This window comes from Chlorocebus sabaeus, chromosome 27 (assembly GCF_047675955.1).
Source record: "Chlorocebus sabaeus isolate Y175 chromosome 27, mChlSab1.0.hap1, whole genome shotgun sequence".
NCBI classification, from domain to species: domain Eukaryota; kingdom Metazoa; phylum Chordata; class Mammalia; order Primates; family Cercopithecidae; genus Chlorocebus; species Chlorocebus sabaeus.
The window spans coordinates 37,262,291-37,406,469 of NC_132930.1; the positions used below are offsets into that span (position 1 = coordinate 37,262,291).

The following is a 144,179-nucleotide window of genomic DNA, read 5'->3' on the forward strand; positions in this document are numbered from 1 at the left end:
TTGATCACAGGTTCATATTGTTACTAACAGGCTTAAATTATGTGTAATCACAAGAAACACTTGCACCTGGGTCATGACTGCCCTCAGCAGTCCTTCCGGGTGGCATGCGCAGTTTGTCAATTTGCCAAAATGCTGCATTTATGAGAAACAGTTTGCTGCTTACTCATATAGCCTCCAGTGGTATACTGAGTTGATCACGACCCTCACTCTTTCAGTCTCCAACAAGGTGTGGTACAGGACACTGTGGGTGCCCCTCTGGAAGACACAAATGATAAATTTTGGCAGCATCCACAGGTACCATATCTGCTGGTAACAAAGTGCAGGAACCATTGGTGTATGGCTGCCTCCACCCAGATTTAGGAAGATGGAGCTGCCCAGATCCTCAGACTCATGACTCAGGCTGAGAGTTGCCATGGGGTGCAACCACCACAGAGAGCCTCCACTATAGCAATGCTCAACAGAGCCATGGGATCAGGGTCACCATCCCAGTAAGACTAGAGGACAGAGTCTGGAGTCAAAGAAAATCATTCTCAAGCCTTGAGGTTTTAGACTAGCCCAGGACCTGTCACTCGTTTTTTCTTTTCTATTTCTCTCTTTTGGAATGTTAAGGTCTTACAGTGCCTGTTCCACCATTGCATTTTGGAAGCATATAACTTGTTTGGCTTCATAGTCTCACAGCTAGAAGAGAATTTGCCTCAGAATGAATCATATCTTGAGTCTCACCCACATCTGATATCTAAATATCATATTTAGATGAGACATTGGACTTAGACTTTAAAGTCATTGCTGGCACAAGTTAAGATTTTTGAAGCTATTGGAATGGAATAAATGTATTTTGCATGTAGGAAAGACATGAATTTTGGGAGAAGCCAAAATAGAATGCTATGGACTGAATGTTTATGTTTCCCCAGAATTCATAAGTTGAAATCCTAGCCTCCCAAGGTAATGGTATTTGAAGATGGAGCCTTTGGGAGGTGATTAGGTGATGGGTTTAAAGCCCTTACGAGTGCGATTAGTGCCCTTATGAAAGAGGCCCCAGAGAGACCTCTCACTCCTTCTATCATGTGAGGGCACGGTGAGAAGGTGTCATCTGTCAACTAGAGAACAGGCCCTCACCAGACACTGAATCTACCAGCACCTTGATCTTGGATTTCTCAGCCTCCAGAACTGTGAGAAATAAATTTCTATTGTTTAAAAGCCACCCAGTCTATAATATTTTGTTATAGCAACCAGAATTAAGACACTGGCACAGGGTAAATACATATAACAATAAGTAGTAGTAATTGTGGTGCTGGTGGTTGGCTTTGTTTTTAAGAAAGAAACTATCTCTATCGGCTATGGTCAGGTGAATGAACAGCTTCTTTATTTATGAAAAAGCTCAAGCACTAGCTGTATGGCTTTGGCTACACTTATGAAGCATCTCGGCCTTTGTTTCTCTGATCTCCCAAACATGCAACATGCATAGCAATCAGTTTTACAAGGTTGTTGGAAGACCCAGGTGGGATATTGGAGGTGAAAAGCTGTGGAACTTACCATTTGTGGACATTATTCTTGCTTCTGCCTCCACCACTGGGTAATTTTCTACCCCATTCCCACAGTAAATGGCATGACTTAATGTTTAAAAGAAAAAAAAAAAAAAAAACTCCCAGCTTCCCCATGGGTAAATACATGGTTGTGAATTGTTACTCTTTGTCATGTCATCCCAGAGTCTCAGCCATGTAGTCTTCAAATTCAGGGAATACCAATAAGCCACATCCTAGAAAGGTCAGCAGGGAAGTAAATGGACCAAATGCATAGAGCCAACCCATCTGCACCTCCAGTCACTCTCACACCATTCCGGCTGCTAGAAGGGCATCCAGTTAGAAGGTAGTTGCAATGCCAATGAGCAATATGGTGGTTTTCACCAAATAATGGTGGTGCACGGGTGGGGTGAGTGGAAAGAGGAATATGGATCTTAGAGATACACAAGAAATGAACACTTCCAGCCCTGCTTATCTGTCACCTCCCACGGAAGTCTTTCTTGGCCACTCTGTCTAAAATGCCAACTGCTCCCCATTGCTTTCCAGCTCTTTACAAAATGGAATAATAACTTTATTACTCCTTGAAAGAATAAGATGTTGATAAGGATTAAACATGTAATACAGGTAAAGGTTTAAAACAGTGTGTGGTTTATAGTATTTAATAAATGTTAGCTTTTATCATTACTATTACCATTACTATTTTTATCTAATTACTATTTCATTCTAGCATGTATGATATTCTAAAAGTATTATCTTGGTTATCTATTTATTTACATAATTGGTATCTGACTTGCCCACTAGATCTTAACCTCTATAAGGAGGTGTCTATGTTACAGCCCTACTAAATACGTAACAAATAGCAGTTGGTTGGATGAACGATTTAATGAGTGAATGAATAGACAACTATCACACTCAGCAGACTCATTTTGTCCCATATCCCAAGAACCTACTTGTAGGAGACACTTTCTTATCTGAATTTTAGGCATGAAGAAATAGTGACACTGAAAACACTGAGTGACTTATTCACACAGGATGACGATGAGCAGGAGATGAACCTTTATCAAATTCTGGCTCTACATCAAGCATGGTGAGAGACCCACTGATTTATCCAGGCTTCTGGTCATTCCACAAAAACATATTAAGTTTCCTCTCTGGGCCATGCATTGGGCCCCTAGCCCCATCCAAAAAGAGGAGCTTTAATCCTGGATTACATCCCACTTTTGTAATCTCAATAGGAAAGCAGGTCTCAGGGCAGACCTCATGGTGAGGAGGAGGCAGGGGCACCCCCTCCCCAGAAGCACAGGCCCTGAAGCGTCGTTGGGTCCTTTCCTTTGACATCTAATTTCCTGATAGATGACTGGCATAGCCAGAATTCAATTGTCCCAGGACCAGCACATGTGGGTCCAGTTTTGTCAGCCTGCAAGGACATTGTGCAGCTTTGTTTGTTCCAGTGTGGGGTGGGGGAGGTGTTGATAAGCATCATCACAATCAGGATCTGCCGTCCATGACTTACCATTCATTTCCTAATCAGTCATCACATTTTGTTCAAGCTTAATGCTGACCTATTGAATTTAACGCCACATTCCGCAGCAAAAAGCCACTGCTGTGTTTACTGGGGGAAATCAGCCAGCTCTTGCCCTTGTTGCTGTAGCACACACAGGAAACTTAGATTTTCAGGATATTTCCCCCACCCCCTCCCTTGTTATCTAGGAGTTCTCATTTTGTTCAAAGATTGTTCCCTCTGTCTTCCCTCTTTCCCTCCATGGTGCCAAGACAACCTGAATTACATTAAAGCCCAGGCGGTCCGATATTCAGGCTACCCTCCTGCTCTCTTCCTTCCCCTATTCCCATCAACACACATGCACACACACACCTGTGTGCACACACCCATGCACACACACAAATGGGATGTGAGCCAACAGAACACTGTGTGACCTTGGGCCCATCACATCTTTCTAAGCTTCCATTTTGTCAGCTGTAAAATGAGGAGGGCAGACTCAGTTATCCCTTTCTTTTCTAATATTGCATGATTCTAATTTTCCCATGATTCTCAAATGATGGAATTAGAATTATAAAATGTCTGAAATGGAAGATATGCTGAAAACTAATCCACTATTATATCCCCATATTTCAATTATTTCTTATTTTTTGAGACAGCATCTCGCTCTATCTCCCAGGCTGGAGTGCAGTGCCACAATCTTGGCTCACTGAAGCCTAAGCCTCCTGGGCTCAAACGATCCTCTCACCTCAGCCTCCCAAGTGCCTGGGACTACATGTGCTCACCACTACACCAGGCTGATTTTGTTTATTTTTTTGTACAGAGAAGGTCTCACTTTGTTGCCCAGGCTGGTCTTGAACTCTTGGGCTCAAGTGATCTACCCACCTTGGCCTCCAAAGGGCCGGGCCTACAGGTGTGAACTGCTGCACCCAGCCCCCATCTTTCAATTATTTTAGTGACACTTTCATCCTTTTTGCCACATCTCCACACTACTATCATTCACTCAACTGTTTTCTTCTTTAAATTGACCTTTTTACTTAAATACATATATTTAAAAGACATCCTTTATCATTACCACAAATAGAAAAACCGTAATCATTTGCTATAGATGTAATCATAATTAAAGGAAAATACAGCAATCTAAGAAAATTTTGGCCGGGCCCCACTGCCTGTCCAAGGACCCCAGCCTGCTGCTTGTCTGTGGAAATGGCAGCACAGTATATGTTTAAAGGCACTAAGGTCATGCTGGCATCAAGGAGACTCTTTTGGCCCTAATCAGAATTGAAAAGAGCCACATTCTCTCCCCAGGGATGTCCATTTTATTTAATACAGAGGCTAGGTGCCACCCAAGATTGCCCGCAAGAACTTCACTTCGGGTAAAATGTTCTCACCACTGGTCTTTAGGTTAATGTTGTAATTAGTTCATCGAATGCTCCAAATTGCCAATATCTGCATCTTCTTCACCATTACCTTCACCTGCGACCATTGCCAGGCAGCTCCTATGAGAAAACAGACAGGGTCAGAAACATACACACACACAAGCACATGCTCCAAAACCAGTTTTTAAACAGCACAGTGCTTCCCTGGCACTTCCCCAAGTCCACAGCTCTAGGAATCACTGACCTCAGGCAGGTCTACGTCACTACTTTTTCTAAAGAAATCACTGCCCATGTACAACAAAGAGCAGCTTCCCTTGAGCATTTGGGGAGCTCTTGAAGCAACTTCCTTTTTTCCTTTTCTCTCTTCATAGACGCAATGTGGAGTAGGGAGCAGGTGGTACACCCTTGTGAGAAAACAGGTACAGAGACTGGGGGGCGGACAGGGACGAGAGAGAGACAGACACTGCCTTCTGTTTATTTTGTGTGGTATAGGAAGAAAATATTTAAACGTCTCTACTTTAGGTACAGTCTGGCTTCCAATTCCAATTCTATCATTTTCCAGCAACACAAATTTGGGCAAGTTGCTTAGCCCCCCGAGCTTTAATCTCCTCCTTAGCAAAATGGCTCTAGTGACACACCCTTCCTTGCATTCTGAGGGTGTAAGGCAGGTATGATACCAGGCACCAAGATAAACATTCATCCAACACTCAGTCCCTTCCTTTTTTACCTTTTTTTTTTCACTTTGGCACCATTCATGAAGGTCCAAAATTAATCCCCTTTTTATTTGTGTGTTTGTTTGTTTTGCCTTCTAAATCCTGAGTCTCATCTGCAAAATGGAAAAAAGACTGTGAATTTCCATAATGTAAGTTTTGTTTTCTGTGACTCGATTATGGCAAGTGATGTATGAAGGCTGAGTGGAGTGACAAGGAGAGGCACAGAGAAGAGGGAAGATAAACTTTACACCAGCCAACTCAACAATCAACCCCTTTTGAATAATCATTAGCAGCCTGCTGGAAGCTCCAAGTCTTCCAAAGATTTTGGATATGAGAGAGTAACAACATGAATCTAGAAAATGTGGTGCATTTCGTGCATAGATTTGAATTAGAGAATTCTTGGTCAGTTTTGCATACGAAGTTGGGGAGAAGGCGCCGAAGGTGCAAAGAAACACAGAGAAACACCTCCCCCTGCTGCCTAGATGGCGAATAGCAGCAGAGATGTAAACAAAAAAAAAAATTTTGTGGTCACACAAAAACCTTCACCCTATTCCAAGTGTTTGCCAAGGATTCGCTATGTGCAGGTAGCTGAATTTTATGGAATGCATCTTCCTATCCTAAGTTACCTTCAAAGGTCATAAAAAATGATCTTAGGATATTATTACAATGATGATGCTTTCCACTGGGCAGGTTATTTGTTTCTTTAACAGGAAATATATTAGCATCACTTTTAAATTAAAATGATATAAAAGCTATAAATTGAAAAGTCTTGTTTCTGACTGCCTTACGTATACCTAGCTACTTTTATTAGCTTTTCATATAAATATAAGTAAATGTGACTATGTAGTCTTTTTTTCCTTCTTACACAATAATTAGCGATTTGATACTCTTCTGGACATTGTTTTTGTCACTTAACAACATAACTTGGTGATCCTTCCAAGGCAAAAAAGCTCTCCCAGATATGTTTCAGGGCAGAGTAAGCTCCCTTGTTCTTCCTTCCCTGGGCATGTTATATATGGAAAGAACACATCCCCTCTTGGGGAAACCAGATAAGTTGTTTAAATTATTGCAGATGTGAATGATTTTAATGTAGAAATAGCCTCTTTTGGTCCACATTAATCACAAATACTGTTCACAACACTTTGCAATAAACTTGTCTCCTGCCTATATTTTTTTTCTGGTATTCCTTGTTATTAGACCCTCTCGCCTTGGTATCCACTGTGTTCAAGAGCAGAACAGAGCTTTGAACTTTACAGTCTAATGCTCAGAATTAAAAGTGCTTAATGCAACCAAGATTTCTATTTAAAAACCCAGGGTAAAGGAAAAAGCCTTTTGCTTCAGCTGAAATATTCTTGTAAAGGGCAAAATGGAAAATACAAACACCACTGCCGTTTGCTGGTTGCATGCCACAGCCATCGGCACCTCCTGGAAATGGCAAGCCCGCGAGGTCCTGATGGAAGCCAGGTTAGTCTTATTGCATTTGAGAGAGCTAGAAAAGTGTCTTCCACTGTGATTGAGCCAGCAAGATTGTGAAGGTCAAAGAAAAAAACCAATTATCCATAGCAAACACTGACCATACAATTAAATTACACCAGTCAGGAAAGCATCTGATCTTCTGCAACAGACTTCTTCCAGCAAATTTACCCTTGAATCAATCTGGGCCACTCATTGGCATCCAGCTATCAGTTTCCTTCTGCTGCCCCACATCCTACAACATGTCTGTAGCAGATGCATCACTGCCCACCTACATCCCCTTGGCCCACCCCAGAGGTCATCTGCAGCTGCAGTGGTCAACTCCCAAGCACGCAGACATCTCAGCATCAAGAACCTGCTTCTCTCTGCCCAAGGGCTTTTTCTGGCCACAGAAGTATCCCCTGCACAGTCCACATCTGCAGGGCAGGACAGAAGTTCCAGGGAGCTACCATCCCCAAGAGCAAGCCTCAAGCAATGAGTCGGAGGATAAACACCCAGTTCCCTTGCTTGCCCCTTGCTGGGGCAATCCCAAAGTGTGTGGTGCCCATACTCTCAGAGGGACACCAGTGCGACTGAGCCCCAGGTGGGAGCTACTCATTAACATACTGCTTATTGGCTTTTCTCTCGTCCCTGCTCTCTCATCATTTTTCCGGGATTGACTCCTGTGACAGCCTTGCTCCGGTCAAGAGACAGAAACCACACAGTAAGTTCAATAGGACAAATGTAACACAGAGTCATCAACCACTATGAAGAGTACAGACATAAGGAAACTACAAAGCACCCTAGAGCTGAGAGGGAGAACTTAGGAAAAGATGAACTTGAGAGGGATTCAGACCTCTTGGGAAACGGTGAGGTTCAGCCCACGAGACAGCAGGGAAGCTGCTTTGGCCAGCCTGGAGCTGGCCTGGAATTGCTGGGAACCACCAGAGTGCAGCCAGCCTCCGGAGTGCAGCGGGAGCCAGTCAGCAACTGATGGTGAGGGCTGGAGCCCGGGAGCTGGCCGGGGCTGCTGGAGGCTGCAGAAGGAGTGGCTACTCAATGCGTGACCCTGCCAGCTAAGTGCAGCTGCACACAGGCCGAGCAGAAGCTTGTAAAGGGAGTTCCGGGCCCAAGAGCAGCAAACAGGGAAAGGGAAGGTAATCCGGACACCGGTAAGGGCAGGAGGCCTTCGGAGCGCTCATTCTGTGCTGGGGGGCTCTGCTTTCCATGTCAAGAGGGCTGCACAAAAATTATCACCAAGTCGGGGTTGCAGAGTCACAGAAGGACCAGTTCCACCCGCTGTCCTTGCTCACCCACACTACTGAGCCGCTGTCCCCGCACAACCGGCAAGGACCCTCCTCCAGCTGTGGTGTCCTCCAGCGCCCTCTACTGAGGAAGCCTAGCATCGCGCGCACTTGAAGAAGACAGGCTCAAAGGCAGGCCTTTGTTAGTCCCAGAACATACATTAATAAAGGGTCCATTCAGAGCTGACAGGCATAAAAAAATATTTTTTAAAAAAGATAAATACACCTCCCAAACTCCCACTTGCACTCAAACCCTTGTCTCAGGATCTGCTTTTGAAAGAACCCAAATCACAACAGTGTCAGAGAGCTGATTTTTGTTCACAAAAAGAGTCAGACTCTAAAATATTTAAAGAAATTTATTCTGAGCCAAATATGAGTCACCAATGGCCCGTGACATAGCCTTCAGGAGACCCTAAGAACAAGACCCCAAGGTCGTTGGGGCTTCGCCTAGATTTATACACTTTAGGGAGACATGAGACTTCAATCAAATACATTTAAGATACATATTGTTTCAGTTCGGAAAAGGGAAACTGGGGGGTCTGCTTCCAGTTGTGGGTAGATTTAAAATTTGTCTGATTTGACAATTGGTTGAAAGAGTTATTATCAATAGAAAGAAATGTCTAGGTTACAATAAGAAGTTGTGGAGACCAAGGTTTTATCATGCAGATGAAGTCTCCAGCTGGCAGGCTTCAGAGAGAATAGAATGTAAATGTTTCTTATCAGACTTAAGGCCTGTGTTGATGTTAAATGCTGGTCACTTTTCCTGAATTCCTAAAGAGAGGAGGGTATAATGAGACATGTCTGACACCCCTTCCTGTCATGGCCTGAACCAGTTTTTCAGGTTAACTTTGGAGTGCCCTGGCCAAGAAGGGCCAGGAGGGGTCCTTCAGTTGCTTGGAGGGGCTCTAGAATTTTATTTTTTGTTTATATTTTAATCTTGGCTCTGTATGACCTCAAGAAAGGGTCTTATCAGCTTAGAGTGCCCACTTTCTCACCTGTAAGATGGAGGTGATCCTTAACAGTCCACCTCACAGGGACTATTCTTGAGAGAATGCAACAAAATAGACCACCTGCAATGCACTTGGTACAAAATAATTGCTCAAAATAAGTGCTTGATATCACCTCCCTTCCGCCTTTTCAAACCAAATCAAAGCCCCAAAGGTGGTTCTTCCTTTCTTTAAGTAAGAGTCAAGGTATGAGAATGCTCCGAGCTACTCTGCTCAAGACATTTTTCCCTTAAATGTGGCCCAGGACATCTTAGAGGAAAATGGGGAGATTAGAAGGAGGCCTTGTCCTGGAAAGGAATGATTTGAAGTATTGGAAACAAATGATAAACAAGTGTTTCTCTACAGAGAAAAAAGTTCAAGTAGAGAAGTTCTCTAGGATATGACAATTTCTGTTGGCATTTAAATGAATGAGCTTTAAAGCAGGGAATAAGCAGTGTGATAATTGCTACCATTAATTAAGAGTTCACTATGTGCCAGGAATTCAAAGTCATAATCTCTCTTAGTCCTCATAACAATTCTTTAAGGTAAATGCTATTTTTAATCTCATTTATGCAAATGATGAAACAGAGGCTTGAAAACATGGAGCAGTTTTCCCAAGGTCAGAGCCAGGATTTGATCCCAAACCTACCTGACTCTAATCCTTGGCTTCAATTGCTGTGGTGGATACAACTGGGATTGAGCCTAAGGAGTCAGAAGTCTGTGGTCCTGGTCCAGGCTTTATGTTTGAATCCCTATGTTCTCCAGTAATTCTTCCCTCCCCAAAGGGATGATTCCTTCATCTGTAAAATGAGAGAGCTGAGTTAGAATCAGGGTTTCTGCAGAGGTGGCACCACACCCAAGGATATTTTGGAAAACTGTGAGGATAGCTGGTGCTATGATAAGAGGGCACTCAGTGATATTTCATGGTTGAGGACCAGGGTGAGTAGATGCCCTACATATCCCACAAGATATCTGTGTAGTTGAAAAAGTTATGTGAACCTAGAACCTTCCTCCATTTTACATCTAAAAACAAGTGAATTCTTATACCATTTAATATCCAGTGAATTTTCCAGGGTCAATTGAAGAAAGATTGTACTTTATTTTATGATAAATTTTACCAGGAGTTGGTCACTATTTGGTAAATCATATCACCAACAACAGTGCAAAACATGATATGCATTAGCAGATCATCCCCCTCTCACTTTGCATTTGTACTGATTATGGATACAGTCACAAATGTCTGTGTATTTCATGGGGTCTTTGAGTGTAGTATTCCCCAGTTATTTGTATATTGAAACACTCATTACCACTCAAGAGGAGAACAGATAAATAAATCATGGTATATTCATAAAATGGAGTACTACAAAGTAAACTAAAAAAAAAAAAAACTACTAACATGACAACATGGATGAATCTCATAGACATTATGTTGAACAAAGAAACCAGACACAAAAGTGAAAATACTGTACAATTCCACTTGTATGAAACTGAAGAAGAGTCAAAATTAATTGATGGTGGTAAGTATCAGAATAGTAGCACACCTCCTGGAGACACTTTTAACCAGGAAGGTACCCAAGAGAAGCTTCTGGAATGGTAAGAAAGTTCTATGTCATGGTCTGAGTGATGGTTACACAAGTATATAAAACTAATTAAATATTCATCAAGCTAGACTGGGTGTAGTGGCTCACGCCTGTAATCCCAGCACTTTGGGAGGCCAAAGTGGGTAGATCTTCTGAGGTTAGGAGTTCAAGACCAGCCTGGCCGACATAGTGAAACTCCATCTCTACTAACAATACAAAAAAATTAGCTGGGTGTGGTGGTGCACGCCTGTGGTCTTGGCTACTCGGGAGGTGGAGACAGGAGAATTGCTTGAACTCAGCGGGCAGAGATTGCAGTGAGCCAAGATCATGCCATTGCACTCCAGCCTGGGCAATAAGAGCAAAACTCCATCTCAAAAAAAAAAAGTTCATCAAGCTGAGCACTTAAGACTAATGCACTTGGACACACCTTAAAGTACCTACATTTTACCTCAGTATTTTCTTTTTTACAACTCCATTTGAACACCCGAGTTTAAATAGTCACAAACAAAAGGCTTCTGGAATCAGGCATCTGGGTCCAAATCTCAGATTCTTCTTACCACTTCTTACTTTGTAAGATCTTGAGAAAATGACTTACTTTGTCTACGATTCCATTTTCTTTCATACAGCGTGAGAATAATGGGAAGCAAATCACTACGCACTCGTTGCCAACTTGTCTGGGTGCAGTGAGACAGAACACATTCGCACACAAGTTACATGAAGCAGATTTATTACTTATAGATAGGCAGCAAGGATAACAGAAGACTGGGATTCATTTTAAGCTCGTCCCCAAGGCTCAGAAAAGCTTCCTAAGGCAGATGATGCTCCGTCTGCCTGTGCCCTACTTGCACCGCAGCTAAGGAACCAGGGAAAGCAGCCCACCCTGGGTTGTATTCCCTATGGTCACATGACATGCTGGGCTAAAGCACTGAAGGACACCCTGTTTCTTTCTCTTTTTTCATATACTTTTAAGTTCTGGGGTACATGTGCAGAACATGCAGGTTTGTTACATAGGTATACACGTGCCATGGTGGTTTGCTGTACCCATCAACCCACATTTACATTAGGTATTTCTCCTAATGCTATCCCTCCCCTAGTTCCCCACTCCCTACAGGTCCCGGCGTGTGATATTCTCCTCTCTGTGTCCACGTGTTCTCATTGTTCAACTCCAACTCCCACTTATGAGTGAGAACATGCGGAGGATACCCTTTTTCTTTAGGAGGACGGGGCAGGACTGGAACAGAACTCAGGCTGTTCCAGCCATCTCCCCCTTTATCTCAGATGCTACACTCGTGGCACATTCTATAGTTACTCTTAAGAACTACAAGTGGAAAAGGAGTAAAAACCGGTTCGGACCAAGGCCACCTGGAGCACTGTCCTGCAAAGAGTAATTCATTCCTCTCCAGTTTGCTGAGTGCATTCAAGACATAACACATATAAGAGTGTCTACCACTCTCCTTATGTTCAATAGCTATTCATTTCTCCTACACAAATTTCACACTCCATTTGCTCTGACTTCCCAAAACAGAGCTGTGTCAGTGATGGCAAATTTGTGACATTTGTGTTCCTCAGGGCCCCCTCCTGAGCCTTGAAGGATATGGCTAATCCACTACGACACTCTTCCCTGCTGACCCTTAAAATCCATCTCAACACAGTACTCCCTGAGGCTTCACCACCTCATGAGAGCTGGGCATGAAAGAAAACTTATTTGCCATCCTGGCCTATGTCATATTCATCTTTGCTTTGGCTGTAGTATCTAGTACAAGCACTTGTCAAGCTTGTGAGAAATGAAAAAAGAGCTGATATTTATTACACATCTAAACAACACACTGAAGCTGGAGTTTTTTTTAATACACTGCCTCTTAAATCCACACACACAAAAATCTGTGGGGGAAAAAAAGCATAATTCTTGTTAAGAAATTAAAAAAAAAAAAAATCAAGCTTATTTAAATAAGAAAGGCCTGTCCACAGATGACAGATGGTTAAGCCAAGTTTAAATCCAGGTTTGTCTGCCCCAAATGCCCAAGGTCTGTCCACCATGGCATGCCACACTTCATCAACTGTGCACACACAGTGCAAGTCCAACATTAGAAAGCAGGTATGTTCTCTCTTCCTTAGCACTGCCTATGGAGGTGGCAGCCATGTCCTCCTCAGCATCATGGCCGCCTTCATACCCCTTGTGAAGCCCAAAATAGTCAAAAAGAGAACCAAGAAGTTCATTGGGCACCCGTCAGACTGATATATCAAAATTAAGCGTGACTGGTGGAAATCCAGCGGTATTGACAACAGGGTTCGTAGAAGGTTCAAGCTCCAGATCTTGATGCCCAACAGTGGTTATGGGAGCAACAAAAAAACAAAGCATATGCTGCCCAGTGGCTTCCAGAAGTTCCTGGTTCACAACGTCAAGGAGCTGAAAGTACTGTTGATGTGCAACAAATCTTACTGTGCTGAGACTGATCACAATGTTTCCTCCAAGAACTGCAAAGTCATCATGGAAAGGGCCACCCAGCTGGCCATCAGTGTCACCAACCCCAATGCCAGGCTGTGCAGTGAAGAAAATGAGTAGGCAGCTCATGGGCCTGCTTTGTGTTTACATAAAACTGTAAAAAATAAATAAATAACAGAAAAAAGAAAGTAGATATGCAATATCTACTGTCTTCCCTCAACAATAAAATCATCCAGAATTCAGAACAAGAAAAATAGATGTGCTATCCTATTAGAGGTGAGTTAAAAAGAGGATATAGGAAATTATTTCATGCCAAAAAATAAATAAAACTAAGTGAGTTCTGATGGTTAAAAAAGAGCAAGACAGAATCAACAGCCTGCAAGACTAACAGTTCACTGACTGCTAATTCTGCAGATTTGCTTCTTCAAACACAAGCACATTAGGTATTCTGTTAATGGAGCCAAAAGCGCCTTCTCTAATCCCAAGTGAAGTGCAGATAGCCACTCTCTGCCGAGCCTTGTTTTTCTTGCTTTCATTTTGGTTTGCTTCCTGTGGGTTTCCTGTACCTCATCAGAAACTGAAGGTAGGAAAACAGAGCTGCCCCCTGACCAAAGTAAAGCTCTCATAGGGAGGGCCAAGGGGACTCGCAGAGCGCAGACCTCGTGCATGTCAAGGCCACTCTTTTGAATCTGAAAGTACACGTAATGCCGTCTCCGCTGAGGAGGACATGACCACAGAGAAGAAACGAGAAAAGATGGGGAGGAGGAGGAATGCTACAATGTCACAGCCAGGAGGGCCTGTGGAGGTCGCTTTGCCCATTTTCCCAAATGTTAATCATGTTGGCCAGAATCCTATACCACCTGCACTATTACTTATTCTCTTTCTTCAAGTAAGCTCACTTATTCAATTAAATGTAGCTTCATCTTAATCAATATCAATGAAATCACACATTTGATGTGATAGTTATATTTTTTTCCTAACAGACTTTAAAATAAACGTAACTATGAAAACTTAAAATGTTCATCCATGCATCATATATAAGCTTGTATCTCCCTAGTGGGACCTGCACCACACACTGAGAAAGACTGATAGTTCACTGGATTCTAGGCTTGTTTTTTAGCAGTGGAAATACTTCGGGGTTTTAATGGACCCCAATCTGTCCAATAGATAACTGCTCTGAAGAAAGCTGCCCAGGGCAGCTTGGAAATCTGGACTTTTAGCATCTACATTGCTGCCCACCTTGCTCAAGACCCCAGAGGTCACTTGGCTCAAGGCTCAGTAAGCAGCATTTGAGGCCAGGCACAGTGGATCACACCTGTAATCCCTGCACTTTGGGAGGTCAAGGTGGGCAAATCGGCTGAGGTCAGGAGTTCGAGACCAGCCTGGACAACATAGTGAAACCCTGTCCCTACTAAAAATACAAAAAATTAGCCAGGTGTAGTGGTGTGTGCCTGTAGTCCCAGCTACTCGGGAGGCTGAGGCAGGAGAATCACTTGAACCCAGGAGGCAGAAGTTGCAGTGGGCTGAGACTGCACCACTGTACTCTAGCCTGGGCGAAGGAGCAAGACTCTGTCCCAAAAAAAAAAAAAAAAAAAAAAAAGCTTGAAACTCTGTTCCAGCTCCAGCTTGTTTTACAGAAAAGTAAATTAGAGCATGAAGAAGAGAAATGATGACAAGAGGTTGCACAGAAAGTTACTACAGAAATAGATGTGGAAGCCAGAGCCCTTAATGTACATCTAGAGATTGTGGCACTACCCTGTACCCTGGAAAATCTTCAACATGGGCCACAAAGATGGCACATTGCCTTCCTCCACCTCTCTCCCTCCACACATGCTGGTTTGAAGAAACATTTGAGCTGAGAGGGGAGGAAATCTGTGGCTAGGTAGAAAGACAACGAGGTAGAATTTGGACAATTAATTGCTAGGGTGCTACTTGGGCTGAAAGTTGTTTGGACTGAGAATAGAAGATCAATGCATGGGAACCTCAAGGTGAGGTGACAGACACAACCCAAATGCACCATGTCATGTGGGCACCTTTGTTTCCCCAGTTTTCTTCAACTGACTGAAGCATCTAGAAATGCACCCAAATGCCCAAATCCTACCTGAGAAGCTTTGAAGAATAATTTGAGACAAATTCTACACCTTGACTCCTTCCTCATCTGCAGCTCCTCCTTCACCCCACCCCTATCCAGCCATGCCCTTCCAGCATCCTTTTGTGGGTCTTTATATCTAGGGACATCCAGCATCTCCAGGTAGAGCAAATTTGCCATTGCAGCATCTTCAGGTCTCCTCCCCATCCATCACGCTGATCCACACAACACAGGCGGTGCAGCCCATTCTGCTAGTGATGACGTCTTCCTCCTTCAAAGGCTGGAGAGGGGGTCATAAATAATAACACTTTAATAGTTTTTCTCATCCACCGCAGCCTAGCTCAATATAAGAAATCATTTTCCAACAGCCAGAACTTCCCCCAAAAAGCTGAGCTGACTACTACACACAATGATATGCCTCCATCACTAGGGGATTGCTTGAAGGGGCACCATTGGGAGATTCTGGCCTTATATGAGGAATTGCACTGAATGACCACTAATACCCCCTTCCAACCCTGTGTTCTCTGATTCTACAAGGGTTTTGTGGCCTTTGGGTCACAGTGAGGGGGATTATGAAACATACAGCAATTTGGGGGAGTATTTTTGATTGAGAAGCATCTTTGACTCTAGAGCAGGAATCAGGAAACTTTTTTCATAAAGAGCCAGAGGGTATAAATAAGTTCTTATTGCAATTATTCAATTCTGTCACTGTAGCATGAAGGCAGCCATAGACAATATGTAAACAAGTAAGAGTTGTAATGTTCCAATAAAACTTTATTTATAACACAGGTGGCAGTTGAGTCTGAAATCATTTCAAAATAAAAAGTTAATGAATGCTGACAGCAGGCGAGATTTGACCTGCTGGCTGAGGTCAACCAACTCTTGCTCCAGAGAAAACCTGTCTACCTGGATAGCTCCCCTCTTCCTTCCTGCTTCACCCAGTCAATCATTGAGCCTAGTCAGTACACCTCCTGAATATTATGTGACCATCCATAAGAGAGATAAACCAGTCCCCTTAGGTAATCAAACTCACATCATCCATGAGGGAGGATCCCAAACTGACCTCCCCTTTTAGGGACATGCATACATTTCTTAAAATGTCAATGGTCCAGCCTGGGCAACTTGGCAAAAACCTGTGTCAATGAAAAATACAAAAATTAGCTGGGTGTGGTGACACATGCCTGTAGTTCCAGCAACTTAGGAGGCTAAGGTAGGAGGATAGCTTGAGCCCAGGAAGCAGAGGTTGCAGTGAGCCAAGATGGCACCACCACTGCACTGGGTGACAGAGTAAGGCCCTGTCTCAAAAAAAAAAAAAAAAGTAAAACTCCAGGGTGGAAGTGTTTTAGCCTTTCAATCAGGAGAACTATTGTCTATTTAGAAATGCTAAGTACAACCCTCCTCCCTTCCAGATTCCTAACTAACAGAGGGCAGAGGCAAGGAGCTCCATGAGAATCAAGACACAGTAAGTACTACACTGCCCTTAGGGAAGGCAAGTACCGAATAACTCCAGTACTTAATGTTTTGGCTTTACTCTGTTGGAGAACATGGATGATAACAGACCTTCTCCAGTATTCTCCTCAACCCCTGAGGACCTTTAGGCCAATCCAGAGGAAAACCAAAGCTCAGGAACTAACTCAAAGTCTACCTAAGCAAGAGCTGCTTTCTTGAATTTCTCTCATAACTAACGCAGGAGACAGCAAGACAGCAAGTATCACTGATCCCACAGCCCTGCATTTCAATGCAGAGGCCCCATCACCCTGGTTAACGTGATCATAATCTTAGTGGTGATGTGGTGAGAATCTAGAATCCACTGGATTGTACTGACCAGAGGTCAGGGCCACCACACTGACTACAGGAAGGGCGCAGGAGGAACAGGAAGAGGGATGTTCACTGCCCAAAGGCGCAATTCTAATGAGATGCTGATTAGCTTAACTAATAAGCAACAGTGTCAGTAATAAAATATTACAAATTGATCTATCTACATCTTATCTCATGCATTATTCTCAACAATCCTGTGAGATCGACATTCATATCAACGGCATTTACATATAATGACTTGACTAGCGGAGGTTGAATCCTAAAACTGGTTGAAACTAAGAAATCCTGGGTGTTTTATATGTTCATGGTGAAAACTTGAACTTACCTTTGGAGCAAGTCATCCCATTGTTCTGGAAATAATCACTCAGTGATCCCTTTGAGTTACACCTGGGTAAAGTAATTTCATTCCTACCCACTGGTTTTGGAATAGGGACTTTTTTTAATTGGATATGCAGCTTGGAAAGAGCATGGGTTTAGAAGAAGCTGATAAGTAAACTGATGAAAGATCCTTTTTCATACTTTTTTTTACATATATGAATCTACACATATATGTAGAAGGAACCAAGGATGCTTCTGGAAGAAGAGGGTTTGGTATTTAACTATTTATTAGAACACATCTGATGGACAAGACTGTACCCACCTGGGGCCAGGTGGTGGGAAGAAATGAAAGAAAATCACCAACAGGAAGATGGAGTGTGGACTGGGTAACCCAGACCTACGTTTTTGGAACAAAATGGTGGTTCTAGGCAGTAAGTGGATGGTGCTGTAACTCATTGCAGTGTGGCTCCCCAGGTGCTGAGCTGTGCCTTGGGAAGCTTGGCTTCACTTAGGTGAAGTGGAAGACCTGACCTCTTAAGGTCAGGTCTTACGGTCAGGTCAGGTTACCTCTTATGACATTGATCAACTTACCATTTCTAAGGTTCTGTTTCCTTGTCTGTAAAATGATGATATTAATGATACTCTCAAAGCAGTTTCTCAGACGAATACTCTCTTCCCTGGCAACCCAGGCCAATTGGGGAGAGAGTATTCTTGCCCAAGGATTACCCAGAGAAAGACCAGCATCCACTGTTCTCAGATGAACCACTGCAAAAGTTGGCATTTCTCCAGACCATGAGGCCTTCCAGCTTCAGCAAGTGAACAAGGATCTCAGTAGCTATTTTTCTCATCCACAGAGCACCAACAGGGGTTCTTACACACTCCATGAAAGGGCTCCTGAAGACAAGAAGTTACAGATGACTGCACTGCCTGCCAATCTGAGCAGGTGGAGGGTTGGAGTTACAAAGTGACTGTTAGCAATGGATTGTTTTGTATGTTGTATTAACATGAGCTGTTGTGGTCCAGCGACATCCAGGTAAAGAGCATGGTGGCCAGACGGGGTCCAGAGAGGCTTAATAAGAGAAGCTCAGCAGTTCCTAACATTCACTATACATAGTATTTCACCGAGAGCTTCCAAAATAGATGGATGTTTGTGCTGAAACCTAGTCCAGTTGAATCAGTCTTTTGGAGCAGAGCCCAGGAATTAACGATTTTTGAAAAGCTCCCCAAGTAAATATAATGTGTAGCCAGGTTGTGAAGTACAGAGCTAGCCCAAGACAGATAAAAAGAGAGAGAGAGAGAAAGACAAAAAGGGAGATTTTTGTAGATCAGGAAGCTAAAGATTAGAAATTCAAATGATCATCACAAGGTCATTCAGCTGATAAGTAGCAGAATCACATGTCATATTCAGGTCTGTCTGATTGCTGATCATATACTGATTTAACTCTAACGTGGTATCTTGGGGATTCTGCAGAATGAGGAGAGAAATTGACAGATAAAAGGGAACAGAAAAGCATGCCTTCTCCAACCTCAGCTTTCTTCTTAACCTGATAAAAACATCCTTGCAGTAAATAAAGGGGGAATCTTGCATAGAGACACAAAATACTACTTCTGCAAGTCAATGAAAAGCCATCCAGCCTAAATCAACATATTTCAAGATAAGTCTCTTCTCACACCCACCCCTTCGCCCCAACCACCACTTATTTATAGCTGAAAAAGTTGTCAAGCTCAATACACTTGGGGTACCACTGGAAGGCAGGCACTGAACGGAATGGAAAAATATGTGCCTGGTGAGACTTGCAATGTACTGGAATCACACCTGTACTGGAGCTTCCAGCCCACATAGGTCACAGGCAGAGAAAGAGTGAGATATTGAGAGAGAGAGAGAGCTCATGGGGAAAATGGTACAAGTCAGGCTGGTTCAGAGGCATCAGACATTACCAGAAAGGCCTTTATGAAATCGTAGTTTACAAGTGCCCTCTGTTAAATCAAGTTTAGCATAAAGCTGCCTCCTTACATACTTTAATTTCAGCCTAAGGATTTCTCTGTACATTGTGAACTATAACAAGTGGAGATATAAACAGACCATAACCTACGATTGTGCCAGTCACGAGTTTTGGTCAAGCAAATGTACAACTGTTCAAACCATGTTCAAATAAAGCAAACACCAAGCTGTAACCAATCCAATTCTGTAACTCACTTCTGTTTTCTGCACCTCACTTCCGTTTTCTGGGCATTACTTTCCTTTTCCCGTCCATAAATATTTCTCCACCACATGGCTGTGCTGGAGTCTCTGAGCCTACTCTGGCTGGGAAGGCTGCCCAATTCACAAGTCGTCCATTGCTCAATTAAACTCCTTTAAATTTAATTCGGATGAAGTTTTTCTTTTATTACCTCTGAGCATGTATGAGAACTTACTGAATAATATCATTAGAGCTATTATTTATGGAGAGCCAATGCACCAAGTCTTCAGCAAAGACTTTAATGGGAACCATATCAATTACCACCCCATCCCATCCCCAACACGCATACATCTATACACAATGTGCCCACACACACATACATCTATACACAATGAGGTTGGTGGTATTATTCTTATTGTAATGATAATGAAACTGAGCCCTAGAGATGTAAATAAACTGATCAGCCAAAGTCCCAAAGCAAGTAGTTATGGAGCTGGTATTCAACCCTAGGGGGGAAAATGACAGCAAACCTCATTTGTTACTAGGAGTGTGGGGTCTATTTGACTACAGAACTTCTGGCAGTAAAAATGCAGGCAAGAAGCCAAAAGCCCATTGGCAGTTTCTCCTCTTTCCCTGTCTTCTCCTTGTCTTATAACTAGGAAGAAAGCAGGGAGAACCTGCAAGGCACTTGCAATGGTGTACTGCTAGGTCTCCAGAGTCCATAGGAGCTCAATGGGCTTTACCAAACCACACAGCTCCCTCTCTTACAAACTGTTTGTTTCAGGCCCTGTGTGGAATGCAGTCACCTAGTCAGTTGAAACCAGTTTCTGACAGACCCTGGCAACGTATAGATGAACTCAAGTGAACTTTCCTCATTACCATGCTAATGTCTCCCGCCCAGAAGGAGCTATAAAGCAGGTGACCTATGTGCTGGCATGATGACTCACTGCATCTGCGCCACTGGGACCCCTTCCCTGCATGAGATGACACATTCTCTCCCCCTCCATCGCCCCATAAAACTCTCCTGTCACTTTCCCTCAGAGAGACACTGCTTTAGAGAATGCTCCCAGTGCTCTCCTTACTTGTGATGAGTAATAAAACTCCCATGGATCAAAACCTCTGTTCTTGTGGAGAGTTGTTGATGCTTGCCAGGAAAATGAACCCTGGTTTTGTTTGGGTAACATCGCTAAGTGTTTAAAAACAGACTCTATGGGGAAAGAAAGCCCTGATTTGTGGCATTTGCCAGTTTCTGTGGCATAAATACAGCCACAATGGCCATTTTAAAGCTACAAAGTTGTCATGAACTTTCACAAATTTCCTGAAAATGTAACAGGAGTGGATTGAACCGACTCCAGTACACCATGGAATTGATTTCATTCTAAGAAAATAATGCTTGTTAGTTAGAAAAGGTATCCCCCATCCTCCAGTCCAAAAGCATCCAGATTGTTTTAGCGTCCCTCAGTGATCTCATTCAAGGTTCTTCTCACAAGAACCAATGAGTAATTTACTTCAGCTCAGCAGACCCACACAATCTGGTTGAGTTGATTGGCATAAGCCATATATACTAATGAATTAAAGCTCCAGCCTTGATGGGCTGAAGATCCAAGGAAGTGACACTCTAGACCATAAAAATTGATTAAATGGCTCTTGATAAACTGGAGAAAAGTTTCACCCAAGTCAAGATTTGGTTCAATTACTGAAAGAGCAAATTAGAACTTTTCAAAGTTAGAAAGCAGAGTGAGAGTAAACTGCACACGTATATCTTGGGGGCAAAAAGAGGGCCCCAATGAATCACAGACTACTAGTCTTTACAAATCAATATGAAATAAAACAGGTAATAATGGGATTCCAGTAAAAGAAACGAGTGATTCTTTTTTTACTGGGGACTGAGACCTCTTGGGTTCAGATTTGCTTTGTTGCTTCCTAGAACGCTGGCTTAATTTGCTCTTCCTGGGTGTAGGTACGATGGAGTGCTTAAATGCACAGGCTACGGTTTTCTTCTCTGTAAAATGGTGATATTAATAATACTGTCAAAGCAGTTTCTCAGATAAATTCAATGGAACAATGACACACATTTTATTTCAAGCTTGGTGGAAGGGAAAAGGCTTCAAAAAAAAAACTAGTTCAAAAATTTACTTTTGGGAGGAAAAAAATGACTTAATAAATATTATTCAGCTAGAGTTTGAAAAGAAGAATATCTGGTTTAAAGATTATTAGGATAGCACAAGGCTTAAAGAGTGTTGTGCCCTTAAATGTCTGGTTAAAGGTTACTGAACACATCTAAAAAACAACAGCAGAGTGGTGCCAATCTAGCTTCCCAGAAGGACTCTAAGCCTCATTAAAATCTATCAGAAAGGCCAGGCGTGGTGGCTAACACCTGTAATCCCAACACTTCGGGAGGCCAAGGTGGGCAAATCACAAGGTCAGGAGTTCAAGACCAGCCTGGCCAACATGGTGAAACCTCTTCTCTACTAAAAATACAAAAAATTAGCTGGGCGTGGTGGCAGGTGCCTGTAATCCCAGCTACTCGGGAGACTGAGGCAGGAGAATCACTTGAACCTGGGAGGCAGAGGTTGCAGTGAGCCAAGATCATGCCACTGCACTCCAGTGCAAGACTCCATCTCAAAAAAAAAAAAAAAAACAAACAAACAAGAAAAAACCAACTATCAATAAAATACTCCAGTGCTTTATCAGGAATGCCAGATCCTTTCCAAAGAGGCTGAAAATCCTATTAGCCTACAAAGTTCTGCCCCAGCTCAGGTTTGGGATAATTTCCTTTCATAGTAACCATCACACAGAGCTGGTGTGAGGATTAAATGAAATGGCAACAGCCAACAAACACACACTTGGGTGTTTATCTTGTGCTAAGACTGGAAATGAGCTCTTTACATCTGTTATGAAGTCATGCCACTTCCCACTTTAAAATTTTTGAGGGGCTTTGCATTGCACTTAGTACAAAACACACTTCCTCATCCTTGTTTTCAAAAACCTACATGATCTAATTTCATTCGTTGCCACTCTGCCTCTTGCCCATTAACCTCAGCTACAATGACCTTATTTACGTTCTTCAAATACATCGAGCTGATTCCTGCCCCAGGACCTCAGCACCAGCTGTTCTCCCTGCCAGGGCTGCCCCTCCTTATTTTCTCACGGCTGACTTCAACGTGATGTTCGGAGGTGAGAAAGGCCTACCCTAACCTGTAAGTTGCTTCCAGTCACCCTTTATCATATCACTCCACTTAATCTTCTACAGAGTGCTTATCTCTATCTGATATTTTATTTGTGCGTTTCTTTTCTCACTAGCAATTCCACTAGAATAGAAGCACCATTAGGGAAAGGGCTTTGTCTGTTTTGCTCAACTGCTTTCTCTCCCATTCCTAGTACAACACCTGGCACATAATAGGAACCCAAAACACATTTGTGAATGAAGGAGTGATCTCAATCAACCGCACCTAAAACCCTATGGCAAGGCCTGTTATTTTTACAATTTCACAAGAAAAATGGTACAGAGAGGTTGAGCAACTTGCTCATGGTCATAAGCTAGAAAATAGCAAAGCTGAAATTCAAAGACCCCAGGCTTCACCTCTTCATCCTTATGCCTGTAAAAAAAAACTTCTTCATCCATCCTTCCTGTTTTATACTAATACATTTCACATTTAGTCTAAGAAATTGAAACACGTCTGCCTTTGCTTTAGATTTCATTTAAATTATTTCCTCTACCATTCATTAATCAAAGAGCTATCTAGTGTTTTCTGTAAATTAAGAAAACTGAATATACCTATGAACGTCTGAATATATATTTTCTTATGACTGATCTTGAAAATTAAGCTGCTTACGACTTGTTCTTGTCTTCAGCCCATCATTTCCTGGTTCAAGGCCACTTTCTCCAGAGTGTTTCACTGGTTAGCTTAGCCCATCTCAGCCACCCTTCTATTAGGTTGGTACAAAAGTTATTGCCGTTTTTTCCATTGAAAGTAATGGCAAAAATCCACAAGTACTTTTGCACCAACTTAATACATAAATGCACATCATTTTCTACCACTTTGCCCTCATTTCTACTTATCCAACTACTCCTGTTGTATTTTATATATGTATTGTATATATAAGAAGCATGTTTTATGCTTACAATTAGCACATTGGCTCCCAGAGACTGGGGTCCATGCCCACTGGGCTTCCTATCCTAAGCACATCTACATGAGCACCAACAAGATGGTAAGAACCCCTGTCCAGTTGCCTAATAACAGAAAATGTGAATATATAAACAAAGTACATCTCCTTCTCCCTTCTCTGTTGAAATGCTTTAATGAAAAATTGTTTAACCACCATTATAATTTGTTCAACATATTTGCCACATCAAAGTGTATTTCTAATAACTTAAAATAGTAGAAATTTAAATTTACGCTCAATCAAGAAGCATAGCTGTCACTCAGTCTTTTTGTAATGATTATTTGAATCTCAACTTTCAATCATAGTCTCTTATTCTTGTCACAGAAAAAGGGATTCATTTAACCACAATCACTTCACTTAAATACAAAAATGTACAATTGTCAATTTAGTATTCATTATTTAAAATAATCACTGATGAGTATTTTTATTCACTTTTCTTTCAAGAAATAGGCATATCTTCTCTTTTCTTTTATTATTTATTTATTATCTTAAAAAATGAACAGCCTAATTCCAACTTTTAAGGCATATGGTTAAGCTCCATAGAAATCATTCTTGAATCAAATCTTTCTAGCAAGACAGTTCTTGTTTTAAAAGACTTGTCCCCATCCAATCCATGACCTCTCTAGAGCAATTGAGGCACCAATATGAAAAGAACAACTTACCTAGCTTGAAGAGTATCAGACTTCTATTGATGTTTTGATAAACGCCAGTACTGGTGTGTCAAGCCAATGTTCAGTTTGCTTACAAAGGGGTAAATGATGCTGGTAAATGTTGACATTCACTAGATGCCTATCCACACTGCACAATTCCTCACAATCCCTACCTGCGTTAGTTTCCTTCCGTTACCGTAACAATGCACATTTCCTATTAAAAATAGGACTTTTATTAGTTGTGAATTTGTTTCACTTAATCAAATGATGGTAGAAACAAGCATACCTGGTCCTCGGGAATATATGGACTGCAGGCAGGGTGTTTGTTGTCCATCTTCATCTGTGCTTCGCTCTGTAGATTAGCGGATTTTTTTTTTTTCTTGGCAGATTGGCTTGATGAACAAGACAGAGGATCTGGTTATTACCTACTCCAGACATCTGCTTACAATGTAGCCAAGAAAGGGATACCAATTACCTTCAAAACTCCCAAGGAAGGGTTCTAATTGGTCCAGCTTGGGTCAGGTCCTCATCTCCAGCCTATTCCCTGTTGTCAATAGACTTCTTTGTCTTTTCCTAGTTTTCTACAAGAAAGACTTCCTTTTCCTAGTTTACTAGTATTCTACTCGTTCTCTACAATTTAAGTTGTAATAATGACAACTTAAATTTAAAATATGGCCAATAAAATTAAATGTTACCTAAGATAGGTCAGTTGGTCACCCTGACTGGACCCCCGCAGCAACACTTCAATTTGTTGACCATAGTGTGGGATCCAGCCTTCAGTCTTGCAAGGTAAGAGGTGACTATCAGTACAAAAAAAAAAAGATCTGAATCCTGGGTGGTTTAAAAATTCACCAAGCTCTTAGGGTTTTATGCATAAAAATCATTCATGGGGAGAGATGTAACTACCAAGTAGACAGCTTCCTCTATTTACTAATCAGCATTTTTCTTCCTATAGGCAAATCCAAATGTGAAGCCAAATATGATCCAAAAATTACTTAACTATCACAGAATCAGAGGAGAAATGAATGAGATCATCTTAATGGCTGGCACCCAATAGCAAATGCATGCTCTCCAGAGACATTGCCAATTCTACACACTTTGAATTCCTTCCTTTCATAGATGCATGCCAACCACCTCTTACTCTAAAAAAAAAAAAAAAAACCTCTTTCTTCAAATGTAGAATACAATCTTTATTTAGGTATACAAATTTTTATTTATATTTAAATAAATCCGTCCCAGAATTTCTACCCAGATGACCTGGATTAGATTTGAGGTATTCAGATAATATTACATCATTTCTAGAGACCTCCTTCCAATTTCTACTTTTCCTAATTTTATTCCTGGAGGTGTGACTTTCAGTTTTCAGAATACCATGTACCATCTAGAATATTCAGGAAACACACACATACACACACACACACACACACACACACACACACATTAAGGCTATTTTTAAAATAAGAACAGTTTTCACAAAGACTAAGTGGAAAATGCTAAATGCAAAGCTTCTTTCCATCTTTATAAGCATATAAAAGATACCTTGTATTTCAAGTCATCTGTAATACTGACATCTCAATTTTCAAAATAGCCAGCAATTCAGTGGCATTAATAGACACAGGCTACCTAACTTCATAATAAATCTTACTTCTATAAATCTGATTGCTATCACTACCAGGAGTTTAAAACTTATGAGCAATGAAATGTATAAAAATTAATGGAACTTGCATAAAAGGAGTATCATCTTATGAAAAAAAAAAAGTTCAAACTAGAAAGCATGGTTTCAATACAACTTTGTTTATAAAAACAGGTAGACTGGATTAGGCCTGTGGGCTGTGATTTGTCTAGTCCAGTGTTTCTCATATAGTGCTCTATCAGCATTTCTTAAATGCATTTGTTAACAATGGAAACTCTCAGGCTCTGTCCCAGACCTATCAAATCAGGGACTCAGGATGGCACACCTAGCACTCTATTTTAACAAGTCCTCTAGGAGATTTTGGTGCAGGCTAAAATTTGAGAACCACTATTAGTCTTCCAGATTACCCACAGAGGACTCTCCCATCCCATAAAGTATCAACAACTAATGTAATTGATAGGTCCAACTTCACCAAACCTCCCTCACCACTCTATTTCCCTCCTCTTCTGAAGTTCCTACCCCAATATCCCAGGGGCTGATGTATCCCAATCCTCATCTCAGTTGACATTACTGCTGTCTTGCTGCCCCAGACAAATCCTCCTTTTTCCCACCAACTAGGACATGGCCACTCTTGAATTCTGCAGCTCCTCAAGGTAATACATTCTCACAAAGCCACCATTTCCAAAGCACCCCTGCCCTAGAACACTCCCAGCCTGGCAGGGAGCTGAAGTTTCCATTCTCTGCCAAATGTCCCAGAATCACCCTTCTCCCTCTCTGCCTTACCATCCCCCTGTACCACTCCACCTCCATGCCCTGACCCTAGGGCAAGTAACAATTCTTTCAAGGGAAAAATCAATATCCGCTTTTCACATTAACATTGTATAACACTCTGCATCCCCACCATCATGGCAGTCCTGCCTTATTTGAGGTTTTGCTTTCTGCAGTTTCAGTTACTCATGGTCAACTGTGGTGTGAAAATATTAAACGGGAAATTCCAGGAACAATGAATACATTTTAAGTGTTGCACCATTCTGACAAGTATGCTGAAATCTTGCACCATCCCATGCCATCCTTTTGTCCAGCATATCGACTCTATATATGTTACCTGCCTGTTAGTCACTTCGTAGCCATCTTGGTTATCAGATCAGAAAAAAACATAATATACACAGTATAGAGTTTTGGGGGTTTTGTTGTTGTTGTTTTTGTTTTTGAGATGGAGTCTCACTCTATCACCCAGGCTGGAGTGCAGTGGCACAATCTCGGCTTACTGCAACCTCTGTCTTTCAGGTTCAAGCAATTCTCCTGCCTTAGCCTCCCAAGTGGCTGGGATTATAGGCACATGCCATCACACACAGTTAATTTTGTATTTTTAGTAGAGATGGAGTTTCACCACGTTGCCCAGGCTGGTCTTGAACTCCTGCCCTCAGGTGATCCACCCACCTCACCCTCCCAAAGTGCTGGGATTACAGGCAAGAGTCACTGTGCCCAGCCCACAGTATAGAGTTTGGTCCTCCATGGTTTCAAGCATCCTCTAGGGGTCTTGGAACATCTCCCCTATGGATAACAGGGCACTATTATACTGCAACAAAAATAGAATACGTGTGACCATGCAGCTTGCATTGGAAAGACAAATAATATTAACACATGTCCTCTCCCCCTCCTCCTGTGTTTTCTGTTATCATTGAAAAATGAACTTTCAAAGTTTCTACTAAGCTTTGGGTTGATGGACAGTCATTTAGGAAATATTAACTTCCCTTTGATTATCAAAAGCCTAGTCAGGAATGGAGATGCCAAAGAGTGGGGATCCCACGGGGGTACAAGGGGAAGAAAATAAGGAAACAACTCTGCCAAATAATCAGACGGGATCCCTGGGGTTAGGAGATCAATGTTTGACTTTCACTGGACAGGCTCACAGAAACAGTCTGGAGGACTGGGTAGGGGTGGGGGACAGGCTGGACTGTACAAAGGAGAAATCCCAGGGGCCAACCATTTGTCAGGAATCTGGTGCCTAACCATACACATGGCTACCAGTAACGGAGGCCATCATCACCTACTGTTGCTTCCCTAATTCACAAACTGTAAAGTCCGTCACCTTGACATCAGACTTGGGGAACAGAATGAGAGTCAATCCTGTCAAGGGAGAAAGTATCTGACCCTTGTTGGAATGTTCTGAATTCAGACAGGCATACAGTAGAGCAGGAGAAGGATGGCAATTTCTTTTGTGAAGATCTAACTTCTTCTATGCCCTAAGTACTGCTAGAAATTAATAAACTATTTTCCTTTCAGCCGGAACCGCCATCTTCTAGTAATTCGCCAAATTGACGAACACAAAGGGAAAGAGGAGAGGCACCCAATAGATGTCCTCTAGGCCTTTTAGAAAACATGCAGTTGTTCCATGTATGTATCAATCCAGAAGAAAGGTGAGGCCGGGCTCGGTGGCTCACGCCTGTAATTCTAGCCCTTTGGGAGGCTGAGGTAGGCGGACTGCCTGAGCTCAGGAGTTCAAAACCAGCATGGGCAACACAGTGAAACCCCGTCTCTGCTAAAAATAAAAAAAAATTAGCTGGGCATGGCAGCGTGAGCCTGTAGTCCCAGCTACTCAGGAGGCTGAGGCAGGAGAATTGCTTAAACCCAGGAGGCGGAGGTTGCAGTGAGCGGAGATCACGCCACGGCACTATGGCCTGGAGGACAGAGCGAGATTCTGTCTCCTGTCTCAAAAAAAATAAAAAATAAAAAAAGGTGATATTGTAGACATCAAGAGAATGGGTACTGTTCAAAAAGGAATGCCCCACAAGTGTTACCATGGCAAAACTAGAAGAGTCTACAGTGTTACCCAGCATGTTGTTGGCATTGTTGTATACAAACAAGGGCCTGATTCTTGCCAAGAGAATTAATGTGTGTATGGAGCACATTAAGCTCTCTAAGAACCAAAATAGCTTCCTGAAACACGTGAGGGAAAATGACCAGAAAAAGAAACCAAAGAGAAAGGTACCTGGGTTCAACTGAAGTGCCAGCCTGCTCCACCCAGGGAAGCACAGTTTGTGAGAACCAACGGGAAGGAGCCTGAGCTGCTGGAATCTATTCCCTATGAATTCATGGCAAAATAAGTATTAAAAAATAAAAGACCTCTGGACTGTAAAAATGTTTCTCTTCGGCTGGGCGGGGTGGCTCACACCTGTAATCCCAGCACTTTGGGAGGCCCAGGCTGGCAGATCATGAGGTCAGGAGATCGAGACCATCCTGGCTAACACAGTGAAACCCCGTCTCTACTAAAAATACAAAAAAAAAAAAAATTAACTGGGCATGGTGGCGGCACCTGTAGTCCCAGCAATCAGGAGGCTAAGGCAGAATGGTGTGAACCTAGGAGGCAGAGCTTGCAGTGAGCCGAGATGACACCACTGCACTCCAGCCTAGGTGACAGAGCAAGACTCTGTCACAGGAAAAAAAAAAAAAAGTTTCTCTTCATTGAGTAGAAGTGTGGTGTCCTCTACCTTAAAGAAATATTTAAAGCAAATTTTAATTGTGTCCTAATTCATTATGTAATGTCTTTACTATTCAAATTTAACATATTTCTTGCTGCAAGATGTGAGGTAGCTTATTGTGCAACAAATTACTCAATTGTTTACAAAACGGCCAGATATTATTTATGAAATATTTGTACTGGTTTAAATATAGTACTTCTAAATCATGATTTGTACTTCTAAATCATCATGGAAGAAATCAAATGATTTACCAAAAAAAAAAAAAAAAGAAATTATATACTCTTTTCTAGAGAGACAATCAGGAGGAAACACAGCAAAGACGTCACTGGTAGGAAATGCTGACTGCTTAAAGCAGTCTTTTAAACAAATTAAATGTATGCTTTTTGTTGTTGTTGTTTTTCGGGTATTTAACATACTCATCCCTAAGACCTGTATTCATATGAAAAGAAAATCACCTTTGAACAGCCAAGGCAGTACAGATCAGTGACCCAGATTCTTTTCAATGTATCTAGAATGTTTTTCAAGGCCACAAAATTGTTCAAGTTACACTGTAACCAGTATAATGTGTCTACCCAGTGTAACCTGAACTCAGAGACACAAATGATGTATCTTTTAGATTCAGTGTGTGTTATTCAATAAGGCAATTAGGGCATATTTGAGATCTCATCTTACTGCATTGCAGAAAATATTTAATATTTTCTATATGCTGTTCACAAATCATTTATTAGTCACTGACCCAATTCATTTTTAGCAGTAAATACCTTATTGTCTCATTAATGTTTTTAAACGTGGACATTATGCCTAACTAAATTTGTAAAGTTTTTCAGAACTTTAATGGATGATTTCTACTAGTAATCTCCAAAAAGCTAAATAAATTTGATTAACACATCCAAATATACCAAAGAAATACCACGCCTTTTATCATACTACACACTTAATAACTTATAAACTTAGAATTTAGCAACATATGTTGTATTGTTGGTAATTAAGTGTTATAGTCTTACCTTTTCATGACTAATTTTTAACATGAATAAAACATTTATATTTTACGCTATTTTAATCCTGTAATCTTGACTGCCTTTTTCTTTCTTTTTTTTTTTTTTTTGAGACAGGGTGTCACTATGTCACCAAGGCTGGAGTGCAGTGGCACCGCCATAGCTTACCTCCTGGGCTCAAGCAATCCTCCCACCTCAGCTTCTCAAGTAGCTGGAACTACAGGTCTGCACCATCACACCTGGTTACTTTTCGTTTTGCCTCACAAAGCTCTAGGATTACAGGGGTTTGCTGCCATGCCCAGCCTTGACTGCATATAGTAATTAATCTTTTAAGATTCATTCCATGATTTTTTCCTCTCTGCTATCTTCATCAAACTCCTCAAAACACACAGGATACTTTGAATTGAAACAATGAAGTCAAACTGTTTCTGATTTAAAGTAAATCTGATTTGTCTAGTTTGACAATGAAAATGGGCTGTTTATTAGGTTATAAGGTAAACATTTGACATACTTGCAAATCTTTTTTTTTTTCTTGTTTTTGAGAAGGGTCTCACTCTGTCCCTCAACCTGGAGTGCAGTGGCCCCATCATGGCTCACTGCAGACTCAACTTCCTGGGCTCAGGTGATCCTCCCACCTAATCCTCCCAAGTAGGCAGGACTACAGATGCCTCACACTACACCGCCTAATTTCTTTTATTTTTTTGTAGAGGTTGGGTCTTGCCATGTCGCCCAGGCTGGTCTTGAACTCTGGACTCAAGTGATCCTCCTGCCTCAGCCTCCCAATGTGCTAGGATTACAGGCGTGAGACACTGTGCCCAGTGACAAAGATTTTGAACTTGAATGAGCTAAATCTGCAGTTGCAAATTTTGACAAAAACATAATTTAACCACCTGATAACAAAAATAAATCTTACCCAAAACTATTTATGAAAATGAACAATGTTTAGATATTCTCCAAACTTTCAGTATATCGGGTGAAAGGTACATCTCATTGAAAAAATCAGGTTTAATTCATAGTCATGCGGTATCTTGGTAAAACCTATCTGGTATATTTCCCAGAATCTGAAAAAGTGAAAAAATAAGGATTAAGTAAACAAATCCTTTGGCAAATCAGGTAGTTTTCAGCTCTTTGCTTCTGATAAAATGGAAGGAGGGCCTAATTGAAGTTAGCTCATATTTTTTGAAGTCAACCAATTTTTTGAGGTCAAGAATTGAATGATATTGCTACAATAAAACTCTTCCATTCCTAGGCACCGTACTTGTTTATATTAGCAAGGTTTCTCAGAGCACACAGCTATAAAAATTACAAATAGGAATAGAATTGATGCTCAACCCTTTTTCTCCCACTAATAAGACATATTCAGCCACAGATGTAGGAACTCTAAAAAGCAACAATATGCATTTTTCAATAAAATTACATATACTATTTAATAATTATGAAATTTTCTAATATTTATGTTGTTTTGACCAGGTACTACTAACAATTTTAAGGATGATGCAGTCCTAAAGCAGGTCATTTGCTAGCTGTGTAACCTCATTCAACACACTTCATTTATCTGGGCCTTGGTTCCCTGATTTGCAAATTGGGGATAGTAATCCGACCTAGCTCTTAGTGTTTGTCCAAAGATTAAATGAGTTAATATATGTAAAAGCACTTAACGCCACGGTACATAATATGTGCTACGGATGTTTTACCGGCTATAATCATAGTAATCAATAGCAAAAAGCCTAAAACCAAAAGCCTGTCGGTTTGTCTTCACACATAGGAAGAAGGGGCTGGAGGGATCCGGTCTAATCCACAGGCACACTGCCAGAAACAAGGGACTCCCAAGGGAAAACGGGATGTGCAAGCAGAAGAGAGACAGAAGCACCGTGGAGCTACCTGCTGGGACAAGAATAGTGCAGGTTCACAGGCTAAGAACGACGAGGATTGGGCGAGTTTAGAATGAGCAGATCCACGTAGGGTTCGAATTATACATGTCTATGGATCTCTATGCACTGCTCCGGGAAACAGGAGCAAGAGAGGCAGGCCTAAAATGCCGTCGCGGATGACGCGGGGCCAGAACTTCACTGCTCCCGCTCACACCTAGGGCCCCAGGTGTCGCGCGGGTCGAAGCCCTAACCTCCGGGGACTCCAGACCCCAGCCAATGACCCAAACCCCACAACTCGCGACCAGCACAACCTTCTAGTCTCAGTCGCCACAGTCGCCGCCACTTCCGGCGCACCTCGGCCTCGCGAGGGCGCTCGCGCCCGGCGACGGCCGAAACTGGCTCCTCGCGGCCTCCGTCGCCGGACTTTCGTCAATGTTGTCACCGTCTTTTCTTCCTTTCCCCCCGTTCCCTTTTACTTCCGGGGTTGCTCTGGATCCTCTGGTTCCGTAACAACATCCCGTTGGCTTCCCTCAGGCGGCGGGACCAGTGCAGCCGCCGCCTCCCAGGTGCGCCCGCCGGTCAGGGCCCTTGCCCTCCCCGGCACAGGCCGCCATGGCCACCAACCCACAGCCGCAGCCGCCTCCTCCAGCGCCGCCGCCTCCCCCGCCGCAGCCTCAGCCACCGCCGCCGCCGCCGGGCCCCGGGGCTGGCCCCGGCGCGGGCGGGGCGGGCGGCGCGGGTGCGGGCGCCGGGGACCCGCAGCTCGTGGCCATGATCGTGAACCACCTCAAGAGCCAGGGGCTCTTCGACCAGTTCCGCAGAGACTGCCTGGCCGACGTGGACACCAAGGTTCGGAGCCGCCGGGTTTGAGGGTCTGCGAGGGAAGGGGAGGACCCAAGGGCGCGCTTCTTTTGCAGTGGCTTCCTCTTGGAGCTGCAGCTGTGTGCCACACACTGTGTAAAGCACAGCGTGTTCGTTCGTTAGCATGTCCATTGGTTCGTTTTACCGACTAGTGTTTAAGTACCTACTACGTGCCAGTCACGGTTTCGGCGCAGTGATTACGCCGGTCTGGTGAGCAAGACTAAGGCATTGTTGTTACAGGAACTGGTTTGGAAATAGTAGCGCTAACAGTGGCTAGTTTTGTATTCATTCTCATATCTGATGATTTTACTTTGTATCGAAGTTATGTTTGCCTTTTTTCTTGAAGGTTTCTGGGCGGTAAGGGCCATGAACCTTTATCCTTTGGGGAAATCACAAAATGGTAATTGAATCAAGTTATGTGCAATATGCTTTGCTGGACATCGTGGGGGTGGGAGCGCCAAGATAAGGAGGCAAACCTGAGAAAGGACTTTAGTATGGTTTCTAGCAGTGACTACCTGATTTAGGTAACTTAGGCCATGTCACCATTCTAAGGTAAGAAGGGACAGGAAGGTAGGGTAGAGAGAACCGAGTCATGCAGTGGAGAAAAGATGCAGGAGAGGTGACAGCAGATACTGAAGTGGAGAAAGGACAGGAAGGAGCAGATTCAGGAGAGTAATGTAGAGAAGGGAAAGGTCAGCAACGAGGTTCCCTGTCCAGAACGAGAGGCTGGAAAGGGGAAGGGATTTTGTACCAAATGTCAGAGTGAAAGAGAAATTAGCAGGAACAAGTAAACTTAGCTGGATTGGCAAAGAATTAGCCAAAGACACCAGGAAAGGGCAGTCAGTGAGGTGGTGGGAAAACCACAGTAGAGTCTAGATTTCTGGAAGCAGAAAGCATGTTGGAAAATTAACTGGTTTGTAGGGGTTGGTTTTGTCTGCTTGTTAAATCTGGTTGGGTCCATTGGATAGGAGTTTTGATGAAATGAGGGTTTCCTTTTTTTTTCTTTTTTCTTTTTCTTTTTCTTTTTTTTTTTTTTTTTGAGACGGAGTCTCGTTCTGTCGCCAGACTGAAATGCAGTGGCGCGATCTCGGCTCACTGCAACCTCCGCCTCCCGGGTTCAAGCGACTCTCCTGTCTCAGCCTCCCAAGTAGCTGGGATTACAAGCGTGCGCCACCACGCCCCACTAATTTTTGTATTTTCAGTAGAAACGAGGTTTCACCATGTTGGCCAGGATGGTCTCCATCTCCTGACCTCGTGATTCGCCCAATAGGCGTGAGCCACCGCGCCGGCCGAGGGTTTTCTCATAGTATGTTTAGTTGTTCTGAGGAGCCTTGTTTCTTTGAGAAATGCATGTTTACAACATCCGCAGATTCTTCTAAATCTTTCAGGTGAACTACACACAGTTCCTCTATCTCTTCTGGGGAAACTCTCTTGAATATCCTGGTACATCTTTCTTTATAAGGACTGATACTGGGCCCACGATGTAAAATGTGTTTTTTCAGGATATTGGAGGTTTTGCATCGCAGAGAATTCAATTCACTTGGGAGTGTTCATCTATTTAGGAAGTATGGTTTTTTTACTTTTGTCTTCAGGAATATGCACTGCTACCTTTTAGAAATAATGCCTATTGCCTTTATTATTTTTGTTATTTAGTGGGAAAAGGTTAGACATGGCCAGGTAAATGTTACCAAATAAAGGTAGTTATTCGTATTCAACAAGTAGAATTTTTACTTTGCTGTTCTCGGAAACCCATGAATCTGTGTGTTATCATTATGTATACAAATTAAAAATTGTAATGTACTGCTGCAATGTCTAAGGCTCAACTTTTTTATTATCCTATTCCCACAAAATGTTATTGGTATGTGTCTATAATATCCCTGCCAGATCCTTCAAAGTAAAGGATTAAAACCGTTTTTGGAGGGAAGGAGGGAAGCACAGTAGCTCTGATCGTCTAATGAAAGTTAGGACCTTCTCGCGAGAAAAATGCACAAATGACACATTAAAACGCTGTTTTTCTGCTTGAAAATGGTCAGCTATAGACAATTTCATGAGAATCAATCTAATAATGTATACAGTTTCAGGGATCTCAGGAACCATGGAATAAGAACCCATTTTAATGTTCTTAGCCTCTTTTTTGAGGTCAAGAAATAAATGATATTGTTACAACAAAGCTCTTCCATTCCCAGGCACAGTACTTGTTTATATGAACAAGTTTTCTCAGGGCACATGACTATAACAATTAGAAATAGGAATAGAATTGATTATCAACCCTGCTTCTAGTAATAAGACATATTCAGCCACAGACGTAGGAACTTTAAAAAGCGGTGGCTAATGCCTGTAATCCCAACACTTTGGGAGGCCGAGGCGGGCAGATCATTTGAGGTCAGGAGTTCAAGGCCAGCCTGACCAAAATGGTGAAACCCCATCTCTACTAAAAATACAAAAAAAAAATTAGCCTTGTGTGGTTGCGGGCGCCTATAATCCCAGCTACTCGGGAGGCTGAGGCAGGAGAATTGCTTGAAGCCGGGAGACAGAGGTTGCAGTGAGCCAAGATTGCGCCACTGCACTCCAGCCTGGGAGACAGAGCAAGACTTGGTCTAAAAAAAGCAATTTTTAAAAAAGCAACAATTTTTCAATACAATTACAAATACTATTTAATAATTATGAAAATTTCTAATATTTATGTTGCTTTGAGAAATTAGAACTGAAATGACACCCTCCTAGACAAAGAAGAACACTCGGTTATGGTTGAAGTTGTCGCTCAGACGCTAGCTTAAACTTTCCCACAAAATCTCTCTCTCCCCGCTTGCCACCAACATCTGTACCTGCTCCTGGTTATGTTACAGGTTATGTTCTGGTGCTTCCTTCCCCCCATGACTCTCTCCTTCTCTTCCACTCCCTTAATTAGCAATTAGTAGATTTTAATTTGATTTAAAAGATTTGTTCTCGTTGAATACCATTTTATACTTCATTTTCTTATTTGGAAACAAAAAGTTATTCCCCCCCTGCTTCCCAAAAAGCCAAAGTTTTTTTCATCAGAACATAACATTCATATCAATGTGATGAGTGGGCCAAAGTAGAAGATTCCCTATTCATGCAAAGAACCATCACTTTAATGGAATCCTTGAGTTTCATCTGCCACTTGAACCTCAAAGACTGACCTGCTTTCTGTCAAAAAGTCTTAACTTGTAGCATATAGAGTTATAGTGGATTATGTCAGTCACATACATATTTAAGAATCAAGACATTTGTTACCTGCCAGGTGCTATCTAAGAGCAAAACTGTCGTCCAGTTTAGTGTTTAAACCAGGATGAGAAGTACCAAAGTCTGCTGCTACACCGGAAGACCACAGTACCCCCCTCCTAACTGTCCAGGGTCATTGATAGTCCTTAACCAGGAGAGAGATCTGACTGTAGCAGACCAAATCAACCCTTCCCACCCAAAGAAATGGTACCATGGGCAACCCTAAGCTCCAACTACTGCGAAGACAACTCCATTATAGACTACCAGTTTCCAGATCTCTGGAGCAAGCTTAGTGGTTACAAAGCCATTCTGTCTCCTTTGCACTGATTAGCATCTGGAGAGTGTGAAGAGGCATGATCAAGAGGCCCTTCAGGGAGTTCACCAACCAGGTAAATATGGCACCTCTCTTGTCAAGTAACAAAGTCTGATTTTTTTGGACACTTTCTTATAAATGGCCCCTGGTCAATTTATTCACCCTACAAACATTCATTCAACAACTCTTATGTACCAGTCATTTTTTTAGGTGCCAGGGATACAGCAGTGAACCAAACATCCCTCTGTTATGGAGCTTACATCCTAGTGGAAAACAAAATAGACAACAAATAATGTATGATAGATCTATGGAAAAAAGCAAGATGAGGATAGATAGGCTTACTGTTTTATTTTGAGTAAGCTGTTCAGGGTAGGTTTCAATGCGATGATACCTGAGCCATCTGTGAAGGAATTGAAGGGGCAATGCAGCTGTCTGGGGCTTTAGCATTCCAAGAAGAAAGCATAGAAAGTATAGAAGACCTGAGACCCGCTAAGGGGAAAGTGACAAGAGGTGAGGTAGGTATGCCTTCACAGATCTGGCAGGTCTTGGGAGCCATCAGAAGAGTTTGGTTTTTACTCGAGCTCAGAACCCATTAGCAGGTTTTGAGCAAAAGAAGGACATGATCTGACTTCCATTTCAGATGGATTGGCCATGTGTAATGGCTTCCCCTTTCATGCTAAGTTGTGATTTGAATGGGTCAGTGAATTACATGGTTACCCTATTTTTAGACTTACTTTGCTGTAGGTAAGGATAGAAGCATGAGGGCAGTTATTATAATTCAGATAGGAGATGAGAATGCCTTGGAACAGAATGGGGTCAGTATAGTTAGTGGGAAGTGGTCAGATTCTGGGAGTATTTTCATGCTAATGTTGAGAGAATTTGCTAATGGTTTGCAAGTGAAGTAGAAGACAAAGGGAGGCCTCAAGGATAACTTCAAGGCTTTTCACCAAAGCACTGGAAAAGGAAGAAAGGGTATAAATATTTGTAATTGTGTGTGTGTGTGTATGTACATATGTACATGTGGGTACACATATGTTCGTAGGAGAATACTTCTCAATGAATACTTAATATTTCTCTAGTCACTCAACTTTTTACTTAAAGGAGAACTAGAAAACAAGGAAAATTACATGTTGAGTAGTTCAAATTTGAACTTGTTACAGGAAGACTATAGACTAGAATGCCAAATGCATTGTGATGTCAGAGCCTAATGAATATGTGTTAGACTTGAGAATACTGGAAAGAAGAATTAGGCTTTAGAATCATTGGGGAGAAAGAATTAGTTAAGAATTAGTTTTAGGGCTGGGTATGGTGGCTGACATCTGTAATCCCAGCACTTTGGGAGGCCAAGGCAGATGGATCACTTCAGGTTAGGAGTTTGAGACCAACATGGCCAATATAGCAAGACCTTGTCTCTCCTAAAAATACAAAAATTAGCCAGGTGTGGTGGCACATGCCTGTAGTCCTAGCTAATCGGGAGCCTGAGGCATTAGAATCACTCAAACTCGGAAGGTGGAGGTTCCAGTGAGCCGAGATCACACCACTGCACTCCAGCATGGGCAACTGAGCAAGGCTCTGCCAAAAAAAAAATTAATTTTAGTTCATATTGATTTTGGATAAATGGACAGGCAGGTGGGAAATGATCATGAAACTACCTTGTAGGATAGGAAATAAGTATCAGCAAAGGCCTGAAAATTGGAACTGATGTAAGGGCATCAGAGGGATAAAATCTTCATCATTCTGTGTTAGAGATGGTTACCCATTCAGTAATGGACTGTATTTTAATTGCTCATTTGCCAAGCAGTGTGATACGCTATATGAAAACAAAGAGTAAGAGAGGTAGAGGAGGAGGCTTACACTTCAATGGAGGATAAATATGCCTTGCTCCCGAAAATATAATGTAGTACAAGAATTGCTCGAATGGTAAAATGTATAGAAAACAGTAGGAGCGTGGATGAAGAGCCCATAAGTGTCAAGATGATTTCACAGATTAGGGTGAGCTCTGGAAGGTGAGAAATTTGTCAGATGGACGACCAGAGGGAATGGTAGTTGCAGGATGGTAGGTACAGACATGAGAATTTATCACTGGAGTATAAACTTTGAAGCTAAAAGGAGGCAAATGGCAGAAGGTGAGGCTGTACAGTGCTTGCTTAGTATCAGTCAGGAACACTCAAACTCATCCCCATTGAAAGCTATATAGAAGAAAGGTAGAAAGAACATCAGTGGTGGGGGACAGCCTCTAGAAATGGAGTGCAGTCCTGAGTGTATGGTCACATATTCCTTCCAGGCAGTGCCCCTTCAAGTAGAGATGATGTAATATGTGTTCCCCTCCATGCTCGCCTCAGGGAGCAGCACATCAAGGGTTCTCGGACTCAGCACTGTCGACCTTTGGGACTGGATAGTTCTTTTCCTGTCAGGCGATTGTCCTGTGCATTGTAGGATATTCAGTAGCATCCTTACCCTTGACCCACTAGATGCCAATAGCATTCTCATCAGTTGTAACAACCTAAAATGTCTCCAGACATTGCCAAGTGTCCCTTGAGGGATGGGACTGAAATCCTTCTTGGTAGAGAATCATTGCCTTACCTCAGATTTAATGCCTAGTTCAAGTAGTTGCCCCTCAGTAATTTCTCTTGGGTCTATGCCATTAGCTGGTTTCTGCCACCCCAGTACAGACTGTCCTCACTGTAGTTATTGCATGCTTTCCTAAAAGTATTTTGTGTCTGTTTACTCTTGCGCTGTAGGATGATTAACCATCAAAAAGCTTAGCTGTTTTATCACTCTGCCCATATGTGCAGTGGGCTCCCATTCTCTACCCCATAATTCCAAACTTCTTGTACAAGTACCCAAAGCCTTTTAGCACCTGGCCCCAACCTCTCTGTCTTAACCTCATTTCTCTGCTTTTTGTATTCTCTTCTGTAGCCAAATTGGACTACCGATTTGGGGGCTCACTAAATGCTCCTGGCCTCCAGTTCTCTCATCCACTTGCTCTTTGTTTACATTGACTTTATGAACAAAGCCAGCCATTCCCATTCCCAGCTACCTTGTGCGATTGATTTTTCCAGCTCAAATGGCACATTTTTAATGAAGCCATGCTTCCTCAGATCTTCTCCCTTTTTTACTCCAAATCATCTAATAATAACACTTGTTTGTGTCTTATTTTCCAGTCCTCTGTCTATAAATAAGAGGTGTATCTTTCTTCTTTATATTCCTCATATCTCCAAACACCTTGTCTTATACAAAATCAGTAGTATTTGAATGAGTGTAAGTTATCTTGAAACAGAATTGTCAGAAACTGTGAAACTTTGTTGTCCCATGGTAAAAATAATTTTCTGAGAGGTGAATATTGATACTGTATAACATTGAAGATTTAACCTTCGTTTTTTTCTCTCTAGCCTGCCTATCAGAATCTGAGACAGCGTGTTGACAACTTTGTTGCAAATCACTTGGCAACTCACACATGGAGTCCCCATCTCAATAAGAACCAGCTAAGAAACAACATTAGACAACAAGTCCTCAAGTAAGTGTCAGAAATAAGAGTTCTGGGCAGGTTTTAAAATGTCCTAACCTACTTTGCCTGAAAGCGGAGAAATTACATACAAGTTTGTTCACCTAATGATGTTGACAATTTTACTTGATTTGGTGTGGCTATTTCCTCTGATGTAGCATATTTTGGATTTGGGTCTAATCACTTCACATTTTCTTATACATTTTAACAGTCTGATTCTTCCTGTAGACCTTTGGAAATATTTGAAAGAAGGAAATAACAATATGACTTTCTAAAAAATCTAGATGTAATATTAATAGATGATATACACAGTTGCCTTCACAACTATTTTCTTGACCCTAAGAGAGCAAGCGGGCTTTATTATTCTTATATTACAAATAAAGACATTAAAGATTACTGAAATTAAAATATTTTCTCTTGATTTGAGGTCATGTCTTCTTTTAATACAGTGCCCCCATCTTTTGCATTTGACTATGACTTTTAACTGCTACTTATGGATGATATAGCTCCCCACCTCCCCTCAAAGTGTTGGACCTGTCAGAGCCATTTTGAGTGAACATAGGGTAATGAGAATTAGAAGAACTCGAATATTTGGAGCATCCTTAGAAAACTAGATTTACAGTCTTCTTTTTTTTTTTTTTTAAACGAAACAAAACAAAAAAGGGTCTCATTCTGTTCCCCAGGCTGGAATGCTGTGGCGTGACGATAGCTTATTTCTGCCTCAGTCTCCTGGGCTCAAGCAGACCTCCCAACGTCATCATCCTGAGCACCTGCCACCATGCCCAGCTTTTCGTTGTATTTTTTTGTAGAGACGGTGTCTCATTATGTTGCCCAGACTGGTCTCCAACTCAGGCTCAAGGGATCTTCTCTCCTTGGCTTCTAAAAGTGCTGGGATTCCAGGCATGGGCCACCTCGCCTGGCCACTACTTGTTCTTGAATGTAAATATTTGCAAAGACAAGAAAGCCTTCTACCCCTGCTATACCCCTCAAAAAAAGGGTGACTAAGTTATTTAGAGAGTATCCAGTCTCCCTGACTTGACAAGTATTTATGTTCAAGTACATCTTTGAGAATGAAGTGTAGCTTTTAAACAGTTCAACCAATCTGTTTTATACCTGCCACCTGTTAATTTCCTTTTGTCCCATAGGAACCTCTGGAAAGCCTATCTAGTCTGATAGTTTCAACCAACAGGAAGTCCCACAAATCAAAATTCACACCCTGACTAAAAGACAAACCTATTTAGCCACAGGTAATACTAGAAACCAGGAGCCTAGGGGCTCAGACAGTGTCTCCTTGTGCATAAGAGAAGAGGGAAATTCACAATAGCTTTTTTGTCTACATTTTAAAGGATGTCAGAGGAACCTGTAAAAGAGTCTAGGTGAGATCAAAAGATGCCATTAGAAGGCTGCATAATAATACCTGGTAGGAAAAGGTCAAAGCTGTTTCTAGAAAAAGTAGAAACAAAAGAGATCTTTTGGGTGACAGGCCTGCTGCCTGTGTTTCCACAAAGGCCTTCAAAGAGAACAGTGACCAAAATAACTTAGAACTGGGGGATAAGGGAGTGGAGGTAGGGTAGAGCACACCTTCACACACACTTATACAGAGCTCTACTGATTACTTTCATTCAGTGATTTGCATAGCCACCTCCCTGTTCACAAATGATCGCATTGCTTTAAAAGCATATTTTTTGGGAGTCTGGCATTCTTTTTTTTCATATATTGACACTCAGATTGAAGGCAAACTTCTTAGAATTGCGTTTACTTTTATAGCATACAAAATCTGTAAGGTAAGGGAGCAGTCATTCTGTTCTTTTATTTAAATGAGCTAAGTCTTACACATGTGAAAATTAAGTGACATGCACATCCATGTGAAGAGACCACCAAACAGGCTTTATGTGAGCAATAAAGCTTTTTAATCACCTGGGTGCAGGCGGGCTGAGTCCAAAAAGGAAGGGAGTCAGCGAAGGGAGATAAGGGTGTGGCCATTTTATAGGATTTGGGTAGGTAAAGGAAAATTACAGTCAAAGGGGGGGTTGTTCTCCGGTGGGCAGGAGTGGAGGTTACAAGGTGCTCAGTGGGGGAGCTTTTTGAGCCAGGTTGAGCCAGGAAAAGGACTTTCACAAGGTAATGTCATCGCTTAAGGCAAAGACTGGCCATTTTCACTTCTTTTGTGGTGGAATGTCATCAGTTAAGGCGGGGCAGGGCATTTGCACTTCTTTTGTGATTCTTCAGTTACTTCAGGCCAGATGGGTGTATAAAGTCACAGGGGATACAATGGCTTGGCTTGGGCTCCGAGGCCTGACATTAAGCACTTAAAATTACTGCTGTACCAGTAAGACATTGTGATCACAAAATCATGTTTGGTGCGAGGTAAGGAGTTCTTGTGGCTGTGTCAGTGATTAAATGCTGGAGCAATTTGCCTATGAGTAATGAGGAATCTCTTTTTCTGGAGCCATTTTGAAAGAGGGAAGACAGCTGCCTTCTCTTGGATAATTTAGGCATTGCTTTTCCTGGGACATTTGTAAATTTTCTTCTAGCTGTATTTATTTTTTTAAATGAACTATTTTCATTTAATATCCATTAGTAACGTTTTATGATACTGATAATAACATTTTAAAGCTTCCTTAAAGAGATTATTTAGTTGTGTTCAATCTGAAGGTATAGGGGTGGACTAGCCCCTGTAAATAAATATAATTTCAAACAGTTTTTCGTACGTATGCTTTGAGACATACTCACTTGACTCCATTAGGTTGAGCTATCTGCACTTGCCATTTTTGTAAGACAAAAATGGTCTAATATCAGCAATTTCAGATGGGTCAACTTAATAGCTGATCTGCTGACTCAGTAGGAGGGAAAATTTTATTCTACTTAAGCTTTTATTTGTACAACAGAATCTGAAAATCCTAGATAACTGAATAATGATCTTAGCTAAACATAATCTGAAAAGAAGACAAGGAAGTAACTTTAACCAGAAAACTGCCAGCTGTTGGCATTTTGACTTTGCCCTTGACCGAGGGCTGTAGCTTCTCCCCACTTGGGTGAGGCAGTTATGGCCACTACGTGCAGTATGATCATTAGTACTAGACTCCATTTTTCTATAAGATACCAGAGCTGACCTCTGTGTGAGAAAGGACTAAAGTAGAAGTGTTTTGTTTGTTTGCAGGACAAGAGGCTAGAACATAGGCAGACAGAAAGAGACTGAAGCAAAAATTTGGGAGTGGATTGTTTTAATTTTTTTTTTTTTGTACTTTTTTTTCTTTTTCTTTTTCTTTTTGAGACAGAGTCTCGCTCTGTTGCCAGGGTGGGGTGCAGTGGTGCCATCTCGACTCACTGCAATCTCTGCCTTCTGGGTTCCAGCGATTCTCCTGCCTTAGCTTCCCAAGTAGCTGGGATTGCAGGCACAGCCAGCTAATTTTTGTATTTTTAGTAGAGATGGTGTTTCACCATGTTGGCCAGAATGGTCTGGATCTCCTGACCTTGTGATCTGCCCACCTCGGCCTCCCAGAGTGCTGGGATTACAGGCATGAGCCACCATGCCCGGCCCTTTTTGTACCTTTTTGCTTGTACCCTAAAACCTTTTTTAAGATTGCTTTTTCTTATTTCTTTTCTACCTACTACATTTTAAATACACCTCGAAGATGTAACAATGTTTGCAAGATTTGCATCTTTTTTTAATCTTAGAACTTTAAAAAGCAGGTAACCTACTTTGTGCCAAATTGGCTCATTTTTCTCTATGGCCCACATAAGTAGAATTATAGTTTCACAAGGCGACAAGGTGCCTCCAGAAATGAAAAACTAATCTATCCTGCACTCCAGATGGAACTACACTCAAAAATAGCATTTGTAAAGTGTAAGGAAAGATGGCTCCTCATCCATTCCATAGAGAGAAATTGAGGCTTAGTAGCTAGAAATGACAAGCACTTTGATCTTCAGCTACCTTGACTTGTCCACTTCTTTTTTAGGAAGAAAAGATTTAAGTGTGTTTCTTAAAATAAATTCATGTTCTCTTATTTTACTGAGATGCCTTTGTGCAGAAGCACATTTCATAGATAGTTGTCCTCATCTCTGTTTTGTCTCTTGTATATGATATTTCTTTAACTCCATGTACCTTTCTTCCCCTTCTCTTCTGTAGAAATCAAGACTTGGCTCAAATGTCTTCTCCTTTATGAAGCACTCCTAAATTATCTTGAACATATCTAATAATTTCTTATTCCTCTAATAATCAAATAATTTCTTATTCCTCTCTTTTCCTGTAGTACATGATGTGTACTAGTGCCTGTCATCTCATGTCTTAATTGTGTGTACATCCCTATCCAGAACAGGGACCAGGTCAGTTTGTAGCTGTCAGTGGCCAGCATAGTACCTGTTATATAGAAGACACTTATAGTTGTTGAATGAATGAATCATCCAGTTTTTATAGCAGGAAGATAATAGAAAGCCAGAAGTCTTGTTTCTCCAAATATTTTCTGTAAAGTTTTCCTTCTTTTATTTTGTAATTTGATGAAATTGTATTTTGTGTGTGTGTTGTTTGTTGTTTTTCTGGGGACTCTAATGCTTATAAAAAGCTTATATTTTTTTCTGTTAAAAAAAAGTTACGGAGACCATAGGTTTGTTTTATCCCCAGAACTCAGCTTTTTAATGAGCTTATTCCTATATGCCATGAGCAGAGCAGGGGTGAGATAAGCATCACTTCTATACTGGACCCTAGGTAGTGTACTGTGTCTAGTTCTAAGGGTGTTTTGTTTTGTCTGTTTCAGTATTTGCACTAGTGAAACACTAGTAGAAAAGTTTATAGACTTTTATAGTATGGTATATCTAAAGCTAGTATAGCATGAAACTTAGTTTCCATTGTCTATCTATATCCAAGAAAATGGATTGGGACAATTTAAGTTGGATGGAAGGATGGATGGATGGATAGATAGATGATAGATAGATGGATAGATAGATAGATAGAGTGTTATTTTAAAGTAATTAATGCAAATAATATATTATTTTTTCACGTTTCCATAATTTATCTTGTGTTTCAGATCAGGAATGTTGGAGTCTGGTATTGACCGAATTATTTCTCAGGTTGTGGATCCAAAGATCAACCACACATTCAGACCTCAGGTGGAGAAAGCTGTGCATGAGTTTTTGGCCACGCTGAATCACAAAGAGGAAGCAAGTGGCAACACAGCTCCGGATGATGAGAAACCAGACTCTTCCCTTATTACACAAGGTGCTTTGCTTTTACTCTTGGTCAGTTCCGTTGTTTTTCTTCTTGAACTGAATATCAAGTTAGGGAGACTTGGCTCTTTAACACATTTTTTAATTTGGCTATTCCAGTGAAATTGTACTTACTTTAAATATCTCCTAAGTTCCTCAATTGTCATAACATTTCCTTTTTTAGATTAATAAAAATAATAAGCATATTATTAATGGAGTGTGTGAGTATGATAATAGAAGGAATAACTAAAATAATTAGAGAATATAGTCTTTTTCTAGGAGGTAGACAATTCCTCAGATTTGCATGGTGCCCTTCCTAAGATAATATATTAGAGAGAGAGATAATTCAGAATATGGTATATACTAGTACTGGTACCTGAAAGTCTGAAAGAATATACAGATGGTCTGCACAGCATATGCATCGTATAAAGATGACAGTGGTGTGTGGTATTGATTTAGCAGAGGTATCTTCCTTCTGATTAAATGTATTCTAAAACTTCTCTTTTTCTTTAAGGTGTTCCTGCTCCTGGGCCCAGTGCTAATGTAGCCAATGATGCCATGTCGATACTGGAAACCATCACTTCTCTTAACCAAGAAGCCAGTGCTGCTAGGGCTTCAACAGAAACATCAAATGCCAAGACCAGTGAGAGAGCATCAAAAAAACTTCCATCTCAGCCAACCACTGATACTGGTACTGACAAAGAAAGAACTTCAGAGGACATGGCTGATAAAGAAAAATCTACAGCTGACTCTGGAAGTGAAGGACTGGAAACAGCCCCAAAGTCTGAAGAATTTAGCGACCTTCCCTGTCCAGTTGAAGAAATTAAAAATTACACAAAAGAGCATAATAATTTAATTCTGCTAAATAAGGATGTTCAACAGGAAAGCAGTGAGCAAAAAAATAAATCAACAGACAAAGGTGAAAAGAAGCCAGACAGCAATGAGAAAGGAGAAAGAAAGAAAGAAAAGAAGGAAAAGACTGAAAAGAAATTTGATCACTCAAAAAAGAGTGAAGATACACAGAAAGTTAAAGATGAAAAACAAGCAAAAGAAAAAGAAGTAGAGAATTTAAAACTTCCTTCAGACAAGAACAGTAATAAAGCTAAAACTGTTGAAGGGACAAAAGAAGGTATATAAAAACTTGCAAACATCTACAAAGTTTAAAGAACAGAGTATTTTGGGATCAGGGAAGTATCAAATTTGCCTTCATATTTTAATAAGTTTAATACTTTTGGAAACCTAAATCCCCTTTGCTTAAGAAAAAAACAAATATTTGTATTTTTGTATACTAATATATCTGTTCACAGAGTAAATTAACAGAAATTATGAATTTATAATTTGTCTTATAATTTATTCACATACATTATTTTAAGCAACTTAATTCATAGTTGGATATCCTAATCTTTATTAGGTAGTAAATACTTCAGTTACTTAAAATTCATTTTTTTATTATATCATACATTGTAAATTAATAGTTCAGTTATTTTCACAGAAGTCTACTTTGCCTTTGTATTTTCTGTAAATCACTCTGCCTTGTTTGATAGTTTGACATGTATTTAAAGCAGAAAATTTTAAATGTAATTTAGTAATTGAGCTCTGAATATGTTCTTATAACGAGATGATTTTTTTTCTGTTTTATTTTCCTCTTGAAGATTTATCTTTGATAGATTCTGATGTGGATGGACTTACAGACATCACAGTTAGCTCTGTTCATACCAGTGACCTTTCATCTTTTGAAGAAGATACTGAAGAAGAAGTTGTAATGTCTGATAGCATGGAAGAAGGAGAGATTACGTCAGATGGTAAAGCATTTTACGTAATAATGCCTCTGAATCATCCTGTCAAGCATTATTTGTATATTCTAATGGCTATATCCTGAAAAACAATGTGGTATAATAGCAAGAGCATGGGATTTTGTAGTTGGAAGATTTGTTTCTGAGTCCCAGCTCCAAAGTTGTCTGTCTGGGCAAGCTTGGTAAGTTACTAAATCTCAACAACCTTTGGTTCTTCATTCTTTAACTCTATCCCCTAGTATGATTATTAATTTAAAATGTAGAGGAGATAAATATATGAAGATGCTTTTTATTTGTGTGTGTCACATTTGGGGGCAGCATAGTCCACAACACTGCCCTCAATTAATGGCACCAGTTGCAAGTTCAGGGTTCCCCAAGACAACCTTTAGATTTGATAATTTGCTAAAAGGGCTCATAGAACTTACTGAAAGGTGGTATACTCACAGCTATGGTTGTTTACAGTTAAGGTACTCAGATTAAAATCAGCCAAGGGAAGAGGCACATAGGGCAGAGTCCAGGAAAGTTTCAAACTTCCAATTGTTCCCCCTTGAATTACTTCCTCTGCATTGATGTCTGACGACATATGCAGAATATTGCCAACCAGGGAAGTACACCAGAGCCTTGGGATCCAAAGTTCTCACCAAGGCTCTAGCATGTAGTCAGAGTTGGCTGCCCACATGGCTGATCTCAGTCTCTAACCCCTCTAGAGGTCAAACTCATACTCCATGACCCACCACTCCAACCCTAAATCACATTGTTAGACTGTTTAGCTTGACTCAAGAGCCTTTGCACTCTGAAACACTCCAGTCAGGCCTAGCATTCCAGAGGCTTAGAGATTACCTCCCAGAAGCTAATGGTAAAGGCCAGACCTCTCTGGGCAAGGCTGAATTCTTTATAACACAGTTTGTTTTTCAGAAAACCCCTCCTGAGCACTTACTATCTTCCAGGCGCTGTGCTAAGGACGTTCGTGTAATAACTCCTGTAGTCCTCAGAACAACCCCAGGAAGTAGGTATAGGCAAGGAGACAAAGTCAGAGAGACCATGTCTTATCCAGTCATGTAGCTAGTGAGCACCAGTGCAGATTTCAAACCTGAGTCTGTGCTGCTTACCAATATCTTGTGCTGCTCTTACCACCTGATTAAATTCTGTTTAGGAGTAATAAAAATACTGAGTTTTATTTGCAATTGCCTGTAGAGAGCATCTTATAAATTTGTTGCTAGCTTTCAGTTAGGCTACCTAGAGAGAAAATCATAGAGGAGAAAAAGTATAAGCTTGTAACACCATAGATGAATGTGTCAGTCCCTCCCATTTTTTTTTTTCTTCAATTTCACAAACTAAAAAAAGCAGCAGCAGCACTTCCTAATTGTCATATCTGTCCTCATGAGGTCAGCTCTGTGTTACCTGTGTAGGAAGAGTGCTCCCTATCCTGTGAACACTCCACTTTCTCTACCCTAACTAAAATTAATTCTTGATGCCTTTTTGGGTCTTCCTAAGTTTTTTCCTGGTAAGACTAGATTTTATATGTTATGGAATTTTAAAAGTAAGAAGATGGCTATTTTAAGAGTACATGGTAGGAAATGAAAACCTTGTTTACTTTTTTTTCTTCTTGCTGTGTCAAAGCAAAACAGATTACCTTCCAGTTATTGATCCAGTTATTGATTCAATCCAGTTATTGATTCCCGCCTCTTCCCTAAATGAGAAATTCAGAGGTGGTCATTAAAATCTCAAGTTTACTTTAAAGTACAGCTTCCAGTGGATTTGTTGAACTTAACAATGGTAAAGCATAAATATCAAGTCCAGTGAAAAATAAGAATTGTTTGTCCAAAGAACACTGAGGCACAGATGGAGGCTTTTAGGCTGAGATAGCTCCAGTGCCTTGGGTTCCTACAAAGGCAAACTGAAGCTCAGTCTAAATAGTAAAACAGAGATTAAATGTAGCTCGATCAGAAACTTCCAATTAACTTCTAACTAGGGACTTTCCACCAGATCATATTCAGATGAGGCACATACTTAGCTGTAGCCAATCCAGTCATGTATTTCGTCTGCTTTTGTGTTCAGCCTGTAAAAGCCCACTGCTTGTGTTGCCGAAGCAGAGCTCTCAGAGCCTCTCCTCGTTCTGACGCCTGATTCATGAATCGTTCTTTGCTCCAAAAAACTCTGTTAAATTTAATTTGTCTGAAATTTTCCTTTTAACAGCATAAATAACTATAATGTCTAATTTTTCTTTGTCTTATTTATGTGTGAGAAGCTGATAAGAAATAAAAATATGAATTATAGGCTTTAAAAGTCAATTTCTGAAATTTTCACATCCTAATATTTCCCCTTTTGGACCTCCAGTTGATCTTGCCTTTGCTGCTTGTACAGCATAATGTTGATTTTATGCTAATTCACAGACGTACTCCTCTTTCTATTAACTTTCTTACAGATGAAGACAAGAACAAACAGAATAAAACAAAAACTCAAACTAGTGATTCTAGTGAAGGAAAAACAAAAAGTGTACGGCATGCGTATGTCCACAAACCGTATCTTTACTCAAAGTACTATAGTGATTCTGATGATGAGCTTACTGTAGAACAACGACGACAGTCCATTGTAAGTCCACTTTGTTCTGTTATCTTAACCTACTACATCAGGTTAACAAACTTAAATAGTCTGTCTGCAAGGTACTGGTGTGCATATGAAGCAGAGACATACAGGATTTGCCTGTAGGAACCTTGTCATTTAACTAGGTAGAGTAGATGTAAACATGTGACAGAGATGTTTGTGTCATCATTACTAATACAAGTGAATATCCCTTATCCGAAATGGGTGGGACCAGAGGTGTTGCAAATTTTGGAATTTTTCACAATTTGGAATATTTGCATATACATCGTGAGAAATCTTAGGGATGGAACCCAAGTCTAAACATAAAATTCATTTGTGTGTCTTATATACCTATGCACATAGCCTGCCAATTATTCTATACAATGTTTTTCATAATTTGGTGCATGAAACAAAGTTTTGACTACAGTTTGACCGCCACCTGTCACATGAAGTCAGGTGTGGAATTTTCAACTTGTGACAGCATGTCAGTGCTAAAGAATCCAGATTTTCAGATGATGGTTGCTCAACCTATAGTAGTGAAACTGGCAACAACCTAAATGCTTCACAGTATGGAAATGTTTAAACCAAGTGTAGATCCAATCCTGCAAGGATATGGTATGCAGCTATTAACATACTATTGAGATAGAAATGCTATTCACCTATTTCTTGGATTCGAAAATATTTCTAATTATAAAATGTACCACTGAATTAATAACTGCTTTTTAAAGAAAATTACTACCTTATTGTTATATATGTATGTTAGTTTAAAGATAGCTTACAATTTTAGAAACATTAAAGTATGAAAAGTTGTAAAATATGAAAAGTTCAGAATCAGGAAATACTGTTACATAGGAAAATGATTTGAAGAAACTGCCCCAAAATGCTAGTGGTGATCAGCTTTCCCTTCAGGCTTATCTCTTGAAAAGGTTACTTGGTTAGAAGTTATGCACCTGCTTAGGATTTTTGGCATTCCAGGCCAGAAAAGAGTAGTGGGAGTAGCACAATGATTGTGAATTGTTTCTGCTGTAAAAGACAACAGCTGCAAGTCCCAAGTCCCTTGGGTCCCAAGCGTATAACCATCAAGTCATATATATTGTAGAACTAGCCTATCACTTGAATTTTTATTTCAACTGTTTTCTATAAGAATAGTTGGAAAGTTATAAACACCTACCTATATATACTTAATGTTCATAGATATTTTCACAGCTGTCTTTTTAATTGAAACAACCAGCTTATTTAATCACTTTTTCCCAAAATAATACCTTTCCCATTCTTTAAACTAATGGCATTCTGAAAGAGTAATGGCAAATTTTCATAACTGTGTATTTTATTCTGGTAACTTCCAGATTGAAACATACACATACATATGTATGTATACACATACAGATAAATGTGTGTATATATATGTAGTGTATGTGCATTTTTTCAGAGTCCATTAATTTGTAAGAACATCTGAAGGGTAAACTAAAATTTTTTAAAAATACAGTTTTTCAGTGTGTTTCTGCCTTTGCCTAATAATCTGTTAGGATATTTTGTGGTTTTAGGCCAAAGAAAAAGAAGAGAGGCTTTTAAGAAGGCAAATTAATAGAGAGAAACTTGAAGAAAAACGAAAACAGAAAGCAGAAAAGACAAAGTCTTCAAAAACCAAGAGTCAAGGTATACATGTTAACTTTTAATATTTTAAACTATCTTATATATTTCATTATTTTCCAGGTACTCTTATGTTACTTATGAGACATGGATATAAAATAAAAGGATCTATTCTCAAATGTGGAAGATTTCCTTGCGTTTTAATATCATGTGTTTATTCATTTTTCTTTTTTATTATATTGCTAAATCTTAATTAAACATTTTATCAGATACCAGCTTATGCAACTCGTTTGTTAGCAGTTTATTTTTCTGTAATGATTTGATTATCACTGGAAAGTAGATTGTTAACAATGAGTTATCAACCCTTGCTGGTGATTAATGAAATTAATCTATGCTTATGTTAACTAAAATGTCAAACATTTACCTGTAATATTGCATTGAACAAAATCGTATTCCCTCTGGGCACTAATCCTATGTAATATATGAATTCACACATACACACACTTATGTGATCATTTGAAATAGGAAAGATAAGACTTCTTCATCCAAAATATTATGTCTGTTCCAGCACAGCTTAAGAATATTAAAGCCATTTTGGCTTTAACAATGATTAGAAAAATCTTAATGAAAAATTAATATTACACTGTTTATAAAACTTTTCTGAAATACATTTTATTGATTGCTTCTTTTCTAGGCAGGAGTAGTGTGGACTTAGAGGAATCATCAACAAAGAGTTTGGAACCTAAAGCCCCCAGAATTAAAGAAGTCCTTAAAGAACGGAAAGTTTTAGAAAAAAAAGTAGCCTTAAGCAAAAAGAGAAAAAAAGATTCAAGGTACGTATTTTATCTGGTCATGTTTCCCTTGTAACACTCCCCTGGGTGCTTTCAGAAGAGAGGCATTGAAGTGACACTAAAGAGTTGTACTAAATAAATTTAAAAAAAAAAAAAAAAAAAGAGTTGTACTTAGGATGTGTATGTTACTGCATATTTATGAAGGACCTTAGGGTTTCGTATTTAGTGTCAAAATGTTAATATCTATAACATTTCTAAGTAGTATATCTTAATTTTTTTGGGTGTCTCAGATCTTTTTGATAATTTGATGAGAGCTTTAGACCCTCTCCCCTGAAAAATGTACGTGCATAAGCTAACAATTATCCCTAGAGTTTCAGAGTTTATGGATCCTCTAGAAGTTATCTAGAAGTATTCCTCTTGTTGGCGTTCAGTAACCACTTGTTTACAATTATTATTTCCAGTCTTTCCACGCTTTTAGTTTTACCAGTATTCCATAATTCTCCCCCAACCCAGAATCTGAGCCAGATTCCTTGTTAACACTGCATTATCATGGTTAACTTTTTAAGAATGAGAAAGCTAAAGAGACTCTTGCGGGTAGCTATGAAGTCTTGTGAGCCATGGGCTGCAATTTGTTTATTCCATCAAGTTGCATTTATGTAAATTTGTCACAGACTTCAAGATAACTGATTTGATAATTTGCAGAACTTGGAAGAGTAGTAAGCTCTCAAATTTCTTACTGTTATTACATCTCATCCTTATTGATCTGAATAAATAAGACTTCCCTCTTTACTCAAAAGATAGTAATTTTGAAGTGTAATTATAGCCCATAAAACATTCATCTTTAAGCAACAAATTAGGAATTTTTGTTTCGGCTGTACTTTCCTTTAGCACCAAGAACAGTTCCTGCCATATTTGGGATTGTGCTCTCCTTTGTTGACCAATAATTGATAGGATTTAAATTGAAATGTAACAAGTCTCCATTTATCAATTAAGTGTATAAATTATAGTAAACGGCTGGGCGCTGTGGCTCACACCTTTAATCCCAGCACTTTGGGAGGCAGGGGCGGGTGGATCACATGAGGTCAGGAGTTTGAGACCAGCCTGACCAACATGGTGAAACTCTGTCTGTACTAAAAATACAAAATTAGCCAGGCATTGTGGTGCATGCCTGTAATCCCAGCTACTTGGAAGGCTGAGGCAGGAGAATTACTTGAGCTCAGGAGCGGAGATTGCAGCGAGCCAAGATTGCGCGATTGCACTCCAGCCTGGGCAACAAGAGCAAGACTCCACCTCAAAAAATAATAATAATAAAATAAGATAAATAAAAATTATAGTAAAGGAAAGCTTTTTATTGTTTTCAACCTTCCTGAAAAATTTTCACATTTGATCCATGCTTTATATTTGACTTTCACCCTTAGGAATGTTGAAGAGAACTCCAAAAAGAAACAGCAATCTGAAGAAGATTCCAAAGAAACCTTTAAAACAAGTGAGGTATGTCTTAATAAAACCTCATTTCAAATGCTGTTTTGTTAGATATAGGCTGTTTATTCCTTTGGAATAAAACTTAGCATGTCATTTGACTTTTTTCAAGTTAAATAAAAAGTCACTTACATTCAGCATTTTTGAAACCCCATTTTGTTATGTCCCAAATTGCCCATTTTGTTGAGTTGATTTATATATTTGTCTTTTATCTAGGTAATAGCTACTTTTCTTCTCTTTTCCCATTTCTTATAATTGCAATAACAAAAATGCCAGTAATGACAAAAAAAAGAAAAAGGGAGGCTAAAATTAAAATCTAAAATCCCCCCACTATAACAAATTATCCTTTTTATTCCCTTTCATTCCTTATCCACAGGTCCACATAATTTTTTAGAGTACAAGTAATCTGGCAAACTGTTTTTAACATTTTACTCATTTCATGTCACCTTCTAGGCTTCCTAATTATTTAATGATTGTGTAGTGTTACATTTAATGTAGATACCATAATTTATTTAAGTATGTCCTTATATTTTAGTGCTTAGGTTGTTTCCAAGATTTGATCATTTTGAACAGTAAAAGCAACATACAATGTTTTCTTCCCCCTTTCAGGATTATTTTTGTGGGACAAACTTTTGCTTGCACTGGTTTAAAATTCTTATTTACAAAGCCACATTATCTATAGTTCTGTAGCTAAAATATCTTCTTATTTCCAGAGGGAAAAAGCAATAGTTTAGTGATTATTTGTTTATCCACAGCAAACATAAATTTATTTACTCAGAAATTAAAGGCATATTTAGAAATATATAGTGGGGGTTTAATAACATATTTTTAAAGATTTAATTTTGTGATAATTCTCTATAAAAAATTATCTCATAAGATTGTATTCACATTGTTTAGAATTAGTTTTTTATTGTGAAGTTAGGTTGCGCAAACTCCTGTTAGTTCTTTGAGTAATTTAATTTTAAGCTATTTAATAAGGTCTTGTTATGACCTGGACCCTATTATTAGTAGAAGTGTATTAATCTTTGTGTTGACATTTAAGGAGATGCAGTGTTAAACTGACCTAGAGGCACAAAGGTCTGTCTGAGAACTTTGGCCCATTATTTGCATAAGAATAATTATAGCGAGTAGTCGGTGGGTCTTTGTTGAAGTAGATTTAGTCAACATCCACTCATTAATATTAATCACCTACTTAGGGCCAAACCACAGGGCCAGGAGAAAGATTTAGATGCTCTTGTCTCAGTATCTTTTTTGAATACATAAACATATGCATATGTTATATATGATATGGTTACTATGAGTTATTGTGTACATTTGAAGCTTCGTGTATAGAATGTTGTACAAGTAGCCTAAATTCATGAGGTTTCCATACATAATTCAGGTTTCTAAATCAAAATATAGGAAATCTATATTTCAGTGTATTTCAATATTAAATTGCCTTCATGTATTATGTTTTTGACTGTAAAGGACATTGGACTGTCATTTATTTAGCTTGTATTTATTATTGAGTACTGGGCATTAGTGAGCTCTAGTGATTCAGAATTGAAGAATTCATAGACAAATCAGTGCCTGTGGTATACTGGAAGGAGTACTAGACATGGAATGAAATAATCTAAACTCATTTCTAACACACCTACTTGAGGCCTGAGTGTCAAGTTATAGAATTATGCTGAGCTTCAATTTCCTGATGGTTTAATGGCATATTTTTAAGTATTTAACTTCATTTTGTGATAAATCTCTATGAGAAATAATCTCATAAAATTGTGTTCATATTGTTTAGAATTAGTTTTTTTATTGTGAAATGTGGTTCTTGTAAACTCCTGTTCTTTGAGGAATTTAGCTCTTTAAAATCAAGTTAATAATATCTATTTTTTTAAATCAGGTGAGTTTTTGTCACCTATACAGGCTGCTTGCAAGAATTAAGTGAGATGTTACATATGTGACAGCACTCAACATATTAAGTGCACCCAAATGTTGCATTTGAATCTAAAAATTGATTTTGGTATTTCTCATATTTTAATCTTTGTTTTCTTTCAGCATTGTGAAAAGGAAAAAATGTCTTCTTCTAAAGAGCTGAAGCACGTTCATGCAAAAAGTGAACCAAGTAAACCTGCCCGGAGACTTTCAGAGTCTTTGCATGTAGTTGATGAAAACAAAAATGAATCCAAAGTAGAAAGAGAACATAAAAGACGGACATCTACCCCTGTTATCATGGAGGGGGCACAGGAAGAGACTGACACAAGAGATGCAAAAAGGCAAGTAGAACGTGCAGAAATTTGCACCGAAGAGCCCCAGAAACAGAAAAGCGTACTTAAAAATGAAAAACATCTAAAGAAAGATGATTCTGAAACACCACATTTGAAAAGCCTACTTAAGAAAGAGGTGAAATCCTCCAAGGAGAAGCCTGAAAGAGAGAAAACTCCATCGGAAGACAAATTGCCTGTGAAACATAAATATAAAGGTGATTGTATGCATAAAACAGGTGATGAGACTGAGCTTCACTCTTCTGAGAAAGGTTTAAAGGTAGAGGAAAATATTCAAAAGCAAAGTCAACAAACAAAGCTTTCTTCAGATGATAAAGCCGAACGAAAAAGTAAACATAGGAATGAAAGGAAATTATCAGTATTAGGCAAAGATGGAAAGCCAGTTTCTGAATATATTATAAAAACAGATGAGAATGTTCGTAAAGAAAACAACAAAAAAGAGAGACGCTTGTCAGCCGAAAAAACTAAGGCAGAGCACAAATCAAGAAGGTCAAGTGATTCTAAAATTCAGAAAGATTCTCTGGGTTCCAAGCAACATGGTATCACATTACAGAGAAGAAGTGAAAGTTATTCGGAAGATAAATGTGATATGGACTCCACTAACATAGATAGTAATTTGAAACCAGAAGAGTTTGTTCACAAGGAGAAACGACGAACAAAGAGCTTGTTAGAAGAGAAACTTGTGTTGAAGTCTAAATCAAAAAGTCAAGGCAAACAGTTAAAAGTTGGAGAAACAGAATTACAAGAAGGTGTCACAAAACAGGCAACCACTCCAAAACCAGACAAGGAGAAGAACACAGAAGAAAATGACTCAGAAAAACAGCGAAAGTCTAAAGTTGAAGACAAACCTTTTGAAGAAACTGGTGTTGAACCTGTATTAGAGGCTGCTTCTTCAGCACATAGTACACAGAAGGATTCTAGTCATAGAACCAAGTTACCATTAGCAAAGGAGAAATATAAGAGTGATAAAGACTCCACTTCCACTAGGCTTGAGAAAAAGTTGTCAGATGGCCACAAAAGCAGAAGCTTGAAACATAGTAGTAAAGACATAAAAAAGAAGGAAGAAAATAAGGCAGATGACAAGGATGGTAAAGAAATTGACAGTAATCATGAAAAGGCCAGAGGTAATAGTTCACTCATGGAAAAGAAATTAAGTAGAAAATTGTGTGAAAATCGGAGAGGAAGCTTGTCACAAGAAATGACTAAAGGAGAAGAAAAGCTAGCAGGAAACACTTTGAGCACTCCCAGCGGTTCTTCCCTTCAGAGACCAAAAAAGAGTGGTGATACGACATTGATCCCTGAACAAGAGCCAATGGAAATTGATTCTGAGCCAGGTGTCGAAAATGTGTTTGAAGTATCTAAAACCCAAGACAGCCGCAATAATAATTCTCAGCAAGACATTGACTCTGAAAATATGAAACAAAAAACTTCTGCCACAGTTCTAAAGGACGAATTGAGAACTTGCACAGCAGATTCAAAAACAACAGCTCCAGCTTATAAGCCAGGCCGTGGAACAGGAGTTAATAGTCATTCTGAAAAGCATACCGACCATAGAAGCACCCTGACCAAGAAAATGCATATCCAAAGTGCTGTGTCCAAACTCAACCCTGGGGAGAAAGAACCCATTCATAGAGGAACTAATGAAGTGAATATAGATTCTGAAACTGTTCATAGAATGTTACTGAGTGCCCCATCAGAAAATGATAGGGTACAGAAGAATTTGAAAAACACAGCTGCTGAAGAACATGTTGCTCAAGGAGATGCTGCTCTTGAACATTCCACAAATTTAGACTCTTCTCCATCCTTAAGTTTAGTGACTGTTGTGCCTCTGAGGGAATCTTATGATCCAGATGTAGTTCCTGTGTTTGACAAAACTGTTTTAGAAGGTGGCACAGCCAGCACCTCCCCTGTAGATCACTCTGCTCTCTCTAATCAAAGTCTGACTGTTAGGGAATCAGAAGTCCTTAAGACAAGTGACAGCAAAGAAGGTGGTGAAGGTTTCACAGTAGATGCACCAGCAAAAGCAAGCATCGCTAGCAAAAGACACATTCCAGAAGGTCACCAGGCTACTTTATTGGATGGTAAACAAGGAAAGGTAATCATGCCTCTTGCAAGCAAGTTAACGGGCATGATTGTGGAAAATGAGAATGTTACCAAAGAAGGTGGTTTAGTGGACATGGCCAAGAAAGAAAGTGACTTAAATGCAGAGCCCAATTTAAAGCAGACAGTTAAAGCAACAGTAGAGAATGGCAAGAAGGATGGCATTGCTATTGATCATGTTGTAGGCATGAGTACAGAAAAATATGCTGAACCTGTCAAACTTAAGCATAAAAGAGGCCCAGGTAAAGTGAAAGACATATCAATTGATGTTGAAAGAAGGAATGAAAACAGTGAGGTAGACACTAGTGCTGGAAGTGGCTCTGCACCCTCTGTTTTGCACCAAAGGAATGGACAAACTGAGGATGTGGCAACTGGGCCTGGGAGAGCAGAAAAGACTTCTGTTGCCACTAGTACTGAAGGGAAGGACAAAGATGTCACCTTAAGTCCAGTGAAGGCTGGGCCTGCTACAACTACTTCTTCAGAAACAAGAGAGAGTGAGGTGGCTTTACCCTGCACCAGCATTGAGGCAGATGAAGGCCTCATTATAGGAACACATTCCAGAAATAATCCTCTTCATGGTGGTGCAGAAGCCAGTGAATGCACTGTTTTTGCTGCAGCTGAAGAAGGCGGGGCTGTTGTCACAGAAGGATTTGCTGAAAGTGAAACCTTCCTCACAAGCACTAAGGAAGGGGAAAGTGGGGAATGTGCTGTGGCTGAATCTGAGGACAGAGCAGCAGACCTGCTGGCTGTACATGCAGTTAAAATCGAAGCCAATGTAAATAGCGTTGTGACAGAGGAAAAGGATGATGCTGTAACCAGTGCAGGCTCTGAAGAAAAATGTGATGGTTCTTCAAGTAGAGACTCAGAAATAGTTGAAGGAACTATTACTTTTATTAGTGAAGTTGAAAGTGATGGAGCAGTTACAAGTGCTGGGACAGAAATAAGAGCAGGATCTATAAGCAGTGAAGAGGTGGATGGCTCCCAGGGAAATATGAGAATGGGTCCCAAAAAAGAAACAGAGGGCACTGTGACATGTACAGGAGCAGAAGGCAGAAGTGATAACTTTGTGATCTGCTCAGTAACCAGAGCAGGGCCCCGGGAGGAACGCATGGTTACAGGTGCAGGTGTTGCCCTGGGAGATAATGATGCACCACCAGGAACAAGTGCCAGTCAAGAAGGAGATGGTTCTGTGAATGATGGTACAGAAGGTGAGAGTGCAGTCACCAGCACGGGAATAACAGAAGACGGAGAGGGGCCAGCAAGTTGCACAGGTTCAGAAGATAGCAGTGAAGGTTTTGCTATAAGTTCTGAATCAGAAGAAAATGGAGAGAGTGCGATGGACAGCACAGTAGCCAAAGAAGGCACTAATGTACCATTAGGTGCTGCTGGTCCTTGTGATGATGAAGGCATTGTGACTAGCACAGGCGCAAAAGAGGAAGATGAGGAAGGGGAGGGTGTTGTGACTAGTACTGGAAGAGGAAATGAAATTGGGCATGCTTCAACTTGTACAGGGTTAGGAGAAGAAAGTGAAGGGGTATTGATTTGTGAAAGTGCAGAAGGGGACAGTCAGATTGGTACTGTGGTAGAGCATGTGGAAGCCGAGGCTGGAGCTGCCATCATGAATGCAAATGAAAATAATGTTGACAGCATGAGTGGCATAGAGAAAGAAAGTAAAGACACAGATATCTGCTCCAGTGCAAAAGGGATTGTGGAAAGCAGTGTGACCAGTGCAGTCTCAGGAAAGGATGAAGTGACACCAGTTCCAGGAGGTTGTGAGGGTCCTATGACTAGTGCTGCATCTGATCAAAGTGACAGTCAGCTCGAAAAAGTTGAAGATACCACTATTTCCACTGGCCTGGTGGGGGGTAGTTATGATATTCTTGTATCTGGTGAAGTCCCAGAATGTGAAGTTGCCCACACATCACCAAGTGGAAAAGAAGATGAGGACATCATCACCTCTGTAGAAAATGAAGAGTGTGATGGCCTCATGGCAACTACAGCCAGTGATGATATTACCAACCAGAATAACTTAGCTGGGGGTAAAGATCAACGCAAAGGCTTGATGATTTCCACCAGTACCACAAATGATTACACCCCTCAGGTAAGCGCAATTACAGATGTGGAAGGAGGTCACTCAAATGCTCTGAGAACTGAAGAAAACATGGAAGGTACCAGAGTAAACACAGAAGAATTTGAAGCCCCCATGCCCAGTGCAGTCTCAGGAGATAACAGCCAACTCACTGTCAGTAGAAATGAAGAGAAAGATGAGTGTGCCATGATTTCCACAAGCATAGGGGAAGAATTTGAAGTGCCTATCTCCAGTGCAACAACCATCAAGTGTGCTGAAAGTCTCCAGCCAGTTGCTGCAGCAGTGGAAGAAAGGGCTACAGGTCCAGTCTTGATAAGCACCGCTGACTTTGAGGGGCCTATGCCCAGTGCATCCCCAGAAGCTGAAAGTCCTCTTGCCTCAACCAGCAAGGAGGAGAAGGATGAATGTGCTCTCATTTCCACTAGCATAGCAGAAGAATGTGAGGCTTCTGTTTCCGGTGTAGTTGTTGAAAGTGAAAATGAGCGAGCTGGTACAGTCATGGAAGAAAAAGACGGGAGTGCCATCATCTCCACGAGCTCGGTGGAAGACTGTGAGGGCCCAGTGTCCAGTGCTGTCCCTCAGGAGGAAGGCCACGCCTCAGTCACACCAGCAGAGGAGATGGGTGACACTGCCATGATTTCCACAAGCACCTCTGAAGGATGTGAAGCAGTCATGATTGGTGCTGTCCTCCAGGATGAAGATCGGCTGACCATCACAAGAGTGGAAGACTTGAGCGATGCTGCCATCATCTCCACCAGCACAGCAGAATGTGTGCCAATTTCTGCCAGCATTGACAGACATGAAGAGAACCAGCTGACTGCAGACAACCCAGAAGGAAATGGTGACCTGTCAGCCACAGAAGTGAGCAAGCACAAGGTCCCCATGCCCAGCCTAATTGCTGAGAATAACTGTCGGTGTCCTGGGCCAGTCAGGGAAGGCAAAGAACCGGGTCCCGTGTTGACCATGAGCACTGAGGAGGGGCACAACTTGCCATCAGTCCACAAACCCTCTGCAGGGCAAGGCCATCCAAGTGCTGTTTGTGCAGAAAAGGAAGAGAAGTATGGCAAGGAGTGCCCCGAAGTAGGACTATTTGTAGGAAGAGGACAGCAAGAGAGCACTTTACACCTCATAAATGCAGAAGAGAAGAATGTATTGTTGAACTCCCTTCAGAAAGAAGATAAGAGCCCCGAGACAGGGACAGCAGGGGGCAGTAGCACAGCAAGTTATTCAGCAGGAAGGGGCTTAGAGGGGAATGCTAACTCACCTGCCCACCTGAGAGGACCAGAACAGACGTCTGGGGAGACGGTTAAGGATCCCTCTGTCAGTGTTCACTATTTGGCAGCAGTAAATGCCGGTGCTATAACAGCTGATGACATGCCACCTGTCCAAGGCACAGCGGCTGAGCATTCCTTTCTTCCTCCTGAGCAACAGGGGCCTGAAGACAGCTTGAAAACTGGTACCACCAAATGTATTACTGGCCAAGAATCAAAAATTGCTCCTTCCCACACAATGATCCTTCCAGCTACCTACAGTGTAGCTCTGTTAGCTCCTAAATGTGAGCAGGACTTGACTGTAAAGAGTGATTATAGTGGCAAATGGACTGATCAAGCATCTGCTGAGAAAACAGGAGATGGTAACAGCACAAGGAAATCATTCCCTGAGGAAGGAGATGTAATGGTTACTGTGTCTTCTGAAGAAAATGTGTGTGACATAGGTGAGAATCTGTACCTAATTGCAAATTTTAACATTTTACAAGGATGATTGTACAACAGAGTGCGTTTAGGACAGTCTTCCAAAAGATGGTTTTGGTTCCAGAAAGATGAAATATCTATAAATTTTTTTCTCATATCATAATGTTGCAAAATAACTCATCAAACTTGAAGGTCAAACTTCTCTAAAAGGTACTTGGTTTAAAAGTTTAAAACCTTTGGCCCATTTCTCGTGTGGGGAGAGAAAAAGCAGGAGGCTGAGGCCTGGGAAGTCCACATGTTATTTACATGACTGCTGCAACTTACTAAACCTCTTTGACCTACAGGTTTCTTGTCAATCAAAAGGAGGAGTACCCTACCACATCCCAATGAAAGCAATATATGTATTTTTTACCACCCTCATTTTACAAATGAGGAAATACAGTCAGAAAATTTAAGTAGCGTTCATGGTCCTCGGGTGACTTTTAGAAGAAAAAAAGCTTCCGAGCCTCCATTTCTTGTATAAAATGGGGATAATAAGATGGGATCACAATACAAAGGCAAACATGATTCCAACCCTCATCTGATTAGAGGTTTGCAGTATGTATTTGTTCTGTCTGCTGGTTCCTTTGAATCAAGGGAGCACATTATTCTTTTTAACTGAGCCTATTTTTCAGGTGAAATGAGTTTCTAGTTTAGAATATATTTGAAAGTGAAAGGAAACATTTTTCCCTGCTGATAGATTTTGGACAGTGCTGGTCTGTTAGAAATAGTTAATAACTTTCAAGGATATTGTATCAGTCATGCCTTACACCATCCAACTTCAGATACTTTAAGTGGACAGTGACACTTTAAAGCGTGACAATTGCATAGAATGGTATTAAGCACAGGATGCTGTAAGAACCAAAGGGTCCTTATGCGCTGGACTTGAAGGGGCAGAGGAATTCTTTTCCACTCTGACTGTATAAACTGTAGCATCCTGGACTTTTAACTGAAACAGACTTTAGCCATCAGCTAACCCAGTCTCAGGAAACTGAGGCCAATAGATTTAGTCTTGTTCATTATAGAGACTTAGGAGAGTTTAAGAAATGCTCCAAGGGTTGAAACAAGTAACTTTACAAGTTTCTGTTGAATTTAGCCTAGAGTAAATTGAATGCTTCAGAAGTTTTTATGACTCAATCATTGCTACAATTACTCATCCCTCTTTTTTTCCTGAAGAAGTGAAAATAGAAGGGTTTCTACAGAAGCTTCTACACAATCTACAGAAGGATATAGGAAAGAGGCAAGACCAGAGTAGAATCTCTCCACCTGACAAAATTTTATTTTCTTTTTGTCTACCTCACAGTTTAACTTTGTGTTCAGTATTTGTGTTCAATGTGAAGCAAGTAAAGTGAATCTGTTAATAAATCACCTTTACTGAGAATAGACCTTAGTGACTCAGAATATTTTTAAGGACAAACTTGATGGAGATCGCTGCAGAAAAATACTTGGAAATGAAGATGTCTCCACAGATAATACTTTTGTCATTCTTTCTGGGCAGTTATCTTACTGTGCAAACAAGAATTTCACTCACCCAAAATGAGCAAGTAATCCCTGCCTTTCATCCAGATTCTTTTTATACAACATATTCCTTTTGGTCATTTTCTACTGACAGCAAAATAAACTAGAAAAGGAAGGTGGCACGGCATGTCAGATAACCACATTCCATTACTTTTGACCCCGGATGTATTTTGCAAGCAAATTCTTAAATTGTATTAAATGGCTTGAATTTTATTAGGCAATGAAGAGTCTCCATTGAATGTTTTGGGAGGATTGGAACTGAAAGCCAACTTGAAAATGGAGGTATGGCTTATAATTCAGCTGTGCTGAACTGTAAGTGATTAAATACTGTTTCATCACATATACACATATTTTTACTTATGTGATATATAGCTCCTGTTCTCATTGTACTTATGACACTTAGTGGTGTTATTGTCATATCCTGTGGGGGAGAAAGTTAAGAACCTCAGTAATCTTAGTAAATAGTGCCATCATCAGTTCCATTTACTCAAGCCAGAAACACAAGAGTCACCATAAGTTTCTCCATCATCCCACATTTTATTTATCGCCATTTCTTACAGGTTCCATTTCCAAAATATAACATGAGTCCATCTATTTCTGTTTCTACAGTCACCACCCTAGGCTAAGCCACTACTTCAGTAGCCTCTCCATTAGGCTTATTTTGCTCCAGCCCTCCTCCAGTGTGATTCACACTGCAGGTAGTCTTTAGAAACATAACTTAGGCCCTGTCATAGCTCTGCTTAAAATTTGTGGTGGCTTCCCATCATGCTTAGAATAAAATCTGCTTTTTTTTTTTTTTTTTAAGCATGGCTTTGGTGCTTACACAATTTAGTCTCCATATCCTCTTTCTAGCCTGATCTCAAGGCACCATCCAAGTATATGTGACAAGATGGCAGTGAACATGGGGGTTATGAACACCACAGAGGAAACACAACTTGCCCAATAGGAGCAATGGGCAGGTAGACAGGAGGGCTTGCAAGGACGACACTGAAATAGAATTTTGAAAGTAGAGTGGAAATTTCCCAGAAGAGAAAGAAAGAGCCTTCCAAGCAAAGAGAATGTTGTGTTCTAGACTCAGAGATAGGAGGGCACGTGGTGTGTCTCAGGCACTGCAGTGGTTCACGGTGAGCTGTGGTGAGACTTAAGCCTGGAAGGCAGTGGGAGCCCATCAGGAAGAGTCTTGTGTGGTGTGCTGAGTTGGGGGTTTTACCTTTAAAGCAATAGAAGACCCATTGATGGATGAAATACAAAATTAAATTGATATTTTACTTACTTGGTTTTTAAAGTTTGATGTATTTATTTTTAAGTTTTGTGTACTCTTAAAAGTAGGCTTTTATATTGTTTCAGGATGCTAGGGTTTTTTGTTTAATTCACTTGAGGTTAGTCTTGTAAAAACCCCGGTTAACTTATTTTTACGGTGCTTTGGATTTTTTAGGCTTGTGTGCCTTCAGAGGAAGAGAAAAATCGTGAAATTCTGGCACCACCAGAAAGTCTGTGTAGGGGAAAGCCAAGTGGAATAGGTGAGCTCCTTAGAGTGGTTGTCGACATTGTTTTTGTTTTTGCCTTGCATGTGGTTTTACCTTTCTAAAAATCAATAGTTGATGCATAATAACATACAGTCTATATTAATTTGCCTCTCACTTTTTAAAATAGATTAGGGAGAATTCTTTACTGTCTTATTTTTAACATACACTTTTCCTCATGAAATGTCAATCAACATTACGTAGGGTAATAGTTTAAATCTGATTACCTCCAAATAATAATGCAAAACAAAAGTTGTTTTGGAGCAAACACTTGCTCTATCCCAGCAGTGTTTCTCCATACCCCTGCCTGTCTCCAGACACTATTGTAGCTCACTTCCAAAAGGCTAGTCTGAGCCTAAGGACCCACTTTACACCATTTGCTCTTGTCTCTTGCTCAGGCTTTTGCCCCAGTGGCTGCACAGAAACTACTCTCAGCTTATATAACCTCTTCTCAGTCTCTCTGTGCAACATTCTTCATTGTGGACTACAGATTTTAAGGGAGAGCCTCAGTATCAGAAAGGATAAAGGCAGGAGCTCTTAAATGTTTTGGTCTCAAGGACCAAAACTTACTGAAAAATTAGCGACAACCCCAAAGAGATTTTGTTATATGGCTTATACCTGTTGACATTTGCCAAATAAGAAATTAAAATTGAGAAAAGTAAATATTAAGTCACTAGTAATTCAATATAATTAACTCACTATAAGTTAACAACTCTATTTTCATGAAAAATAGCTAGATTTTCCAAAACAACACAATTAAGTGATAAAAGTGACCTTGTTTTGCATTTTTGCAAATCCCTTTAAGCCTGGCTTAATAAAAAACAGAGTTTCTCATATCTGTTTTCACATTCAGTCCTGTTGCTATTTATTGTTTTGGTTAAAGTAAATGAAGAAAATCCAACATTACAGATAGATGGTTGGGTTTTTGTTTTTGTTTTGTTTTAGTTTAGTTTAGTTTTGTTTTGTTTTTTGTTTTGTTTTGTTTGAGACGGAGTCTTACTCTGTTGCCAGGTTGGAGTACAGTGGCGCAATCTCGGCTCACTGCAACCTCCGACTCTCTGGTTCAAGCTATTCTCCTGCCTCAGCCTCCTGAGTAGCTGGGATTACAGGCACACACCACCATGCCCAGCTAATTTTTGTATTTTTAGCAGAGACAGGGTTTCACCATATTGGCCAGGATGGGTCTCGATCTCCTGACCTTGTGATCCGCCCGCCTTGGCCTCCCAAAGTGCTGGGATTACAGGCGTGAGCCACCGCACCCGGCCGATGGTTGGGTTTTAGTAGCCTTTTCAAATAATTATGGGCACATCTTGGCCTGTGGAAAATTCCATTGAGCACTCGTAAGTCTGTAAAACAAATAATGTTAGTTTGGCCCTTGTGAATTCCTTGACGGAAAGCCTCAGGAATTCCCCAGAGAGGCTAGACCATACAGGCTTAAGGAAATGGAAATGAGAAGAACTGTGACAGTGAGGAATTATTTCTAATTTGTATTGCAAACATGATTGCGTATTTTCTTCTGATTCCCACAATATTTTTTTTAAGTACTAGGAACTATAGAGTATGTGACCAAATTTAAGCCAGTCCTCCATTTTTTTCCACAATGTTAAAATGTCCATGCAAGTCAAGTGGAATAAATAGTCAGGGTGATTTTGGTTGTAAGCTAATTACTGTGACTAGAAGAATGTAGCTTACTAGTTGACTTAAGTCAGGTGCTGTGTTCCTGGATCCACTTGGTATTCCAGACCACAGTCTGGGCTCTTGGGAAAGGTGCCAGGAGGGCAACTGTAATGTCTACTGTAGTTGGATTGGCTCTTTAAATTATTTCCCTGACAAACATCAAGTCTGCTACCTGTGAGTACTAGGGAAATCAACATGGAAATGACAGATGGAAATAAGTCATTCACTGAAATCAACCTGCAAATAAGGTACTATAATAAAGATACTTACTTGACTGTGGGAGTCAGCTTCCCTGATGTAAGACCTCAGGGAAGACTTGTGTTGGCTCAGTCTCTTCCTTCACCCCCTCCTTTAATTATAGAAAGTAAGATATACAGAAATGCATAAAATGTTCCCCACTCCCTATGAGTAACCACCTTCAGTACAATAAAATTATATTGTTGTAGAATTTTTTTTCACTCGACCATATTGCAGGCACCCATCATTACTTTATCAGCATATACAGATCCACTTCTTTGTTTTAATAGCTAAATAATCGTCCCTAATACCAGTTTTAGATATTTTAGCGGTCTCAGGGTTTCTAGTGTTACAGGGCTGCAACAATCTTCCATAATGCATATCACTACATGTGTTTTACCAGGTATTTTCATAAAATTGGATTGGGGGAGGGAGGGTCAAAGAATATGCAGGTTGAGTATCCCTAATCCAAAAGGTTTGGGATCAAAAGTATTTAGAATTTCAGATTTCTTAGGATTTAGGAATATGTGCATTACACCTCATTGAGCATCCCATATCTAAAAATTCAGTCTGAAAGTTCCAGCAAGCCTTTCCTTTGAGAGTCATGTTGGCACTCAAAGAATTTCAGATTTTTGGAGCATTTCAGAGTTCTCATTTTTGAATTTGGGATGCTTAACCTGTATACATTTTGAATTTTTATAAGTACTTGTTACTCATTTGGGGCTAAATATTGAGTAATGAGTAGGTATGCATTAGGTGTACAAGGCAAAGAGAAGGGCAGTAGATGTGGAGTGATTCAGATTAAGTGAATAGTGCATATAAATCTCACCCATGACTTATCTGGGGAGGTTTGGGGAGTGGGAGCAGTTGAGGACCTTCTTACACAAAACCATCTGAAAGGGTCTCGAAGCCTTGTAAGAAGTGTCAGCCAGTCCTGGAAGACCACACCAAGACTTAGTAAGTCATTTATGCTGGCATGTTAAAACCCTGAAGATGACTAATCTATTCAAAACTTGGACAGATACATTAGTTAAAATGTGCATGGGTGTTTTATACTACAAATAATTAACGTCTCATTTGTTAATTGTCAAGAAGCTAACATTTTTGGATTCTGAAGTCCATTGTTCCCACAGCTATATTTCAGATAGCTTTACTGTGTTTAGGTACAGTTCAGTAAGAGATCTACTTACGTAAAAGGAAGTTGTTTAAAAGAAAAATGTGTGTTCTGTCATTGTTGAGTAGAAACAGTAGACTTTGTACTTCATGTTTCCAAAGAATATAAACAGACCATTGCTGTTTGAGGGGATAGGATCTAACTTTTCATTTGACGCTATTATTTTAAATGAACCAGTGTTATACTGCAGCTTAACAGCTACATTAAGGTCTTTTACTTTTTTTCTAAGCTTCAGATCACCAACATAGTTAAATCACCATAGCGATTTAATATACCACTGCTATTATTATAAAAATGCAGTCAACATTAATTTCTGTTGTCTTTTTCTGGTAGTACAGCATGGATTGATTGTGGGAAATAAGTGGTCAGAATGTTATAATTTATGAAGGCAACTAAGCCACTTGGTGACATAGGATAGGTTCCCCATCCTAAAAGTCTTCAAATTTATTTCTCTACATTTCAGAAACAATACTCAGTTTCTTTACATCTCATTTTTGTTTTTGAACAGCTGAACTCCAGAAGGAGCCTTTGTTGGTGAATGAATCACTAAATGTAAGTCACTGTAATGATTTTGATTTTTGTGGTTATTGGATTTTTTTTTTTATTTTTTGAAGAGCTATTGAGGAGGAGCCATCTGGAGGGGTTACGTGTATATTTCTGTAGGAGCCAGGAGGCATTTGGTAATGTACTCTTCATTTGAGTTCAGCATCCTGACAGCATCTTTCACTAGCTCTTTTCCATGTTCACCTATACTCACTGACGAAGAACTCGGAACTTTCTATTGTTTATTATTGTAACAGGATTGAAAATTGGATTTTGTGTCTTAAATCATCCTGGTGCTATAGACAAAATAGATTTTAGTTTGAGAATTAAATTTCACTTTATGTGTTTAGACAACTTTTCTCAACATACTAACCTGTAACTGCTATGTGTCTGTATTTTTTTTCCCAGATGTGGCTCTCATAATCCCTTTCATTCTTGAAAGAGTCTTCTTTTGGGCTTTCTGTCTTAATGTATTTATAAGGAACCTCGTATTGTACCAGGAGTGAACATTTTATAAAATGTTTCCAAATGTGCAGACAACTGCATTCTTTCCAATGCCCCTAGAGGAATTGGGGTACTATCAGTGAACCGTGGAATCAGAGTACTTCCTCATCAACCACCCTATTTTGTAGCTAGAAACTCATACACCATATGCTGAATAAGAAGAAAGAGAAAAGCACCACTTGGTGTGGTTCAAGTTTGCCATCCAAGAGTTAAAAATATTTTGACTGGGCACAGTGGCATGGCCTATAGTTCCAGCTACTGAGGAAGTTGAGGTGGGAGGATCACTTGAGCCCAGGGACAAGACCCTGTCTCTAAAAATAATTTTTTTTTAATAAAATAAATTTTAAAAGTTAAAAAGACTTTAAATGGGGTTGAAGCTTACCGAGCCAGGTGGCATGTTCTCCATCCTACCTCAGTCCCCCGAGTCCACCAACAGCTGTCTTTTCCCCAGTCGAGCATAAATGTCCTTTCCAAATGTGTACAAAAGCCTGTGACCAGGACTTAGGATATTATAGGATATTTCTCTTATTTATTCTTACTCTTTTGCCATTGGCTGCTTTAAGGACAGGAAGAATAAGCACAATAATTTGTTAAACTGAAACCTTTTCAAAAAGAAGATGCTGCATGCTTGTGAGCTTCTGGGTGAAATTAAAAAGAATATGTACCCCAATTCCTTTTGGCATTTGTACAAATAGCCAGGTTATGTAAATTACCTTCTCTCCTCTCTCTCTCTTCTGGCCTTTAAATTTTTTGTGAGACTATCCATAAATATCTTTTATATTATATATTTAGGTTGAAAATTCAGACTTCAGAACAAATGAAGAAATTCATAGCAAATCTTATAACAAAGGAGGTAAGTTAATGAATTTCATAGCCATAGTTTTAATATTAATTATAGTTGCCATTTATTGAGTGTGGTTTGTATACCAGGCCTTGTGTTAATTATTTTACATATTTTTCTCTCATTTAATTCATAGTAATTCAGTAAAGTGATAGTTAACAGCATCACTCCTGTAGTTGAGGAAAACGAGTCTTAGGCCAGGTGACTTATTCCAAGCCATAGAGCTTAAAAGTGATGTCTCACTTTAAATAGCTACTAGAACTTTGCCATTAATCTCACAGTTGACTCAATCCAACATGAATACAAAACACATAGTCCCCTGTGGATTGCAAGTACCCAACTGTGAAATGTGTTAACTTCTGACAGACAGTTTAGGATGGTGGCATATCAAGGATGTCACATTTTTGTGGGTCTTCTCCCAGGGGTGAGGTCTGGTGGCCATACAACCTGTGCAGGCTGCCAACTCTGGACAGATAATTCCCTTCTCAAATAGAACATAGAATTTTCTTGATGCTTACTAATTTTGTTAATTTTCTATTGTAAGAGTGGGAAAAGAGGCTTATTTACTTATACAGTTATTTTTATAACATATACCATATTTCAAACAAAAGTAAAGCGGTAATAAACACCCATGTGCCCCCTAACTTCGTTTTGCCCTATCTTATTTAGTATATTTGCTTCACATACCTTTTAAAAAATATTAGTTATGGTGGAATCCCCATTTACCCCTTCCCAATCCCAATCTCTTTCCCTTTAATCCCACTCCAAAAGGAACCAATATTATGCATTAGTTATATGTAGGTCCATAAACAACATGTAACATATGTTGCCTTCGTTAGATAAGTATGTGGTCTCACATTACATAAACCCTCCCCATCTTATTTGCTCATTCAGCAGTTTTCTGAGATTTTGTTCTGTTGATTTGTATTAACTCTAATTATTTTCATTGCTTTTGAATATACCACAGTTAGTATTTTTTGCTTCGTTTGTACATTATTTTGCACATGTAGGTATTTTGAAGCTTTTCCCAATTACAAAGAGTGCTACTGTGTATGTTCTCCTACCTTTCCCAGTGTATATGTAGTGTACTTGTATTTCTGGGTATGGAATTGCTCAGTTATAGGCACCTTTTCAACTTTACTGCATGTGCTAAATTGACCCCAAGTAGTGTACCAGTTGTCACTCCATACCATCTCCTGTATTTGGTATTGTTTGACTGGTGAATGTTTGTTAGCCTGATATTATGATGCAGTGATTCATTGTTTTCATTGATGCTTCTTAATACTGTGTTGCTACACAAACTGGGGGGAAGGGCCTTGAAGTCTTCTGTGTAAAGTACAGTGTTGTTACCCCCGACATGTTACTGACCTCCTTGAACCCCGTTCCCTCACATCTACAAGTGGAGGAAGAAAGAGAACTTAACTGACGGAGTTGTGTGGAGGATCCCATCAAAAATCATTTGTGAACTATCTACCACAATGCCTTGTATATAGCTGGTACTCAGTAAAGTTACTCACTCAGTTTTCTCCCAGCCCCCTAACACACACCTACAATAAGTATTGGAATATAAAAATATTTAAGATTTTTTTTTTCTTTTTTGTATTTATTACTCAGAGATATCCAGTGATAGAAAAGACAACGCAGAAGCCATAAGCAGTCACAGTGTTGAGGCAGATCCTAAAGAGGTGCGTTTTAATAAACTCAAGTGTTTGATATTTTATACATAATATTTTCACTGTGCACAAAGAAGGGCTTTAGAAAGGCTTTACTTCTTTGTATAAATTAAATATTAATGGGTATACTGAGAGTTCCACATGTCACTTTTACCTGTATATGCCCTTTCATTGTTTAGGCAAATAGCAGTTCTCAGGACTGTCTGGAAGTGCCCATGTTGTACAGTCAGAATGGTTTTTCATGCACCTTTCATCAACCATAAGAAGTCCATGTTTAATCAGCCACTAAGCAGAAAAATACTACTAATTATGACATGCCATCAGTTGTAAGATATATATAGCTTGACTTCAGAGATGGTGAAATGATAAATAATTTTTTAAACATGTGTTTTAGAATTATTGAAATATAGTATGTAGCTAGAAATAGCATGTTTTGTATGAATTTACATTCAAACCCAGAAAAAAGACTAAAGCTTACAAAATTAGTCTAATTCAAATCTAAATATCAAGTGTTCTAGATTTTTTTTTTTTTTTTTTTTTTTTTTTGAGACGGAGTCTTGCTCTGTCGCCCAGGCTGGAGTGCTGTGGCCGGATCTCAGCTCACTGCAAGCTCCGCCTCCCGGGTTTACGCCATTCTCCTGCCTTAGCCTCCCGAGTAGCTGGGACTACAGGCGCCCGCCACCTCGCCCGGCTAGTTTTTTGTATTTTTTAGTAGAGACGGGGTTTCACCGTGTTGGCCAGGATGGTCTCGATCTCCTGACCTCGTGATCCACCCGCCTCGGCCTCCCAAAGTGCTGGGATTACAGGCGTGAACCACCGCGCCCGGCCAAGTGTTCTAGATTTTTTAAAAATGTATATCTCAACTTACTCCAAAGGTTAGAAACTAATACAATGTGCCCCCATTTCAGTTTATTTGAATCAAGATTCTATGGCCTTTGATGTAGTCATTCTTAATTCCAGGTTGAAGAGGAAGAAAGGCATATGCCTAAAAGAAAAAGAAAGAAGCATTATCTCTCTTCAGAAGATGAACTGGGTATTTATATATGTTTCTGTTTTAGACATCTTTGAAAAATCATATTATTTTTATATCCAAAAGAGTGAGCCAAAAACATAGAGAATTTTTGAGGATAGTAACTGTCTACTTCACAAGTCTTGAGGCTAATTTGTTTCTAGACTGGCTTGGTACCTCCAGGGTCCTTTCTGGACCTCAGTCTAGAAACTAGATTGTTTCCTGTAGAAGACCCAACCCCTGGATCTCAAAGATAGACTCTCTCTGGAACCACACCCCGGGGCCCAGCCAGGTGCCACTGCAGTCTGTATTTTGTATCATAAGCAGATGCCCTACAGAGCTAGTGAAGCACTTTAGTCCCAAAGTGCCTCTAACACCCCTTCTGTGCTTCATACTATTGATTTTCTCATGGTCTGTAATGGTGCCCTCTAGTAGAACAACAGTAATAGAAGTGTTGTACATTCATTTTGTCTAATACAGAAGCTACTAGCCACATGTCACTGTTGAGCACTTGAGAGTGGTCAGTGGAAACGAAAGACTGAATTTTTAATTATTTTTTAATCATTTTATATTTCAGTAGCCACTTGTGGTTAGTGACTATCATGTTGAACAGTGCACTGACCTTTAATACTTGACATAAAAGAGAAGTTCAATACTTATTGAGTGACTACATGAGAAAGAATGAAGAGTGAAGAATGAAATATTTATATTTTATATTATTTGGTAGCAATTTAATGAGTTCCTGATGTATTCAGGTACTATCTATGGTACATTGTACACATTCCCATTTAATCTTTACAATAAACTTGTAAGTTAGGTGTTGTTGTCATCTTATAAAGAGATTAAGGTTCTGAAACATTACGATTTTATCTTCACCACATAAATCTGATTCCAAAGCCCATGGTCTCAATTACTATGCTATACCTCTTACGTGATAACTCATTTAGAAAGTTAAAGTGTCTCTGGAAACTACACTAAGCCCTTCCCACAGAACCCACTACTTCATTGGTGTCATGTGAACATATGGGGATTTTTGTATTTTGTTTTATTTTTACTTTGCCAGGGCAAAAGGCAAGTGTTCAGTGCTCATATCACATGATATTATAAATATAGAGTAACTTTTGGCTTCTCTGTATCACAGGCCTAAGAAAGAAGGCTCAAACAGTCTTAAAATAGAACTATGTATTTCATTTTTCATTTAGCTTTTGTTCATTTGTGATTCTGTCTAAACTGATTTACAGATGATAATCCAGATGTCCTGGATTCCAGAATAGAAACAGCACAAAGGCAGTGTTCTGAAACTGAGCCACATGACACAAAGGTATTTTTTCCACATATTAAAGTTTTGGGTGGGGGTAGGGAGGCCTAATTACAGCATTGTGAATACTTATTATAATATTTTTTTCATTTTAGTATCCCCCTTTATATGTCTCTAATAATAATCACTTTATTATAAAAGGTGTATATTTTTAGTCTCCTCCCTAAAATCAAATGTTGCACTTTATAATTCTTAAACTGCAAGATTGTCTTAATTATTACAATTTAAATATAACATTGCTTAGGTTTTTGTTCAGTAGTATTGATTTCTTAAGGTGTCTAAATGTTTTCTTCCAAAGTAGAATGTGCTTTATCACAGATATACTTGCACCAAAATATTGAAATACAGTCACATATATTTAAATATTAGTACTTTACTCTCTAGCTTACCTCCTGTATTAGTCTGTTCTCATGCGGCTAATACAGACATACCTGAGACTGGGTAATTTATAAAGGAAAGAGGTTTAATTGACTCACAGTTCCACATGGCTGGGGAGGCCTCACAATCATGGTGGAAGGCAAAGGAGGAGCAAAGTCACGTCTTAACATAACGACAGGCAAGAGGGCATGTGCAGGGGAACTCCTCTTTATAAAAGCATCAGATCTTATGAGAGTTATTCACTGTCAGGAGAACAGCACAGGACAAACCTGCCCTCCTGATTCAATTACCTCCCACTGCATCCTTCCCACTACAAGTGGGGATGATGGGACCTGTAATTCAAAATGAGATTTGAGTGGGGTCGCGGCCAAACCATATCACCTCCTACCTTTAAAATCTGGGTACTCTACGGATTGGCCTTACCCATTGCCTTTTTTCCTGTGGTCTTATTTTCATCTTATGACTCACAGAACCTCCTCACAAATTTTTATTTGTGCTCTGCTGTCTCTTTTATTGTAGGCCCAGATTTTTTCATTCCCTACTAGATACCTCTTGGGTGTTCTTCCATTTCTGAGACTCAGTACTCTAAAATTTCTCATTGTCTGTCTAAACTAGTTCCATCTTTTCCTCTCTCTTTCCCTAATTTAGAGAACTGATTTCCAGTTCTCTAAAACCAGACTTTGGTCTCTTTTTTTCCCCAGTAACCGAAGAACTAAATAAAAAGTAGGAAAAGATTTAATAACCTAAGAGGGAAAGTGGCATATTGTCATGAATTTTAGTTGGTTGTGACCAAAGGAAGAAACAGGCTCTTAAGCTATACCTCACCCTGCCCTGTCCAAAATCAAAAATCCTGAGACGATACTTCTAAATTTGAAGAAAAGTAGATTGAAGGGGTATTGTTTTATTTTCTCTTAAATTTCATGATTTTTTTAATGTTAAATTTAAATAAAATCTAATGTAACTATTTTCATTAAGCAGTTTTATAGACACGGTATTTTCAGTTACTACAAAAGAATCCTTTCTTACATGTAAAGCTGTCTGCAATAGCATTTATTTGATGTCATCTTAATATTAGTAATTTTTGGACAGTAAATTGGGAGTGATTTCATCATTTCTGTTAAAGTTTTCTGTGTAGTAAATATGTACCATTTTATAAAAGCAATAAAGTCATTATTCTGAAATGTGTATAGGAAGACCAAAAGAAGACCAAAATTGAGTAAGTGAAAAAATTCCAGGCACTGGAAAAATAAAAGCAGGAAATAAAAAGTGAGTTGCATGCATGTCATCAGGATCTGATTAAGTGCTTACAGGACCAAGTGTTGGTTCTGAAAGAGCCAGTTCAGAAACAGAAATGCAGTTCATCCAGTGGTTTGAAGACTTTTGTGCAGGACATCTTCAGCCCCTGCTATATGAAACAGATATAATGTTCTGGCTGAAATGAGGGAGAAGACCTCAAACACTTCTGCCTGCTCCTAAACCCCCTCCAACACACACACACACACACACACACACACACACACACACACACACTCTCTCTCTCTCTCTCTCTCTCTCTCTCTCTCTCTCTCTCTCCCCCCCCCCCGCGTCACACACGTGCTGCCTCACTCCCTCTCACACACACACACTCTCTCTCTCTCTCTCTCACACACACACACACACACACACACACACAGAGCACTTGAAGAGGTCCTGCGCTGAAAATGGCAGTGCAGCATGAGGGTCTCAGTGAAGCCTCAATGTTGATGTGTTGATAAGGTCAGAGCAAATAGGTTTCTTCTCGGCTTTCCCAAATGAGTGGACCTTCCATCCTCTAAATTAGCACTCTCCCAAGGTACCACAAGCCCTCAGAATGTGAGAAGAAATGGTAGAACCACCATTTATATATGCCTTTTATCTAAAAGTCTTAAAAATTAATCTCTACTAATATTTACTGTATAGATTGGCCCTGATGCCATCACTGAAAGTGAGCTCTCCTCTGACGTCACCTGTTAGTCTTGTACTGTAATCGCACGTCTTGGACCTAGTTATGTAGTACTGTCAGAGTACCTTAAGGGAAGCTGGGAGTCCCACAACACAGAGGACTTGACATTGAGACCCTCACTTATTTGTTCACTTTCAGCATTTTATGACTTAATAGCTTACAGATGCTCAACTAAATGAATTTGCAGAGTTTGTTTACCTTGTTTTAATTGAACTGACCCTCCCAAAACAGACACTGGTTTGAGATTTCTGCAAAAATAACCACAACAAAAAACCCCATAAGACACAGAGCGTATTTGTAATGCAGATACAAACAAATAACAAGAGAAATGGCTGAACTGACACTTCTTTTACTAGGAAGTAACAGAAGCTCTGTGTCATCCTCATTGTTAGGTAAAAAAGAATGAAGATCTAATCATATCTGACATGAAATTCCAGTGTTTCAGAAGACTGTGTGAAATGTGGATTTGCTTTTATATCCATCCCCTTCCAGTCCCTGAAAGGCTATATCAAAACCCAATGACATTGAATTCTTCCAAGTAGGGAAGTCGGGGGTGAGGGCATTTCATTATAGATCACTTTAAATTTTGAACCACGAGAATATATTTCTACTCAAAAATAAGTAAAATTAAAATTAATGGAAATGAGGATTTACAGTTGTTTATAATGGGCCATTAAAGTAAAATTAATGCTTGCTTTAGTTTCCTGTTTCATCTTGATCTTATTCTACTTTATGTATTTTTGTGTATATACTGTATTAGTGTTATAGTATAAACGATTTGGCATTTCATGCTGAGAACTTTCTTGCTACTACGGGGGGATAATTTAATTGCTGAAAGATCACTGCTCCAATTCAGCCCATCTGGATACCCATAAATTCCCTTTGGCACCTCCCAAATTATTGCTTCCCCACATCTGCCCCCTCCATCACCCCACAAAGATAAATATCTGTTGCCAATATCTGTCCATTTTTCCTTTGGAGTTTGTCTTAAAAAGACAAAATCCAAGCGGAGGGAGGAGAAGAGCAATTTCTATTTTGCAGGAAAGAAAATGGCCTTGATATTTTATACTTGAACCTTATCTCATGCTTTTCTCTTCTCAGAATGTTTATTTTTTTTATAGTCTCACTAGCAGCAATAATAGTTACATTTCAAAAACATTTTCCAAAAAACTATCCTAAAAAAGAGGGAGTTTTTTTGAAATAGAAAGGCACACTTGGGTGGGGAGGATGAATGGATGAAGGCTTCAGTTTGAAGAAGCTTCTGGTCTTTTTCAACTTCTCTATAGGAAGAGAACACCGGAGATTTCGAAGAATTATCTAAAACCAGTTCTGAGACAAATAGCACTGCCTCAAGGGTCATGGAAGAAAAAGGTGAGTAAAACATCTGCTTAGGTAAATTGACTGAACCTTCAAAGCAGCCATCGTATGTATCTCTCAACAACCGAAACATCTATTCTGCTCATTTACTTTCCCTGTGTAATAAAGTGCCTCATGCTTAAGATTAGGGATCATTTTTAATTTGGATCCTGCTATACCCAAAATGTGCTGTTTACTAGTCACCCCAACTCAGGCTCACTAATTTTGATGGTAGAAACATGAAAATGGAGTGTGTGTTCATGTGTGGCTGCAGCTATGTAGGTCACTTGGGTAAAGATGGGGAAGGCTGACGGTGGTCACTAGCAGTGGACAAAGCTCTTCCTTTTCTACAGATGAATATAGCAGCAGTGAAACTACTGGTGAAAAGCCAGAGCAGAACGATGATGACACCATCAAATCTCAGGAGGTGAGATGTGCTTTTCATATTTATTTGCTCACAATTATTTAAGCACTAAAACCAAATTAAATTCGTTAAATACTGTTACCTTAAGTTTTTCTTAAGTACTTTGAAGGAGCTCGGGGTTTTTTTAGTGCAATGGGGCACCATTTCATACAGTGCATTTTATCAGTGTCATTTTGATTAATTTTGTTGTCTTCATCTTTGTTTCTTCAAAACATTTGTATGAGACCCACTTATGTCATAGCCAGATAGGATCAGCTCAGTGCTCTACATCAGTGTCAATGTCAGGTTCCTGGGCTAACTTGGAGGCTGTCTGAGCCATGGAGTCCAGCTAGGATGAAATGGGAACAGCAGCAGGGTGTGCAGAAGGCATGCAGGGAATACTCTAGGGGACCTAGTTCATGAGGCAAGGTCATGGATTCCTGGAGGCTGCAGGCACAGACAGCATCCCAGCCCTGCCCACTGTAACCCATAGATTTTCAGGGAGCCCGTGGAGCAGAGAATTGCAGTGGCTTGAGACTGAGCACCATAAATCAAGAGACACAGCCTGTGCACTAGCCAGATCTAGATAACCATCGCCAAGTTTGCCCATTTTAAATCTTTCATCGTTGTTCTCACTTCTGTATGTATGATATATTCAGTGGACCCCTTTATTTTTTATAAGGGTTACCATTTGGTCACAACTAACTTGGGCTAAATCCCAATTTAAATGGACATACATATTTATTACAGAAGTAAAAGGTAACACTTTGATTACTCATTGTCTCAAAATCATCACGGCTCCTTTAATTTATGACAGTTAGTGATATTTATCAGGTTGAAGGAACTACAGTGAGATAAGTAAATAAAACACTATGCCCTACATCACATATTTTTAAAGTGACAAAGCTAGGATTTGAGCTCTCTTAGACAGGAACTCTAAGTCTGATTTTTGAGAAAACTTTGTATAATAAAGGATTAAATTTTTTTTTAATTGCTGTTGTTTTTTATTTCCCCCTTAGGAAGATCAGCCAATAATTATTAAAAGGAAAAGAGGAAGACCTCGCAAATACCCTGTAGAAACAACGTTAAAAATGAGTAGGTACTTGGTGTGTTTTCAGTTCACACACAAGAAATTTTCGAACCGATTTTCTAAGAGAATTTTTTTTTTTTTAGAAGACGACTCCAAAACAGATACTGGCATTGCCACTGTAAGTAATTGCAAAACACGACAATTTCAAATACTTGCTCTTAACCTGAAAAGGGTATAATGCACTATCTAGTATTTTGAACTTTATTTTTTAAGTACTTGAAAAGCTTTAAAAGAGTTTCTTAAATAAAATACTGAGTAACCATTCAAATATTTTGATTACTAGTATCTTTGTGTAAACAGAGTTATATTAGTTGTTCTTCATTCTTATTCCATTCTAACTCATGAGTTTGATTATTTAAAAATTATCTAGGGATTTATCTTCCTGTGGCTACCCGTGGTTAAAATACACAAATTAGCTATTTTATATGATTTTGAGATAGTGGCTTCTTTAGAGAGACTTCTGAGTTGTCTTGCCATCTTACTACTTTCTATGGAATTCTTTTTGACCTAAAATATACACTGATTTCAGTGCAGGAAAATCCTCAGTGATATTTTATGTTTGAACGTTCTTTATCGTTGACCCTGATGTATATACCCACCAAAATCATTGTATCAGGATTCCATCGCATGCATTTCAATGGATTATTATAAGAAGAGCATTATAAGGAGAACAGACGTGTGTTCACTGACCTAACAAAAGAACATGGGATTCAAGCCTCAGTTTTGCCACTTACCCCGAGACCTGTGACTTAGGGTCAGTCATGGACCCTCTGGTGACTCAGTTTCCTTGAATGTAAAGTGGTATGATGCCTGCAGTACTTATCTCATAGAATTATTATAAGACAAAACCAGAGAAGCACATGTGAATGCATTTACCAACATGTAAAATGGTTTGTCTTGGGGAATATTAACCACAGTGGCCATGCCGCATTGCCTCACTTCTCATCCTCTAGCGTTGCAAAAGGGAAGTTACTTATTGGAAAGTCTGTATTTAGAAGCTCAGGCATCCATGTTTGCTAGGTATACTTAATTATAGAAAATAGGTCTCAAATATGCCTATGTAAATAAAGATCCTATACCACTTTTATATCATTGATTGCATTTCTATGTGATGATTATAAACTGCTGATTTTAATTTTTTTGTTGTTATTTATTTAAACATAGGTAGAACAATCTCCACCTAGCAGCAAACTGAAAGTAATGCCAACAGGTATGTACCTATAGCATTCCTCTGTGTGTGATCTGAGGGAGGGGCAGGAGAGGCTGGCTCTTGGAGAACATTTGGGACTTCCATTCTGCTTCTCATTGAAGTGGGTGGCCCCCTTGGTAAAAATAGTTGTCCTTGTATCTGGGAGAGACTATCTATTGACTTACGGAGTCCAGGACTCAAAAATTGAAATTGTTTTGACTCTTTTTCTCCTCATTCCAAGGAGGAGAAAACATACATTCCAAAATGTTGATAATGATTAACTCTGGAGGGTGGAATAATGGGAGCGTTCCATATTATTTGTCACTATTGCATGCATTTTCCAGATATTTTTTGCAATGTGTGTGTATCCATTTTGTGGTCTAAAATTTTTTACATAAAAGCAAGAGGAACCATTAGTGAGCTTTGAAGTGCTGATATCAACAACAAAGGTTAATGTGACAGCTATTTTGTATCAAACAAATAGCATGGTCAGATCGATAAAGTATATATTCTGATCAGCAAATAAAGCAAATAGGTAATATACAATTTTTTCCATGTTTATGTGTGATCGTACTTCATTTTTTCTTATGTCTTGGTAAATTAAGGTTTGTTTATTTTTTAAAAGAGGGAGGAGATTCTGCACGTTTGGTCTTCACCAGTTTGTATTAATAATTTTGTAGTATTTTGAATTCATACAAGAAGAAATCTTTGTAACTTCAGTGCCCTTTAAGGACGCTAATTAAAGCTGTGTGATTCAGAATGTTTTCTGAATGTGGGTAAAATGATGACCATTTTAAGACAGTCCTCTTTGTTGACCTTTCTATTGGGTTAACTTTTTCATTTTCATTGGTATTTTAAACCTGCAAAAAACGATGACTACTACAGTCACCAAAAAGAAGTACCTTTGAGTTTTTGAGTGCCTGATGAACATCCCCATAATCTCAGCTTCAACTAGTGCATTGAACTAATCTTTACTTTTCTTACCATGAAACGGTCTCAGAAAATTGTAACATCTGCAGAAAGCAAATGCATAAAGAATGTATGTATGCACCCTACAAACAGGTCATAAGATGTACTTTTTTAACTACCATGATGTCTTTGGAGTCAAAAGATTTCTACCTGTCACTCTACTTGTTAGTTATGTGACTCTGAACAAATTACATAAATCAAGTTACTCAAGCCTGGTTTGTTCAGACTATAAGCTAGGATCATAATACTTGTAGAGCTACATTGAAATTGAAAAGTCCATATTAGCCAAGTGTGGTGGCTGACACCTGTAATTTCAGCACTTTCCGAGGCCTCCACAGGAGAATCACTGGAGCCCAGGAGTTGGAGGCTGCAGTAAACTATGATTGCACCACTGCACTCTAGCCTGGGCAACGGAGCAAGACCCTGTCTCATAAAAATAAAAGTACCAGTTATATATCCTTATTCGAAATGCCTAGGACATCAGAAGTGTTTCAGATTTTGGAATATTTGCATTTCCCAGTTGAGCATTCCTAATCAGAATTCAAAATGCTCCAGTGGCATTTCCTTTGAGGGTCATGTTGGTGCTCAAAAAGTTTTGGATTCTAGAACATTTTAAATTTTGGATCGTCAGATTAGGGATGCTCTGCCTGTATATCATTCCAATTTGCAGTTACTGGTACATATCGTGGGCTCCTTATATGTCCCTTTTTTATTCTTTCTTTGGGGTCAGAACATTTAAGCTGAAAGGGATCATAAAAGTAGTCTAACCCAGCCAGGCATGGTGGCACAGAGGCCTGTAATCCCAGCACTTTGGGAGGCCGAGACGGGTGGATCACCCGAGGTCAGCAGTTCAAGACTAGCCTGGCCAACATGGTGAAACCCTGTCTCTACTAAAAATACAAAAAACTAGCTGGGGGTGGTGGTTGGCACCTGTAATCCCAGCTACTCGGGAGACTGCGGCAGGAGAATTGCTTGAACGCAGGAGGCGGAGGCTGCAGTGAGCCAAGATCACACCACTGCACTCCAGCCTGAGTGACTGAGTGAAACTCTCTTAGAAAAAAAAAAGTAGTCTAATCCAACTTCCTGTTTTGCAGCTGAAAAAAACTGAGGGTCAGCAAATAAAAACTGAAATGAAAACTTAGGTTTTGTAACTCACAATCCAATGTGATCTCTGCTAGGTATTCTGATTCTATCTTTGTTTGACTGATAACAAAATAATAATGAAGTGTATAACAGTGTATTAATTAATACTGATACACAGATAAGCCAGACTGACTGTTGAAATTTAAATTTACAATAATAAAATATTAATGCAGAGATTTCCTTTTCTTAAAGATGAATCCAATAAAGAAACAGCTAACCTACAAGAAAGAAGTATAAGCAATGTAAGTGTTAAATTTCTTATCAAGATATGTTTACAAATCAACTTAAATGCTCAACTGACCACCCTTTGAACTTTAATTTTATTGCTTCTAGGATGATGGTGAAGAAAAAACAGTAGCAAGTGTGCGTCGGAGAGGAAGAAAACCCAAACGTTCTCTCACTGTGTCAGATGATGCAGGTATGCTTCTAGCAAATTCTTAATAAGTCTTATTGTTTCAAAATCACCTTTTTTAAGAGTTTTTCTTTGAATGAGGAAAAATCCAATGGGATACGGCTAATATTAATATTACATAAATATGTGTGAAATAGGTCTAATCCCATGTCAGAAATGGTACATCCCAGATGCTTTTCTGAGTACATGTGAATTTTTTATGAACGCTGGCTGTGAACTGCATATGTAAACTATCCAAAATGTGTTTGAGATTAAGTTAAACAGTTGTGAACTGCAAGTGCTGAAACAAAAAGGAAGTGGAAAACCACTTCTCTGCCTCCAAGTCCCTAATATCCTAAGTTCTAAACTCCATGACTCTCTCCCTTGGATCTTTGGGAATTGTATAATCCAGGTGTTACCCTTCTATTTGAACAGAATCCTCAGAGCCAGAAAGAAAACGCCAGAAATCAGTTTCTGAACCAGCAGAGGACAAGAAAGAGCAGGAGTCTGATGAGGAAGAGGAAGAAGAGGAAGAGGACGAGCCTTCAGGAGCCACCACAAGATCCACCACCAGATCAGAGGCTCAGAGGTAATGGGGGCAGTCCAGAGCTGTCAGAGACCTTCACCAGCTTCTCCATCTGAAAACTGCTCTGGGTTTCCTGGGATTCTCTTTGAACTGAATCATTCATACTTCAGTGGAAGTGTTTCCCTTTCATTTTTATTGTTAGCAGTGGGCACATAGTTCTTGGAGAACACATTTTCTGTCCTAAACCATTTTAGGGGATTGCTTCAGAGTCTTTACCAGGTTTTAAACGTCTATTTGGTGGAACCCATTCAAATCTTTACAAATATTTTTTGAGCATCTACCATCCTTCAGACGTTGTATTGAGCACCATTCATGAATATGGACATACATAAAACATCATCCCTGCTCTCAGCATACTTATTTCAACCCAGAAAGCAGGAGGAACCAGGCCCATGCACCACCGTCATCACATGCATCTCACCAGTGCTATGCAATAGGTTGATCATAAGAAAGTGCCCAAATTTGACCAATTTTGAGGTACATAATTTCATATATTTCCCAAAATGTGTTCTCTCAAGCCCTATCGTAGCCAGAAACCTCTAAGAAAAAGAGTACCATGGTCAGATGAGTTTGGGAATGAAGGTGAATTCTCTCTCCTTCTCAGTTACATGTTCATTAAAACATTGAGGGTTTGGCAAACTCCAGGGCTCGGCGCGGTGGCTCACGCCTGTAATCCCAGCACTTTGGGAGGCCAAGGTGGGTGAATCATGAGGTCAGGAGATCGAGACCATCCTGGCCAACACAGTGAAACCCTGTCTGTACTAAAATGCAAAAAATTAGCCGGGCATGGTGGCTCGCGCCTGTAGTCCCAGCTACTCGGGAGGCTGAGGCAGGGGAATTGCTTAAACCTGGGAGGCAGAGGTTGCTGTGAGCCAAGATGGCTCCACTGCACTCCAGCCTGGTGATACAGCGAGACTCCATCTCAAAAAAAAAAAGGGTTTGGCAAACTTCTAAAGGAAAGAAGCCGGTTGAACTTTGTTTAAACAAGCATTATTTGCTGATACCCCTTTTCTGTTGTTGGCCTATATCATTATACCTGTTCATCCAGTATTCCTTTTCCCATGGCACGTTTGAGAAATGGTACATAACTGTGTAGTCTCATCCTAACCGTTAATAATTTTCCCAAACATGAATATTTTCCAGGCTGAGCATGGTAGCTCATGCTTGTAATCCCAACACTCTGGGAGACGAAGATGGGAGAATCACGTGAGCCCAGGAGTTTGAGACCAGCCTGGGCAACACAGGGAGACCCCATCTCTACAAAAAAATCTTGAAAATTAGCTGGGCGTGGTGGCATGAGCCTGTAGTCCCAGCTGCTTGGGAGGCTGAAATGGGAGGATCGCTTGAGCCCAGGAGGTTGAAGCTGCAGTGAGCTGTGATCATACCACTGCACTATAGCCTGGGTGACAGTGAGACTCTGTCTCTGAAAAAATGTATATTTTTAAAATTTTTAATTAATGTGATTTATAAGGTGTTAATCTTGGTATCATCTTATTTAATTTCATTATTTGAGATCAAAAAGTTCAGGAAGATTTATTTCAAAAATAACACTAACACCATAATATGATAGTATCTTGTGTTTACATAAAGACTTAAAATCGGGGCTGGGTGCAGTGGCTTACACCTGTAATCCCAGCACTTTGGGAGGCTGAGGCCGGCGGATCATGAGGTCAGGAGTTCGAGACCAGCCTGGTCAATATGGTAAAACCCTGTCTCTACTAAAAATACAAAAAATCAGCCAGGCGTGGTGGCATGTGCCTGTAATCCCAGCTACTCGGGAGGCTGAGGCAGGAGAATCGGTTGAACTCGGGAGGCGGATGTTGCAGTAAGCCGAGATCACGCCATTGCACTCCAGCCTGGGTGACAGAGTGAGACTCCATCTCAAAAAAAAACTTAAAATCAACTTGTTTCTAATTCCTCCAAACTTAACACATTATTAGCCATTTGTGCCATGGTTTGATTTCTCAAAGAATCAGATTTTAGAGCCACAGGATTCTAGAAGCTCACACGGCAAAAGTTATAAGGTGGTCTCATACTTGTTTTTTTAGGTGGAGCAACTCAGATAAATAGAAAAGAAGTCACAGAATCCAAATTGCTGCTGCTAGGAGAGGGTGAGGGTGCTGGAGCCCAAAACCCATGCATTTGGGTATAGCATCCATCCCACCAGAATTACTGCTTCCCTCTAAAACCGTTGTGGAAAGTAGGGCTCAACTCAGAGAACGTTCCATAGGCCTTCTAGCCGTCTAGTGAGTGTCTAGAAATTGCTCTCCGATTTGCCTTTTATAAATTCTTTAAAAATCTTATTTGATGTATCTGGTTCTGTAATCACTTGGATTATTAAAGTTCTTCTTCATGCACTTTATAATATAAACTTTTGATTTACAAATGAGTTCTTTTCTCTCTAGTGTGGATTCCTTGGCATTGGTTGATCAGTCCCAGGGCTCTGATGTTTTCATAATTTCACAAATTGTCTGGGTTGGGTGGGCTCTTAGTGATCATGTAGTACCACTAGCCAGTCATGCCTGAGTCACTGCACCTGCATCTCCTCTGAAAGGGTCTTTCTGCTTTTGCATGGACCTCAGTGGCCACATCCTCCTCAGCATTCTCTGACTTGTGTTCAGTAGAAGCCGGCCTCCCTATGGCTTCTACTCTTGAGTCTAGTTCTACTTTCAGAACCTTCTGTCTAATTTTCCCTTACATATTTGAGGGCAGCTTCCAGGTCTTCTCTGCTTGCTTCTTGAGCCCTTTCATCATCCCTGTTTGTGCTCCTCAATTACCTTTATCCTCTTTTAGAAGCAAATATGCAGCTGGGCGCAGTGGCTCATGCCTGTAATCCCAGTTACTCAGGAGGCTGAGGCAGGAAGACTGCTTGAGGCTGGGAGTTCGAGACCAACCTAAGCAACATAACAAGACGCTGTCTCTTAAAAAATAAATAAATAAATAAAAATAATAAAAAATAAAAGAGGCCACGCACTGTGGTGCACACCTGTAATCCCAGCAGTTTGGGAGTCCAAAGCTGGTGGATCACTTGAGGCCAGGAGTTCAAGACCAGCCTGGCCAACATGGTGAAACCTCATCTCTACTAAAAGTACAAAAAATAGCCGAGCGTCATGGCAGACTCCTGTAATCCCAGCTACTTGGGAAGCTAAGGCAGGAGAATTGCTTGAACCCGGGAGGTGGATGTTGCAGTGAGAAGAGATTGTAGCACTGCACTCCAGCCTGGGTGACAGAGCGAGGCTCTTTCTCAAAAGAAAGAGAGAGAGAAAGGAAAGGAAAGAAAAAGGAAGGAAATGAAGGGAGGGAAAGGAAGGAAAGAGAAAGAAGCAAACTCTGTATTCCAAGTGTGGTCTAATGAATCCAGAAGAAGACTGTTTTACCTTATTTTCTAGATATTTTTCTTCAGTGTGCATCCTCATTACTGAGCCTCAAATTGAAAAACACACCAGCTAAACAAGTTCCTTTTTCAGAGTTTTTACTGGTTAATCAGAATTCCTTATCAAATTCTTGTGCAGTTGACTACTTGGGCCTTAACACTTAGCTTCGTGAATTGTACTGTCATTAATCTTGGCCCTTTATTCTACCCTGATGAGCTCTTTTGTAATCTTTATTTTGTCAGCCAATATATTTTCTATTTTTCACAGATACATCTTTTTTCTAAATCACAATAAAATACCACGCACAGTAAGAGCAAAGATAGTGTCACACAAGCAGAGGTAGTTGTAGATGACATTAAGATCGACTTATCAGCAGTGGTCAGGAAAACCAACCATTTTTCTGATTTTAGTTCCTATTGTTCTGACTTGCCCACAAGGAGCCTCATACTTCCTAAATAGTTCCAGGGACTGGAGTATTCAGTGCTACCATTGCCCAGTGTTTCTATAATCTGTTTCAGAAAGCAACATAGCAAGCCATCTGCACGTGCAACATCCAAACTTGGCAGCCCAGACACAGTTTCTCCTAGAAATCGCCACAAATTAGCAAAAGAGAAGTTACCTACCAGCGAAAAAGTTAGTAACTCTCCCCCATTAGGAAGGTAAGTCCCTGCTTACACTTCAAGTAATTTTTAACCCCCTAAGACTATTTTTGGTGCAATAATGCTTTCTTCCTAATTTCCTTTAAGATTTTGTCTCACCAAATAACTGTTTTTGGGGATCATTGGTTTCCAAGAAGAATAGGAAGGGCTGCAGAAGGTGTCTCTGTGGCCTCACCAGTCTGGCCTTGCCGCAGTGGATTGCCACACAGGCTTGTCCTTGACACCTATGAGCCTTATCTGCCTTCTCCCATCCACCAAGACCAAAGGCAAGGCAGTGTGGTAAAGCATATAACAGCCCAGAATCATTTCTGTGTTAGGTAGAGCATTGGAGAGGTGATGAGGTGATAAAGCTTCCTCTTTCAGGCACAGCCCCTACCATCTTACACCTTTCACTGCAGCCTTACTAGTCTTACTGCCTCCCAGAGGTGGTCCTAAGCCTTCCTTTCTTGCCTTTGCTTGAGCTAGTGAGGAGTGCACCAGCACCTCCAATAAGTCAGATCCTTTCCATCCTGCTTCAGCCCGTTTTCATCTCTTCTTGCTGCGCTTCTGGTCAGTACTGGGCACTTGAGATGCCACATAGCATTGGTTTGGTATATTCCTTTTATTTACCCCTCTGAGCTCTAGCTTGCTTTCTTCAGATAGGAACTTGTCATATTTTCTATACATTATCATATTCCAAAGTAAAAGACTCTTCACTGTACACAAAAACCGTTTTGACCTCTTACCACATTTTCATCTTCACAGCATACTTGCATGTGTGTGCTGTTTTCCCCATGTTCTAGAAACGAAAGCAAACTATAGCTCTAGGCACTTTCACAAATATGCTCTCATTTAACTCTCATTGAGTGAATTGTAACAGTTACTTTTATTTTATATGTGAGGGACAGAATCTCAGGAAGGTTTGCATGCATACTACTCAAAATTGAACATGCAGTCGAATCACTTGAGGCTCTTTGTAAAATGCAGATCCAGGGTCTGTAAGTCTAGGGTGGGGCCTGTGAGTTGGCATTTCCAACAAGCTCCTCAGTGACCAGTACCCCTGGTCACAGACCACATTCTGGGTGAACTGGAAGGGCCTGGATAAGCTACGAAGCTCACATGGCTGGGGAGAAGCAGCCTGACTCAGAGCTTCTGTTAGCTGCCATTTGGCCCCCAGCACAATGCTGCGCACGGCACCTTTACTGAAGAGGTGTTCATTGAGTGGCTGGTGGCTTTCCATGGAAACAGTTTGAAATGGATTATCAACAAACACATTTTCAGTCATTGTCAACACATGCCAAAACCACATCATCTGCAACAATTTTTGACTCAATTTGAGTTTATTTACTTTTGCTGTCAAACAATAAATGAAAGACGTGTCTTCATATCAGTAGAGTCCCGTTTCTCCATCTCCTGCAATTTTGGTTTTCCAAGCCTTTTATTCATTGATAGGACATTTACTGCTTGCTTGCCATGTTTTGGGCATTTCTCTAGGCACTGGAGTTAGAAAAATGAATAAATCTCAGCAGCTGCCCTAGAGAATCATTGGGTCTAATGGGAGAGAGATATGTATATAAGACTTTCAAACTTTTTTGGCAACAACCCACTATCAGAATGTTTTGCAATACAGCTGGTGCTCACATTCCTGCTACTGTAACTGAAACAAAATTTTCATGAGTCAGATTTAGTAGATGTGATACAAGTGGTATTTTCTGTTGTGTCCTATTAATATCTTGTTTTAAAATATTGATTGTAACTTGTAGTTACAAAATACTGATTGTAACTTGTAGAAACACAGCAGATAAATTACAATGATAAATGCTGTGGTAAAGACCTAAAGTCTTCATGTCAGTGAAGTCGCATTTCTCTGTGGGGGATTCCAAAGATAGGGCATCTTGCTCTGTGATGTGGAAGGTGCAGGACTACAGTCCCAGATGGTGCACAAGTAGAAGGCAGAATTATAAAAGGCTCTGTGTGGGAGGCCGAGACGGGTGGATCACAAGGTCAGGAGATCGAGACCATCCTGGCTAACACGGTGAAACCCCGTCTCTACTAAAAAATACAAAAAACCAGCCGGGCGAGGTGGCAGGCGCCTGTAGTCCCAGCTACTCGGGAGGCTGAGGTGGGAGAATGGCGTAAACCCGGGAGGCGGAGCTTGCAGTGAGCTGAGATCCGGCCACTGCACTCCAGCCTGGGCAACAGAGCAAGACTCCGTCTCAAAAAAAAAAAGGGCTCTGTGTTCTATGCTCTGGATGATTTTCTCCTGAAAGCATCGGAGACCCAAGAGGAACTACTTCATACATCTCCTGGACAGTAACATGATTAATTGGAGTTTCCAACAAATAATTTTAATCACAGACTGTATCAACAGGGTATGCTGGTTACAGGGAGATTGGTTAGAATGTTCTTCTGAAATTCCTGTGCCTTTTTTAACACAGCTATTTTCTGTAATCCTGTGCTACGAAGTATGATTTTGCACTTGGTCCAACCTAGGTTGAAATCCTGCTGTGTTCTTGCTAATTGTTTGAACTTAGAACAGTTTCTATATTGGTGGGACCTGCTGTTGATGTCTTTGTTTTATAGATGAAAGAACTAGGGCCCAGAGAAGGAAGTGGACTTGAGCACCATCAGCACCTAGAGTGTGGTAGAGCTGGAACCAGAGCACAGGCTTCACACTTCTCTTCCATTGTCCTGTGTTTGTGTGTGAGTTTGACAGCAAAGAACCAGTTAGCTCGAGCTCTTCGCGAAATAGCTCCTTTTCGTGTATACATTTTACTGGGTTTTTCTCTTCTTAGCTGTCAAGTTCAAAACTCTTCCATTTTTTTAAGGAACTCCCAAGTTGTTTGAAGCAACTGCTTTTAAACCTCACCATTGCCTTGACTTTGCTTAATGCAGATCAAAGACACAGCTGTCCCCTTCTATCAAGCGCAAGAGAGAAGTCAGCCCTCCTGGGGCCCGAACAAGAGGCCAGCAAAGGGTGGAGGAAGCCCCTGTGAAAAAAGCGAAGCGATAATCCTGACCACTGCTGCCCTAGGCTTATGGAGGAACACAGTGGAGAGGAAAGAGACATGCCTCGGTGGCCATAGGCTTCTATTTAACCAGGAAAAAGATATGCATGTGCTGTAAGTCCCTAGGTGCAAGCTTTTTCTTGTTATGTTTTAAACAGCTTTATAAACTATTGTTCATAGAAGATATTATGTACATTTATTTCAGATAAAGGACAATAAGTTTACTTTGTATCTGAACTCAAAACAAAGTAGTTGTATATTTTAACATTCAAAATTGGGATTTCCCAATGTGACACATCATGAATGCAAACCCCTCCAGCCCATCAGACACCAGGCTGCCTACTGGTAATCTGTGTATAGTATATAAACATGTAAAAATAGGTTGTATTTTACTCTATGTATGATGCTAATCAATGAACACTATTTATTTTACAGAGAAAACTTATCTGTGAACTTTACTATATATCTGTTTATTTTACTTTATTATTATTTTTTTTTTAAATAAAAAAGGGTTTTAAATGCTATGCAGTCATTAGTAGAAAATTTTTTAGGACTCTGCCTGCCCTGTAACTATCTTAATATGATCTGGCAGAAACTCGCATGTATCCAAGTAAAGTAGTTTAGCTAAAGAAAGTTTCTCCATTGCTTTTCTGTTCACAGTCGTGGCTCTGTTTTTTAAGAATGTAACGTTTTTAGATTATACTTGCATCTGTGACTTTACTACCAGCCCCATTGACATAAAACAGGTTCTGGTTCAGGTAAAGTTGCGTCAGTCACCTGCAGCAGAAACCCTCTCTGCTGGTGTTCATTCCCCTTCTCTGTGCTGTTCTGAAGCTTCTACCAATACTCTTTCCATATTGTCTTTTTCAGTGAAGAGAAATGCATTCAAGATTAGGTCCCTCCTGTCTATCCAGTTTCGGGATTTTATGTTGTTTTATACACAGTTGTTTCAGTATAGAAACTGGCTTTATTGCCAGGTGTTTTTTTAAACATGTTTTAACTCTCATATGAGCAAACTGTCCAACTTCAGTTTTTCATAAGATTAAACTTCTTACGATCAAATTTGTCTCTTGCAATGATGTGATGAGTTGCCAAATATTTGAGATTATTTTTAAATGTTTTGTTCATATTCTTGTTTTATAATTAAAATTTACATTCAGTGTGTATGGGTTTTTTTTTTTTATTTTTATTTTGACTCTTAATGTCAGGTGGATATTTCTGTCATTTTACATGGTTTCTTACTGAGATTTTATATATAAATTATAAAATGTTTACCAAAATTTGAGTGGTAAGAATTTTATTTGTGTGTTTTAAAATTTGTCTGCATGAAAACCATTTCTTCTCTCTAAATAATTGGTCTTACCTATATCGTTCCATGTTCACATTCAAATTTGAGTCAGTGATGGCGTTTCTCAGTAGAACTGAACTCGGTAGAACTGAACTCTGTAGAATTGAACTCTGTAGAACTGAACTTGGAAGAACTGAACTTTAGATCCAGAAAGGCCCTTAGAGACGAGGAACATGAGAGTTTCTCATTTTTAGGTATATGGATGACTTTTAACCAAAGCTCAAAAATCTAAAGTGATTTGTCTTAAAAGTAAGAAATGCAAATCAAAGCCACAGTGAGGTACCAGTTAGAATGGCTTTTATTAAAAAGTCAAAAAATAACAGGTGTTGGTGAGAAAAGGGAACTCTTATACACTGTTGGTAGGACTGTAAATTAGTTCAGTTCTTGTGGAAAGCAGTTTGGAGATTTCTCAAAAAGTTAAAATGAATTACCATTTGACCCAGCAATCCCATTACCAAGTATATGCCCAAAGGAAAGTAAATTGTTCTTCCAAAAAGACATCTGCACTTAGATGTTTATGACAGCACTACTCACAATAACAAAGACAAGGAATCAACCTAGGTGCCCGTCAACAGTGGATTGGATAAAGGAAATATGGAGCATACACACCATGGAATTCTCTGTAGCCATAAAAAGGAACGAAATCATGTCCTTTACAGCAACACTGATGCAGCTGCAGGCCATTATTCTAAGTAAATGCATGCAGGAACAGAAAACCAAATCTAAAATACAAAATTCAAGTAAAAAATGTAAAAAGTAAAAGGGTAGAAGCTGAACTAGTTTCCAAGGTTCCTGATTCCTTTGGTCATAGCCTTTGCACCAGTCAGTTTTAGACTGGTTCACCAGCAGTGCATTCTGAAAACGCAGTCTTACTGTGACACTGATGTTATTCAGTTTAGTAATGACTGCTGTTGGCATGACCCTATAGGGACCGGGTAGTTGGAGTGTGCAGAAATGCTGCCTCAATAAAACTGGAAATAGTGGAAATACATGAAGAATTTTACGATGGGGAAGTCAGCTAAACCACATACCTTCCAATGATTCTAATACAAGACTTCGGAAATAGGTGGAAGCAATTCTTAGTCATCACAATGATTTGTTACTACAAGTATTGAGCAGAAGGAAGGAGGTCAGGAATGCAAAACACTGCAATTTACAGGACAGTCCCTGACTCCAAAAAAATTATCCAGCCTACAATCCAGTAGTTTCCACTAACTCACTGAGAAGCACTTGCAGACCATCTCCAAATCTGACATTTCCCAGGCCTTGGCTTGGTTACCACTGCCACTGCCTCACTGCTTCTCCATGAGCAACCTGAACAAGAGCCCACCTGCTTTCCCATCCCGGAGCTGAGACAAGGCTAGGAGGATCACACAAGACTTAGTGAAGGCAGCAGAGCGCCCTGTGACTGAGGACAATGTGATTCAAAATGATGGCTGGTTCCTCTTCAGTTGAAGTTGGTCATCCACAACCACAATCCTTCCCTGCCTACTTCAGGCCTCTTTCCTCAGGATGGTACCACTTGACCCCTACTACCTAGACTTTACTTAAATACTAGAGTCTACTAACAGGTTTACCATAACCACGCCAATTAGGAATGATCAGGTGACACTCCTCTTCCCAATGAGATCTCATGGCGAGCTGGTGGCAACACAGACTGAACACATTGTCTTCTAACCCCCAGGCCAGAGTTATTTATATGAAAGCCCATGGGAGGGAGGCATTGATCTTTCCACCTCAACAGCAGGCTCACTGCTCTTAGGACCATAATATATCAGAGCCTTTCCCCAAACATCTCTGTCAGTGATTAAAATCTAACTGATTTGAGGTCAGAGGGAGATAGTTCTAACTAGAAGAAATGCTAGACAAGTTTGCTTTTTTATTTATTATTATTTTTTTGGGGGGGGGGATGTCTTGTTTATCATTTGTACAAGAGCACCTGATATTTACTAAGATTACTGTGTAGCCATCTTTGTATGATTAAATCAAGAACAAGATACTTTTCAGAATACACTGACATACTGTTCTCGGGGAAGAAAATAGTTCTAGAACCAGCACTTTTCCCACTGACACTGCTGTGCTGGGAAAGGACACATTTGTTGAGCTACTACTCTGCCCAACACTAGGGACTCAAATGTTGGCTCAAGTCTCAAGGGCACAACCACATGAACCAAACAGCTGGGCTGCACTAGCACTGTCACAGAACAGCAAGTGGGAGAAGAATATCTTCCTTAGAGAAGCAGGACAAAGGACTAACTCCTGGCAGATGAAGGGAGGAGTTTATTTTTAAAAGTCTAAAATGGAGTTTCAAGCAAGGTTGGAACCTAAAGAGAGTATTTTGGAAGCTGAAGAGCAGGGACGACTGGAGACAATAATGGATGCCATTTTTACCACTAAGTCAACCTTTCAGAAACTTCCTGGAGGAAGATACAGATAATACTATCAATATATCTTGGCATTACACAAAACAGTAGTTCCAAGAGATGCTTCCTCACACAATAGCCCTTCTTGGAAGTTCATTGTGCACATTAACAAATATAAATTCTAAGAAATTATGAAAGGAATCAGGTTAATTTGTTGAACCTAGAATTTTCCAAGGTTATTATTAAACCTTTAGAGTACCTGCTTTCTTTCCCTAAACCACACACACAGAAACTTAATTTAACGCCCATGGAAATTGATGTTGCACAAAACTTTGAAAACCCTGAAGAGTTTCAGAATAGCCCTGTGAAAGAGTATCATACACCCAGTGTCATAGTTGGGAGAATTTAAGCACAGGGCCATTACATAACTTGCTTAAGAACACACATATGAAGCATAACTAGTATTAGAACCAAGGTCTTGTTCAAAGTTTCCTCCACTTCATTCACCTAGCTAGTGCCCACAACAGATCGAAGTGGAAACAGCTTTCCCTTGACATTTTCTTGGAATATGTTTGATTTAAAAAGAGAAAAAAGAAAAGAAAAGAAAAATAGCAGTGGGCATGGTGGCTCACGCCTGCAATCCCACTACTTTGGGAGGCCAAGGCGAGCAGATCACTTGAGGTCAGGAGTTCGAGACCAGCCTGGTCAACATGCGAAAACCCCATTTCTACTGAAAATACAAAAATTAGCCAGGCGTGGTTGTGCATGTCTGTAATCCCAGCTACCTGGGAGGCTAAGATGGGAGGATTGCTTGAACCCAGGAGGCAGAGGTTGCGGTGAGCTGAGATTGCTCCACTGCACTCCAGCCTGGGAGACAGAGGTAGACACCATCTCAAAAAAACAAAACAAAACAAATGTTATAAAATCTTAATTTTTCTTTATTATATGAGCAATGTTTCTATTGTAGAAAATTAAAAATAAACAATAAAGAGGGGAAAAATCACTGGTAATCCCAAAGTCAGATATCACTATTAACAGTCTGATGTGTAATTCTTCCAGGTCTTTTTCTATTTACCTATACTCAAAACTCATATACTACAAATCATTGAATCTAAAACGCTATTGACTATAAAATGTCTATGCACCATTACTTTGTATACTAGTAGGAAAGAGAAACACCATAACACAAAAATTAATGATGTTCTTAATGGCATGCATGAATCAGTTATATTAGCTTGTTGCTTTAAAATGTCTCTCCTCAATTACAAAGAATTTGGTGATTTCTCCACCTTTAGCTGTATGATTTGTCATGTATGAGGCAATTCTTTGCACATGGTGTCAGGAACAAAATATAACAACATCACCTACTTGTAGATACCTTCTTTTCTTAAGTCACAGAAAGCACTTGGTTGTTGCTTTCTGAGAAAACACAGAATCATAGTTATTTCTCTTTTCCAACACTGAATATTTGCCTCATTGATATAAAATGTATTTTTCAGTCCTTGGTTCCTGTGCCCTTCTGAATATATAGTAACTGTTTTGATGTCAAGTCATGCTCCAACCTTTTAAAAAAACTTTAAATGGTGTTTGAAATCAAAGGATCTAGAACCAATGATATACATAATTCAGTTGAAGTGATATATGAATAGTTAGGAACAACATGAAGCATGGCAATGACAACTATATCATAATTGTAACTCATTCAATAGCAATTTCAAGACACATTCTAACTTCAGAGCTGTTAAAATATAGGGGAAAAAAAGCATGCCTTTGAATTAATGAAATAGTAGATTCTTTTTTACAAAAATGAGATTTTTACATATCCACCCTTTTGCCCTTTTAAAACATGTCCATTCCTTATCCCAACTGTACCACTCTTTTTCCCCCTCAAGATTACCATCATTCTAAATAAAGGTTTATTATTTTATAGCTATTTATCAGTTTTACTACATATGTATATATCCCTAACAGTATATTCAGTTTTAATTTTTTTTTTTTTTTTTTGCTTTCCAAATAGAATCATTCTATGGATCATTTGAGACTTGCTTTTGTCTTCTACATTATGTTTTAAAATTCATCTATGTTAATATGTATAGTTCCAGTTGGATTCATTTTCACTGCTGTATAGTATTCCTCAGTACACTAAGCCATTCACCTCTTACTGGTCCTTGGGTTGTTCACAGATTAATTTGCTTTATTTTAAACATTTTTATGAAGCTTCTCTATGGTAGAGTTTCCTAAACTTAGGAATGTTGTTGTACATATAGAAAGTGGTATTTGTAGGCACAGGATGTAAGTGGAAGGACCAGGTTGGTTGCTGCCTAAAGAGAGTATCAGCCTGTTAACCAGAAAAGCAGACTACTCAGCTGCTTTGAAGCTAGGGAATTAATATATCTTTACACTTGTATCCATTCTTTGCACTAAGATATATACAGCTTTCTGCTCCACAGTACAACTGCTAATTCCTAGGATAAGCATCTTTTCAGTTTTAGAAAATAATGCCAAAATTTTTCCCAGATGCTTGTATCATATTGTACTCATACCAGTACTGTTTAAAAATTACTTCTATTTCTGACATTTAGTAGTACAGGACTTCTTGCTTTTCGCCTGTCTAGTAGGGATAATATATCTCATTGTGGCCTTTATTTGCATTGGTTACAAGAAGATTGAGCATGCTTATTTTCCAACATTATTTCCTCTTCTGTGAAATGCCTGTTTATGGTTTTTGTCTATTTTTCCATTTGGTTATTTGTGTTTTTCTTATCAACTTTTAGGAGTTCTTTATATATCTTTATATATTCAGGATATTAATCCTTCACGTATATGTGTTGCAAACATATCCCTCCCCCAAACACACACACACACACACACACACACACACACACACACACACACACAGAGAGAGCTTATGTTTTCACTTTCTTTATGGTACTTTTTGATGAACAGTTTTTATTTTTAATGTAATTGATATAAATTTAGTCTCGTGGCCAGCTTTTTTTGAGTCCTAAAGACTCAAAAGATCAAATAGATATTCTAAAAGTTTTAATGTTTTGCCTCACATTTAGTAGATAATGAGGAAATGAAGAGCTTTGGCAGCAAGCCAAGTATATAAAAGAATCTAGGTCAAACTCTCCCATGTACCCCTAGATTTTAAAAGATGGTCCAAAGCCAGAAGGCATCTTGCTGAAGACAACTCTCCACCTGTTTCTTGAGTCCTCCTGATGCAGTCTGAACTGGCTGCCATCTCATCCTCTAACCATTGTCCTAGGGTTACCCTTCACTTCTCTTCCCATTGGATCTCCTAATACCTGTAACCTATGTCTTCCTCTTGCTTGTGTACTCCTGTATTTTGCTGAAGCACCTATAGCATTCTGAGCAAAGGTCTATGCAATACCATAAAGGATCAACTGTTAAATCAGACAGTGCTCAGAAGCACCTATAGCATTCTGAGCAAAGGTCTATGCAATACCATAAAGGATCAACTGTTAAATCAGACTCTTGAATCAGAGATCTTACCCAGCATCAAGCTTTACAAATAATTTCAAGGATATAAGTATGTGCTAGACACTTGTGCTAGACACAAGTGAAGCACACAGGTCCAGGCTAGCCAACTTATTCCCAGGCACTTTCTCGTCAGGACACATGTGCCTAGATTAACACATGAGGTCTCAAAAAAAAAAAAAATCTGCAGCTCCATTACTTAGAAGAAAGTTGTTTCAGTCATGGAACTTCTGTATTCAGATGGCTACATAACTTGTGTGATATTTTCCAGGAAACCATGTCCCACATATCAATAGATTCTAAGGGATTTTATTTGGTTTTTTGTTGCCATAAGCAATTCTGGATAGACCAGGTATATCTTGCTAAAAGCATTTCATAAGTGCCAATTCTCCTCCTAGTAAACACCATTAGCTGTTTTCCTAGAAGTCTATCATTATTAGCAAGTTTACAAGGATTCGAAACTAAAGGTCACCTTTCTTTCACCTGGTATTGGATGCAAGGCCTGATTCTAACTATATTCATGTTACCATATTATAGGAAATAAATTTTGGACCTTGTTTCAGTTACGGTCCAGTCAGTTATTAGAAACTGCACCAGCTATTTGAATAAATAACTGCTGTTTATTTTAATGTGTCCCCCAAAGTTCATATGTTGGGAACTTAATCCCCAATGCAACAGTGTTGAGAGGTGTGACATTTAAGAGGTGATTAAGTCATGAGGGCAATGGACTAATGTCATTAACATGGAAGTAGTTTCGTTATTGTGAGAGTGGGTTTGTTATAAAAGTGAGTTCAGCCCTCTCTTGCTAGCTCATGCTCTCTTTCCTTTCTGCCTCCCCCTTTCCATCAAGAGATGACTCAGCAAAGAGGTCCTTGACAGATGCCAACCCTTTGATCTTGAACTTCCCAGCCTCCAGGAACAATAAGTAAATCTCTGTTCTTTCCACATTACCCAGTCTCTGGTATTCTATTATAGCAGCACAAAATGGACTAAGACAATAATTTAATGGGAACTAGTTAAACAGCTATTAGAGAACTAAGAGGGAAAAAGGTAACAATGATACAATACAGAGTTATTTCTGAAAGCAACCAGGACTATCTCCGGGCTTGGAGAACAGAAAGACAAAAATTAAGGTTATTAGAAGTTTGAAGGAGAAGCCCTGCAGGGCTGGGATTTAGAACCTGAGGAGAGATGCTACCCAGATAGTTCTGGTATCTTTGAGAGAGGACAATGTGGCTTGTCCTAGGAGAGTGGGTGGAAACTTGGAAACTGGAACCAAGTGCCACTGCCATCATCTACCATTACTGAGATAAAGAAGTATTGCTGAAGTGATGGTAACAAAAGAGTAACCAAACAAGAAATAAGACCTCTTTTCAACCTCAGCCTTCTGGACTTCTGTCAGCATCCCCTATTGACTGAACTTAACAGTGGGCCTGCTAGCTAGGGAGAAATCTGGCTTGCAAAATCCCAATCCTAGCATCACAAAGCAGAATATAGAAGAGTTTGGAGTTAAGAGACAACAACTTAACAATCAGCACAACAACAATTCTGACTCTTCTCATCTATCCCATCTTTCAATACATATTTCAACTTCAATATAACAAGAACAACCTGTGGCGGCTGGGCACGGTGGCTCACGCCTGTAATCCCAGCACTTTGGGAGGCCGAGATGGGCGGATAACGAGGTCAAGAGATCGAGACCATCCTGGCCAACATGGTGAAACCCCATCTCTACTAAAAATACGAAAAGTAACCAGGCGTGGTGGCGTGCGCCTGTAGTCCCAGCTACTTGGGAGGCTGAGGCAGGAGAATTGCTTGAACCTGGGAGGCAGAGTTTGCAGTGAGCCTAGATCATGCTACTGCACTCCAGCCTGGTGACAGAGAAAGACCCCATCTAAAAAAAAAAAAAAGAAAGAAAGAAAAGAAAAGAACAATCTTTGGCTAGTGGATATCACTTATTCTTTAGTAAACCCAGCAGTGCACATTAAGTATGCAATTCAAGTATGTAATTAATCCAGCATCTGGGTGTTTCGCTGCAGTAGGGTCATTGTAAGTACCTAATATTGCCATGCCATCTAAAGTGGAAACTCCAAATATATTTTCCAAATCCTCCAGAAATCATTTGTGTCCTCATTTGCTCAGTTTACATCTGAAGGATCAGCTTCCCAATTAGCTTTTAGTTAATGCATTCCCTATGACCACTAGTAAATTTGTTCAATGCTGTTTTAAAAATGTCATTGATATGGTTTGGCTCTGTGTCCCCACCCAAATCTCATCTAAAATTGTAATCCTCATAATCCCCACGTGTCAAGGGAAGAACCTGGTGGGAGGTGATTGGATCATGGAGGTGGTTTCCCCCCATGCTGTTCTCATAATAGTGCGTGAGTTCTCATGAGATCTGATCGTTTTATAAGTGTGACAGTTCCTCCTACACATGCTCTCTCACGCCTGCTGTCACATAAAACATGCCTGCCTCCCATTCTGCCGTGATTGTAAGATTCCTGAGGCCTCCCCAGTCATGCAGAACTGTGAGTCAACTAAAGCTCTTTCCTTTATCAATTACCCAGTTTCTGGTAGTATCTTTATAGCAGTGTGAAACAGGCTAATAAAGTTATCCTTTCCAAAACTAGTTGTTCTTATTTGAAGACACCAACTTGTCAGTCTTCAATGAGTCTTACTTAAAATAGTTAAACTGACTTTTTTTTCAGCCAAAAACAAATATTCAAGAAGAGCTTCCCTTTCCTTCTTTGAACATTGATGTTAATTTCATCCTTGTCATTTTGGGATTCTCCGGCCCTTCAAAAAATTATTTCCCAGTAAACTCTGACAGAGTGTCAAAGGATATAAGTGATCATTTCCAATTCCTAAAAGTAAATTGATAGGAACCTACTGGGCCCCTACTTCCTTCTGACCTGAATGCAGATTGACTTTAGAGAGAAGACTTGGACAGAGATGCCTTTGCTTGTCCTTTTGATGCTTCACTCACAACTCTTTTTGACTTTACAGGAAACACACGTCCCCATCCCCACTTCACCTGCATTTGTGTAAGGATTCCTCTGAAGGCTCCTCAGACTTCCTCCTTTGACAGTTCCCAGGACAGCTCCAACCCATCTGTTCATCTGACATTCCATTAAGCCCGTGCGTTACCACAATATCCTGTTTTTCCCTTCCTGTTTCTAGCCACACTTACTCAGATGAAATGACAGAGTTTGCTGCAAATTCCTCGACATAAATCTCTCCAGTGAGCTTTCTGCCTTTACCTTAAGCCTTTTTCTCTGAAAGCACAGCCCTCTGGCCCTTTCTTTTTCAAAACCCAGTCCAAAATATCCCATAATGGAAATAAACATCTCCAAGTTAGGTCCCAAAATACGATTTAACAACAACAAAAGAAACTAAAATACGCTATTTGTGCTAAAAGGCTGAGGGAACAGCAATATTACTTAGAATGATGGTGACTTAACACACATTATAGAGAGCTAGTTGTTTTAGCAGGGATCCTAACGTAGTGACCATGATCGGGGTGACTGGGAGCAAATCACTTGACCTCTTTACATTTCAGAAATTCTGATAACTGCCCTGCTAATCTCATGGGGTTGTGTTGAGGGTAAAATGAGACCATTCATTTAAGAAATATTTGCTAAGAATCTACCATGTGCCAGGCCCATTCTAGGCCCTAGGGATGTGACAATGAGTCATCTAAAACATTGCATTTATGAACTACCATCATATGGTTGCATGTAGATGTAGACTGGTTATTCTCATTGCTATATAGTATCCTATTCTGTGAATATACCATACTTGATTTATCCATTCCACTGTTGAGCATTTGCCTAATTTCTAGGTTTGGAGCTACTGTCCAAAACATGAGGCTATAAACATTCTGACATACGTCTTTTGGTGAACTTAGGTGTGCATTTCTGTTGTGTCAGTTCCCTTTTAATCTGGCTAATCATGTCAAAGGAAGGTCCAGGTTGGAGCTAGCATTCGGTAACATCTCTGTAGCCCTTGTCAATGTATCCTTATAACAAATAACCAACTTCATGTCCAGAGCCTTCAGCATCACACTGTAGCCAGCTAGAGTTTGTAAACACTGTTTTATTTATTTATTTATTTATTTATTTTTGAGATAGGGTCTTACTCTGTCACCCAGACTAGAGTGCCATTGCTTGATCTTAGCTCACTGCAGCCTCCTGGGCTCAAAGGATCCTCTAACCTTAGTCTCCCGAGTAGCTGGGACTAAAGGCATGTGCCACCATGCCCGGCTAATTTTTTTTTTTTTTTTTTTTAGATTTAGGGTCTCGCTATGTTACCCAGGCTGGTCTCAAATTCCTGACTGCAGGCAATCCTCCCAATGTGCAGGGATTACAAGCGTGAGTCACCACACCCAGCCCCAACCATTGTTTCATCTGCATTTTGTTTTTCTTTTTAGAGTTGGGGGTCTCACTCTGTCATCCAGGCTGGAGTACAATGGTGGGATCATAGTTCACTGCAGTCTCAACTTCCTGGACTCATGAAATCCTCCCATCTTAGCCTCCCAAGTATCTGGGACTATAGACACAGACCACCATGTCTGGCTAATTTTTATTTTTTTTAGAGATGGGGTCTTGCTCTGTTGCCCAGACTAGTATGGAATTCCTGGCCTCAAGATATCCTCTCGCCTCAGCTTCCTGAGTAGCTGGGATTACAGGCACAAACTGACTCCTTCAGTTTGCTTTATTTATAAGTTTAAGTTACATATTGCAAGAGATTAATTGTGCTCCATTTATTTACATATTTATAAATACATCTATATTACTCATACGTTATTTATATAAAGTTTCCTTGAAAATAGGTTCTTATCACACTTAACAGCAAATTAGAGATGGAAGAAAAAAGAATCAGTAAACTTGAGGTATATCAGGCCGGGCGCAGTGGCTCATGCCTGTAATCCCAGCACTTTGGGAGGCCGAGACGGGCGGATCACGAGGTCAGGAGATCGAGACCACCCTGGCTAACACGGTGAAACCCCGTCTCTACGAAAAATACAAAAAATTAGCCGGGCGTGGTGGCGGGAGCCTGTAGTCCCAGCTACTCCAGAGGCTGAGGCAGGAGAATGGCGTGAACCCGGGAGGCGGAGCTTGCAGTGAGCCGAGATCCCGCCACTGCACTCCAGCCTGGGTGACAGAGTGAGACCCCGTCCACCCCTCCAAACCCCCCCCCCCCAAAAAAAAAAAAAAAAAAAAACTGGAAGGTATATCAATTCATCTGGCAGTTTTTCAAAGTACGTCATTTAAAAAGAGCAATCTCTTACTTCTCAAGGATTTTGCTACTGCAATTTTCTCTTCTGTCTTGGATTATGAATAGTCACTCTCTCATGGCTTACTTACATTAACATGTATAACAGTATATTATAGTATCTTCTATCTAAAAATAAATCTCTAGATGCAGGATCCCCTCCATCTTCCATCTCACTGTTTTGCTCCTCTTCATGCCAAATTCTTTAAAGCGTTACCTGTATTGACTAACTCTGCTTCTACCTCTACTATGTTCTCCTCAGTGCACTCCAATTTGATGTGCTCCCTTCACTCTGCAAGATGGTTTCTATCAAGGTGACCAATAATGTCCATTTTACCAAACCCAAGGGCCATTTCTCTACCACATTGCTTGACCACAGCACATTTTACAACTGATCATTCTCTCCTTATGGCAACATTTTCCTGTCTCAGCTTCCTCAAGTTCCAACGTCTCCTGGTTCTTCCTACAAAACTAATGATTCCTTCCTAGTTCCTTTGGGTGAATGTCCCTCTGCTACTAAATCTGTAAATGTCGAAAGGCCCTGATTGCTGCACTTGTAGTTCACTCTGGCCAGGCTATAATAATTTTCCTAGGTGACCCCATCCAATTCTATCAATATCACCTATCATCTTAGCACTCCCAGATTTCTATTTCTAGCATTGAACTTTTCTTGAAATGTAATTTTCACTGCTATTTTACACCTCCAAATGGATGTCTAATAAGCATCTCAGACGTAATACATTCCAAACTGAACACCTGCCTCCCACCCTCTCTCCCACCAAGTCTTTTCAGGTCTTTCCTACCTAGATCAATAGCACCACTACTCACCCAATCTCCTAAGCTCAAATCCAGGAGATACCTTGGATCTCCTAGAGTGAAGGACTCTTTCCCTCATCTCCATCTAATCTATCAAGTCCTTCAAGAATACTGACAACTCACAGAATGAGAGAAAAGAATTTGCAAACCATGTATTTAATAAAGGATCAACATCCAGAATGTACAAAGAATTCCTGAATCTCAACAACAAAATAAGAAACAACCAAATTCAAAAATGAGCAAAGTACTTGAATAGACATTTCTCCAAAGAAGATATACAAGTAGCCAATAAGTACATGAAAAGATGCTCACCATCACCAGCCATTAGGGAAAGGCAAATCAAAACCACAATGAAATGTTCTTCATAATGATTAGAATGGCTGCTACCACAAAAACAGAAAATAACAAGTATTGGTGAGGAAGTAGAGAAATTAAAATCCTTTTGCACTGTAAATGGGAATGTAAAATGATGCAGCCATTATAAAAACAGTATGGAGGTTTCTCAGAAAATTAAAAATAAAATTATATGATCTAGCAATTCCATTTCTGAGTACATATCCAGAAGAACATTAAGCAGGATCTCTAAGAGTTATTTTCACACACATTTTTATTGTAGCATTATTCAGAACAGCCAAGAAGTAGAAGGGGCATTAATTCAACCCAAATGGATGAATGAGTGAATAAAGTGAGTAAAGAAAATGTGGTATATACACACAATAGAATATTATTCAGCGTTCAAAAAGAAAGCAATCCTGCCACGTTTATGCTACAATATGAATGAACCTTGAGGGCATTATGCTAACTGAAATAAAGCAGTCATAAAAATATAAATACTATATGATTTCATGCATATGAAGTATCTAAAGTAGTCAAACTTATGCAAACAGAAAGTATAAGCTTAGTGGTGGCTAGGGGCTGGGTTGAGAGCAAAATAAGGAGTTGTTGTTCAGTGAGTATAGAGTTTCAGATTTGCAAAATGAAAAAGTTCTAGAGATCTGTTCCACAACAATTTGAATAGGTTCAACCCCACTGAGATGTACACTTAACAATTGTTAAGATGGTAAATTTTATGTCATAATGTTTTCTCCTACAACTAAAAAAATATAAAATAATAAGTGTTGGTGAGGATGTGGAGAAATGGAATCCTTGTGCACTGCTGATGGGAATGCTAAATGGTGCAGCTGCTGTGAAAAATCATATGGTAGTTCCTCAAAAAATTAAACAGAATTATTCAAGCAACTGCATTTCTGGGTATACACACACACACAGATGAAAGCAGGGTCTCAAAGGGTATCTGTACACCCATGTTCATTGCAGCATTATGTACACCAGCTGAAATGTGAAAGCCACACATGCCCATTGACAGATGACTGGATAAACAAAATGTGGCATACATAGAGAATGGAATATTATTCAGCTCTAAAATGGAAGGAAATTCTGACGCATGCTACAACATGGATGACCCTCGAAAACATCATGATAAATGAAATGAGCCAATCACAATAGGACAAATATTCTGTGATTCTATTCATATGAAGTACTTAGAGTAGTCAAATTCATAGAGACATAGTGGTTGCCAGGGTCTGGGGAGAGGGGCAAATGGGCAGTTAGTGTTTAATAGGGAAAGAATTTTGGTTTTGCAAGATGAAAACGTTATGGGGACGGATGGCAGTGATGGTTGCACAACAATGCACTTAATGTTTCTGATCTGCACACTTAAAAATGGGTAAAATGGTAAACTTTTTATATGTGTGTTTTTGTTTTTTGTTTGTTTGTTTGTTTTTACTTTTAGGATATTTTAAAAAGAATACTGCCAAACTAGGTGGCAATTCTGGCCATTCCCTCCATCTCCAGTACTACCTAATCCAAGCCACCGTAATCTCTTGTTTGGACTCTTGCACTAGCTTCTAGTTTGTCTTCCTGATTTTCCTTTATTTCACCCCACAATCATCTTGTCTTCTAAGCCAATGTAATTTTTAAAAATGTAAATCATAGTCTGGTTCCCTTTTGTGTACAATTTTCCATGGTCTCCCATATACTTAGAATAAAGTTCATGCCCTTCACTGAGGCTTAAAAACCCTGCTTGATCTTGGACTCCAACTCTCATCACTCTGCCTCTCTCCCACTGTCCTCTGGCCACAGGAGCAAGCTGTTATGCCTGTGAGCACACTATGACTGCATCTTAGTCAGCTAGGGTTGCTATAACAAGCACGCCATACACTGGAGTCTTAACATTTATTTCTCGCAGTTCTGGAGGCTGGGAAGTCCAAGATCAAAGTGCTGGTAGATCCAGTGTTTGGAGACAGACACTTTCTTGTTGTATACTCACAAGGCAGAGAAAAGGAGAGAGACAGAGACAGAGAGAAACAGATAGATGGGGGAGAGAGGGAGGAAGCAAGCTCTCTCTTGTCTCTTCTGGTAGGGGCACTAATCCCATTCATGAGAGCTTCACCTTTATGACCTGATTATATCCTGAAAGCCTTATATCCTAATCCCATCACACTGGGGATTAGGATCTCAATCTATCACTTTAAGGAGAACACTTTCAGCCCATAATGGCGGTTCCTACCTAATGTTTATTGCACTATTTCTTCCTCTCTCTGAAAATCTTTCTCAGTCTTCACAAGGTATCTCTTTCAGATTTCAATCTCACCCATGAAAAGTAGCCTCAAGTCACCCTCTATCATATCACTCTGTTTTTTGTTTCTATTTTCATTTTTAACTTTTCTTTTACACACAGGGGCACGTGTGCAGGTTTGTTATATGGGTAAATTCATGTCACAGGAGTTTGTACACAAATCTATCACCCACACATTAAGCCTAGTACCCAATAGGTATTCTTCGTGATCCTCTCTCTCCTCCCACCCTCCACCATCAAGTAGGCCACAGTATCTATTGTTCCCCTCTTTGTGCACATGTGTTCTCATCATTTAGCACTCACTTATAAGTAAGAACATGCAATATTTGGTTTTCTGTTCCTGTATTAGTTTGCTAAGGATAATGGCCTCCAAATCCATCTATGTTCCCACAAAGCACATGACCTTGTTCTTTTTTATGGCTGTGTAGTATTCCATGGTGTATATGTATTATTTTCTTGTCCATTCTATCATTGATGGGCATTTAGGTTGATTTCATGTCTATTCCTGCCTATATTCATGTCTATATTACTATTGTGAGTAGTGCAACAATGAACTAGTGTTTAATAGGGAAAGAATTAGTGTTTAATAGGGAAAGAACATATAGGTCCATGTGCCTTTATGTCAGAACAATTTATATATTTCTTTGGGTATACACCCAGTAATGGGATTGCTGGGTCGAATGGTAAATCTATTTTTAGCTCTTTGAAGAATCCCCACACTGCTTTCCACAGTGGTTGAACTAATTTACACTCCCACCAACAGTGTATAAGTCTCCAGCTTCTGTTATTTTTTGACTAATAATAACCATTATGACTGGCGTGAGATGTTATCTCATTGTGAGTTTGATTTGCATTTCTCTAATGATAAGTGATACTGAGCTTTTTTTCATACACTTGTTGGTTGCATGTATGTCTTCTTTTGAAAAGTGTCTGTTCATGTCCTTTGCCCACTTTTCAATGGAGTTGTTTTTTGCTTGTAAATTTGTCTAATTTCCTTATATATGCTGGATATTAGACTTTTGTCAGATGCATAGTTTCCAAATATTTTCTCCCATTCTGTAGGATTTATTCTGTGGTTTCTTTACTTTGTTGTTTTATTTATTCTGTTGATAGTTTCTTTTGCTGCACATAAGCTCTTAAGTTTAATTAGATCCCATTTGTTAATTTTTGCTTATAATTGCTTTTGGCATCTTCATCATGAAATCTTTGCCCATTCCTATGTCCAAAACTGTATTGCCTAGTTTTCTTCCAGGGCTTTTATAGTTTTGGGTTTTACATTTAAGTCTTTAATCCATCTTGAGTTGATTTTTCTATGTGGTGTAAGGGAGGGGTCCAATTTTAATTCTCTGTATATGGCTAGCCAGTTATCCCAGCACTACTTATTTCATAGGGCGTTCTTTCCCCATTGCTCATTTTTATCTGCTTTACTGATGATCAGATGATTGTAGGTGTGTGGCCTTATTACTGGGCTCTCTATTCTGTTCCATTGGTCTATATGTCTTGTTTTTGTACCAGCACCACACTGTTTTGGTTACTGTAGCCCTGTAGGATAGCTTCAAGTCAGTTAGTATGATGCCTCCAGTTTTGTCCTTTTTGCCTAGGATCGTCTTGGCTATTTGGGCTCTTTTTTGGTTCCATATGAATTTTAAAATAGTTTTTTCTAGTTCTGTGAAGAATCTCATGATAGTTTAATAGGAATAGCATTGAATCTAGAAATTGCTTTTGGCAGTATAACCATTTTAATGCTATTGATTCTTCCTATCCACGAGCATGGAATGTTTTTCCATTTGTTTGTGTCCTCTCTCATTTCTTTGAGCAGTGTTTTGTGGTTCTCATCATAGAGATCTTTCAGCTACCTAGTTAGCTGTATTCCTAGGTATTTTATTCTTTTGTGGCAACTGTGAGTAGGATTACATTCCTGATTTGGCTCTCGGCTTGGCTGTTGTTGGTGTATAGGAATGCTAGTGATTTGGGTACATTAATTTTGTATCCTGAGACTTTGCCAAAGTTGTTTATCAGCTGAAAGAATTTTGGGCAGAGATTATGGGGTTTTCTAAATATGGAATCATGTTGTCTGGAAACAGGGATAGTTTGACTTCCTCCCTTCCTATTTGGATGCCCTTTCTTTCTATTGCCTGATCACCCTGGCCAGGACTTCCAATACTATGTTAAATAGGAGAGGTGAGAGAGAGAGGGCATCCTTGTCTTATGCTGATTTTCAAGTAGAATGCTTCCAGCATTTGCCCATTCAGTATGATGTCAGCTGACATCACTCTTTTTAAATTTGCTTCATAGTATTTATTACTGCCTGATGTTTTTTTCATTGTTTTGTTTAGGCATTTGTCTATTTATAGGTGTTCTTCCAACAGAATGTAGCCTGTTGAGAGTAGGAGTTTACAAGACCTTGAACTACAGATCCTAGAATAATGCCTGACACAAAATAAGAACTAGCTGGAAATTTCCCAAGGAGAACTTGGCTTAGCACTGCAGGGGCTTTCAGAATAGTATCTTAGAGAAAAAAATATATAATACATCCAGAAGACTTTCATTTTGTTTCACAAGCATCTGAAACTCAGCACAAGCAATTGACCATAGCATGTTTCTCTTTATCTACTGAAGCTGGCTCCTGCCCCTGCTCTCCTCCTCAAGCCCCCGAATACAACTGCCATCCACCCACTGTCAAATAGACAACCTAAATAAGAAAATAAAACCCTTCCAGGTGTGGTGGCTGTAATCCCAGCACTTTGGGAGGCTGAGGCGGGCAGATCACTTGAGGTCAGGAGTTCGAGACCAGTCTGGCCAACGTAGTAGAACCCCTTCTCTACTAAAAATACAAAAATTAGCCGAGTGTGGTGGCGGGCACCTGTAATCCCAGTTACTCGGGAGGCTGAGGCAGGAGAATCGCTTGCACCCGGGAGACGGAGGTTGCAGTGAGCCGAGATTGCGCCATTGCACTCCATCCTGGGTGACAAGAGCGAGACTCCATCTCAAAAACAAAAAACAAACAAAACAAACAAACAAACAAAATTTCTATGGCGCCAATAAAACACACAGGGATGCCTGTGCCCTAAATGATCATCCAGCGAGAGCTTTGGTTATACACTCACAGCAAGCAGCCTGCAGACCAGCAAGGTGGAACGCAGGATAGCGTAGGAGGTGGGCCAGGGCTTCCTGCAGCCTCCGTTCTAAAATTGATCCCAACACGCCTGCGTCCTGCTCCAGTCCCTCCCCCTTGGCCCTGGAGCGAGGTGAGTCTTCAGTGGAGGTGCTAACCATGTCTGGGTGAGTTTTTTTAAATGAAACATCTCCGCTATTAGATCCCTGGCAGCGCAAGACTGTGTACACGAAACTAGAAGCAAAACAGTCCGTTTTGTGTACTGCTTATTCCAGTACCTCCCTATAAAAGGTACGTGCAACCCTAGAGGGATTCCCGCTAGGTGGCGCTCGTTCTCCATTGTACCCAGGCGGGTTCGAAGCTGGCACATGTCCTTTTAACACCCTGAGAGGTGATCTTCAACCCTGGTTTTTTAGGTAAGAAAACTAAGCCCCAAAGAGGGTCTTGTGTGAGGTCGCTTGGCTACCTCTCAGAACCGCGTGCACAATCTGGTTTCTGAACCTAATGAGTTTCCATCACCTGGCTGTCTCTCTCTACACACGGTTTAGTTTGTTGATTATAATAAAATAGTGTGTTTCCTTCTTTCTACACAACGAGGTTTACGTTCAGATCCTCAGGCCTTGGTGTGATTTGTTTTCAAATGCGTGGAACAGAAAAAAAAGTCATTAGATTTGTCTGACTGAATTTTTTCTTTGATTACCTTAAATTCGAACGAAGCTCCTTTTCCAATGAATAAGCAATTAAAAATGGGTAAGGTCCATGATGGGAAACGATAAGTCTGAAGATTAATGAGAAAAACCGATTACAGTAGAAAATCCAACTGGATTTGACATTAGACAAAGCCTGATTTAAATTCTGACTTAGCCACTTACTGATAGTCAAGAGTCTCAGTTTCTTCATCTGTAAAACAGGAATAACAATGTTTTCTACTCATTCCAGTCCCAAGGGTGTGTACATTCAATGAAACAATAGGCTTTGGTTCCGGGCACACTGTCAGTGAGCAATATTTGTTTAAATATAAAACTACCTTTTATATTATTATTTAGAGTATTATAAGCTGGCCAGTTACAATACAGCCTCTCTCTGCAGTCTGATATATACGGACCAAGTGCATGAAAAACGCTGCAGGGCGCTGGATGACTCAGGAACGCAGGCGCGGGTGCTCGACTCCTGGGATGCTTAGGCAGTTTGGATCGCCCTCGGGAGTCTGCAGATTGGGACCGACCGTCAGTGCTGGGCGCGACCTCTGCCTGGACCTGGCTCTGGAGAGCCTGCAACGCCGCCCCTCCCTCCTCCCGCCCCCACCCCCCGTCCCCACCCCCACACACACACACCCTTCACTTGCTTACTCAGTGAAGAACCGGCTTCAGAAGGCACCGGGTCCAAACCCTCGTTTTAAAGGACTGGAAGCTAGAGAAGGCAGGTGACTTCAGTCAAGGTCACCGGCATCTGAGGGACGAGCCCCGCATGGCCTCTCGTTGCTGGGCAGCACCCAGCGCGCGCGCCCACCGGCCGCTGGCGTCAGGGAAGGCGGCCCAGGGCACAGGTGGAGGGCATTGGGGGCGAGGCGCGCGGTGGCGCAGCCAGGAAATCCCGAGCCCACTGGGCCACCCCCCCCCACAACCCCGGGAGCACGAGCACGTGCGCAGCAGCTTACCGCGCGCCCGCGAGGGCGGGGGCTTCCCCTTCCCCGCCCCCTTGACTTTCACAGTCTAGTCCCGCTCTCCGCCCGCCGCCCGCGGAAGTCTCACCGCGCAGCAGCACCCCCAGCCCGGGCGGTTCCGGGGACCCAAGGGCGCGGCGCATAGGGGGCCCGTAGTATCCAAACTGCGAAAGAGGAGCAAGAGGAGGAAGAAGAGAAAGATGTGGAGGAGGAGGGGAGAGAGGGAAAAGGAAGAGAGGCAGAAGACTAGTAAAAAATGGGCTCGGGGGGCGCAGAGGGGTTGCGGTGGGGTAGAGAGGCGTGGACGCCGAGCGAGTCCGGTGCCTCTCGAAAGCCTCGCCGGCCGCCCCGCCGGGCCGCGCAGCTCCGCCAACTCCCAGGCCGGCCCAGGCCGGAGCGTGGCGCCAGTCGGGAGGTTGCAGAGTTCCTGGAGCTCACAGCTGAGCCCGAAGGAAGTCGCCCTCAATGGGCACGAAGCGGGACCCAGGCACGCCCGCGCGGTCACGTCCAGATCTGCGGTCCTCCGACAGACGCAGGCCTGCTGCGCCTTCGCCACACACCCCCACTTGTGGGCCTGGACTCCGACTCCGCAGTTACGCCGGGATATCTCTGGGCATCCAACCACCTCCCCTCCCCCATACTCTTTTCCTCTCCACCCGACCCCTTACTAGGAGCAGCTTCTAGTTGCAGCTCAACACTCCTCCGCGCCAAGCACCCAACTCCTGGCCTTGCCTACAGTCACCCACAGACCTAATGATCGACTGAGCGCCGCCGTAATGGCCCGAGATGACACCAGGAGACTCCCTTGCTGTGCGCCTCCGGTAGACGCGGAACGTAGCCCCTTCTCTCACACTTCTAGGACACAAAAATACCCGACAGCTCAAAATCGCCGAACCACATCTTTTCATGCTTTGAAAACTTCTGCCCAAGCCTGTGGCAGGAGCATGTCCAACTGTGATTTGGGTTTCTTTTTAAACATCTAATCAAAGGGAAGAGGGGAGGGATTCGCAACTAAATGGTAGATGTTTTCAAGCAAGTCTTTACGTAGCCCCAAACCTACTATAGTATTTGGCCATTCAACCCCCAAACATCTCTGCCTGCCTTTATGTTCGGATCTCACTCCATTATTTGTCAGCACAAAGTCCTAAACCTGCAAAGCGATAGCTGTGAGGGACACCAAACCCATACCTGCCCGTCCCCTACCTTCCAGGCAACCGGTGTCAATCTCCTCACTATTTATAATTCCCAACATCCCTGCCTGAAGTGAGGAGAACGGTAATTTAAATAATACAGCGGGAGCGGAGAGGACACACTGTTTTTGAAAGACTGTAAGCATTCTGCTCTGTTCCACTCTGCGTCCTTACACTTGCTGAGCACTGACACCAAATTTAAACGGCGTAATTATAACTGATGTAATTATAAAGAGCTATAAAGGGCAATGACCTCAAGTGGATGTTTTTTCCCAGGTACCCTACAAGGTTTGCACAAGCAAGAAAGCATCGTGTAGCCGAAATGTTGGAAAGTATAGATGCTGCAAAACCTCGTTCTGAGGCTGAAAACTATGAATTGTGGGTGTATTTCCTTCTGCGGTGCAGAAAAAGAACAACCAAAAAGCAAGCAACAAGGGGAAATGTTATTTATTTTAATGACACCAAAACTACCAATCCTAGCAATTTATTAAATTAAAATCATAGTCCTTTAAGTGTATTTAATGGTTCAAGTTTGTGTATTTGGTGTTAACTCTCTGTGAAAAAGTTTATGGAAAACAGTGAAGTACGTTAATTGAGCAAATTTTATATTAAAAAAGGAATAACACATTTAAAAATATTCTTATATACCCACAATATCTGTATTTCTTAGCTTGGTTCCTACTATTACATAATACAACGCATTTTTTATTTTTTAAAAAGCAAAAAGTGTTGTCACTTCTGGATCACTTTATGGTAATTCCAAGTATAATTTTAAGCAAACAAACATATCTATTTATAATTTTATTCAACTCACAAGAGATATTTTTTAAAAACTGAAAGTTTTTTTTTTTCTTCCTGATGCAAAACTTAACCAACTCCAGTTAAATTCAATATTGATCTGCCAGGGAAACGACCATAAAATTTACAGAAATTCTCCCAAAGATGCCTTTCAATTCGTCTCCTGACTTTAGTTCTAGTTATACTATTTTTTTCTAATTCCTCTATAAAAATCGAATCAAATCAAAGACGGCGAGGAAAGAAAAATGTTTCTAGAGTGATCTTAATTAACTGATCATTTCAGCAAAGAACGTTAGCAGTGAGGAAGCGGCGAAACTGTAGGGAGAAAAAAAGATGCATTTTGTTCTTCGTGTTTATAATCCTTCCTAGAGAACAGAAACTACGAGCATGATTTATGGAACTGCATTATCTTGGATTTTCTCCGGAGATTTGACTCAACTTAGTATCAGGGTTCTATTAAAGCGCTGGAATAGGTGGATACATCTGCAGAGGTAAGAAACGTGGTTTGGGGTGGATGAGCCTCCTTGTTGCTGGAGGGTGCTTCGAGGACCAGGCTTAGAAGAGAAGGGGTTAAGTCAGACCCTGTCTTTAGCGGCGCAACGTGCCCAGTTTTGTCTGTTAAAGTCAACGTCGCCCAACTGGAGCCAGCCAATGAACGGCCGGGAGCACCCGGGACAGCCCAGTGGAGGGGTGTGGCCTGAGGCTGTCACTCAGCAGTGAGGAATGACACCCGGGCGGGAGGGGGTGGTACAGTGGAACGCAAGGGAAGGAAAGAGAAAAGAAACAGATAAAACCAGGGCAGGGGGTAAAAAGGTGCCCCGTGCCTCTCGGAATCCAGCGGCCGCGGCCGCCGCCGCAGCCGCCGGGGGTGGGCTCCGGAAGAGCCTGCCCAGCAGGGAAGGGGAGGACGGGCCAGGAGCGAAATCCTGCAGGCGAGGAAGGGACAGACGCGCAAAGAAAAAGTGACTCGGGCCGTGCGCCCCGGCGGCGCTCGGGAGGGAACTGCTGCCACGGAGGGGCCCCCCGCCAATCCTCCTTCACGTCCCCCGAGGGGGCAGACCCCGGCCCGCCCCTAAGGGCGAGAAGCGATGAGATAATCCAGCTGAGCTGCGAAAGGAGAGCCTCTGGCTCTGGATTCGGGGGGAGGGGGTCTCCGGGCGGGGTGGGCCTCTAAGGTGGGGGTGAGGGTCGGCGCAGATCCTGGGACGGAGTGGGGCGGGGGCTGCTGGGCCGCGCAGGAGTGGGCGGCGGCGGCCTCGCACAACCGGCTCACTCGCGCTGCGGCCGCCGGCGCTCTCTGTCCCGCTCGGAGCTGCTCGGCGCCCCAGCTGCCCGCCCCGGCGGCCGCTCCGGCCCGCGGCGCAGATGGCTGTGCGCGGCGCCAACACCTTGACGCCCTTCTCCATCCAGGCGATCCTCAACAAAAAAGAGGAGCGCGGCGGGCTGGCCGCGCCAGAGGGGCGCCCGGCGTCCGGGGGCACAACGGTGTCGGTGGCCGCGGCGCCCGCTGTCTGCTGTTGGCGGCTCTTTGGGGAGAGGGACGCGGGCGCTCTGGGGGGCGCCGAGGACTCTCTGCTGGCGTCTCCTACCGGTACCAGAACAGCTGCGGGGCGGACTGCGGAGAGCCCGGAAGGCTGGGACTCGGACTCCGCGCTCAGCGAGGAGAACGAGAGCAGGCGGCGCTGCGCTGACGCGCCGGGGGCCAGCGGGGCCGGCCTCGCGGGTAGATCCTTGAGCCTCGGCCAGCCGGTCTGTGAGCTGGCCGCTTCCAAAGACCTAGAGGAGGAAGCCGCGGGCCGGAGCGACAGCGAGATGTCCGCCAGCGTCTCAGGTCTGCTGCGGCTTCGCGGGGATGGGGGCCGGGCTGAGGGAATGGACGCGGAGGGCAACCACGCCGAGTGGGGTGGTCGGCTGTGAGCACCCTGCGCTCTGGGGCTCGGAGGCTGGCCAAGTCCCGAAGTTCTGCGCTCTGGCGCGAGCTGCTCTGCCACTTCGGGAACTGAGCCCGCGAGAGACTGGAGTAGCTCCTCAGAACCCGGCGTCCTGGGGCGAGGCCTGAGAAGTCCTGGGTCAATGTGCATTAGACTGGGTTGGGAGAACCGCTTCCTCCTGCGGTCGGGAGTCTTTGAGTTCGTCGCCAGTGCTTTCTGCCATGCCTGTCCCCAAATCCCCAAAATCAGGGAAGCGAAGTGAGGGCTGCAGAGACCTCAAGTAGCCAGTGCCCTAGCTCTGGACAAGAGTCCTTTGCCACTTCGAGGTTCCAGGGCCGGGCCCCACAGGAGGTGGATAGGTGGTGAAGAATACCTCCGAGTGGGCCAGAGCTGAGAATCTGCAGAACTAGAGCTTTGGGGAAACGGCTGGTTTGGCTTTCTCAGACCCCAGGTCTGGGAGAGCAGCCCTAGGCCGAGGATCCCGGAGTGGGACTATAGTTCATCACGGAGGCAGGAGAGAGGCCTCCTCAGCCGTGGCCTGGCCTGTCCTGTGGTCTGGAAGACCTGGGTGCCCGCCCTAATTGGGTACAAGTTTCTGTAGGCCTCAAGCACAGGGAAGAGCTGGACCTTTCTGCTGGAGTTCTTCGGAGGGGCGGGTACGAGACCGAGAAGCTGGTGTGGGATCAGGGTCCAAAAACTCGAGGCAGTGGCAATCCTCTCTCTTTACTCTCCAGTCCATCCTCTCATCTAAGGCCTTGGCTCAGCCTGTTTCCATGTCCCTCACAGCAATCCCAGGCGGCTGAGGGTGAAAGATTCTAAATACCTTTGGCCCCAGTATCCGCCTCCACCTTCCCTTACCTGCACCAGACAAGTGTGTGCTGCGATGACGTGCGTGTGTGTGCGTGTGAACTGAGTGTGGAGAGGCTCGTGAACCCAAGCAGAGAGACGGAAATGCAGTCTAGAACCCCAGTGCTCAGCACTGAGAGCTGGGAGGGCTTTCGCGGATCCTCGGGTCTAGTGCCCCAAGTTACTGCGGGGAGCCTAGGACCCAGAGAGGGTGGGGAGCAGGTCTCCACAACACAGCGTTGACACAGCGACTGAGTCCGGCGCCCTCCCCAGAAGAGGCCTAGATGGGATACCCAGTGGGGCAAGATTCTAAGACTGGTCTCCCGGGCGCAGGGCCTCCCAGACTTCGGCTCCGCTTGAGTGGGATCAAAGTGTATTTCCGCCCCACCCCCGTGACCCCTGCAGTTCAGGCCTGGCCTCACCTCGTCTGTGGCGCTGACAGTTTCTTGTTTCTGTTCCCACCGGGGTCCGCAGGCGACCGCAGCCCAAGGACCGAGGACGACGGTGTTGGCCCCAGAGGTGCACGCATGTCCGCGCTGTGCAGCGGGGCCGGCGGCGGGGGCGGCAGCGCGCCGGCAGGCGTCGCGGAGGAGGAGGAGGAGCCGGCGGCGCCCAAGCCACGCAAGAAGCGGTCGCGGGCCGCCTTCTCCCACGCTCAGGTCTTCGAGCTGGAGCGCCGCTTTAACCACCAGCGCTACCTCTCCGGGCCCGAGCGCGCCGACCTGGCCGCGTCGCTGAAGCTCACCGAGACGCAGGTGAAAATCTGGTTCCAGAACCGTCGCTACAAGACCAAGCGCCGGCAGATGGCCGCCGACCTGCTGGCCTCGGCGCCCGCCGCCAAGAAGGTGGCGGTAAAGGTGCTGGTGCGCGACGACCAGAGACAATACCTGCCCGGCGAAGTGCTGCGGCCACCCTCGCTTCTGCCACTGCAGCCCTCCTACTATTACCCCTACTACTGCCTCCCAGGCTGGGCGCTCTCCACCTGCGCGGCCGCCGCAGGCACCCAGTGAACCGGCCTGGGCTGAGGCAGCGAGGGATTCCCGCGCCCCGGCTCCGGACCGCCGCTGACAGCTGTAGGCTGTAGCCTGCACGGGGCGCCCCGCCAAGGAGGCACCTGGAGGTGAAACTCAGCTCCAGCTCCCGTTAGCCAGGACTTGTCCCCTGGCAGCTGGGCTGAGTCTGCCCCGAGGGGGCGCCTTTTACTAATTTGAACAGAGGCACCCTATGGCCTAGGGGCCCTGATAGCCCACCTGCCTGGAAGTCCCTGGGCTCTATTTATTATCATGACAATGTTGGAGTTGAATTTGGATTCGAATTATGTCTGCCTGGGGGTGGGGTTTTCTCTAAGCGGGAACTCTTGGAGACCACATAGCCTGAATCCTCAGAATTTCCGGCCTGCTGGGAGCTTTCTGCACTAGGCCACACTAGTTCATGGTATCCATGCTACCAATCTATGTGTATCTACATATCTTTTATTTTTGGAAATTGCATTTGTAACCAAGGGGTGCGAAACCCTGGCAGTCCCAGGCAGCACCAGGCCAGGGGTTGATTTGAAAAGTGAAGGACTGGGTTTTCAGGCCCTCTGCTCCACCCCTCCCTTGTGTCAGAGCTAGGGTGGGGGCGCCCGATTGGGGTGCTGAATGTAAGGAAGGGGGCCTCCGAGTGTGGTGCAAGCCGTGGGTCTCCACATCTTCCCTCTCTGAAGTCCAGGTACCTGCACAAGCAGGAAGCGCCTGGGAGCCCCGGAAGGAGGAGAGGGCACACCCGGGCAGCCCTCTGCAGAAACTTTCCTTCATTTCTTTTTATTTGTTTAAAGGAGGTTAAGACGTGTAGCACTTTTCAGTTGTTTGTATTCAAATGACGATTATTTTTGTACTCAATGTGAATATCCCTGGCCAGCCTTTCCAGGGTGCCCACCGCAGTGCCGCTGCCTGGCCCTCAATCTCTACCTTCCGCCTTCTGCAACTCCTGTGCTCTGGCCCGGGACTCCCCTATCCGCCCCTCACTTACCCTTAAACAGGAGATCCCACCTGTCTTGTCAACCTCGCCGCTTTTCGCCTCCTTAATGGCACTGTGCACTCAACTAGAGTATTAACTGTAAAAAGATTTGTGAAGTTTGGAAGCTCTATTCGCTGTATTTTTTCTTTAATTTATAAACTTTTAGTTTAACATGCCCTCCTGGACGCCGTGTTTTCTCTGAAACTGTCTCTTTCCGACTTTGGGGGAACCAGTATTACGGCAGGCTGGAAATAGCTGGGGCTTTTTCCAACCTCTTTTCGGTCTTGGACAAGGATGCTTAGTCTCTCCTGGGAGCAGCCCTGCTGCCCACCCACTCCTCAGGCAGGGTATAAACCTGGGCAGCTCAGAGAAACCATGGCTTCGGGGGCTTTGTAGGAGTCATGGAGGAATCTCACTGAAACCGGGAACAAATTCCTAGGATTTCTCCCCAACCGCCCCGTGACCATTGGTTTCAGAGCCTAGTAAGAGTCCGCGGTTGAACCCCCAGCCAATGTCCATCCCCCATCCCAATGTACCAACCCTTTCACCTCTCCTCAGCCCACCCCACCCTGTTGTTCTCTCTCTGCTTTCGATTTTAGGAGCGTTTCTCTACGTTATCTAGTCTTTAGTTTCAGGAGTGGTTTAGTGAAAAATCCCGCTAAAATTCTGAAGCGATTAGTCGCAAACCAGGCGTGAATAACCTGTCTCTCGGAGAAGGGTCACCTGAGTGTTTTCCTCGGACGGGTGCAATTGGGGCTCTACAAGGTTTCAGAGCGCATCCCCGCACTAAACAAAAGGGCGTCATTTGATCCGCACCGAAGCCTACCCCGGGAGCAGAGAATGGGCAGGGCACCATTATATATTACCCCATTTTACAGATGATAATACGCAGCTGGCGCTCCCAGACTCCCCAGAATGCTACGGATTCACTGGAGCTAAAAGCTCACCTTCACTAGCAGCTCAAGCCGAGTTCCCGGCGAGCAAGGAAGAGTTAAAGCCACACTGCCGGCGTTGAGGCCTCCAGTCCGCGGGACCCGAGCCGGGAAACACCAAAACCCAGGCCGAGGCTTCTTTCAATTTCACCTGAGGCCGAAAGGTCCATTCGCTCTCCAGGGCAGCTGCGTCTTTTCCCAGCCCTCGGGCCTCCAAGCTTTGATATCCTAAAGACCTTGGCCTAGGGTCCCGCAAGCCCTCGATCCGGCCCGGGCGGAGCTTGGTGACGAGCTTTTTACAAAATTATCCCCGCTTCCGGAAACAGCAAAATGTAAAGGGAGAGGCAAAGGCCCTTGTGATATGCACACTCCCACCTGGTCCCCCACTCGAGTCCAACTACCTTCCATATGGTTCTTGCAATCATCTCGTTTCTTTAATACTTTACAATTCTATTTTAATTGTACAATTCATCATGACTGTGTTTTTCTTGTAGAGAGTTGGAACATTTCCGATAATGCTAGAATCTCCTCCCTTCTTGTCCCCAGGGATCACTACTTACTGAGGGGTTTTTTTAGGAGGAGGGATTTTCTCCCTTTCCGAAAAGGCAGTTGCTTGTTGCTGCGTCTTAACAGGGTAGTTTGTTCTCCATCTTTGCCGATTGGGGGGTGAAAGAACCAGGCAGTTTCTTTCGAGTAGGAAAAGGCACTGAAGTCCGGGTCGCACCCCTGGCTGCTCCATCTTCCACCGCAGACTCCACCTACCCTGCGGACCTGGGCGCCCCTTCCCTTTCTCTCCCACTCTCCGGCCCCCTGCCTGGGCCAGCTCCGCGGGCTGCCTCCGGCTGCCCGGGGAAAATGACTCAAATGAATTCAGTTTGATCTGGATTATGGCAGTTTCCCTCCAAGCTGTCCCACGGTTTGCCTTGGCGAGAATGCCCTGAGGTCTGATTCTGGGAGCTGGAGGCGGCCTCTGGGTCCAGCCTGTCCTCCAAGGAGTTCTCGCCGCATTTTGCGACCCAGACTGATGTCCTTACTTGGGTCTTCTGCCGCAGACGCGGCTCACGTTGAAAATTTGCAGTATTACTTTCTTCCTTTTCTTTCTCCTCTATCCTCTCTCTGCCTTTCTCTCTTTTTTCTTTTTCTTTTCTTTTCTCTCTCTCTCTTTTTTTTTTTTTTTTTTTTTTGGTTGGAAGGATGAAGAACAGTCCTGCTCCCTACTCGAGGGTATCTCTGTTCACCCACTGCCTGCATCCCTGCGCTGCGCTGAACCCTCTCTGCCTTCTCTGGGCCTGGTTACCGGAGCAGTAGCAACTGCCGCCTGGGCCCAATGAACCTTCGGCCTCTTCATCGCTCTCAGTCCCTTTGGCGCTTAGCGAATCTTAAAACTGGCCTTGGGGATTTTCGAATTAGATCCACCCACTCTACGGATGGGTAAACCACGGTGAGGGGAATGGCTGGTAAGGGGGCAGAACGCCATGTGACTTGCACTAAGATTGGTCCCAAGGATTCGGGCCGAGCCCACAAATCTTACTGTCAGCAGCAAATTTGGGATCAACCAGCTACTAAATGTGGCTGGTGGGTCTGCGTGTGTGTATGTGTGTGCGCGTACGTGTGTGAGAGATAGAAGGAAAGAAAGAAAGAAAGAAAGAAAGAAAGAAAGAAAGAAAGAAAGAAAGAAAGAAAGAAAGAAAGAAAGAAAGAAAGAAAAAGAAAGAAAGAAAGAAAGAAAGAAAGAAAGAAAGAAAGAAAGAAAGAAAGAAAGAAAGAAAGAAAGAGAGAGACATGAATGGTCCCAACCCGCGTCTCATTTCAAGAGATTAGGTGTGAGAGGCGCTTGGATCCCCAGAGAGGATCTTAGATAAGCAGGATGAGTTGAGACTGGATTCCATTTTAGAAAATAAATGGCTTCCAGGCTGCACCGAATCCCAGCACCCTCACTGCTCCCCCACGCTAGGAAAGGGGACAGGGGGACAGTGAAACATCATTCAAGAAGGTTGTAATCGGGCTCAAACACGAGTACCTGCCCTCCGAACTGGGGCTCAGCCATGTCAGTACCCAGAAACCTGAGACACTGGGCCCGTGGAAGGGTGGCATCTGGGGGCTTTTGAGGAGTGGGGAGTGTGCTGAATGCCGGCTCCTGGTTTCCTCTCAGGGAAGCGCTCTGGAGCAGACCCTGGCAATGGCACACTGAGCATCCTATGGAGGCAGAACCTCATTCCGGGTCTTCAGAAGTCCTGCCAAGCGGCGGTTCTGGCGCTCTGACTCCCTAACCGGCCGCTGGAGCTCAGCACCAGCCAGGCCAACAATCCACTCTTCTCTACAAACATTTCAGTACTTGTTTGGGAAGAAAATGTGGAATCCGGCTTTCTCAACGCGAAGTTCACGAGGTTTAACTCGCTTTACAGAAAGGCTCCTGGGCTGCAGAGGGAACATGAACAATAGAGAGAATCAGACAGTTCTCCTAAACCGGGGAACTGTCGAAGGAGCTCCTGGACCCAAGGGAGGAACAAGGGGCGTTTGGGCAGCACTCTTTCTCAGAAGTGAGGCAGATCCACGCAAGGGCCCAGACAGCTGCCCGGTTACTGCAGGGCTTCAACCTTGCAGGCCACCCACTTCAGCATGCCAGCCACCTTACTTGGAAACCGCACAGACCTTCATGGGGACTCCAAGAGACTCTAAATGCTTGATGGCGCTTTGTAAGTCGGAAAACGCTCAAGGCGGGTAGCTGCGCCGCTGGTTATAGGAGTTCTGGGCCCACAGCTGCTGCAGAAGCCACCGCGATGGGTGAAAGCCAGACCATAGCCTCGAAGGAAGCAGCAGCAGAGGCTTCTAATCCGAGGGAGGGCTGGAGGAGCAACCAAACAATATTTAACAATAAGAACAACAAAAACAACTCCATTCGTTTGTCTGAAATGTTACAGGTGATGCGTTTCCGAATCCTGTTCAGATCCGGTTCTCAGAGGCTCCCTATAGCCTGGTTCACATGACATCCATTTTACAAATAGGGAAACGGAGGCTTAACGAGGTGATGTAACTTATCCATTGCCACAGGTCATTTAGAAGCCAAGTCTTGGTCGTCCAAAGCCCAGAAGCATATTTTAGGATTTCAGGTGGCAGGGTAGATTGTCCTTTGGTGCTGGCATCTGCCAGCTTTGGTTCTGTAGTGGCCAGATCACAAAAGCATGCAAACGTTTTGAAAACCATTCAACACCGTACATTGCGCTCATTGTTATTTTTGCCGTTATTATTATTGTGAACTTCTGGGCAGTGCTGGATTGGCTGACCTAAAGCAATCTGCCTCGAACTCCTGCGTCCTTCAGGGGATTGCAAGTGTCCTGTAGGTTGCTATGCTTAGGGTCTCTCAATGATCTAGAGACTCTAGCCTCTACCAGTTTTTGCTCTCCTGATACATTTTAGGAATGAAGAAATGCCAAAGTAGGGTTGCAGAAAAATTGTGTTGTGTTATAAATGTTTACATCACCTAATAAATTGGGGGTTTTGTAGTCACATACAGGAGTTATTCAACATAAATTGGGTTGTTCAAATTATTAAAGCATTTATAAAAGATTGATTCCCAGGCCCCTGCAGGCAGGGGTGGTCTAGTGTAGGGTATAGGTTGAACCATGCATTTCTTTTCAACATGTTGGGTGTATATCTGAGGTTGTGCCTCCTATGAAGAAAACGTCAAAAGTCCGAATGTGGGGCAATTTGGGAATGTAAGAACTGGGCAAAGGGTCCTGCAACCCCGTGCTCCACCCCGAGTCCTGCCGTTTCTGCTTTTTGCTTGGAGGCGGGCGGGGAAAGGTAGGAGCGTGGCTTCTGGCCCACCCAGGGCCGACCCAGAATCCGTGGCCACTGCGAATGGCACCACTGTGTTCCTGTTGGAATGGACGGTTTAAAGGGAACACATGGTAGCTGTGGGAGTGAGAGTGTCACCCTCCCTCGAACCTCCCGCGAGGTAAGCTCGCTCCTGAGCTCACATGTTTCCTCCAAGCTTGTGTGAACGTGCGTGACGAGTTCTCCAGGCTCAAAGCCCGCTCTCATCAGCTTTCCCTCCCACTCCATGCCCCTGCTCGCAGTCCCCGGTGCCGCCATCCGTCGCGGTTTGTGCGCCCGCGGAGCCAAGAGCACCTAGTCTCTGCAGCCCTCTTGGTCTCATGGGAGCGCCTGCGTCAATCCGCACTGCTTCTGCAATCGCAGCTTTAAACTCTTGGCATGAGGATCCGGCGCTGGGTTCTGTGCTGCGGACCTGGGGGGCTTTTTGGTGAGTTCTTTCCGTCTCTGTCCCGGTCCCCTTCTGTGGCTACACTCAGCCTCTCTCCTTAGGACCTTGGTGTGTGCCCTTGCGCCTAGGGGAGGATGCACAATGTGAAAGCTTCTCCGCTGCCTGCACAAATCGAGGGTGGGAGGTGATCGGATCGGGCTCAAAGACCCCATAGGTACTTAGAGTAAGGCCGCCGGAGGGCCTGAGTGGGCTCCTCAGGCCTGAGGCAGCTGTACCACTGACTTGGTGAATTTTAGGCAATTAACTTCTCCTCTCTGGGCCTCCATTAAAAAAAAAAAAAAAAAAATGGTTGTAAGACTCCTGAGTAACGCTTGGAGTTCAGACTTACCACTGGCTTGTAGTGAGGTAAAGGACAAAAGCTTTCTACTTTAAATATTGAGTCGTGTCTTTCCTGAGCACAATTTTTGTTTGCGCGTGGGGTTCAGGGGGTGGTTATTTTAAAGATTTGAGTCGCCCCAAGTTGCTACTATGCAGGCCTCCCCAGGAAGGTCACGGTGTTTGGGCCTCCGCCATCAGCCTTCCTGGGCCTGAGAGGTCAGCTGTTTTGGAAAGTACAGGTTTTCCTCAGGGAGGACTTCTTCAAACTCACTGTGCTCGGTAGGGAGAAGGCCTGAGGCTAGTCCTCCCCTCTGTGGCCGCACTAGTCTCCGGAGAGCCGGAGAGCCCCCTGTCCTTAGATGAAAAACGCCCTAAGACGAAAAAAAAAAAAAAAATCCCAAGTGCTTTCTCGCCAGTGGTCCACCAGAAAGAGAGGGTGGGCAGCTGGCTGTAAAAGGAGAGCCAGTATACCCGCTCATTTTAATAAGCTCATTAACATTTTTGAATGGCTTTCCTTGTGCGCACCAAGGCCTCCCAGGCAGGCGCGGGAGAACTGGGCAGCGGGGTTATTGCGCACCAACACCCACAAGCACATGCGCGCTGGGGTGCCACCGCTTTCGGCACAGGGGACCTGGCCGGGCAGGAGTGGCTGGGTAATGCCCACAATGCCAACTCGGAACCTCGGCGTCCCCCAGTGGTCCAGCCTCACTGTGCGCCGAACGCTGGACTGTGGCCATCGGATATTACCAGGCTGCGTGGGTTCAGAAGTCGCTAAGGAGCTTGGGTGACCATATAAATGGGCCTGAATTGTCCCCGAAGTTTCGAGGGATCGGCAGGCCCGGAGTTTGTCCCGGTCTACTTCCTTTTGGCTTGTGTTTTTGGAAAGAGCCAATGGATTTGATGCTCTTGAGAATTCAAAAACCAAGTAGTAAACCTGCTCACACCCACAGGTCGAGTGTATTCCTGCCAATGTCAGGCTGCCGCAGGATGTCCTCCGTGCACATCCTGGACGGGGTGCAGAGCTGTCACCAGGGTGACCGGCTTCCAGGAATCCTTCTTTGCGGAGGAGGCCAGGGGCACTGCCCCTCCTCTTTTCCGAGAAGTTGAGCAATGCATTCTTGGACCCTCCGACTGCAAGAAAGGAAGCTAGAGACACACCCACACAGAGGTGGTGAGAAAGAAAAAGATGTCCGGGGGGCAGAGCAGATAAGAGAGAGAGAGCGGGCTGCAGGGAGGACCTCACTTGGCCAAGTTCTCCACATCCCTTCAGGTCCTAATTTGCAGGTCTTAGGTCTTCACTGAGTCACCCATTCCCCAGGTTTGAACTAAGAGTCCCTCTTGAGTAGGTCCCAAGGTCCTAGCCCCTATCACCTGGGCTCAGTGGGCTCTGGTGCTGTCCGGCCTGGGGACCTCTGAGAATACAGAGATGGGACCTCATGCACTTACTACTGCGCCTAGCACGGGGTTTGTTGCTCTTTGGCGTCCAAACCATACTGGAAGAACACATAAATAAGTCCAGGATCCTTCAGCTTCATCTATGTCTGTTTCCACCATACCTTTTCCTACCTACCCCTCTAAGGGCCTGGAGACCCTTGCAAAGTTGGTGGGCGGGGGGGGGGGGGGGGGGCGGCAGGACAAGCTGGCAGTCTCCAAGCCTGGCCAAGTTCTCATTCTTGTTCTTCTGGGCTTCTGGAGGCAGGTCCTGGGGGGCAAAGGATCAGCGCAAGAGCCAGACTTGTTTCTGGGTCAAATTCTCGGGCCTCAGCCCTCAGAATTTTTCCTGGCGCCTAGGCAGTGAGCAAACCCCACATGCCATCATTTCATACTTGACCGCATTAAAATGCACATTAACTTCCCCTGACCAGCTAAGGGCTGAAAAACAAGGTCCCTGAAAACACACTCCCCGTTTCAGGTTCATCCTGGAAAATGGTTTTAAAACTAGAAAGACACTGTGGTGCAGTGTCGCAGCTGGGGTGTGTGAAGACACCCTGGGAGCGGTTGTGGCTGGCAGTGGAGTGTGGGGACTGCGCTGGAGTAAGGGTGGGGAGGAGAGGTGGTGCGGGAGGGTATTAGACCTCTTGGGGTCCTGGCAGAGCAGCTTCTCCCAGATGCCTTGTTGAGGTGAGCAGGGCTTAGATCGCCGTACCCATTGGGATCATGAGCTTAAGGCAGTGCTGCTTGTTGGGATAGTTGTTTTACAGCAATTGCCCTTGCTTTTTGGATTTCCAGCACGGGGTTTGATATGTAGTAAGAACTGAAATGTTTTCAGAGGAAATATTCCTACCTGGAGCATTTTATGTTTCAAAAATGGATTCTTCAGGCGGGCACAGTGACTCATGCCTGTAATCCCAGCACTTTGGGAAGCCTAGGTGGGAGAATCACGAGGTCAAGAAATCGAGACCACCCTGGCCAACATGGTGAAACCGCGTCTCTACTAAAAATACAAAAATTAGCTGGGTGTGGAGGTGTGCGCCTATAGCCCCAGCTACTTCAGGAAGCTGAGACAGGAGAATCACTTGAACCTGGGAGGCAGTGAGGTTGCCGTGAGCCAAGATCGTGCCACTGCACTCTAGCCTGGTGACAGAGCAAGACTCCAGACTCCGTATCAAAAAAACAAAAAACAAAAAAACCCAAAACAAAAACAAAAACAAACAAACAAACAAACACAAAACGGGTTCTCCACTGCCACTTCTTTTGAATCTGAAGGCAGGTAGTATTGATTCCCTGAGAGTCAGAGAAGCAAAAGAAGCTGATGACTCGTCCAGGAGCAATCATCTGGAAAAGCTGAACCCAGTGACTCAGGCCTGACATCTTTTTGATACTCCAAGAGGGAAGGCAATGAAAGCTTCCTCCTGAAAAATTCCCATTGAAACAGAGGTGGATTTGGACCCAGGCTTTCCTGAAGACCTAGCTCACAGTACTTTGCTGAAAAAATGAATACCCCCATTTACAAATACAAAGATGGGCTAGTGAAAGAATTACATGCTCCTTGAGTAGTTGGCACCACTAAACACTTGTAGCCTAGCTGATAACAAGTTTTGCAAAGTTAAACAAGGACATGTACCATTTAAAAAATATATTTACGAAGATTGTAAGAGGTGGACAGAAAGTGTGGAGTGACTGTAACAACAACCCAAACAGTGAGAAGTCAGCATCCACTGGAAACCTTCTTTGAAGTAATAGGTTATGTGTATCCCATCCGCAACTGCAATTGTGGTTTTAAAATAAATTCAATATATAGGCTTTTAAGGTTTAGAAAAGAAATACATTGAGGGGGAGCTTCATTTTCCAGGGCATTCCCTCTGTCCGAAAGAATCTGCTGAAGAATTTTTTAAAATAATTCTTTCCTAAGATGTCTAAAATTTGATTTATATTATTAATTGTTTTCCATGAAATACTGCCTGCAGTGAGGCACTTCCTAAATACACTTGTCTCATTAATAAGAGGCTTGAGCCCTGCTGTCAGGGCTCAGGCCTGAGGAGAATTGAAGCCAAGCGCACGTAGGGAAGGTGGCCACAGGGTGCAGGAAGGAGAAATGGAGTCCTGTCCTTTCAAAGGTGGCCAGCCAGGGGAAAATCGCAACAATGAGCTCCTAGGAAACGCGTAAACAGAGATTTCTTTAAAGAGAAAAATCTTTGTTGTGGAATCCTTGTCTGTTCTTTCTTTCTTTCTTTGCTTGTTCATTTATTTAGTTGCTCAGATATTCAGCAAAAGTAGCTGAAAGCCTATTCTGTGCCAAGGATGCAGAGAAGAAAGATCGCCGGCTTGGTGGAGTTCACAGTCTAGTGGGATACAAGAAATGGCAGTGCCAAAAGAAAAATAAAATATGCTGCGGATTAGCGCCTGTGAGGCGCAGTATTATTCTGGGAGTTAGTGAAGGAAGGTCACTGGAATATCAAATGTTTGTAGGAGCGCTTTTAGTGGGTGCGGATCCTGAGACCATGTCACTATCTCTCTGTCTGCCTGACTGATCGTTGCTATTCTGGACTTAGTCTCTGTGCCTCTGTGTCCCTATGCTTCAGTCCTGATTCACTAGTTGCCAAAGGCAGGGCGGTGGGGGCAGAGGCCAGGCCACAGATCTGGGTGCTAGCCGTTCCTCCTTCCCCCACCCCCTTTCTTAACGACCCAGCCTCTGCGGGAGGCCTGTGGCAGGATCGCCTAAGCATTGAATGGACCTCACCCTAGGACGCTGGTGCCCTCGGAAACGGGATCTGAGGTCCGGATCACTAAAGCTCAGAGATGTGAGGGAAGCCGAGAAGTTGCCGAAAGGGGCTGAGAGCTGCTACTCCTTTTCCCTGGGCAGCAAACCTCAAGCTTGTGCGGGCCAATCATTGCATTCTGGTAACCAGCGCTTTATTTAGCGCCTAATGGCTTTCCTGCCCTGCAGTAAGTGCTTTCCATGAATTATTTCATTCATTCCTTCCAGCAGCTCAACTTCCATTGCCCCACTTTGGGGATCAACACTACCCTGGCCACAGCTATTTCCGGTGGAGCTAGGGTTCGAACCTAGTCTGTCTGGCTCCAAACTACTCAGCGCGGGCCACACGTGCGTTGGTTTCCCCAGGCAGAGATGAAGGTACCATGTAATTACAGAGGAGAAAAATGAGGCCCGGAGAGAGTAAGTGACTAAATGGGCATCAATGTTATGTCAGGCACAGAGCTAAATGTTTTACATTTAGCGCATTTCATTTTCCCTAGCTCTTTGAGATGTGGAATTTGAGGTCCCGTAGGAACCACGAAAAAGCCAGATAGAAGAGTTGGTGGGTTGAAGCTTTGCAGCTCCAAATGGCAGAGTGGTGAACAGGCTTTGGAGACAGGGCCAGGCTTATCTTCCACTTTTGCTTCTTCCCAGCTTCCAGGCTCTTGGGCGAGTTCCCTAAACTCGGGCCCTCATTCTCCCCAGGGAATAAGGAGACTCATAGGTTGGCTTGGAGATAAAAAGAGATAACGTAGTTAAAGCCCTTTGGAGTGGGTGCATGGCACAGAGCAAGCTCTCAAAAGATGATCGGGCACACAAGGCTGGATGGAACCTACCTTTCTAGACCCTGCTCAGCCTTTCCTTCCTTTCCTCCCCGTCTGCAAGAGAGGGAGATGATCTTTCCAAAACTACCTGCTGTGAATAGTAAATGGCTTTTTTTTTTTTTTTTTTTTTTTTGGTCTCCAGTGGAGACCGGGGCAGCACTCTCAGAGGGAAGGCTTTTAATCCCGGCTTCATTTACCATGTGCCACTCCTTGGTGACAGTGCAGATCCTAGGGTGCAGGTAGTTCTGGTGGGCCTCACAGGCAGGGCAGAGAACCCAGTGCCTTTCTTCCTACCTGGGGTGACAGGAAGGAGGGCACCAAGCCCAGCAAGGCACATCAGTTGCTCTGTGTTCACCCTCCTCAGTTTCAGAGATTCTGGCCTCCTTGCTCAGTGTCTGATTGGCAAGTTTCCCAGTTCTGGGCACTCAACCCCAATGCCTCAGCCCCAGCACACACACACACACATACATACACATACATACATACACACCACACACACACACACACACGCATACACACACACTGCAGTCACCATCACCTCATCATTGTGAGCCAGAGACTGGAGCTCCAGGAAAGGAAAGAAGGTCGAACAGATTCTGTGGTTTTCATGTGCTTGCACTGACCGTACCTTTCAGTGAATCCTGGGGCGAACCCATGAAGTGTGTGGGATTATACCTTTTTTACAGAGTAGCAAGCAAAGTTCAGGAGGGTCAAGTGACTTGGCCAGGGTCATGCAGCTTGGAAGTGGTGAGGCGGGAACTGGCCTGGGGGACCTGTGAAACTTCAAAGCCTCCAGTTAATGTTTGCGGTGCCTCCGCGCCGCCTCCCACTCCTAGGGTGGGGACTAGGTTGTGGGAAGAGGAGGGGAGAATCCCACAGGGGTGCGGGGAAGGGAGTATTAATTCTCTGGGCAATTTCCTATTAAGAAAACACCGACTCCAGCCGCCTCTTCCCGAGTGCCGCCGCTAGGCCTCCTGAAGGCGAGGCCTGTATATTTGTAGTTTGATTCTGTCCGTCAAGGCTAATTTCTCCCTACAACTTAATGGACTCGGCTTGACGTGCGTAATGATTCCTAATCACGAACATTATTTTTGCTAGCGCGGAGACATGTTCCAGTTGTTGTGACAGATCGCATTTCAGCCATAATGACGGAAAATTACCATTTCTAATTCTCCGGTTTTTGACACCTAAATCCACAGACCATATGTGGCGGCGGGAACTCTGGGCCCGGCGGTCCTCCCTACCCGCCGCAGCGAAGCTGTGCTGTCGCCAGGGCTTCCACCCTAGAGCCGCGCCCAAACGGGTGGAGTGGGAGGGGCCCACGGGATGGACCCGACTTTAGCCTTTGGACCCCTTCCTCCGACCTGAGGGCCCCCTACACCAAGGAGCAAAAACCAGAGCTTGGACGGGGCCTCAGAAACTGTTGTATCTTCCGTGACTCGTTTTATAGATGGAGACTGAGGGGCAAAGGAGAGTGCAGCTTATCCAAGATCTCAGGTCTAGTAACTGGCGAGAAAATTCTGCTCAGAAACATTCCCAGAGGTGAGACTGTTTAGTCCTTCAGTCCGAGAAAGGGAGACCTGGCTCCCTCCTTTTATTTGCAAGCCTCAAAACCATCAAGCCAGGCAAAGGTTTTTGTGTTTTTTTTGTTTTTGTTTTTGTTTTGGTGGGGGGAGGTGGGGGGGGTGGCGGCGGAACATTGACAACGTGCCAGGAAATTTAGGCACAGAGAGGGTAAGTAATTTGCTCAAGATCACAGCGCTAATACGAGATGGTGCAATTCACCTTCCTCTCACTTTCGGCATTCACACAAACCAGGTGTGAATAGTTATGGCCACTTCTGGTGTGGGGAAACTGAGGCTAGTAGACGGAAAGCCGAAACTAAGACTCCCACATCCGTGTCCCCGAGTGTTACCCAATTTGGTAGGTCCAGGGGATACAGCGAACCCTACTACATGCCAACATTTTGTAGGTTGTTTTGGGGGTCACTTCCTCTGCTCCCTTCCCCACCCTCTACCCACTTGAAGCTAGACTCTGGGACAAGCTCTTGAGATACTGAAGTAGAGGCGTAACCCGGTCTACCAGGGCCTCACAGTTTAGCTCGAAGTCCTAATATAGAGCTATGCATTTTTTTTTTCTTGGGGAGTCGGGAGTTCCACGCGGGGGCCAGTGGAGTTAGGTCAGAATTTACTAACCCTGCTTTTAGGAATACATCACAGAACCTTAGATACCGCCTCTGTACAAGGGGTTAAAAATGCCCCACTCCAAAAATGGTTGCATGCTCGATATGGCTCCTTTCCAGGCACTCGAAGGGCGCGGACCTTCGCTGAGATGCCACCCGTGCAAGTGGAAGAAGCCCTTGCGCCACTGCTGAGCGGTTGGAGGGGACACTGCAGGTGCGCCCCAGTCAGGCAAGGAGGCAGGACCAAAGTCCCCAGCTCTCCAGAGGCTGGTGGAGAATCCCCGGAGGTTATCTGTAGTCCCAGCTGACCCCAGAGCGGGTGGGGGTGGGGGCGGGATGCGGTGGGGAGCATTGAGCGTTGAGAGGCTGTTGTGGGCAAGCCGCAGGACCTCCCTACGTAGCCCACCCTGAGTTTGCTGGCACAGCTCGGGTCTCAGAGCGCTTCTCCTTGTGCAAAAGCAGCGATGACCTCCGAGGGTCAACGAGACCAGGTGCCCATTAGGGAAACAGAGATGGAGGAGAAATCATGCGTCAAGGTCTGAAATTCGACGTGGCTGTCACTGGATATCTCCTCATTGTCGCCATACATGCACCCGCCTGCAGCGGCGCACCGGACTCGGTGCTGCACCTTCCTCCTGGCGCCTGCGCCACTGCCCCCGCGCAGGTCCCACCGCGCAGGACGCCCCTTCCCGCTTCCGACGTCTACTATGGATCACACGCGGTCACCGCCAAAGCCTCCATTTCGGTTCTGACCCAATGACTTTGGGGACGCCCAGGGAGAAGATGTGGAGAGGATGTGGCCAAGGCGAACCAGCCGGTGTAAGTGCGAATGCTTCTGGCTTCTCGGTAACACCTACCCTGCCCCACCACCCAAATCGGGCCTTGATAAAAAAAGAAGCATCTTGACAATATATTTTTAGACATAAGTAAGTTGAATGTGCCCACGGAGAGAGGTTGAAGACATTTGATTATTAGGACAGAGTAGAAGCCTGTCTGGTTCATCCCCTTGGCCAGCTCTGAAGCAGCAGTGGACACATCTCTGCGATTTTGCAAGGATGTTTGTGAATGCGCTTTGTAACTCCTAGAAAACAGGCAAAAAACCGTGAGTGGATGTAGCTGCACCACTGGCACCTGTAAGAACGTGCCCTAAAGCTGTGGAAAGTCTGGTATTCCTGTTATTCAGGTTCCAGACACAGTCTCAAGCCTCAAACCTCCAAGAGTTGTCTTGGCTGCTCATTTTACCAATATGAAGATGTAGATCAAGCCTGAAGATAGCGGCTCTGCTGTTTTCTTTAGGCTGCTTGAAACTTTGGATAAGCAGGGAAATTCCAAGAAAGAAATCCCTGTATGTAAATTGGGAGAAAAAGATATGATGAATATTAATGCAGAGGCCTCTGAACAAATGGAACCTCCATTTTCACATCCAGCACAGGATCATCTGCAGCCAGACAACCTGAGAGTTAACCCCAACTCTGCCTTTTACTGATTGCTTGATATTGGGCCTTAGTTTACTCATCTGTAAATTGGGGGCAGTGATAGAATCTATCCCACAGGGTTTTGCTGAATATTAAATGACTTTAAACTTGTAAATGGCTTAGAATAATGCCTGGCATATAACAAGTACTCAATTACTGGTGCCTGGTGTATAGTAAGTACTCAATATACATTAGTTATTTTTCAAAGACACCACAGATCACCTGGGAAGGCCTCTCAGGTATTTGCCTGAGATTCAAGCAAACAAATGTGGAAGCTACCAAAGGCCCATAGAGCCTGAAGGACCCTTGCAGAGAGATGTTCTAAATGTTGCCTAGAATGGCAGTTTGGAGGGAGGCCTCTCCAGTCAGAGGTCTGGATGCTAAGTTTAACTCTGCCATGTATTAGCCAGGTAATTTTGAAGTAATAAACAATCTCTTTGTGCCTCCATTTCTTTCTTTTTTTTTTTTTTTTTTTTTTTGAGACGGAGTCTTGCTCTGTCGCCCAGGCTGGAGTGCAGTGGCCAGATCTCAGCTCACTGCAAGCTCCACCTCCCAGGTTTATGCTATTCTCCTGCCTCAGCCTCCCGAGTAGCTGGGACTACAGGCGCCCGCCACCTTGCCCGGCTAGCTTTTTGTATTTTTTAGTAGAGACGGGGTTTCACCGTGTTAGCCAGGATGGTCTCGATCTCCTGACCTCGTGATCCACCCGTCTCGGCCTCCCAAAGTGCTGGGATTACAGGCTTGAGCCACCGCGCCCGGCCGCCTCCATTTCTTCTTGTGTAAAATGAAGGGCTGTTGTGAAGATTAAATAAATACATGTAAAGCTTTTAAAACCAGACCCGGCAGAAAGGATGCTTTATGTTTGCTTTAAAAATATATATGTATGACATTTTTCTCTATGCCTGACATTCAGTAAGAGCTCACTATTGTCAGCTCTTATTCCTTCTTAGTATGTAAACTGCCTTTACAGACATTACCAGTGTAGGGAAAGATGAGGTAGTTAGTAAATGTTCTGATAATTGTGTGTGATTGCTCAGAGACAAGGACTTTAGGGATATAATCTGAGTTCAAGACTGACAAAACCACTCACGAAATGGGTGGCCTTGCATCAGTCACAGCCTCTGGGAGCTGGCTGCCACCTGTTCAAGGAAGATAACAATTTCCACTTAGCAGAGGAGGCTCCGGAATTTCCCTATAGGAAGAAATCTGGGGTCTGGGGGATGGTTGGAAGCTTGTCTTCAAGCTGTTCTGGCAGAGAAAACAGGCTCTTGACTTAGATTGATTATACGCTTGTGATCTACTGGAAAGACTTTGGGCCGTGGAGCAGAGCTTTAGCTGCCCTTTGCTGCCTGGCCTATTCCTAAAGGGCTAATTGCTATGCTAACATTCCTATTGTAATTACTGTAATTCCCTAGATCTCTGGGTGGGGCAGAAAGACTGCCTTAAAGTCAGATTGAGAAATTGAGTGGGACATTTGGTTCTTAGTCCTTCATAAGATGCCAGCGGAAGGGCAGAATTCATTTGGAGTTCACAAATGTCTCTTCTGGGAAGGCAATCCTGATCAGAAATTCTGATTGCTTATTCCATCTTATCAACGACTTACTGTGTGCCTGCCAGGTATTGAAAGATCCACAGGCTTAGTACCTACTTTGTAGACTGAGATTAAAATCAGGTAAAATGGTTGGCAATGTGCTTGGTGCACAGTGCTGGAAAAATGGGAGTTCCTATATTAAGTCAGATCATAAATGCCTGAAAAAAGGGCGAGGAGGTCAACAGGACCTTCTGGGACATATTCACAAGAAGGCTCAGGTGTATTTTTAAGCCATCCCAGAAAAGCTTACAAAGCACTTGTGAGGCAGCTTCTGTCCATTTTACTGAATGACGTCCTGAGGCAGAAGGGGCTTTTCTACTGGAATTTCCCTCCTTCTCTGAGGCTACTCTGGAAACTTAAATTTAAAAGCTCCTCTTGGCGCTTGCTCCCCGGCTCCCCAGTGCTCAGCGCCGGTGTCCGGGAAAGCTGGGAAGAGCCATGGGGTTGGAGGCCCCTGCGGCCCCTCCTGGCTCTGTTAAGTCTGCGGGGGTGGTTAGTTCTGGAGCACCTCATGCGCCGAGTGCGGACCTCACTGACTAATCACCTCCGCGCGTAGAGGCGACCCAGTGTCTTGGAAGAGCGAAGGGGATCACTGTGCTTTCAGCTTTCCCGGCCTGTTCCCGAGAGCCCAAGGTTGGCTTCCGCGAGAGTACCCAGCGTGCCGACTCGTCCTTCGGTTCTTCACGTCTGCATCTCCTCCCTTTGGTCCTAAGGAAAGGCTATCAGCTAGACTGGTGGACACATGCGCGGTCTGAAGCCAGGTAACACGACGGCAATTGTTGAGCTTTCCATAGGGCCAGCCCACCATGGCAAGCTATCTATGCCCATTAGATAATTGGTCCCATCCATTCTATGGGGGTCGTTATATTACCACTCCTATTTAATAGTTGAGCAGGCCAGGGTACCAGGGACTGGATTTCTCCGTGGTCCTACAGCTAACCAAGTGATGGACCCTGAATTTGAACCTCGTGTCTGGCTTGAGAGTTCGTGTCCCTATCCAGGCCTGTCTGCTATCTTCTTCTGTGTTTCAGGGCCCAGGATGGTGCCTGATATCTGGTAGGCTTCTCTGAATATTTGTGGAAAGAGAAGGTATTGTTATACTACTGTTACAGATGGTGAAGCGACTTGCAAAGAGAACATTTCTTTCTACAGGGCATGAAGCTAGTGAGCGGAATTGCTGAGCTAATCCTGGCCTCTCCAAAGGGAGGAGGCCAGGAAGAGGCCCAAGTCCGCGTTGGTGTGCATGTTCCCCTCTGCATCTCGAACGGGAAACGGTGATCACAGTGGCTCAGAGCCTCTAGCCGGACACACCCTGCCTTCAACTCCCCGGGTCCTTCTGTCCCAAGCAGAGCACTGCATCTGTGACATCCGCATAGAGACAGGGCTGATTGCACTAGAGACCCGGCTCCTCGACGCTGAGGGTTCTCGGCCTGGAGGTAGGAACATGCAGATTTAGTTTTATTTCTATCAAGCTCCGATTACTCACCACTGACTTCACACTTTCCATTCCCTAAACGCGGAATGTCCAAGCTGCCGGAGGCCGAGAGCACTAGCCAGGAGTGTAGGACTGCTTGGCGGCGGCAGCGCAATCCCATTGATGATTCCAGCAGAAAGGACAAGGCCAGGAATCTGGACGCCCGGGTAGAGATTGCAGTAGCCAGTATCGGTGGAGTGGGTGGGTGAGGGGCATAGCCCCGGCACCCGTGGAGTGGAACCCCGCGGCGGGGAGGGACAGGGGCGCAGTGGGATAAAATGGGCTAGTGGCCGCAGGCGCGGCGTGGTTTGGATGGGATGGGATTGAGAGGCGCGGCGAAGGATCCTGAGACGGCCACCTGGCAGTACCACGCAGCCAGGCCAGTGCCCCGCGCCCCTCCATCCCGTAGCCCCCACCCCACTTCCCTCTTGGCAGGAGCAGCCCCAGGCGAAGCTGGCTGTAACCAGCTTCTGCTCTCGACACTGGCGCTCCCTTTCCGCCCCGCAACAATCACTCCATTCCCCCGAACACCGGCAATTAATGGGGTTGGGGACAAGTGCAAGATAAGTTGGTTCAAATACGCAGGAGAGGGGACCATGAATTTCCCAAACCCTAGCAGCGCTTGACCGTGCCAGACGCTGCGTTTGCACAGGAGCCACCTTCCGCGTGGGCCTTTGAAAAGCCCCCAACTTTCTTTCTGCCGCAGGTTCTTCTGTGAAGACTGAGCTGGTAATGTCTACCTCTTGGTGAAGCTAAAGAGGGACGAGGGCGCTTCCAAAATGAAAAAGCCCAGAGCAGTGTTAGGGCCTTGCAAGCCTCAAACTTCAGCGCACGAGAAAATACAGTGGAGAGATTGCTTGGTTTCAGCAGATGAGGGTGAGGCCCAGAGATCTGCACTTTTACTTTTCGGGTGGTCCTGGTGCAGGTGGTTCGGGACTTCACAGCAAAGCCTAGCGCTGCAGGGCGAGTAGGCAAGCCAGTGGATGGTGTCTGACCTTCGCTCGATCAGCGTGTCCTGGGAGCCACTATGTCAGGGCCGCTGGGAACACGGCATACCCAAGGCCTCCTCTCAGGGAGGTGATCGTTTATTTAGCTGGGAGTCAAGCCTGGAGTCAGGACTCTTCATTTAAGCCACTTCCTCCTGCGAGGCCACCGCGGCCGCGAAGTCCGTAGCCTCAAGGTGCCTCCTCGCGCCCCTGCTCCCGGGACCTCTCTCGGCCTCCCAGCAGTTTTCGCATCCTTAAGTCTCGTGGCGCACGCTGTGCTAGGCCCCGGCAGCCCTGGCGCCCCAGATCTCCCAGAGGAGAGGGAGCTGCCAGGCGCCACCCTTCCCTGGGGCTCTGAGCGCTTTGGCGAGCGTCTTTGCAGCTACCTTATCCGGGTGCGGTCTTAGAGGGACGACAAGGCATCTGCCAGCTTGGGGCGGGGGCGAAACGGGGGTGTGGACGGGTGGACGGCAGGCTGCTGAGTGTGGAGGGTCGAGTTCTGCCTCACTAGGACTTTGTAGAGGTTTGCCCCGGAGCACAGGAGCTTGGCTGCGGCCGACACGCGGAGGCGGCCTTCTTCTCGCGGAGAACCCGGGCGTCGCTTCCTGCCAGCCTTGGCGGGCGGGGGTGAAGTCAGGCTTCCCAAGTCGGCGGGTTTGCGCCTGGCCTCGCTGCCAAGGAGAGCCACCTGCAGAGGCCTGTGGCGAGCGCCGAGCTGAACCCACACCTGGAACGTGCTTCTCCCCAGTTCCCTTCTCAAAGCCCTTTCCTTGCAGGTCTGAAATGGAGCGAGAGGCTCTGCCTCTCCCTCGGGAGGAAGGTACAGAAGTTGTCAGGGATTCACAAGCAGACAGTGTTTGCTTGCCTTTACCTATCCAGGTGAATTATTTGCGGTGACTTCTCATTTCCTTCCCCAAAGAAAACCATGTCCTCCCATCTCTCCATCCCTTTTCCCTCCTTTAGCTTAAATGCTTATGAAAAATTAATGGAAAAACATCTTCATTGGCCTTTGGTTTGTCCTAGAAAAACAACCCAAACCCAGACCTCACTAGTAATAACGAAAACTTTAAAATTCAACTCTTTATTCCAGGCTTCCCTAGTTTTCAAACTGACAAAATATCAAACTCGATATCTGGCTGTTGTACGGAGATAACTTGGGTGAGGAATGACAAAATGTGAAATGTTAGTGCCCATAGATTTGGAACATTCTACAGGGCTTTTTCCTTTTGCTAAGCTATAGACTTGCTAAATGATCATGCTAGAATTGAAAGTTTTGTGTTAATGCATTGGCAGTTTATGGGGGGAAAAAAGTGGAATATCGAGCTCATGAAATTCAGTAAGAATACCATTAGAATTTTGCCGTATTTGTCGTTCCCCCTTGGTTTCTTTTACATGAAATTCCATATAAAATATAAACTATTTATGTAAGTTCGCAGTGTTACACTAACCAAAAATATAGGGAATGAAACGATTATGGAGCAAATATAGGTATATTAATTAGCCCACCTTGTACATGCAGCTATATGTTCTACATGGCATTTTTCATTACTACATGAGCTGTTAAATATATAAAGTAGGTACATTTGTGGGCACATTAACACACTATGAGAACTTGAACTTGTTCATTTCCTGACTTTTATGGGCCTGGTTGGGCTGCGTGGGCATGCTTTACACATGCTACGTGCCCTGAACTCCCATTGACTTCTAGAGTTCCACCTCCATGGATAGAGGGAGGCAAATAGAAAATGGCAGCATTGAGTGTAAGCTGACCAAATCTATGTTACCTGCATAGGCATAATAATAACTGCATCCCACAGTGGCCCTGGCCCCAAGACAGAAGGAAGCTCTAGACTCCTCATGAAACTGGGCCAGTGTCCCTTCCTTCACTGAGTGGTCATTTCAGGGACCACATGGCAAGTCCATCATTATACTGGAAAGGTTCTTTTGTTGTTGTTTGTTTGCCATTGGCTCACCTGAGCTATACTCAAAGCTTTGTTATAAATATGAAAACTAAATTGAGGCCGCCCTACTCCCTTAATGCAAATGAGTTTGAAATAATTTTCACCCCCTCCTCACACAAAGAGCCATTTGTACGTTTTATATTGGATTTCTATACTCCTTTATTCTCAATCATAAAATTGAAAATAACTTTAATAAAATAATTATATCCCTAGAAATGGATTTCTTGGTAAAGAACAGGCCTGACAGAGAAATAAATACTCTTGGTTAATGATAGGTGTTGCAATGTACAAGAATTTATATTACCTGTATTTAAAAAAATTGCTTATGTGTTCAAGAGAACTGAAAAAAACCATACATACTGTTATCTTCCATACATATTTTTTCACAGATTTTAGTTTTATTTTGATTTTAGTAAATAGGAATTTAGCAAAAAAGTAGTTTGAATCTGGAATTAAAATAAAAAATAAGGCTTTAGAATTCTACTTAACTGTGGACTATGTAAGAAAAAAATTAAAGTCAGCTTCAAGACGAATCTTGAAATAAATGTTAAAATGCCATTTGGTTTACATGCAAGTGGTATAAAAAGAAAAACATTCTTGTTTTTAAGATGGCAAAAAGCTTGGAGAAAACTGAAAAATGCCATTTTTCACTTTTATGTCCTGCTACAGGAACAGATAACCAAATATTTTGGAGGGAAAAAATCTGTCTTTTTTTGTAGAAGAGTATTTTCTTGCATGATTCGGGTTTCCACATTTTATCTGGTATGTATAGGCAGTGTATGATTAATCAATTAACATCTGAATTAAATATTGATAAGTGAAGTTTAAAAAAACATGTAAATGGTCATTTAGCTCTAATTATACTATTTAATTTTTTAAAAAAGTCCACTTGAATATGGAGGTAACACCTGCCATTAACTAGCACTTGTTTCATGCTAGGTACCATGCTTGGTGTCTTCCACGTATTGTTTCATTTCCCCCTTAAGAAAGTTATTGCTATCATTCCCACTTAACAGATTAGGAAATTGAGCCTTAGAGAGTGTAAGTGACTTACTTAAGGTCATATAGATAGTAAATAGTAAAACTAGGATCAATTGACTATATGACCTAAATTTTAGCCACTACTCTAAACTGCATCCTTCCATTGATATGAATAGCCATGCTTCACTGAGCAGACAAATGAATTCACAGAACCTTGATATTTTATTAAAAATGCTTACTAAATTAAAATGGTTCATGTTGAAATGGTAGAATTGACTATGAACTTAGACTTTGAGAAAAATGACCTGGCTTTCAAGAAGGTGGTCTTATTTGCTAGGCCTAAAATGTTTTACTTTACTGTTCTGTTTTGACATGTTATTTTTTGGAACAAAACCAGTGGTAAGGTTTAGAAATGGAAATGCCAATATAAAGGACAAAATGCTGGAACTTTTTCAAGCTGTAAACCAGAGGGAGCTCAGCTGGGAAAATTAATATGCATATCAATTTCATGTCAGACAATTCACGAGACCGATAGATTTTGTGTAGTCTCTCTATTGAAAAAATATATTTTAAAAACATCTGTTTGCTAAGAAGCGTAACTCTAAGGTCCACATTCCCTGGCTTGTGTACTGAAGATATTCAGCGTTTGAGTGTTAAGAAGAGCTGCGAATTAATCCCTGAGAAAAATTCCTTCCATTTCCAAGTCTGCCAATACAGAATTTTCAGAAAGGAGAGCTGACCAAGGAAATTAAACTCCCTTTTACTATGCAGATGTCAAGAAAGAGCATACTCTTCAAAGCGAAGCTATGAAACACAAGAATTTTTTCTTCGTGTTGAAATATATTTTCCCCTTGAAGTTCTTTCAAAGTTTTAGTTTCTTTATTCTTTGTTACTCTGCAATACTGATTATTTATATCCGAAGAACATAATGTAAAGGCAATTTAAAAATTTGGCGACAATCTCTAATTCTCTACAATTGAAAAAAAAGTAATTGGAATTAACATATATGTCATTAAAGGGTAAATTTTAAATTTGGTCCTAGCAGTCCCAATATTTAGAAATGGCAGAATTATTTTGCCATTGAAGATTCTTTATTGAATAGTATTTATTGAATGTGATGAATGCCTGTTGAGCAGGTTAATGTACTGCCTTTTTAATAGGGAGCTATTTCTACTGGCTTACCTTCCATAGGCATGCACTGGAGTTGTTTTTCAGTGCCATAGAGCTAATGAAGGCCAATTTAGAGCAATTTTCTTGAAGATTGCAGCTCAGTCCTGTCTGACTTGTAATTCCAACACTTACGCCAGGCTGGAAGGAGTAGCAGGAGGTTAGTATATACAATTATATTAATATCGATGTTATTTTAGTTACTTAAAATTCAGTTATCTTGAATGTAACCAGTCAGATTAATAGAGACCATATATACCCAATGCATACATTACACCAATAAACCTAGCATTTAAACGGACATTGAAATCAAGTGTTTGAGAAAAGGTTTCAAAATAATGTTTATCCTGAGCTCACCCTGAGCTAATGATTGAGGGCAAAAGATCCTCCTCTATTATATTTTTTACTCTAAACTGAATTTTTTACATTTATTAGTCAATGAGTCATTGGTATTTGTTATCTTAGATATGTCACTGCTGTGTTTACCATACTTTTTGAAAAGGTGAAATTATCTTATTCTGTTATAGATATTATTTGTATTCACATTTTCTGAGCAGTGTATACTGTTTCAGAATGGACTTATTAACAGGAAAATCAAGTAAGTCAAGTTGTAGAGAATGAACATACATAATTCAAATAGAGGCCAGTTATGTGATGTTGGCACCACGAAAACTCAGTAGGGTTCCTTTAGCTCAGTGACTTCATTATTTAGGGGGAAAAAAGAGAGAAAAGATGACTTACGCATTCTTCTGTTATTTTGTAGCCTCTCAGACATTTTCAGATTTCACCTTTCATTTTAAAAACAAAAATTTTCTAGGCCTCTTTCCAAACTATTTAATTCACCTCTGGTAACTGCAAATAAAAAATGAAGCATAAATTGCTTTTAAAAACTTAGAAAGGTATTACTAAACATATTGCATCGGACTTAATTGGCTATAATGTATTTTATGCCTTCAGTTCTTTTGAGACAAAAATGAAAAAAAAATTGTCCTAGAAACAAAAGATACAAAAGTGATTTCAAAGGCAATGACTACAAGGTAATTTTACAAAATAGGGGTGTTTTTTGGTTGTTGTTCTTCCTTATTTTAAATAATGCCACCTTGTCTAAAAGAGGATAAAAAGCTCCAAGGCAAAAAGTTTAAGGATATCTAATTTGCAATCAAAACTAATGCTTAGTATTTGTAAATTCCTTTGTAATTTTTGAGCTGTAAAATGGAGATTATTCAGTTTATCAAAGACGTTTTGTGGGACTTAATATATGGAAAAGAAAATGGACTATGAGTGCCACATAAATTTTGACATGTGAAGAGAATTACTTAACCTGTTTTTACTCCAAGTTGCAGTTTATATCAGCACATTATAATTTGTCCTTTTATACGAATGCCTCAATTATAGATATAATTTAAATAATATTTAAAATGAATCAATTCGAATTTTCAAAGTCACTAATTGGTATTTGGTACAATAATTTAATTTTTCATATTTGAATAATGGCAAGGTAAATCAGTACCGATGTTCTACTTTGGGACTCTTTCCCAGTTTGTATTTTGACTTAACTACAAAACAAATGCATTCTAAGAATTAAAACTTTGAGTCTGGCATTCAAAATTTCTTTGAATATTAAGAAAAAATTAGATATTCATAAGTGTAGTGAGCATTTTTTTCTGATAACTCATTTGGAAAGAATATTGGATTAAAATTGACAGGGGTTTGAAGACATTTTATTAAAGGTGGTTCTCATAAAGCAGTGAGAACACATCCTGTCAGAGTTTCTCCTTGTCTTTGCATTTACATGGAAAATAAGGAAGCGTGTATAATTTATTACTATTAAGGAACTTTATGAATGGTCCTTCTCATATTTCCCCCTTGGAAGCCATTAGATAATCTGTTTTTGTAATATTGAGTCAAACATTTAGTTTAATATTCTTTTGCAGAACAGACCACATAATCGTAGGATTATTAGACATCTCATAATTTTTAGAGGTGTCTAAAACCCATGCAGGTTTATTCCTGTGCTGAGAGTTTCCTAAAGTTACAATCTTTAATTCTTGTTCTCAAAAGCAAACAAACAAAAAAAATGTTACCCAAGATGCACATAAAACATGCATTAAAGGGGTTTCCTACTCTATGTTTTTTTATTATCGCTCTACCTTACCACCCACCAGTGTTGTGGATTTAAGAGAGTCGACATAATTGAGTAAGTAAATTACCCAAAAACTAGGCAGCTGCTGCAGACACCTAGCAATAGACTGTACCTTGGTTCTAATGTTCTCGTATTAGCACATTACAACAAGCAGAAAGGGGCTCTTAATTATGTCTTGCTTTATAGGAGCACAATAAATTCCTTTTGTTGATCTTACTGCAAACTCAATGGTGTTTTTGTGCAGTGTTGAATTAAGAGATATCAAAAGTCATAGATTGAAGGATTATTCTGAGTATTTAAGGAACGTGTAAGTAGGTAGTAATGAACCCCCTACACAACCAAATCTGCTCTTCTGAATGCAAAAGTACCAGTTATTCAACATTTCAAACTGACAGCTTGTAAATGTAAATTTTATTAAATGCACAGCAATAAAAATTTGTAGGTTTCTGTCACTTTGAATTTTAGTGGCTTAAAATGAGGCCTCTAGCCTTTTAAATCACAGCAGGTAAAAGCAGAGCTCTCTAGCATTCAGCATTTAAAAACTGGAACCTTTTTAGGTTTCACTATGTGCATTTGCTCACATAATATCCTTTGCAGGATTCAAGAATGGATGTGTTATGTCACTAACAGGCCTGCATTTTCCATCACCTTTATATCACAGTTCACAAAATGTTTCTCTTACAATTCTTGGGGAGAGAGAGAGAGAGAGTGAGAGAGAGAGAGAAAGAGAAAGAGAGAGAGAGGTGACGTGGGGGGATATTTCAAATTTAATTATTTAAAATAAATAAGTGAAGAGATAAAAAGAAAAATAAAGTTTAAAAGAAATAAGAAACAGTATAGTATTTCACAGCATGGTTCAATTTGTACATTTTTAAAAGCTAGTCAAGCTCATTCTTGTGCAGATTCTGGAAAATATAAAACTGATCAAAGCCATATAAAATAAGCATACAGTAAGAAAATATTGAGGAGGACAAAATCTTGGTTAAAATTTTATAAAGATTTCTAAAACTTAGAAAGACAATTTAAAACATGTGTATATCAAGGCTCAGTTTAATGGCCAAAATGATAATTGATTTTTTCATTTAAGTAAAGTCCAATGCTAGATTTAAATTACGATTGTTTTCTATGTTCTAAATTTGGTTAATAACAGGAGCATTTCATTTCTATATTTTTTTGTCCTACAGAGAGTCAGTTAAAATTTTTTTTTTTTAAATGTAAAGACTGGATCTCGCTATGTTGCCCAGAGAGAAGCAGTTTCAATTGATACCTGACAAATGTCAGAGTTTAAACATAGTAATTGAATATGCAGTTTGTCAAGTGATATTACTTTACCTTGGTGAATACTGTTGCTATAAATGACTTTTCTGATGAGACTTATGAGAAAGCATTTGGCCACCTGCAGTTGTTAAATATCCCCCTGGCACTTTTTCTAAGAGTTGAAGTATTACCCTGAGTTTTGGCCACATTCCAGTTTGGGCTAATGGCATTCGTCCTCTCGAAGTTTCCTTTGCAATTTTAATTGGATTTGACCCTTTTCTTCACTGTAAGGAGCCTTCCCCTGAAACAGTCCCATTCTGGCAGAAAGAGAGCAGACAATCATCCTTTCTTTGGCTAAATTTTTGGAGGGTATTATAATGCATTATCAAAGTGAATTTCAACATTGTAAATGAGTATTAGAGGGCTTTAGTAACTAAAGTACGTGTATTATGTGATGTATGCATAGATTCTTCTTTCAAAATATTTACTTTTAGGGTACCTTAAAGGATGATGTAAAGCAACTATTTTAACTTCAGACTCAATAGCTTGTTTTTAAAATGGTGGAAACCAAAAATCACTTATAATAATTTATATATATTTTAAAAATATGATTACCAAGATTGTAATCACGTTTTAGAAGACTAATTCTCCTTTCCATATTAAAAGTTAAAATCCTTTCTCAGAGACCTGTGTGGATCAGCTAACATCTATTTGAAACTATTACAAGTTTAGTACTTCTTGCTGCTACATCTACTGAATCAAAACTAGAGTTCAGTAGAA

The 144,179-nt window shown here is 42.0% G+C and overlaps 2 protein-coding genes and 2 pseudogenes across 4 annotated transcripts; all 4 read left to right on the forward strand.

The window, feature by feature from the left end:
• The first annotated feature begins 12,587 nt into the window (after nucleotides 1–12,587).
• On the forward strand, nucleotides 12,588–13,215 carry LOC119627732 (large ribosomal subunit protein eL32-like; annotated as a pseudogene).
• A 14,824-nt stretch (nucleotides 13,216–28,039) lies between these two features.
• LOC140710536 (large ribosomal subunit protein eL21-like) lies at nucleotides 28,040–29,841 on the forward strand (annotated as a pseudogene).
• Nucleotides 29,842–32,548: 2,707 nt separating this feature from the next.
• Nucleotides 32,549–92,220, forward strand: BOD1L1 (biorientation of chromosomes in cell division 1 like 1). 3 transcript variants are annotated; one of them, XM_008017880.3, is made up of 27 exons: nucleotides 32,549–32,927; nucleotides 39,888–40,012; nucleotides 45,025–45,215; nucleotides 45,717–46,331; nucleotides 46,855–47,004; nucleotides 49,421–49,587; nucleotides 51,123–51,234; nucleotides 51,863–52,001; nucleotides 53,378–53,450; nucleotides 55,476–61,605; nucleotides 63,357–63,421; nucleotides 64,575–64,659; nucleotides 68,259–68,302; nucleotides 69,590–69,650; nucleotides 71,253–71,323; nucleotides 72,272–72,344; nucleotides 73,562–73,641; nucleotides 77,284–77,368; nucleotides 77,707–77,780; nucleotides 78,776–78,851; nucleotides 78,930–78,964; nucleotides 80,011–80,056; nucleotides 82,340–82,389; nucleotides 82,481–82,565; nucleotides 82,974–83,127; nucleotides 87,017–87,157; nucleotides 90,032–92,220. In XM_008017880.3, the coding sequence occupies exons 1-27, from the start codon at nucleotides 32,691–32,693 to the stop codon at nucleotides 90,147–90,149; spliced, it is 9,282 nt and encodes a 3,093-aa protein (XP_008016071.3). In that variant the 5' UTR covers nucleotides 32,549–32,690; the 3' UTR covers nucleotides 90,150–92,220. The 3 variants fall into 3 exon arrangements, with proteins under 3 accessions (XP_008016071.3, XP_008016072.3, XP_008016073.3); XM_008017881.3 differs by having other exon boundaries at nucleotides 78,933–78,964; XM_008017882.3 differs by lacking the exon at nucleotides 87,017–87,157.
• Nucleotides 92,221–114,056: 21,836 nt separating this feature from the next.
• NKX3-2 (NK3 homeobox 2) lies at nucleotides 114,057–117,842 on the forward strand. Its single transcript, XM_008017884.3, has 2 exons — nucleotides 114,057–114,681; nucleotides 116,102–117,842. Exons 1-2 carry the CDS (start codon nucleotides 114,216–114,218, stop codon nucleotides 116,635–116,637), a joined length of 1,002 nt encoding a protein of 333 aa, XP_008016075.1. The 5' UTR covers nucleotides 114,057–114,215; the 3' UTR covers nucleotides 116,638–117,842.
• Nucleotides 117,843–144,179: the final 26,337 nt, after the last annotated feature.

Bases quoted from the DNA above. Each gene is read 5' to 3' on its own strand.
- BOD1L1 (XM_008017880.3), top strand. From the start codon at position 32,691: ATGGCCACCAACCCACAGCCGCAGCCGCCTCCTCCAGCGCCGCCGCCT. The intron at 68,303-69,589 runs GTAAGTCACTGT...TTATATATTTAG, and splicing joins TGGTGAATGAATCACTAAAT to GTTGAAAATTCAGACTTCAG. The intron at 82,390-82,480 runs GTAAGTGTTAAA...TATTGCTTCTAG, and splicing joins AAGAAAGAAGTATAAGCAAT to GATGATGGTGAAGAAAAAAC.
- NKX3-2 (XM_008017884.3), top strand. From the start codon at position 114,216: ATGGCTGTGCGCGGCGCCAACACCTTGACGCCCTTCTCCATCCAGGCG. The intron at 114,682-116,101 runs GTCTGCTGCGGC...CGGGGTCCGCAG, and splicing joins GATGTCCGCCAGCGTCTCAG to GCGACCGCAGCCCAAGGACC.